The 144,179-nt window shown below is 34.5% G+C and overlaps 1 pseudogene; it reads right to left on the bottom strand.

Annotated features, from left to right (window-relative positions):
* Positions 1 to 2,668: 2,668 nt before the first annotated feature.
* LOC149529064 (T-complex protein 1 subunit delta-like) lies at positions 2,669 to 71,716 on the bottom strand (annotated as a pseudogene).
* Between the last annotated feature and the right edge of the window lie 72,463 nt (positions 71,717 to 144,179).

Below are 144,179 nucleotides of genomic sequence, written 5' to 3' on the forward strand. Positions count from 1 at the left end.
ATAATTTTTGGGGCTTCATCTTCCTTATAAAGACTTTGGTGGCTTAGGATTAGGTGTGAATCCATAGTTGAGATTCATTCTTATCTTTAAAGAATCAAAATCTAACCTTAGGCTGGCTTGAAAATGGTTCACATATTTGTTTGTGCAATCACAAACAAATATGTCCAATCCATGTTACTCAACATTGAAGTTATTGATGCTTGGCATATACTATAGTTTTGTTTTTGACTTAACAGCTGAATTTTTTAGCATCTATTGTTCACATGGCATAGTCTTGTATTTGCATATTATACTCAACATGTATTACTAGTTTGACATAAACTAAGTAAATGTCTTAAGTGTGTTGACACTCAATTGTCAAAACTAATGTGCGATCAACATCTTACATTTTATTAATAGATGAATGAATGAATGAATTTTAGATGTTAATGGGGAATTTAGATGGTTGAGAGGGGGGGGGGGGGGGGGGGGGCGGGCGCAGTGGGCAATGAGCTTTCACCTTCATGTGGTTGTCCCTAATTAGTAAAGAATATTAAACTATTCATGAAACCAAGTGAAGCTCAATATTAACCTATGATTGCATGACACCTATATATTTTAGGTACACCTAATTTTTCACAAATCATATAAAACTAATGTTTTTCCTATACAAACCCATTCTATAAAATAGTTCAGATGTCTTGCCTATGTGATTTCAATAGGATGTAGTAGTAAATAAATTGAGAACATTAAAACTTAATTCATGTTTTAATTCACATGCATAGGACATTAGGTGGAGCTGAAAAATGCAATAGGTTTGCATTTTTGATAGAGGTCTTTAATTACATATTTTAAGTTATAGACCATCATGAACATTGTCACTTTGGCTCCTGTAGTCAAGGGTAATGTCCTCAACATGCAAGAAAATAAAGATATTTTATGTGCTGGCTTGTTGAGGACATTGTCTCGGCCATAGCAGCTAGAGTTCTAATGTTTGCAATGGTCTATAATTTTAAAAAGTTAATAGATGTATTAAATAATTGTAAACATGGTGCATTTTTTCAGCTCCAACTCTTGTCCATGCATGTGGAATGCAACTACACATGCATTCTCGATTTAGAGTGGAAAAATCTTATTTTGCATGTAAGGAGAAAATGAAATGCAATAGAAGATGGGAAAATGATGTCACTTTGTAGGTCTAGAACCTTTTTTTGTTATATTTTGTCACACATATCATTTAAGAACTTTGTTTCCTTCATATTTCAGGTTGAAATAGGTTCATTTTTTCCATTGATCATCTTGCAGCCCCTAGATAGCTGAGACATGCTACTTCACCAAAGGAAATGTGTTATAAGGTACATGTTCTAGACTATATTTTTTTATGGATATATATTTTTCAATATTTTTTCATTAATGACATTAATTTCATAAAAGTAGGGATATCCAACCTATATTTCATACACTTCACAATTGATACTTGTACTGATAAGGATGAGATGTCCTTCACTCACATGCTGGGTAAAAAGTTAGAGGTTTTTATCTACCACCTTAAAATTTTCCAAAATATGGACCCCTCTACAACACTTTGGAATAGTACATTTTTGACCTTTGATCTTTGTTAGGTTAGAGTAGTCACATTTTTAATAGGGCAAGATCAGTCATTTGTTAATCTTGTCTTCGAGCTCCAATTGATTTCCACATGTCCTTATGGAATCCCTTATTTAAATAGGGTACAATGATACGTCATAGGGATGTCCCATTATAGATAGAGCTTCACAAATAATATCTCTCTAGATAGCTATTCACTTTCCAATTCTTCGATTCACTTATGCAATCATGGCAACTCTAATCAAACTATCAAATCTTTATAGTTGGAACTCAATTTGAAGTCATGCTTGTGGTGAACTAATAAGATTCAATAATTTTATTGAAACATATGAAATCAAGCAATCTATATTGGATTTATTAGCATTTAAGATTAGTTATAAAAAAAAAAAAATTTCTTAGGCCATCTTGACAAAAAGTGCCTCTTGAAATAGCCTCACCATTGTATCCATCTTAGTGCGCAAAATTGAGGTGTATCTCTCTTTCTTCTTTACAACATTTATTAGTAATAGATGCAATAGAAATGTTGGTTATTTCATTGCTACATATTGAAACTATTAGAGGTGGGGGGGGCATCATTTAGAAAAATGATAATTTTGAATTATAAAAAAAATGTTAAGGATACATTACCTTCACCAATTTCATGAGATATTAAACAATCATTTTCTTGCACAAAAACCCCCATCAATAGATAAAATTGAGGGGTAGAACAAATAGTGAGTTTCCATGTCTTCTTTTCATTTTGAGGACATGGGTGCATCTTCCTTGCATAAAACTTTCATCTTTATAGATTTTAGTTGGCTACTATCCACCTCCTCTAGACTAGGAATTACTTGCTTGGGAAATAGAAGTCAAAATGTCATAGCTCCTAGATGCAAGAGAGATTTGAGATGCATTATGTTTTCCATTTTTTGATGCCTATGAAGCACCACACTCTTTTGTCCTCTTCTCAAGCCATCTCCTTTATTTGTCCACCACATGCAAGGTTATGTTTGCTACATCAAAAGTGTCCTCTAACCAATAGAGATGTGGAACAACTACAAGAACAATATTATGATAAATCTCATTAAACATTTTTGTACCATCATTGATTACATCTTGAGGAACAAAAAAACCCACTCCAAAGGCTTTGTCCTGATCCAACATTAACCTCATGTAATCTCTCTTCTAGACTTTCCTTATACCTACATAGTATTCTTAGTAATCATCTCATTGGGGTTGATGCAGATATGAATTCCCTCCATAGAATGACAATATAAATAATGTTTACTATTACAATAAGGTCTTTTTGATAGAAGCTAAAACTTGAAATTTTATAGAATATGGCTTGGCATATTGGTGACCTCGTTGCTTTTACAACAAATATTATAAACAAATTGGAATATATATATATATCTTGGTATCTGGCGACCTTGTTTCTTTTACAAAAAATATTATAAACAAATTAGAATATATATATAATGTTCACCTTTGTCATATGGAAAAATAGTTCTAGGAACACTAAATAATTAGAAACATTTCTTGGCAATCTATGCATGGTATTTTTAAAACCCCCAGTTCTCAAATGGAAGAAACTATCAAACTAAATGTAATAGCTCCCATATTGAGTCACTAAAGTAGCATCTTCAAGGGAAAATATTCTCTTTGGAGACCCTTCAATCTTTTAATAACCAACCAAAAAAATGCATCATTCACACATGCATAATTTTCCATGCCTTCTTTCTTCTATAACTATAGAAAATAGTCATACACACTTGTGTGTCTCTTGGAAAATTCTATATTTTGCAAACCAAGTCAAGCAATTTGTCTTCTAGAAGGCACATATATCAACACTAGAGACTAAACTGCTAGCTATTCTTTTTATGTTCTTTTTGGCACAATTGTTCTTACATTTTATGATTTTTGGTGAGAACAAAATTCTATACTAATCAGGTAGCTGATCCAAAATTAAATCATAAGAGGAAAGTTTAAATATCTTATTTCACATGTTATTGAATGTTTCTCCACTACGTTGCAGTTTCCCAAAAACCCAACCAAAATCATATCTACACTACAGTTTCCAACAACCCAACCAAAATCATTACTTTGAAATTTCTAGAAGGGAAAAACTTGAATGAAAGGCGATTTGAAGCTAAACATCTTATCATCATTATTTCTTCTTTTTAGGAATAATTTAATTCAATTTTCTTTTTTAATGGATAGATGAGATATATGAAAGTGCTAATAATTCATTGTTCTCTACTCTTTACTGAAACTTGGCTTTCGAGTTAATGGGAACATGTTTTGTTTAATGTTTTGTGAAATTAACTACATTTATGCAAAGTTATCTTTGTTTTGTTTATATGACAACTTTTTGTCATCTCATTATTGTGGAATTCAATGCATTTCAGATATATAATAGGGAGAGATTGACATGCACTACATAATTTTTTTTTTCTTCCTTTCTCTATCATGTGATGTGAATAAAGTTCTATAAAGTTCTACAGAGGAAGAAAATAAAGATCTAGGGTATGTTGCACTCAATATTTTGTAATGAATTTGTGGCAAGTGGTGCCAAATTGATCTTGTGCCTAGTACATTTATATGACATTAGATTCTATTTTTGTGAAGTAATTATCAAAATGTACATTTTTCAAGTTGTTTTCACCTTGAACTTCATAATGGTTTGGCAAAGAATGATTTCTCATTTTGTTTAAAAGATAATACATAATGAACAATATAGATTATACACACGATCAGAATGAGTTTAGCAAATCAAGACCAACAATGCTATTACAATAATAAATTTAAATTATTAAAGACATCCATTTTTAGCCTCATGGCTCAAAATGCATTGTCTAAGTAATAGGTATAAAACAAGTTTATCAAAAAAAACACCAATAGTGTTGTATAGATGCTAGTCCTAGAAGCATCTCTTGTAACCACAATTGATGTAAAATATTTTTAGACTTGGTAGTAGCTTCTCCAAACCAGCATCTTCTAAAAGAAAGTTTTACATGTACCAATAAAAGTAAAATTGGAACCTCAATTAAAGGTCCAATAGTTGCATCTAGGGTTTCCTTAGAATCTTTACCAAAACTTGCAACAACAACAACTATTTCTTGTTTAAAGTTGTTAATTGACACAAACAAAGATTGTGTGATAGACTAGGGATATGGGATTTTCTGAAAAATGTATATAAGTTTTGGATAGCCCAGTCCATGTCAATGTCACTAGTGAAAACCTCTTCAGCCAAATCAACATGCTCCAGCTTCTCCTTCCTAAAGTGTTCAATATTTGCAATGGGTAAATAATTTAGCATCTTGGTAATGAACTCAATTTTGTCTCTTTCCACATCCTTGACCACCAAAATCTTTGCCTTGGAAAGATAATGTAGTGAAATATCAGTGATGACATCTCGTAGAATATTCTTCAAGATCAATAACACATCGTATCCAGTGGCTTTGATCTTCTTTATCATACCTAGAATATAATTCCTCTCCTCCTTCAAAATCCTGTCCATCATTGTATAATCAAAGACCATAATGTTCTATTCAATGTCTATCTTGAGAGGTGAAATTTGGAACTGTATTATGCCAATCTTCACATTCTCAATCCTAGATGGGCCTCTAGCCATCTGGCTTGCCTTCTTATCAAACACCAAACCCTTAACCATTTGTGTATCATCAATAGTCCTACCCAATTTTTGTAAAACTTTGATGTTCCTCAAATTCATAATGTCAAGCTTTATAGGGTTGTCAACATTTAAGACGATGTCAATAGCAAGTGGGGCCAATAAGGTAGAATACTAGCTAACAACCTTGATGTTCAAATAAGTGCTCACACTTTTCACCAAAGAGTCATAGTTGTTCAATTTGATAGGAATATCCATGGCAGTTAAAACCTTGACGACCCTCTCAAAGGCCCTATGAAAGGGCTCTGAGGTAATGGTAGGATGAACACCCTTAGAAAAAAAATTCACAAATTGTTTAAGAATCACACCGGCGATGACAATAACTATTGTCATGTCATAACCAACAACAATATCCTGATATTTTGAAAGCTCTACAAGTATTTTAGCAATTGGCTAAGTTACCTCTATTTTGTTAAGAATGGTGGTGCCATTTTTGGTGATGATCACATCACCTGAGGAAGTGTAGAGCATCTTGTCCATGCCCTTGGGAACTAGTGAGGTTTGAACTATGTCTACAACAACCTTCACTATGATGATGTTGGCATACCGGATGATGTCCCTATGCTTGGTGTCAATGTATTTTTTTGTCTTGGTAGTCGATGCTACCTGCAGGTGCTAAACTATTGCCACCATTTTCAACTTCTTCCAAAACTTCTCTATGTTGGTTGCTTCACCTCTCAAAACCCTAGAAAAAATCAGCAGATCAAATACCCTTTAATGAGATTTTGAGTGTCAAATCAAATCCATCTCACTCAAAAAAGTTTGTTCTTACTTCTTGTTGTAGTCACTAGCGAATCCAAAGACTATATGATGAGCTCAAGTAAAAATGATGACTCCAATATATAGTCCATCCACAAGAAAGAAAATGGAAATTGCTAAGAGTCAACTCGAATACGAGAAAGACAAAGATAAGTAACATCTCTAGCACTCCACTTAATAGAGCATGAAAGATGATAGAGGAGTGGAAGGGAAATTAATAGTCCACAACATGAAAATAAAATAAAGATACATGATGAAAATGAACATGTACCAATATGATTGAAAATGCACTGAAGGCATATTATGACCCAATCATTTTTTTTGAAAAATCTAGCCACTGTCAAAATTTTGACACATTTTTCCATTGATGATATAACAAACTCCTCAAATCATATCTAGTTAGTGTCGATAGTTCAAAAGGGTTTGCTATCGATGGTAGAACATGCTTGTCAAATCATCTCTAGTTGGTGTTGATAGTTTGATGTTTTGAATTAGTTGTTTGGTGCCAGCATGTGACATAGATGGGAATGATTTTTGATGGATCTTCTTGTCGATACATTGTAGGCTATGGAATGCATCAAAATTTTGACAAAATTCTAGTGACGTTGACTTTTGATGTTTAACTATCAAAATTTTGACCAGAACCACATCAAAATAGGTCCAAATTTACTAGTGGCCCAATCAATATATTCTCTATCAAAACATAGTTAATAAGAAATCACATATTCCTAGTCATAGCTAGCTAGTTACTCATGCAAAAAATTACTAATTATGTTGGCCCAATCAACATATTCACTATCAAAACATTGTTCTCAAAAAATCACATATCAATATTATGAAATTTCTTCAACTCTACACTGCCCATAACATGGTGTAAAAGTTAATTACATCAAAGGACATTGAATGCATATGTGTTCTAAATCTATAAACTACTATACACTTGTAGACAATATACATTATGCTTCAAATAAAGAGAACATTGAAATCACACATCTTAATAATTGATTCTTGTAATGAATTCATGCAAGTTAGAAGAAATGGTATAAATAATATAGTTTCTTCTTCTTCTTAGTTATGACCATTATGCATATGAATTAGACTCAATTGTGGCTTTTGCATATATTCAGAAGTTGTGAGATGTTCTCATTTTTTGTATGAAGAATATTAAATATGAGACTAGAAGTGTGAACAACAATAAATTATATATGAATGGAAACTATAACAAAATATATATATTTGAAATAAGAGTAGATGTGATATGGACGTTGACTAAAAATTTTTATAGTTAAATCTTGATAACACCATTACAATTTTACTTGTAGAAAATGGAACTCAGAGCCAACATTTCCTAAAATTAAAATCTTGCGAATGCTATTATAATTAATGTCAGGACTGCAATAAATTAGTTACATCAAAAATTTCATTCACAAAATTCTCTCCTACTTAAAGGAAACTTAAACTTGCATTTCCTCTTAACCCCCAGTGAGGTTCCTGCAATTTTACTCAAAAACCAATCCTTCCTCTTCAAAAAATACTATAGAGCACACTTTATAAATACGTCTACTAATGATTCTCTTTAGGAAGCTTCAGTGCTTGTGAGACAACTTCAAGGAAAATTTTAACAAGAACCAAACCATTAGAAGTTTTGAGTTTCACAACTCTTAGAATTGTAACGATTGACACAAAAAAAATCAATTCAAGACAAAGAACTACAAGGCAAACACCACACATTCACTATAAACTTCTCATTATAATAGAGTTCTAATCTTCTTTTACTCTCATCATAACTTCATAAGCCCCCACATCATGTAGCTTTGTGTCTTTGATCCCTTCCAAGCTAATATCTATAATTGGCGACATTAGAAGGGCTAGGATTTGAACTTCGTAGTATAGAAGCTCATGTATCAAGGCTTTTATAATTATGGTTTCCATACAATAGGAAAACCCTATAATTTCATCATGAGGCACTCAATAAATGACTACAAAATCTACAATTCATAGAAGCTCTAGTTGCTAGGTAGTTTGCAAATTTTTTTTTTAATAATTCAACTAGTTGTCGCAATTAGGATGGTAGTCCATTATAAGTGAAGGTTAGTTCCAATGGATATCGATCTCTTTTACAACACAACTATCACATAGGCATCACAAGTATGACATAAAGTTCCAATCGATAACCTTTTATAACATAGTTGTTGCAGATGCATTGCAATTGTGATGGAAGAGTTAAGATCCAACTATCGTAATTACGATGAAGGCCTATGGTTGTTTAGCACTACTATCACAATTGCGACATCCACAACATGAAATTTTATCCCTCCCTTCTTCCAAGTTATGACTTTATCTATCATCATAATTATGATGAATTCCTTTGTCGTCATAATGTGCAACAACAAAAGTCTGACAAGAGTTGACAGGAGAGTCTGTCGCTAGTGCGACAGTTGGACATCACAATTGTGATAGTTTATTGTATCAAAATGACCCCAAATGTTGTAGTAGTATGTTATGTATGTCTATATAATTTCAAGTTTGGGCTATGAAATATTTCCCACTAAAATGGTTATGCTAGGATCAAGCAACACTAAAATAGGAGAGCAGGAGGGGGGGACTCATTTTTTTAACACTTCTAAATAAATCAAACCTTTTACTTCAATTCCATATTACCACTCAAATGATAAAGAATACACAACAAGAGAACTCATAACACCATGATTTATTCATGAGGAAGCCTTGGCCAAGGGAAAACCCCAGTGGGGATGGAACCCACAAGATAATGCACTAATCTAAAAATTTCCATATTAGGAGTCATTACATTACATTTAGTACATATATCTTTATTAGGAGACAAGATCTCATTAAAATTCCCCAACCTTGTTAGAGTTGAGAGAACAAAATGGAGCTCAATGCTCGAGAGTGAAGGTTATAGCCACCTTTTGGACTCGTTGTCTAATACAAAGAAAGTTATTACATCAAAAGAGTGAACTATGCATAGCATCACAATGCTAGATAATTCCTAATGAAGCTCACATATATTTTGATTAGTCACAATTCTAGATTAGTCCCATCAAATCACTACTGTTGCAATATTTATAAATAAATTATACCTTTTACTACAATTCCATATAATAATTGAAATGATAAATTGTAAAAGAAAAGCATACACATAAGAGAACTCATAACACTATGATTTGTTCATGAGGAAGCCCTAGCCAAGGGAAAATCCCAGTGGGGATTGAACTCACAAGATAATGCACTAATCTAAAAATATTTGTGATAGGAGTCATTACATTATATTTAGTACATGTTTCCCTATTAGGAGAGAAGACCTTGTTAAAGGTCAATAACCATATTAGATTTGAGAGAATAGAATGGAGCTTAATGCTCAAGGGTGAAGGTAATAGCCACCTTTTGGACTCATTGTCCAATACATGGAAAGTTATTACATCAAAAGAGTGAACTATACATAGCATCACAATGCTAAATTAGTCCCAATGAAGTTTTCATATACTTTGATATGAAATCTAGAATCAAGGCTCACATATCACATCAAGATAGCATCACACTACATCCATACATCCTTGCATACTAAAGAGACTTTCCTTTATACCCTAACAATTCATTAATTCACTCGACATCATTAACATTGAACCAAATATATTCATTCATTTACCAAAACACAAAAACGAACTATGTTATCCAAGAGATAATTCCTTGGGTACCATCCCACTATTGCTAAGAAATTGAATTGACAAGGCAATTCAATTTTCTAAGCCAAGATAGCTGATCACATAAATGGTCCTAAAACATTGTCATCATAGACATTTTCTTTTTTGCATTGTCATAAATCACACTATACTACATACTGCCACAAGTAACCATAAGAGTATCTCACATACATCATATATATATCATATTCCCAAAATTGTAGCCTTACCTGCTAAGTCTATTGTTGTCACTTACATAAATTGTTCATTTGTATAGTACATTTCCTTCTTGGACTTTCACATACCTATCATACCATATCTGATTATCAACACAAGTGATCATACCAACAAGGTATGTTTCCATCAATGAAAACATTTGATCACTCACTTTCCAATAGGTTAAAGCATTTAGAATTAAAAAAATTCAAATGGTTCACATATCACTTGAAAAATGAAGTCTATATAATATTTGGAGATAAGTTTCTAGAACCACAATTAGTTCTCGATTAGATTCTAAAAGTATGAAAACTTATGATTTAGCTCAAAAATAAGGTTGAAAATTGATCAATGATATTGATAAGCACCAAAGAATTTGAAGTCCACCATATGGTAAGGATATTAGACTTTCTTTTGAGTACATGACCATGAGACTCCTTGACCAAGTTCTACAATTCAATTTCCATGCAATCTATTGACATTGAAGGTCTCATTAGGGTACCTGACTTTCCAATCATAGTAACCTAATATGAAAAGTTTCAAAGATTTAAAGAATCACCCAACCCTCTAATATTCTTAAGAGTGGCAATTTATTTACTCTTGAATAAATTAGCAGTCTCACCTTTCCATGCCAAATCTATTCAAATCGCTATTCAAATCGTGTAAAGTGCCAGTTCTTAAATATTGAAGTGTGGTGGAAGAAATTATCAAAGTGGGAACATGATTTCCTAAATAATAAGATTATTTTATATGCCACCAAAACTAAACGAATTTTAAAGTTTTTTGACATAGGAAATTGGTGGCATTTTGAGTTCATTTTATTTGTAACAATAATTAAAGAATCCTTCTTAGAATGGGTTTTCTTGTGACTAATGAAGAATGGGAGGAGGAATTTGTGCCTATGATGTAACCAAATTTGAATTGGCCTTTGTTAGACCAACTTGACATCATCTCTAAATTACACTTTTTGGGCATAAAGGGAAAATAGTACATGTGTAGAATACTAGAGAGAAATCTTTGTCTTGGAAGAAGAGGAAAATCAATCTAAAACTCACTATATTTTCATAGAATTGCAATTGGAATGATATAAATCCTTCCAATTAGAGTTGTTTGATTTTCCTATTTCAACATGTACATGAAATCTTGGCAATTAGTAATTTTTGGGTTGATGAAATTGCTTAATTTTTAAAACTTCTTTATTGATACTAGTCACTTTAGCACCATTACTTATGCAAAAAAAAGGGTTTTTCTTCTTGTTGTATATGCAAGCCATAAATATGCTAGTGAAAAAGGAGATCACCTTTTTTGTTGAAGACCTTTTTAGGAAATTAAAAATAAGGGATAAAGAATGAAATCTTGGAATATAGTTAGTTTTGGGTAGAGAAATAAATTTTACTTTGGGTCATAGATTTCTCTTTGAGTATCACTAGATGGAAATGTTTGTATTTAGAGTTGTGTATTTTCCACATTTTTCCTTTACTATGACTTCTTTACATTATGATATAGCTTTCACATCAAAATATTACTGTTCTATGTTGGAATGAGTTCTTCCCATATTCTTTCTTAAGATTTCATATAATTATGTAAATTAAATTAACTTTGTGTCAAATCATTTTCTTTCAAGCATTTCTCTAATATTTCTCCACATCTACTGCATAGTTGTACTCATATGTTATTTTCCTTTCCTAATTTCAAATTTAAAAAAAAAACACCCCTAAAAACCCCAATTTTATCATTAGAGGGAGTTGTACTTCCCAAATTCAGAGAAAGGTCATTTATTTAATGGAGATCTCTCCAATGGTTATTCTCATTTGTCCTTTAACCTAGTCATTTTTAGTAAATTATAAGATAGTTTAAGAATAACAAAAGTCTAAACCTACACTCTATATTGCTTTTGCATTAAAAATAATAATTTATTCCTTTTTTTTATTTCCTTTACAGTTTTGATTACACACAAATTTATTTTTTAATTCTCATATAAAATATTATGCTGGCATTGGAGAACACTCATTGTATCTCTTTTGTTTTTCTATTCTCAAATACATTTTTCTAAGTTCAAGGCATCAAAATGTTGTACTTAAATTTATGTTGTTACTTGGGAGAAGAAAACATAGATGAAATAACTCTACATGGAAATATTGTTCATAATTGATATCTCTAGAGATAAATGTAGTTGGTTTTGTCAACCCCTCTAGAATTGGAGGTGTTTAACTACATGTGTTGTTACAAATTGCACTCGTCAATTGTGTGTATCAAAAAATATGGCACAAGTTGGGAGATCTTGTACAATTTTTGAAACATGTTATAGAAGACACAACTTCAAGAATATGATAGATTTTTTTTCTTTTTCTTTACATCATGTCTATTATCCCTAAAATTATAGGTAACCGAGTTTATGTTTCCATGTGGTTTTCATAGCTTTGGATGAAATTAATAAGAGATTGCATAGATATCAGTTTTAATATCTACGATATTCATATTTGATTATTTAGTTGTCTCTATATATGTAAGAATATTTATATTTTAAAATTATTATGTTAATGTTATTTTTATTATAGAGACTTATTAAAAATCTATTAACATTGTAAGAATTTACCAAAGACAATGGATGAAAATGATAAGATCTAGAAGCTCAATGCACAAATAAGAGAGAAAAAAATGATATGATCCTTAGTTGTTTGGATTCAATAATGATCACTAATCAAATGATAACAGATGGTTGCAATGTAGATGTGCTTAAATATATAGGAAATGTGTGATAACTAGGAGATATGCAAGAGATAAGTTATTAAACACACTAGGTGGAGTCATATGTCTACCAAAGGTAAATCATCCTCCATTGTACAATGAATTATGTTTTGGATTAACAATTAGATCAATAACTTGATTCTAAAAACACAACTCATGGATTGGACATCCAAACTAAGGAGTTATCTTTTTAATGGAGAAGGTTCATTTAAATTGTCAATCGAAGGATGTATACTTGAAATAGGTCTACAAAGTATATGCACTATGAAATTTTCTAAGCTATTCTATGGTTACAAAATAGAAAATATAACAATGCTAGAAATAAATCTAAATGCACACTAATGGCTACAAGAATATGCATAGTAATGACTATAGGAGCTATGCATTACCAACTAATTAACATATAGAACTTTCTCTTTCTTGATTATAATATCAAATCCATAAGCTTATTAAATCTCTAACAACCATCCAACATATGTCCCATCTTTCCTTTAAACAAGGAAGAGACTTATTCTAAAATAATGTATAAGGAGAAGAGTCCTGTTACAACTTATCTTCTTGACTGATTGGAAAAAGGGTTTGTTCGGAATCTTTTATGATAGAGCTAATCTTTTGGATATTTTTTGGTGTTCACAATATAGTACAAATCTTATCCAACCTTCTTTGAAGTTGTAACCTGAATTGCAATAAATATAAAAAGTTTGACTAAGTGTGCTGATTTTATGTTCCACATTTTCAGGAGTCCACTTCAAACGTATGTTGATATTTTATTATTGTGCATTAGATCAAACCTTTTTACCAAGTTATGCACCTCCTTTTTATCTTTTGAGATCATTTTGGAAATCTAAATTTCATTAATAAATGTGGAATATATAGCCATTTTACTAAAACTAGGTTTTTGTTGCCTTCAAACTCACCACCTTATACTCAGTCAACTTCTAATCAATGTTGCTCATGAATTATTTAGAATGAACTCAAATGGTCAAAATGATTTGTGCACCTCCTTTATAGGTTTCCAAATTTGTAATAAATTATTAATCTCATTAATAATTGAGTGAAATATGTTTGTTTTACTGAAAATGAATTTTTGACTTTTTCTACATTTCCAACAACTCTTGAATATTGATAAGTGCCAATTTTCTTCTCCTTCTTTCCAGGTGCATGAATGACTCAAATATATGACAAAAAATTGTTAATAATTATTTAATAGTAATCATTTATTATAATAAATCATTATAATTTAGCATCAAGTAGCTATACCTACAAATGCTAATCAATAAATCATTAATCACACTTAATGCTTCATAGCTCAAATGAATAGATATAAATGTAGTGGAAATATATTGCAATGATGGGGTAAAGTATTATAATTAACAAATATAAATATGATAATTATATGCTCATCAATATGCAAAAATATATGCAATAATAAGAGGATTGCTAGAGTAAATAATTATTATTTACACTTTTACTTAAGTTTACTTAGTTAAATGCATTTATTTATTAGTTGTAGTCTAGGAGTTGTTGACAACACAGGAGTTTTTTTCTAAGTCATACTTATCTTCTCACTTTGATCGAGGATATCCCACCTTTTTTGAACGTATGCTTAGTTGTCAACCTTATCTCCTAGAGCTTTCTAGCTTGTTCTACAAGCTTTCTAGAGGCCTTTATATTTAGGCTCTCCTATTATAATTTTATATCTTCTGCATATCAATATTGTATAGAAATTCCTTCTCCATTGTTACAATATTTTTTTCTCTTAGTCCATTTAGTTTCTTCAAGCTCCACCCTTCCTTCTTTGGTTTCTCTTCAGTAGGTTATTTGCATGTAGGTGATCTTGGCAAGCTGTGAAGTTGGATTTCATCAACTTCTACATGGTATGAGAGATTTATTTGCATTTGTACATGGGTACCTAACATGGCCTTGTTGTCAAGACCCATTCTACATTTCATCTTAGTTTTTATAAGCTTAAGTACATTCACTTAAGTTGCACTTAAAGGGGGGTGTTAAAATAAATAATTACCATGTGGTACTGCTTTTTTTGCCATGACAACCATCTAGCCATCAATTTTAAGCTTAGGGGATGCTGACATTAGCATGACATCATCACTACATCAGCACACTTGCAAGCTCTCCAAATCCCTTTTTGACCTACTCGTGGTTTTTTGGCCATAACTTGAGCATATAGAGGTATTTTTCTAATCTAAAAGAAGAACCAAAAAGTTGGTTCCAAGCTAGAGACATTGGTGTAGGTATTTTTTGGTTTTGATGTAGTTTTGTTGCCTATTTTTGTAGTCAAAGTTGGATGTTCTATTTTCACTCTAGCAAGCATATCTTGTGCATCCCATCTCTATTTTTTGAAAATGTTATATTTTTGGAAAGCTAGTTCTATCATCTTTTTAGAAATATTGTCATTTCCTTTAGATTCTGCCCCATGCTCTTTCTATCATATTTTTGGCATTTTTTCTCTATGGTGGATATCTTGGGTATTCCAGGTTCGAGGATCGTTTTCAGGGCATGGGATCTTTTGTATCAACTTTTTTCTTTCTAATCATTTTTGATATCATTTGTAAGCATATTTATGTAAACGCATTGAGATAAAGTGCCACTCTTGCATTTTGGGTTCATGAACATTGGTTTTGAGATAGTTGTACTCGAACTATTTTATAAAGTGCCATGGGGGGGTTAGTTGTTGCCATTTTTGTGCCCTCTTCCTTTGTCAAGTGAGTGTCCCTTCCATGACATTAGCCCCTTGATGTGTTAGTGACACATGCCTTTATAGGTGTTTGTACCTCTTCCTCTCTCTCAATATTCTTGGTTCTTTCTGCAAAAGATATTGGCCCACTTTCTCAGTTGCCTATCATCTCACCTCATCTGCATTAAGGGGGGTTATTCTATTGTTTCTAATACTTCCTTGGTTTGATGGTTTGATAGTGTGTGCTACGTATTTAGTATTTGATCCTATATACTAGGCGATTGCAGTGGTTGGCTACCTATGCATTTTGGTGAGATGGATTATCTACCATATAGACACTCTTATTTCATGCCTTCTATTTTTGTGGAGGTTCTTCAAATTAGCAGTTTCTTTCTGATAGAGTTTGCAGATTCTTCATGCTTTAGTGATGCTCTTCATGATCTTCTCCTTATTCCTATTTTATGGGACATTCCTTTAGTTGGAGGCTTCTTCATTCCTTCACTAGATTTTCAGCTATCTCTTTTTGAAGAGGGGTTTTTCCCATTTGGTTTTCTCCTTTGTCTCTGGTTTATAGAGATTTCTTTTCATTTTTGCATGGATAGCTAACATGGCCTTGTTTCTGGGACCCATTCTACTTTTCATCTTAGTTTTTGTAAGCTTAAGTGCATTCCCCTAAGTTGCACTTAAGGGGGGTGTTAGAGTAAATAATTATTATTTATGCTTTTACTTAAGTTTACTTAGTTAAATGCATTTATCTATTAGTTGTAGTCTAGGAGTTGTTGACAACACAGGAGTTTGTTCCTATCTATGTCATACTTATCTTCTCACCTTGATCGAGGATATCCCACCTTTTGTGGACGTATGCTTAGTTGTCAACCTTATCTCCTAGAGCTTTCTAGCTTGTTCTACAAACTTCCTAGAGGCCTTTATATTCGGGCTCTCCTATTGTAATTTTATATCTTTTATATATCAATATTGTATAGCAATTATTTTTCCATTGTTACAATATTTTTTTCTCTTAGTTCGTTTAGTTTCTCCAAGCTCCACCATTCCTTCTTTGGTTTCTCTTCACTTGGTTATTTGCATGTAGGTGATCTTGGTGAGCTATGAAGTTGGCTTTCATCAACTTCTATAAGGATGATAATGTGACAAGAACACTAAAGTTGGATCTCACACACAAAGTGGGAAGAGGTAACAACAATCACCACCTAAAGTGGAATTCTCCTACACCATGTGCTAAAATAGGATGAAAAGTCCTATGTGTATACAATAAAAAATAGTATGTAATGTACTATCATAAGTAAACTTATGCAAATTGTAATTTCAATTAATTAGTTGCACAAACAATCCCCCTACCCTTAAATACAACATAGGGAAATGCACTTAAAGTAAGAGAGAAAACCAAGTGATAAAAACTACCCCCAAAAAAGAGAGATAATTACATAAAAAAGAAGACATAAAATAAACCTCATATGAATAAAATGACCACTAAATGCAAAATTCATATAACCCCTCCATGAAATATCTCACACCTAAGCGAGCCCACAATTGAAGATACTCATTCTTAGTGAAAGGTTTGGCGAAGACGTTTAAAATCTTCTCTATTTTATGATAATATCTCAAATCCATGACATGATCCTATATCATCTCTATGATGAAGTACATATAGACCTCAATATGTTTGGTTTTCTAATGTTGGAATGAGCTCTTTGATATCTATACAGAACCCTAATTATCAAAATAAATGGCTATAGTTGTTGGATATTGAAACTAAAATCTTTGAGGATATGCTAAAGATAAATGACCTCTATATTTGTATTAACAACCCTTTGATACTCAAAATTAGCTAAAGAGAGAGTGGTAGTGTGTTTGTTCTTACTCTACCAAAAAATGGAGACTAAACCAAGATAAAATTTGTAATCTAAAGTAGACTTATAGTTAGTAATATTATCTTCCACTCTGAGTATAAATATCTAACTAAGACAAGACCAATACCTATTTGATAGTGAATCCCATATGTATGTGTACCCTATATGTAGTGTTGTATGTTTTTGGTTTCCTTCTGATGAAGCACATGTGGCCTTGCATGAATTGAGAAACCATGCCAACTACAAAGGATAGGTCAATCCATGTGTGTATCAAAGCTATGAGGCTTTCAATAAGTTGTCTATACAATTAATCAACAAAAAGTGGCATTGAACACTCAACCTCAAGCTTGACACCAGAAAGAAATATGGTAGATGAAGGCTTGTAGTCACTCATGCAAGATAGAAAAATTTGACAACATACTTGGGCTAAGAAATAGTTATCCTTGCTAAGGAATATATGATCTCAATACCAAGAAAATAGTTTAGTAAGCCCCAATCTATCATATAAGAGCCATCCTTCAAAGATGACTTGAAACTTCTAATGATGGATGAAGTACTCCTTGTTATGATTAATTCATCAATATAGAGAACAAGTATCAAGAGAGAGCCATCTTATTGCAAAATATAGACATTCAAATCTAAATGACACTTGGTTAACCCTACTAAAAGAAGAGAGGAACTCATCTTGATATACCAAGCTCTAGGAGCCTATTTGAGACCATAGATAGACTTTCTTAATTTGCAAACCATAGAGTCGTGTATGAATTCTTTTGTCTTCTCCATATAAATCTCCTCATGAAGATCCCCATATAGAAATGTACTCTTCACATCCATCTAATGTAAAACCCAATCACGAGTTGTAGTAATAAAGAGTTTCAAACAAATGGATTTCATCTTTGGTACAACGGGAAGTATCAATATAGTCAACACATAAAACCTAGGAGAAACATATTTCAGCAAGTGTAGCCATACACTTGTCCATCCTTCTATCCATTACAAACTTGGTTTGATAGATCCACTTACATCAAATTATATTTCTTCCCTTAAGAAGTGGAACTAAGTTGCATGTGTGATTACTCATCAAAGAATTATACTCTTCCTTAATAGCTAAGCCCCACTCAAAAACTCTTGATGCTTCATGAAATGACTATAGATCTAAAGATATTACAATGTAAGCATGTTGAAAAGAATGATGTTGTGACCTTTTCCTTTAAGTTTAGAAAGGATCCCACAGACACAAACCTATTGAATCAAGAGATTGTTATACCCAAGAAGGTATAGTAGAAGAAGATGAAGGAGTATTCTCAATTGTATATTGACCCTATTAAGGTGAAAGCCTGGGAGTTGGGGTTGAAGGATTATAATCACCTAAATCACTATAATCACTATTATTTTCCACAATAGAGGAAGGAAGAGGATTTGAAGAGACCACACTAGGACAACTTTGTTCAAAGTGAACTATGCTCTCCAACAAAATCTCATGTGTCTCTAGATTCATTAATTTGAATGCCTTAACATTTTTAGGATAGCTAACAAATATGTAAGGCCAATTTTGAGATTATAATACCATGCATTTCTATGGAGATATGTGTTCCAGATATGGACAACTAAATAATTTGGTGTTATTCAAAATTGGTTTTCTACCATACTAAACCTCAAAAGGAGTGATTTCATCTGAGGCTTTATGAGGACTTCTATTTTAGATGTGATTGATACGACTTATAACTTCAACCTAGAAATTTTGATCAAGGGAATTAACATGAATCATGCAAAGAACCATTTCCTGAAGAGTTCCACTCTTCCTTTATGCAACACCATTCTCCTGTAGAGTATATGCAACTAAAGTTTCAAGATCATTCCCCTCAAGTGTAGAAAAGTGTACAAGTCTCGAGTTCACATATTCCCTTTTTTTTTTAATAAAACCTTGAAAAATTTGCCTAATTAAAAGCCTTGAAGGTGAGAAAATTGTCAAACTCTTTACTATTGTGACCAAGAAAGTATACCCATGTATAGCATAAAAATTCATCAATGGATGTGAAAACATAACAAGCCTTGTCAAATGATGGTAGTAGAAAGGGTTATTCTACATCACTATGAACCTACTCAAGTAAAATAACATTTTCCAAGACTTTCCTTTGTCAAACTTCTCTTTGGGACATTTTCCCAATGTACAACCTAAACATACACCCTCTAAAATTTGACTTCATGTAGAGATTTGGTAGTGTTTTAACTACTAAGCTATTGAAGATAGTGGTAGTTGAGATGTCTACATTATTTGAATACCATATTTTACTTTGTGAATTTTAATGTGTTAACAAGGCATGCGAGGATACTTAGACACAAAGTCGGAGATATAATAAATCCTTTAATCATGATTAGCTTTTCCCACTAGAAATAATGCATCATCCTTAAGATTTTTCACCACAATAGGTCAAGAAGGAATTCAACTTATTTACACCCCCATAGTGAGTATTTATTAAATTTAAAGAAGATTGGTGCTAAGGTTATAAACAAAAAGAAAAACTTTGAATTCTCCATTTTTTATCATTCTCCTCCTTTTTTATTGATGGAAAATAAAATTTTGGAATGTCAAAATTGCAAAAATTGTAAAACTTCCCCTATGAAGATATCCCTTTTTTGTCATTTTTCAAAACCTTTTCTTTTTCTTTCTATTCATCCCCTTTTGACATCAAATAAAAAGGGTAATATTTGAGAAACTATACAAATTTAAAATTCAAATCTTTAAGATATGCTTGATGCATTTCTAGAGAATGAATCCTCAAGTCTTTGAAGATGAGAAACCCACATACCCTTATTATAATTCCACTATTTAAATCCATCAGTTAAAATTTATGCTTGAAATTGTATGGATGCAAGTAGAGATCATCTGTCTTCAATGGTACATGGTTAGAGATCATGACCTATTGTACCTTTAGGAATGCACAATTCATCAATATAATATTGTATGTACACATTTCTCAAAGATTTCCTAAGGGAAAAATAATCTTTTTCCATTTGATGCAAAAATTCTTGTGAAATTCCTCAATCACTGATCTCCTAGAACTAATCAAGTATTTAGAGAGATTGAATGTGTGGTTTGTGTGTCATATTGTTATCTCAATGGATTTGATCTCTTTTTTTATATCATTTGTGGCATCTAGCACAAGAATGTATTGAATTTTCCTAATAAGTTGATGAAGATTAGAGAAGGTATTTGTACATCTAGATCTTCATTTTTGTAATAGCTTATTCTTTACAACCTCCTTTCTTGATGGACCTTTTCTTTCATAGTGGCATAGAAATCCTTTGCAACATTGATGAGTTCTCTACACTTCTCTTTTTTTTTTCCAAATTTATCTAGGTTATAATCTCCTACAATAATTTTAAGAGAAATAATAGTCTATTCAATTAAATGATCCTTTTCTTCTAATTCCTTAAACATGTTGGTTTTTTATGAAGCCTAAATGGACTCACTAAACTGAATTTTTTGAAAATAATGGTTCTCAAAGTAAATAATCAACTTAGATTAAGTGATCAACAAAAATATGAGTGGTGAAGTGAGTAATTCTCTCAAGGTGTTATCAAAACATGTGTTAGTGAAGATGCCTACAATCTCTTCTCTTCTCTCAATTGTCCCCACTATCATTTCTTTACCTTGTCTATTTGCTATGTTATGCTCCTACTTTCTATTACCCACTTATTTTGGAACAATTTGTTCTTCTTTTCTAAATAATCAACTTATGCTTCTTTTATTCTAGTTCTATCTTCTTTTATTTCATCTTATTTATTTGTTTTCTCTTCTTCCTCTACTTGTTCTTCTTATTCTACAATTAATGGTGATAATGAAAAATAAATTTTATATAAAGAGCGTGTGTTCTATTTTTTGAGGATTTGGGTCTACAATGTAGATTTCTCCATCAATATATTCTAGAACAAGATATGCAATGTTTTTAGTATCCAATTTTGATGGAAACAAATGGGGACAATAGATGATGGACCAGACTCATCACTAGATAACATCTCAATTTTATCAATCATGCTAGTAAGAATAATAATGATATTTGAACACTTTTATCTTCTTTGTTACATATTTATTCTCCATAAGAACATGTTCCATTTTCTTTATTCTTATCACCTCTAATTTTCTAATTTTCACAAAACTTGCTAAATCTTCCCTTCTTACAAATTTGAAAACAACAATGGTGAATTCATTAACAATATCCTTATCTATTTTATTAACACTTGCACATACCAAATTTAGTCCTACCAAAAAAAATATGGAATGTTATTTTTAAAATCATACATGTTTCAATTTAATCTAGCATAGTAATAAACACATGCTTGTGTGATGTTTTATTTTCCATGAGATATAGAAAAATTATAAATATTATTGACCTCTTGTATGTTACCATCATAAAAAAACCTAAAATAATGTGTCTACATTAGGACGATCATGAGTTCCCTCCTTGTACTTCTCCTAGATCTTAATCTAAACTATGTTTGGGTCAAGTTATACTTTTGATTCTAAAATAATGTTGTGGGTGTAGATTGACCTTTCTTCTTCTTATAGATAGACTCTCCTTCTTTACTAGATGTTAATTTTCCTTTGCAAAGGTTTTGGATGACTTGTCAGTCGTAGTCATAGAGATCCTTAAAAGAGCTTCCAGTTCTTCCTTTTTCATTCCTATTTTTTCCTTAATTTTCTTAAATATTTTCTAAACTTTTTGTTTTACTTCCATTGAAATCCATTTTTCTTAGATTTCAATAAAAAAATTCTTTATTATACCAAAACTCTTTTATGAGTCATCTACTAAACTCTACAAATCCTTTAACAAGGTATTTGGATGCTTTATACCCCAATTATTTTATACATTACTTTCTTCATGTAATGGCTTCCATTATGCATTTGTTAATGAAAACTATAAAGATGATATCTTCCTTGTATTTTTTAACTACATATTTGGGAATTCTATCATATTTATGTATATTATATTGTAATGGAGAGAAAAATGAAGTGAATGCTATTTCTTCATCTATAGTGTTATCATACCTTCTCATTCACTCTTGATTGGATATACTAATTTCTTAGATGATTGTACTTCCAGACCTTGACAAAGAATCTCTCATGTGAAGTAGAAAAGAAAGAAAAGTGCAAAGATTCCAAATAATGCAACCTTCTTCTTACTTGCATTATACTGATTCAAATTCTCAATAAATTATCCTCTAATGAGCTTGTGCAAGTCATAGTCTACTCCATTGGCCACAATGTCATATGCAATATGTATAGTAGTAGAAGAAATGGAATTTTCTCAGTTATAGTAGTATATTTTATTTTTAATGACTTGGGCACCATATCTTACTACTGTATTTGTGATTGCATCAATGAATAGAGTCCCACCATCATGAACTATCAATAGTTAAGTTTTTAACCTCCTTATTTTGTATTGTCTTTGGTTTTAGAAGAATACGAGTGTTATTCAATCTAGTAACATATTCATCATTTCTTTGTTGATCAGGTGGGACTCATCTAACCATAGAAATATTTCATGGGACTTTCTTATCACCATCTATACCCATTTTACATCAAAAAAATAACACATAAAATTATTATTAATATGCAATTTCTTCTCAACTATAACTTTGTACTCAAGTTTGACACTAAAATCGTTGTCAAACTAACTCATTTCCCCATAAATCTCGTAATTTGTAATGATTAAATTATTTAAGTTTTGAGTGAATATAATCCATAACATCCTCTATTAGTATGAATATTGAGAGATCCTTGAAAAACATCTAGTCAAATCATTTTTTATTGATATGTCTAGGTACTTCTTGAATTTAATATGGGGCTAGGATGTTGCATCATCTAAAATAAATGTTGTGACAACTGTAAGTGTAGAGAAATAGTAAATAGTTGAAATAAATACCTTTATCTAATTTGGAAAAAATAAAAGAGGTATCCTTCTTCTCCTTATCATCATGTAATCCTTATTTTTCTTGTTTTTGATCAATACAAATTTTTAACTTCATTGTATACCAATTTCCAAGTTAATACACTCTTTTGCATTAAATGCATCATAACTCCTTTTTGCAATTACTTTCTCATCAAGTGGACGTGACATTCATGGATGTCCATATATTTATTATCCACTCTTCTTCTTTACTGGAGACTCTTTGATCAAGTGGATCTATTATTCTTATAATTATTTTACTCTTGTAAGGGTAAGAGACAATCTTTGAACTTTTCTCAGCTTCATCAAAATTTGGAGGGTTGATAGTTTACCAAAATAGATGTCCATACTAGACACAAGACCATTATCTTCCTTCTTTTTCCAAATCTTATTCATCTCAACCTTAATTTATTTCTTGGCATTCTTCTGTATTGGTTCAATTGGCTTCACTACAGTAGTTTTGCAAAATCTTTCATTATGTTCAACTTTATTGCAATTATAACACATGTCTGTTGTCTCTCTTGTCATGACCCAAGCTAGTTATCATTATATCCATATGCATAACATGTACAACACTAACTAGTAAAATCATTTCCTCTATTTGGTTTCCTAAATTGATTATCTTTGTGAGCATAACTATTACAACTATAACATCTACCAAAATAAGATCTATCTTTCTGACTTACTATATTCTTGCAATGTAATTGTTTATTTCCAAATTTATTACAGTTAAAAAAATGACCATTAAAGGAGAAACCCCTTATCTGTTGCTTTAGTATAGACTTAGCTATGTGTTATTATCCAAATTTGGTTTCATCTTCTTTTTCTTCATGTGGTACATTTTCTTCATTTGTTTTGTGTGACCATTTGTTAATATCACAACCTAGGCCTTTCTTATTCATCAAAAATATTTGATTTGTCAATATTTCATCAAGCCTTTTTGAACTTGTTTTGAATTTTCCATCTTTCTTCTTGATTCTTCTAGATCTAATTTGAGAGATATTCTACTTATTGTTCCAACTTTTTCTATTTATTAGATTTTATTATTCATATCTGCATTATCATTTTCATCTTCTTCTCAATTAGATCTCAAGTCAACGATAGTATGATTTACTAACTCAAGTTCATTACTAATCTCTCACTTATCTTGAATTTCTAGATCTAATCTTTTAAAATTTGGATGCAATCAAATTTTTTCATTTGAATATTTTCTTATAGCTCCTTATTTTCTTATTCAATAGTTTCAAGATCTTCAAATAAAGATATGATCTCTTTCCCATCCATGGTAGATCTAAGCATTGCATGTTCAACCTTTTAGATCCATTTTGAGTTTTTAGACTCTTATAAAATATTGAGATGACATAATTAAACTTGTAGAAAAGAAATGAGTAGTAACTAAATAACATAACATCACATAACACTAAAACTTTATCATAGAAATTTGAGAGGGAAAAAACCTAGAAGAGGGTTAACGGTCAAGTGTTAAGCAACCAATTACATAATATAGTGGTGCCTTGCTACTAGGTGGCTCACTGTCAGAGGGGATCACTACTCAAAATACAAAACCATCGATTATAGGTGAGAGACAACTTGTTAATGGAGTATGAAATACAAAACTAAACTCATACAATTATATCTATTTAGCATAAAATATAGTTCTCCTTGCACTATAGAGTTATTCTACACCACCAATAATTACACATATATTAATTCACTATATACATCAACATATCATTATCACATATCATATATCATCTCTTATCATGTCAACATCATTTTCATCTATTATGTGTTGATGTCACTTCCTATATACATTATATTTGAATCCTTACAAGTTAGCTTGAATCTAAGATACAATTGTGTGAGCCCATTACTTACAAATTTGGTGATGTTGACAATTTCAAAAAGATATCTTACACTATGTAAAAATAGGATAGTACCAAAACTTTAGTATATCACTATGTAGATGAAAACTTGTACTAGTAACACCAGTGTTGTTAACACCAATACTGGACCAAAGGATAGGTTAGAGATAAGAGTTTAGACTAATTAATTACATGAATGGGAAATGTCAACACTTCTAAGCATGATAAAAGAGTTTTCTTTAAACCAAAAATGCTAAAAGATGACCAATACATTTTGATCTAGCACAATCCTTCAAAATTTTATAGGTCTATCCTTCTATGTCCAATTTGGATGAAATTAAGGAGAATCTAACTTTTGAAAGCCTATGTTGAACTTAGATTCACCCAATAAACTTTGATTTTTAAACAGAATACAAAGCCAAAAAAAATTAACCCGCAAACTGCACAAAATCTTATAACCAAGATCTAAAATATAGACACACTCTAATATCATTTAATATTTTTTTATAGAGATAACTATCCAATATCTAGATTCCTTGGACAGAACAAGAACATGAAAAGATTAATATGGCAAGAATACATATCATAGTTTGTTGATGGTTGGTTGCATGTTGGATTTTGGAGGGAAGTGTGACAATCAACACCATGATGGAGGTCTATTCCTCTTCAACTTGACTAGTGAGGAAGACTTAGTCAGGTCAAAATTGGTTCCTGGACTTATGGAAAGCATGCCCTTTCCTTTTTCAAGAGGAAAAAAGGATTTGATCATGTCTTGGATCTTGCAAAAGACTACCCCTATTTGGATTCTCTTGAATTTATAGGATTATTTGGTTTTCAAATGCATTGGTGATTCCATTGACCATTTTTTTCTATTGATGAGATTGTGAGGCCTCACCTTGGCCCATCATAACATAGTATATCACTTCATTTACATTTCAAATACTCTATATCTTGACAACTTGTTATATGTTGGACTTATTTTAGACTGTTATTCAGAGTACTCAATACTATGGGACACTTTATTTGTATAGTGATTATTATGATGTTAGAACTTATTGATGATGCTTGATGATTATTTATATTCATGTGATTGGTTGATCTTTTATTGAGGAGTACAGAACTATGTTTGAATGCAAAGGTTAGACAGATTATATATTTGAAAATCATGAAATGTTGCAAATGGTCATATCATGTTTAAAACTATGTTTGAATGCAAAGGTTAAATGTATTATATATTTGAAAATCATGAAATGTTGCAAATGGACATATCATGTTTAGTTTGATTATGCAAGTATTATATATGAACAATGGTTTGGAAATGAAAAGAAAATGTTATTTCAAATTTGATTGAGAAAATATTTATGTTTTGATCCAATTATGAATATAGAATTTATTTAGGACATGCATGTGATTTATTTATCTTGGACTACTAATATGCAGTTTGAGTGTGTAAAAATAACCATGGTAAAATAGAGAACCAAGACTATACCTTTGTATTAATTGAGATTGCCAAGGTTAGATCTAATGAAGAGATCTTAACCTCATTATTAAGTATTTTACTTTGTGAATGTAATGTGAATGGATATTTTAGATTAGATTCCTTTTTTGTGAAAATTAATTTTCCACTTGTAATGTTAAATGTATATTTTATAGTGTCACTTGACACTTGTGTTGTTATGTGTTTAAGTGGCAAGTCAGGTTGAGATATTGGAAAAAGACACCCAACCTTGTTCTTAACTAGTTATAAATTTTTAAGTTTTCACCCCCTCGCATAAAAATATCTTATGAAAGTTTTAATTAAATTAAATTTTGGATTTCAAGTTTAGGGTGACTTTAGAGGGCTTTGTTTGAGTCTTAGAGTGTTCTTTTAGTGAAATTAAGCTACCTACATGTTAGTACTATATGTTAGGGCTTTAATTTTGGCTTTACTGGATTTAAAATCTCTTTTCTAACACTTGTAAAATCCCATTTCTTAAGTATTGCGAAAATGGAAGAAGTCTTACCCAAAATTCCTACCTTATCTCCAGTGAGTTGATAATTCCAACCAAATAGGGAGACTTAGATGGAGTTGAAGTGTTTTTTCTCTTTTATGATGGAGAAAAATTAGGAATGTTCTTCTTTTAGAGGGAAATTGAAAAATAGAGTGGACATTCACCCACTCTCTAGTTTTAGAGATTTTTGGTTTTGGATATTGGATCAAGGAAGGATAGAGGGCTCTTCTCAAATTAGGTCATTTACCATAGCTTGGAGAAAGATTGGAGCTTTTTCCATGTTTTGGAAATTATGTGTTGCATTGTTTTTTTTTTTTTTTTCTAAATAAAAGATGTGTAAATTTTTCTATAGATGCATATGTGTGTTGTTCATTGTCCCTATGGTATTGTTGGGTGTGGATGAATTTCTATTGCCTTATTTTCGTTTGATTTTGAGAATGTGATGTTATGAGTGTGGAAGGACATCACTCACCCTTGGGAGGGAAGAAGTGGCCTTCAAGGTGAAGGAGTTAGTTGGGCCTATACCCTAAGTATAAAGTCTCTTCCTTGGAAGGAAGAGGGATAAGCATGTAGTATGGGCTGCATGTGCCAGTACTTTGTTATACACTTTGGGGGTGATAAAGGGAGAAAGTTTGTGAGAGTTGGTATTTATTTTGTATGCCTTGTGAAGGAAAATTTGGTTTTCTATATTTGGCTTCTCCTTAAGGTTTTAGGCACACCTTCACCCATTCTATTGGTTCTCTGGTAACCTATTGTGTAAGCTTAAAAAGGGTGTTGAGTGTTGTATCATATATTGTTGTTTTATATGTGTGTGCTTGATTGTTACCCAGTTGGTCTTAGTTCTCCAAGCTTAGTGGGTGGTCTCTTAGAGACCTAGGTTGTGAGGTGAGCTCTCCATGGTTTACAAAGTTGTCTTGTAAAGGTTTTCTAAGTGGATATGTGTTGAAGCAAAGCTTTGAAGATTTTCACTTTCTTTTGGAGATTTGAAGATGTTTTATTATGAGCATTTGTAAAAGTTATGTTTGAAAAATATTAGAAGTAGATATTCATGTAATTTTTAAATTTATGTAAGGATCCAATTATGATTGTAATATTTGAAAGAAATTTTCAATTATGTGAATATATATTTTAGTTTAATTATTTCTTAAATTGTTTCTGAAAAATAAAATTGAATATTATTAATGCATATGTGTGTGTGTGTGTGTGTGTGTGTGTGTGTGTGTGTGTTGTTCAAGAAAAATTGGGCATCACAAAGATTACCTAGGCTAAATCCTTGTGGTTTTTTTTCTCATTTTTCTGCTAATGTTTTCATTAGCAAAACTCTCCCAAAATTTATTACTCCTAACTTCAAGTATGGTAAATGCACCCAAGCCCTTGTGTATAAAAATATGGTAGTTTAGTATCAAAAATATGCCAAACATGGTCATGTTACTCATGTTGAATATACATATAAAACAACAAAGGAATTAACATTGAAAGACATGTGTCTCTCATGCTCAAGTAGAGGGAAAAGAAGGACCCTTCTAGGTTGGGGGACTATTCTTTCACTAAAAGAATACTATAAATATTGAAGTCCCCAGTTGCAAACTTGGTTAAGTCTCTGATTAATAAAGTTAATCTACAAATTGATCAAACCTTGGCTTCTATAACTCTTGGGGTTAATGCTATAAAAATTTGAAAGATGGTGTAGAGATTTAATAGGAGGTTGAAATTCCTTTGTCACCCTCGCCTATTCTGACCAATACTATTAGTATCAATTTTGGGCTTGAGCCACTAGTCTCTAAACTCTTGTTGGAGTAAAGACTAAAATGGTAATTAAATCTATGAAGTATATACCTATGAATGATACTCTTATACAACCTAATGTCACATATACAAGATCTTAAACTTTTCTTTGATAGTTTTTCCTTAGAGTCTTCCCATACTATTGCTACTATGGAAGAATGGAATACTACAAGGAAAATGACAAGGTCTTAAAAAGTGAATGTGGGGGTTAAGAGTAGGAAGGTTAGACCCCTAGGCAGAAGTTAATGAGCAAGAAAAATTACAATAAAAATTACTAATGGAAGGCAAAGAACCCTAGACTCCAACATCAAGAATAAGAAATGAAGTTCATCTCCTAGAAACTAAAATGCCTAAATAATCCTCAAAAATTCTATTCTTTAAAGGATAGTATTAAGAATGTCTAAATGAACATAGCTCTTATTTAAGAAACCAAAATGATTTTTCAAACCCTTTTTCTTGTTGTAGATAGAGGGTGGCCTAGATCCTCATTCCTTATTAGTAATGTTAATGGAGCCTTATTTGGTATTGTGACTATGTGGGATCCCCAATAGGTCAAGGGAGTTTTTCACTCTCTCCCCCTTAATTTCTTGGTGGTTGTCTTCTCTAATGAGGCCATGGATTGGAAAATGATCAAAATTTATGCTCCAAATATTCATTCATACAAATTGATTCTTTCGAATCATATCTCCTCCTTCATTTCTAATGGCCCTCATTATTTTTGGATGGTGGTTAGGGACCTTAATTCCCTCTATTGTCTTGTGAAAATTTTGTTAGGCCAATGGATTACTCATATAGCATGGTTGACTTAGTTGAATTTATCACCAATAGAAGGAAGGGTGGTAGTCTTATTCAAGTGAAGTTGCACCACTTTATAATCTCCAAAAATTGGGATTTGGGTTGCAACACCTTATTAAGGGCCCTCTCATAAATGTTCTCTTATCATAATGATGGTTGTTACATTGGATTGATTACCTCCCTTTGACTCAATCCTATTCAGATATGAGATCATGTAGGCTTCATGTCCACATTTCAAAAGTTGTATCCAACACAAGTATAATGCACCTATGAAAGGTAATACAATGCAAAGAGTTTCTTGAAATCTTTAAATTATTAGAGATTAACTAAAATCTAGAACAAAACTATCTTTAGAGACATCTTCAATTGAATATTTTACCTCATCCACATTGGAAAGTTTGGAAGATACTATTTCTAAATGAGATCATTCTCTTCACCTTGAAGAAGAATGTTGGTGTAGGAAACACAAGTTTATCCTCGAAAGGGAGAAAATTTATTAGAAGTAGAGTTATAGGGTTCAATGGTTAAAAGAAGGAGACATGAATACATATTTCTTTCATAGGTCTATTAGTAGATGATGCAAAAGAAACTTTATTCAAACCTTACTGAGTAACTACAATCAAGTCGTCAATGATAATGAGAAGATAAGAGAGATGATTGCAGATTTTTCAAGGGGATATTTTGGGAGCATCATCCTCTTTTAGATAGAAGGGAGGAAATGATTTTATAGCCTATCCCTACACCTATCACCCACAAGGACAATGAACAAATTATTTCCTAGGTTATTGGTGATGAGGTTGGGATTTTTGTTTTTACTATGGGTGTCTTTTAAGCCCCTAGGCCTAATTGCTTCCCCCTAATTTTTGTTTCAACATTTTTCAGATATGATTGGTCATGACATCACCTTTAGCACTAAGGACTTCATTAGGACTAGTAAGTTAACAAGGAATGTAAATATTTACTTATACTGCCTTGTTCCTAATGTCTCAAAGCTCAAACATTTGATTAAATTTAGGGCTTTTAGTATTTGTAATACTCTTTATAAGACCTAGTGTCAATTGATATAATAAATCCTTTCCTTAAAACTACTGTGGTTTCTAAAAAGGATTTTCCCTAGGTAAAAAAATCCTTGATGCTACTTTTCATACTCATGAAATAATTCATTGAATGGAAAAATGCAAAAAACCTTGAATGACCCTGGAATTGGATATCTCAAAGGCCTATCATGGGGTCACTTGGGAGTTCTTGTTCAAATTTATCTCCAAAATGGACTTTAATGATATGTTTATAAATCTCACCAAGGAGGGTGTTAGCACAATTAAATTATTTTTTCTCCTTAATGGTTATACTAGAGGTTTCTTTTCTTCTAAGAAGGGCATCTGATAGGGAGACCCCATTTCCCCTTACCTCTTTATCATGATTGTTGGAGTCATTGGTAGAAACCTCTATAAGTTGGGTTAGGAGAGGAGAATTTATTTAGAGTTAGATCTTCCTCTAGTCTATCCCTCTCCTTGCTCCATCAAGTGGTGGAAGATGCTATCTTTTTTGGGAGGATCTCAATGATTGAGATTAGGGAACAAAAGTCTCTTATAACCCTCTATGACGATTTCTCTAGTCAAGAAATCAATTATGGAAAGAGTTAGATCTTCTTTTTCAATACTATGGATGATTTAAAGGGGAAAGTCATGAAAATCCTTGGTTTCTAATATGTTGACCTTCTAAGGTTTTCCCTTGTCCCCCTCTTGCAAGAAAGGATTCACTACCAAATTATGGAATACCTATTGGAAATATAAGAGGAGTAACTAAGAGGGGAGGGGTAAATCAATTACCACCAAAATAAATCCTAGATCCCTTAGATATCAATACATAACATAAGCTTCACTGAAATTACTAATGCTCGATAAACACACATGCACTCATTTACACTAGTAAATGTTGTAACTTAGTAAGTACTAAAATAGCAACTATAACTTGGTAAATGATTACCATGAAAAACTTAAGATATTAACTATGATTAATCTTATCTTAGTTACATACATATAAAGAAATAGCATGAACACAAGTTACACCAAGATTTAATGTGGAAACCCAATTTGGGAGAAACCACCAATTGTAACTAGTTACTAATTTTCACTCTTCTAAAGAGAGCCCTATTAGGATCCAACCATGTTAAATGTTAGAAAACACATTAGGAGTGGCCTTGTTAGAGGTCTTTAGACACTTCAATCTAGAAATGCCACCTTGTTAGAAAATTTACAAATAGCTATTAAGCCAACTATATTAAGAGATTTAGATCATTGCTACAATAATTAGAGAGTAACAATGATAAGATTTGATTTTTGATGCAATTAAATTGGTGATTATAGATCTCAATTCTATCTTGTATACTTGATCTTTTTTGATCAAATGTATCTTTGCAACTCCACAAGGATATCATGCTTATCCTTCTAATTTGCTTCCTCTAAGCATCTTTAGATCTTCTATTCTCTTTCACTCATTCAATCCTCAACTTGACCTTATATTTATATCATACACATTGTCAATTCGGCTTGAATATAACTTAGAATAATTAATATTCATCTCCTCAGTCAGCTAGAACCAACAAAAAAAACTATTGAACTCAATATGCCAAAATAAGAAAATCCTTCATTAGCCGACCATGCTGAGTATACACAAACTCATAAATGATTTTCTAGTGTTAACCAAGTGAACTTGGTCAACACTAAATTTTCACAAAGTTCTTTTGGTAACTGAGTGATCTTTGTTAACAATGGTTCCATCCAACTTTTCCTTCATTAACTGAGTGATCTTGGTTAACAATCAACTTTTGTGAACTTCACTTTGTCACCCAAGAAAACTCGATAGACACTATCTTCTAAACTTGGCAAACTTTGGAATGCTCAACTGACATAAGAAAATGTCTTTGATGCTCGAGTGAGCTCGACATACACTATCTAGCAAAGATATTACACTAACTAGCAAAGATATGACATTTTGTGTAACATCAAAGACAATACACAATTAATCAATCATTTTCAACAATCTCCCTCTTTGGCATTAATGGCAACACAACATGTCATAATACAATGAAATTTTAGAGCAAGAATAAAGTAAGGAACATATCCTTAGTTTCATTCAAATTCTCATCCATGAGAGCTCCCTCTACCTTTGTTTTCTCCTTCTTTCAGCAAACTCTGCCTTCAACATTTCTTCTGATAATAAACTCTCCTTTGATATCAAACCAAGTTCATCTTCTTCTTCAAACAATTTTTTTGTGAAATGTATACTCTTCCTCTTTAGAAAATTTCTATGGTATGATAAGAAACTCTCCCTCTTTGACATCTCATGCCAAAGACAATATTTAGAGAGTATCAATGTAAAGACAATATTCAGAGAGTATCAATGTACCTCATGTACTAATTCATATGCAGTGTGCCCTTTTCAATACTACATCAACTTGACTAATCTTCAACATTCTCTGGTTGATGCATCACTAAACTTCATTTAGTGAGCTTCAGATAGGGGAATGACCTCTAACTTACCTCTTAGATACAAAAATGTATCCTTAGGAAATGACTTAGTGAATATGTCTACAATTTTTTCTTTAATATTCATATATTCCAATCTTACCTCTTTATTTTGCACCAATTCTCTCAAAAAATGATATTTTATAGCAATGTGCCTAGTTTTGGTATGCATCACAGGGTTCTTTGATACATTAATTGCATTGGTGCTATCACAGAAGATAACCATTGGATTCTTGATTTCTATCTTCATACCTACCAAGAGTTATTTGAGCCAAACAACATTGGAGAAATTAACTATTACTTCCACATACTCTGCTTCTATTGTAGACTAAGAAACACAATTCTACTTCTTGCTTGTCTAAGACACTAATATTTTACCAAGAAAGAACACTCCACCACTGGTGCTCTTCCTATCATCAACACTTCTTGCCCAATCAACATCTGTGAATGCTTTCAAATCCAAATTGCCTCTTTTTTTGTACCATAATCCATAGTCTTTAGTACCTGTTAGATACCTCATGATCCTCTTTATTGCCATCATATGATTTTCTCTAGAATTTGTTGAGAATCTTGCCACCATACCAACTACTAATGCAATATTAGGCCTTGAATGCACTACATATTGTAGTTTTCCAATCATTGATCTATATGTGGTTTGATCTACCTCCTTGGAATCATAATTTTTGGAAATCTTATGTCCATTAGACATAGGTGTTCCAATTGGTCTTGAATCCTCCATTCCAAACTTCTTTGCTATCTCTTTGATATATTTGGATTGAGTAATGTAGAAACCATCTTTTTTGTATTGAATCTATAATACAAAAAAGAATTTTATCTCTCCAAACATGGACATTTCAAATTTTTTACTCATCTCTTCTAAAAAAGCTTTGCATAAGTCATTATTTCCAATAAATAATGTGTCATCCACAAAGATTTTAGGCAACACAATCTTCTTGTCTGGTCCTTCTTTGATATATAGGCTAATATTATCATTTTTTCTTTGAGAACCAATCTTTATCAAGTAATTATGAAGTCTTTCATACCAAACTTTGGGAGCTTGCTTGAGACCATACAATTCTTTGTGCAATTTATAGACCATATCCATTTTGCTAGGATCCACAAAACCTTCAGGTTCTATGTAAACTTCCTCTTCAAGAATGTAGATTTAACTTTAAATCCTCTATGTGGAACATAAGAAGGTAAAGTTATAACACTTTCTAATCTTGCAATAGGAGAAATGTTTTCACCATAATCAATACCTTCTTCTTGAGAATAGCCTTTTCATATTAACCTTTCTTTGTTTATGGAAACTTCTCCATTTTCATTTAGCTTATTTATGGAAACTGACTTTGTGCCAATTACATTTTTATCCTTCAATCTAGGAATAAGAGTCCAAGTCTTATTCCTCTCTATTTTTTCTATCTCTTCATTCATAGATTCAATTCAACTTTCATTAGCCAAAGCATCTTTTACTGATCTAGCTTCAAATTTAGTAAGCAAACATGTACATGGTGCATGGTGCCTTCTGACATATCTTGCTAACATAGGTAATTTGAATTTGGAACTTGTTCCACTAGCCTCACCATGATCTTCTATATCCAGCTCAAGTCCCACTGTCTATGAATCAGGTCCATTAGACTCAATTTTCTTTAGTAATAACTCAGTAACTTTTGATTGTGACTTGGGTTGCACTGGTTGCAACTTGGTAGCCTTTGGAGATTTTGGGGACTCAAGAGGTGGAGTCTACTAACTTCCAATTAGATTTGACAATGTATTAGTTCATAATAGACAAACTTTCTATAATTCTTTGGTTCTTTGCTGCTCTCTTCTTCATTCTTTTCTACAAACTCATCAATTCTTATATGTGCACTTTCTATGATCTTATGAGTTGATGAGTTAAAACATTTATATGCTTTACTTTTGTAGGAGTATCTTAGGAATATGCCTTCTTCAAATATACTATGTTCAAGGTATGTATTGCAATGTTGATTGCTTCCTTCTAGTATTTGATTGTATCTTTTCTATCATCAAAGTTCTTGCACAATCCATGATGGATTTGTTCCTTCTTTCAGCTATACCACTCTTCTATGGTGTATCAGGGGTTGATACTTGCCTCTTAATTCCTTTCTTAATGCAAAATTCATTGAACTCATTGGAAATGAATTCACCACCTCTGTCTGGCCTCAAACACTTCAACTTCTTTCCAGATTCTTTCTCTACTCTTGTCAGATACCACTTAAACTTTTGAAATGCTTCTAACTTATCTTTTAGATACATTATAGTCATCATTCTAGAATGCTCATAAAAAATAAAATAAAATACTTATCTCTACTATAGCTGTCTATTCCAATAGGTCTACATAAGTCTGTATGAAGTAGCTCTAGAACTTCTTCAGAATGATAGTCCTTGCTTTTGAAACTTGTCTTTCTCATCTTACCAATTTGATCATTTTTGCATAGGCCCATATTAGGTTTCCTCAAACTAGGAATACCTCTCACTCTTTTCTTCTTAATTATCTTGATTAGATTATCAAAATTCACATGACATAGCCTTTTATGCCATAATTAGTTTTCTTCTACTTCAGCAATAAAACATGAACATTCACTAAGATCTAGGTAGAATGGGTTATCTTTTGTTTTCTTACCAGACCCAACCATATTTCCTTTTCCATCTAGCAGCTTGGCCTTCCCATTCATGAATTCTACCTTGAATCCAATGTTATTCAACTATGCCACACTTAGTAGATTATGTTTTAGTCCTTCATCCCAATAAGCATTATCACATCTAAGTTCATTGGTTAGTGAGATACAACCTTTTCCCTTTACCTTTTATGCAACATGGTTTACTGTTTCCAAATCTCACACTTCTAGTATCATAATATTTCATATATTCAAAATTTTTTTTGTCACCAGGCATATGATGTGAGCAACCACTATCAATAATCCATGTATCATTTTTGCTAACATGAGATATAAGTGCCATTTTATCTCCTTCATCATTAGATTAATCTTTTACAGCACTATAAACCATTTCATCATCTTCACTACCATCTGAATCTTTAGCCATAAAATAAGATTTTTTACCTTTGTTCTTGTAGTCCTTGAATTTCTTGAAATCCTTCTTGCCTTTGTACTTGATGTTCTTCTTTTCATCCTTGTCTTCTCTATTTGGACATCTTGTAGAAATGTGTCCAACTTCTTCACAAGAGAAATAGATTAAAGAAATTTTACATGTATACTTTCCTTTGCCTTTGGGATATCTTCTTGCAAGCAATGCCTCAATGGCTTCAAGATCACTATTAGAATTGTCTTCCTCTTCACTTTTAGATTGTTTTCTTTTAGATTTTTTAGCTTTCTTATTGAGTGATACCTTGACTTCAAATGCAAACTCAAGATTGCTAGAACTAGGAGTATAATTATCATATTTATCTAGTTCAAATGCAATTGATCTTCCAACTAGAGCATCCAAAGTTATCTTGTTATTCAAGGATTACATCTCATCTCTTAAATGGTAGGCACTCTAATTACATAGATAAAAAGAATGGTTTTAAGTACCTTGTTTACCACTATTACATCTTCAATTGTTCCTCCATAGGCTTTGATGGCACTGACACTAGCTTTGATTCTCTCTAAATATTTTGCAATGTTTTCATCCTCTCTAATTTTCATCTAATCAAACTGACCTCTCAAGCCTTCTGCCTTGGATCTTTTTATGTTATCATCACCTCCATAGATATCCTTTGGTTTGGTCCACATGTCATGAGTAGTAGCACATCCTTTGACCTCATAAAACTCAAGATAGTTAAGAGTTGATGCAATGTCAATCATCATGATGTTATGATTTTTCTTTTCAACAATCTCTTCCACAATCAATGTTTCAATAGGAGCCTTCTAAGATTTTTCCAAGTATTTAAAATTTGAAATATTGATGGTTTCCAAGTGCAACTTTATAAGTTTCTTCCATGTCTAGAAGTTATCTTTGTTCATCTTGGGAATATATCTTTTGTAATACATCCTAATCTTTAGCTTAGGTTCTTGAAACCTTTCTTTGTAAGAACCAAGAGGCTTTGATACCAATTATTGGAAATATAAGAGGAGTAACTGAGAGGGGAGGGGTGAATCAGTTAGCACCAAAATAAATTCTAGATCCCTTAGATATCAGTACATAACATAAATTTCATTGAAATTATTGATGCTTGGTAAAAACGCATGCACTCAATTTACACCAGTAAATGTTGTAACTTGGTAAGCACTGAAATAGAAACTGTAACTCAGAAAATGCTTAACATGAAAAACTTAAGATATTAACTATGATTAATCTTACCTAGTTTAGTTGCATACATATAGAGAAATAGCATAAACACAAGTAGCACCAAGATTTAATGTGCAAACCCAATTTGGGAAAAAACACCAATTGCAACTAGTTACTGATTTTCACTCTTTTGAAGTGAGTCTTATTAGGAGCCAACCTTGTTAAAGGTTAGAAAACACATTGTTAGGTGTGACCCTATTACAGGATTTAATCACCCTGTTAGGAGTGGCCTTGTTAGAGGTCTTTAGGCACTTCAATCTAGAAATGCCACCTTGTTAGAGGATTTACAAATAGCTATTAAGCCAATTCTATTGAGAGACTTAGATCACTACTAAAATGGTTAGAAAGTAACAATGAGATGACCTAATTTTTAAAGCAATTGAATTTATGATTATAGATCTCAATTCTAGCTTGTACACTTGATCCTTTTTGATCGAATGTATCTTTGCAGATCCACAAGGATATTATGCTTATTCTTCCAATTCACTTCCTCTAAGCATCTTCAGATATTCTATTATCTTACACTCATTTAATCCTCAACTTGACCTTATATTTACATCATACACATTGTCAAGTCAACTTGAATACAACTTAGAATATTTAATATTCATCTCCTCATTTGGCTAGAACCAACAAACAAAACTATTAAACTCAATATGCCAAAACAAGAAAATCCTTCGTTAGCCAACCCTGCTCAATAGACACTAACTCAAAAAAAAATTTCCTATGTTAACCAAGTGAACTTAGTTAACATTGCATTTTCACAAAGTTCCTTTAGCAATCGAGTGATCTTCGTTAACACTGATTCCATCCAACTTTTCCTTCACTAACCAAGTGATCTCAATTAACACTTAACTTCTGCAAACTTCACTTTGTCACCTGAGTGAACTTCATAAACACTTTCTTTAAAAATTGAAAAACTTTAGAATTCATGGCTAACATAAGAAATTGTCTTCAATGCCCAAGTGAGCTCGACATACACTAGCTAGAAAAAATATGAAATTTTGTGTAAGATCAAAGACAATACACAATTAGTCAATTATTTTCAACAATACCATGTTGGAGAGATTTTAGAGAAGGATAGCTAGTTGGAAGGGAGCACTTGTGAGAAATGTTGGGGAGATTCAACTTTGAAAGACTTCCCTCAAAGGTATACTTGTCTACCTCATTTCCATTTTTATAATATCTGGAGCAATGGTTGATAAGTTAGAAAGGCTATGATGTTCTTTTCTTTACTCAGGGACTAAAGAGAATAAATATTATCTCTTGTTAGGTAAATTGAACAAGGTGTTAGAAATCTGATTGAAAAGATCATTGATGAAGAAGGTTTATTGTCAAAGAGGGAGATTGGTTGATAAAGAATGTTTTCAATCATTATTTTGTCATTGATGTCAAACTTACTATTTGTAGGAATGACAAGTGCTTATAAGATCCAAGTACTATCACTTAGTTGATTGACGAAGAGGATTTGATCAACAAGATGTAACAAGAACACGTAAGGGAAAGGACATTGAGTTATGATTTTTTAATGAAGTGCAAGGATCAGTTAAGAAAATGGTTAAATGATGTATTGGTAACATATTCAAAGATATAGAGGCTAGCCACACTTAGAAACATTGGAGGAATAAGTTGTAACAAGGTTGACTGTAAAGCTTAAACTAAGTTCATCAGTGGGTGCTGAGCAAGCTAGCTAAAGCCAAGCAAATTCTCAGTTGGAGCAAAGCAAATGCAAAATATAGTGTGTGCTGAGTGAAGTTCAAGTGCTGAGAAAAGTAATAGGTGTTGAGCATCAGAAAATCTTAGTTGGTGCTGAGTGAACTTTAGGTGCTGAGCATTAGTAAAATATAGTTGATGCCGAGTAACATAGTATGTGTCGAGCACCAATATTTCAATAGTGGTGAGCTATGCATTATTTTATAAGTTGAAGATTCACCAAATCTGAGCCAACAAAGTTGTTACATTGAATTTTGTGAACCAGTTGGAGGATAAGGATGATGAGCTGGTGGCACAGAATTTTATGTAAACCATTTTTGAGAAAATTCAAGTGGATTCTTCATGATGTTTCTAGAAGGAACAAAATATGGGTTAGATACAATGAATCCTACCTAATCCATACAAATTAAAATTAAAGGAGGGAAGAATCAAGCGAGAAAAGGATTTCCAAACTTTTATTTAAGGAGTCATAGACCAAGAAGAAAAAGTTGCTGGAGTGCCAAATTGTGAAAGTGGTTAGAAGGGTGTCAAGGAGAAGACATCTAGGAGAAGGAAGAATAGAGCACAAAGACTTTGCTTAGACAAGTGGTCAGAGAGAGATGATTGCACTAGTACATTAAGCATGCAAACTCAAGGAGACTAAGCTTGAAAGGAGGGAAAGTTGTCAAGAGTTGCAGAGATTAAATGCCAGGCAATTTTATGAGCTGAGAAGTAATTTGAGATCTGTAAGATGAGTTGTATGCTATAATCAGGTCAAAACCCCTAATTGTTACTCTCTAGCAATTGTATCAGTTAGGATAGAGGAAAATCCTATGGACTTAGGTTGGCCTAACAACCATTTGTAAATCCCTTTAACAGGGTGGCATTCCGAGTGAATGTTTTAAAGTCCTCTAATTAGGCCCACTTCTAATAGGGTGTTTAAATCCTTTAACCAAGTCACATTTAATGGTGTGTTGTAAGCCTTTAACAAGGCAAGCCTTTCATAGGGCATCACTTCAGAAGAGTGAGAATTGAGTAGCATGTTATTGGTGATTTTTCTCAAATTGGGTTTCCATTTAAATCACTATGTTATGTGTTGATCTTTTATGTGTTATGCTTGCATGTTGATTTACAGTAACTTGCTAAATAGGGAAGTTAAAGCTTGGATGAATAAATTGTTATATGGGCACACTTTACTTGCTAAAAAGTTTGAATTGGACCTGTTGGACCTTGAATAACTTATTCACACCCCCCCCCCCAACCCCACCACCCCACCTCTCAGTTATTCTAAAACATTTCTAACACAAGGCCCTAATGTTGGAAAATATTGATTGGAGCCATATTATGAAGCTAAATATCTAAACAATGTGTTTGTTCATAAACTTCTTACTACTTCTGGGATTGCCTTGGTTCTAGAATCTGGAACAACATTATCCTATGTAGAACTATTATTCAATAAGGCATGAAATGTTAAATTAGGGATGGAAGAAAAATTAGATTTTGGGAGGATGACTAATTAGGTTTTGGAAGGTTGGAATCTAATGGGAACTTCAAAGGGCTCATGGGGGTTTCTAAAAGATTCACCATGTCTTCTATTAGGGTTTATTTTGTTGATAAAAAGTGGAATAATTTTTATATGTCTTCAAGCCAATCCTTGGCATGAATGAAAAATCATTGAATTAAATGAGATAATTAGTAGAGTCCATATCCTCTTATTTCCTAGAATGGATACTTTTATTGTGTTCATAGTTAGCTTTTCCCACGAATTGATTTCCAAAGATGTTCTCTCCTCTAACTATTGAGGGAAGGTCTAGAATATCTCCTTACCTAAAATCAACTTCTTATGGTATACTACTCTTCAAAAAATGATAATCACTTAGGAAAACCTCATCCATAGAGGATTGAAGATCCCTAAAAGATGTAATCTCCATAGGAAATAAGAAGAGACTATACCTCACATGTTAATCCACTATCATCATGTTGTTGAAATATGGTAGAAGGTTTAAAAAAATATAAAATTGTATTGGGTGATGAATGTGGGCCTTCGTTAGTTTCTTGATGAATGGTCAAGGGTCTCTACCACCCTTTACACTAATCCATTGTAGAAGATTATACCTCCCCATATTCTTAGGACTTTGTGGAAGGAACATAACAATATGTTGCTTAGGGACTATGGGAATATTGTTAATGTGTTGTTCAAGTATCTTCACAATATGCTCCTTAAAAATATTTCTATTTTGAAACTCCATAAACCAAGCACCCAACATTCCTTTTACAGCCATATTTTTTTCTAGGGAATGGAAGTTCCCAAAAAGTTACGCAAAAATGGATAATTCTTAAAAACTTCTTAGAAAACATATCAAATGGAAATCTTTGGATGTGAATGGGATAAACTTAACATTCATGGATATTTGAGAAATGATGGAGTTATTAAGGGTGGGGTCATTCACATTCATGATGGAGCTTGATTTCAACTTACAATGGTTGCTCATTGGATATGTCTAGCAATTAGGATGAGTGTATGGAACTCTTATGGTATTTCCATTGGGATTACAACTCTATTCATTGAGGGTGAGTACAAAATTGTAGTGGATTCTATCAAAGGAAAATCAAAGACCAAATGGTTTTCTATTTCAATGATGAATGACACTCTATGTTTGTTCTCAGGTTTGAATAATTCTTTATCCATCAAAATTTTAGAGATGGAAATGGAGAGGTGGATGCCCTACCACATATGGAAACCAAAACACTAGCCTAAAATGTTGGTGAGAAATTGAGGCTCTTCCTCTAGTTGTTAAACTTCTTATCGAAGTGGATAAAACACATCCTTTATCATTATGATATTTACCTACATAGATATTCTAGGGACTTTTTTTATTGCTTATAATGGTTTGTGTGGATATGAATAAGTTTGAATTTAATTTTTACATGGTGAGCTTTATCTTGACGGTCATCATGTGTCTGTCCACCTGGAGGTGCTTAGCAATTGATAACGTGCCCATTGACATTCATAGTGACATGCATATTTAATCTTTTTTTGGCTATGTAATTATAAAATGGTACAAAAATAATAAGTTTTATTACTACCTTTGGACGAAATTAGGGAATTTTAATTTTTGCATTTATGAACCTAAAGTTCTTGTGATGCCTAGACCCATTTTAATTGGTAAAAAGCTAGTTTCCACACATAAGAGGACTAAGTGAGATTGATATGGTTTGGAGATCAAAAAAAAAATGAAATTTCTCAAACCTTCCTTTTATTATTATTTTTCATTCAAATGGAATCACTGTACTCTTCTCATTTGTGGGTTTCTATTCTATGCTTAGTTAGTTTTACAATTAGGAGTGGTGTTAGGGTTTGTATTAAGCACATTGATGTTACAATGTAGTACATTTGTAAGGAAGGTGTGATTTTTAGTATCTAGAGAATATGATTGGGGTTTTTACTACAACCACATGCCCATGTTGAATCACTTCCCTAATGGAAGCTTAATCCCTTTTCATTTTTCTCTCTTAAATTCCTTAAAAAATACTATGAAAGATGTTGTTGGTATTTATAAGAGCTAAGGTGAATAGCCATTTCTACTCCACCAAGGCCTCATTTTCTGCTTACTACTTTCAATTGAACTTATGCCCTCCTCACTAAATCATTGCATAGGAAACTCATCTATAGCCCTAGGACAAAATTTGGCTCTCACCAACTAAGCCCCGAAACTCTAACCCACTCCAATATGGGGGCATCCATAAAAATATAGTAATATGAGAAAAAAAGAAAGAGCCTTACTAAGTCTAAGGGAAAATTGGGAAAAAAGAAATCTAGATGCATTATCTAAGAACCTAAGTTTTATGAGGAGTTGGTAGAGGATATCATCTCGAGGCATTCTCATTAAATGACCACTAAGTCTACCAAGAACGATAGATGCAAACAACTTGAGGACTTTGATGCAAAGCATGACATTAATGATGTTAATGAGGACACAAATATCAATGATAATAAGGGGAAAGTTTTTTACAAGGATGATACTGATAAGGAGGTGATTAATATTGAGGGTTTTGAGGATAAATCCTCTACCCATGTTTCAAAGAGTGATTATTATGGGTCAATAGACATCACTAAAGATATGGAGCTAGAGGAAATTGTTTGTGGCACTAGGACTTGTAATTCCAATGCCATTGGGACCTATGAGGGTTTTTTTTTCATTGAAGAAGGACTTTAAAAGGCTAAGGAGTGGGATGGTGAGCTAAATGGGAAGGTCACCAACATATCCCACTTTAGTTTAAGGGTTATGTATAACTAAGCTATGTCTATGTGCTTACTACAAAATAAGATGCTTCATCCTAATGTTGAAAAATAAGGGAACTATAAGAGGATCTTTAAGCTCCTTACTAATAAATGGGTTGGAGTCATTACTTGGCTTGGTGGAAGATGTAGTTAATTTTAAAGCTTTCCTTTCTAGTTTTACTAAGACTTTCTAAGGCCTTTGGTGCCTTCTAGTTTTATTTAATATCTTGTTAAAGACTCAAAATTTGTTATTCCTTGTGTTATGATTTGACTCTCTATTAGGTTAGTTGCCTTTTATAGTTATTCTATGATTTCTTATATAGTTGATATGGTTATCATAACTTTGAACTATCTCTATTTTGATAGTTAAGGTGTATTGTTAATGTGTTGTTAACTAACTTCTAGTTTCTATTAAACATTTTGGGTTATCTATATGGGCCAACACCCTTGATTTTGTTTCTTATATTTATCAAAACAAAGGATACCCCTTGGCTAAGTAGACCAAGATGAGATAGGATGTTACAATATTATTACAAGCATCTTAATATCATGCGATAATCCATACAATGATAATTTGTCAACCATATACAATAGAAAAGCCATAATGTGATAAGTCCAAAAATAAACTTAATCTGGTGTAGTCTTGTTGGGCAGTCATTATGCATGAGGTCAACAGTAGGAATTCATTGCGCAATTCCTCTTTTGAAAAGATAATATTTTGGGATCAACTCCAAGGTTTAGTATTTGTCTTGCAACGTACCAAAATCTGCTCAGTTGAAGATAAATGTGATTGTTCACATGGAGGCCTTTGCTAGTTCTATTTTGATCTCAGATTGAAGTAAAATCTGTTCGCTGTCTCAAAAATAACACATAAAAGAACAATGTTTTTGTATTTTCTATTTTTTCAATGAATGCAATCTAACAATGCAACTAAAATGAGTTCCTATTCTAGCAAGGGGTTAGTAAAGAAAATAATGAAACTGAAAGCAAATAACATGAAATTGAAATAACATGAAATTGAAAACCTAACGGACATAAGCTATAGAAAACAACATGCTGCGAGTTAAACTTTTGAAGAAATCGGTAGGAAACCAATGAAAATAGGAGTAACACTTCCTAGAATCCACTGATGCAATCGTCACTAAGAAACTTTAACAATCATATGATATTTAACCTTTCATCAAATCACAAGGCCACGGAAAGTCCACTCATGCGAGACAAAAATTTATGCAAGCACAATTTGATGATCTCTTCTCAAGCTAGATATGCTAGCAAAATTCATTAATCTATAGCAAACACTAGAACTAAAAGATCACACAACTAGAAACAACACAATAAACCTTTGGCTCAATCACAATTCCATGAACAAAATTCACAAAACAATGACACATTTAGGCAAGAATCACTACACTCCAAATGCAAGCACCAAAAGCATAATTTTATTGCATAATAATGGCAGCCCTTGTTACATATTACAATGGGGTATTTATAAGAAACCATCTCCTCAATTTGTGTTGAGAGTGAGAGATATATTCATGCAATAAAATGCTTTTTAAACATTAAAACAAACTAAATATATACAATCTAATAGTTAATCTGGTGCTTAGAGGGACTCCATCCATATTTTATTCATTAATTAGATGCATGAGCCCTTCACATGTCAAAACAAAGAAAATATGAGAGAATAAATAGGAGGAAGCCTTCAGTTGAAGTAGGAGTGTCTACAGGTGCCAAAAATAGAAGTTGGTCCTTTACTAGGCATGTGTCGCAGTTAAACTGTTGTCAGAATGCATTCCCGTTGCATGGAAATCGCTATTTTTGGAACAAGCAATTAACAATCAGTACACCTCTCAATTGTAGAGCTGTGGACTTGTGCACCTGCACACCTACGGAGATGCGGACCTCAACAAGGTCAAAATCTCAAAATTTTACTCAGTGTCAAAATTGAAATTATGGCATCTGGGTTTTGTTCTTCTTCATCCTAAAGCTATGTTTGGATGTTTGCCATTGAATTTCTCTATGATCTCAAAAATTTTACCAGCATCCAATAAATCTAAAGCCTCATACTTGTCGTTTACATTCTATCTATAATTGTCTACCTCAGTCTGGGTGTCAACAAAATCCTAGTTTAGTATCCAATTCTAACAAGGCTTCTTCTATACTGAAGGCTTGTCAGATGTCCTCATCATTAGAAACCTCCACAAAAATCTTCCTGAAATTCTCCACTACTCTACAGGTAACAAATTTTCTCATTCCTCATCTTCAAAAATGTCTAAGCATGTATCACTGTAATGTCTCTCCACTTTTAAAATTTGCTCTTGAGCTTGGTCCTTGAGCCGATGAATCTCCTCATGTAATGTTCACATTACCTTATTGCTATCTATTATCGTTTCCATCTAGTCATCAATCATGTCTAATTCTTCTATGGTATATACATTAATCAAAACCCAATATCTTTGGCCCTTTATGGCTTGTAGAGTTTGCAAATCCTTACTCTAGGCCCGTACCTCATCCATGATATTGAAGTCCTACTTCAAAAAATCTACAATCTTATTCACATTCTCCTACGTAACATGTAGTAACTTCAAATTCCCTGTAATGATCATAACAACTTTCTCCTTAAAACGTTCTCGCCACTTCTAAAAAGCCTTCAAAAATGGATCAAGTTGTACACCTCTCCCTTCTCTAAGTATAGTGTTCAAGGTCTGCTTCGGGTGTTTACGATCTAGAGGACCAACTACTTTGGCAAGATATCCCTTTAGAATCTCAACCTATCTTCAAAGTGCTTGGAGTTTGACCTCATCCTATTCCATATGCTTAAGAACCTCTTTGACTCCTAGAGTCATCATTAATCGGGTTGAATCCTATGTAGTCCTCCCCAACATAACATCCTTCAATTCATAATCCTAAAGACCAAGACCTTCCCCATCTATGCCTTCAGGAAAGAGAGACACTTGTGCAAACAATTCTTGGTTCCATGTTCTAGTGACAAATGCCAATGGTGTTGCCTCATGTGATGGTGACTCAGGTTTATTCAAAATCTTTGCAATGTCACAAATGTCTTCCTCTAAAGCACAAAATTAAGGCTTGCTACTCCTCATTATTTCCTTTTGGGTCTATTTAGGGATGCATCCTATTGAGGACTTGGCTCTTGATGATGAAGGAGTATGTTCTACAACTTCCTTCCCTTTGTCACTCCTTCTCGGAGTCGTATCCTATTGGGAAAGCTCTTCTTTTGTAGCCTCAATCTTAGTAGGCCTTGTAGCTAGTTGAACCTTGGTGTCTTGGGAAGGTGGTTGAGAATATTCCACCATTTTTTCTCCTTTTTTACTTCATTAGTCACCATTTTTTTTGGTTGCTCCTCTGATGATTGTTCCTTCTAAACCTACTCTTCTTCCAAACTATGAGTTGGAGGAGTCACCAAGCCCTGTTCTACCACTACAACTCATGGTGGAGATGGAGGAGTAAGATTAGGACCCTACGTATCTGGTGGCATTTGTGTCTAGTATTCTTGTTGAGGTTCACCTATAGGGGTGTCCCTAATCTTATCCCCAATATATTCTATACCTATAGGCATGAAATCAAAATCTGACATTGAGAAAACATCATCACCCTCTTCATTTTTCTCATCCACCCACTGTTGTACTTTATCTTCCAAAGAAGAGAGTTCTAAAGGTTCTTCTTGAGTAGATGGTGGGGTACCCATGGAACTCTTTCTCCTTTGCAACTCTGTGGCCCTAGCTAGCTAAGTTCTTCCCTGTAGGGGCACTTGTTCCTCTTCCTCTTTTGATTCCTCTTCTTCCTCCTCTTTTTCTCCTTCCCGAATGCTTTCAAGAATAGATGGGGAAGCCACCAATCTTCTATTGATCCTTTTCCTTTTCTTCATCCAAATCTTAATCCTCTTCTTATGTTTCTTTGGAACAGAAGGAGAAGTTGGCTCTTCTTGCGCAGGAAGAATGGAGACTTGTGGAATCTCTCCCTCTTCTGGCTAGTTGGGCACAACAAGAGGCAATTCAAGTTCATCCTAGACTTGAGTAGCTCCAGTGTCTTCAAACTCTTGTGCACTCTATTCTTGCTATTGAGTAGGTCCTCTTTCTTCTATTCTTTCCCTTCCTCTCAAGAGGGTGATAATATCCAACTAGGTGATCAAGCTGGTATACTGTCTCTGGCCTGATCGGAGACTAGGTCACAAAGGTAGGAATTATTACTTTCTTCCCTCTACCTCTTTTTGGGTGGGCATGTGCATGAAAGATCACTGTATTAGGAATTGGATCAAGTGGAAAAGATTTCTTGATCCAATCCTTCATCATTCTAATGACATGTATTTCTTGATGATTAATATCATCGACCTCCTCCCTATCAACCTCAGCATTCATAATGGGTCTTTCACAAATTTTGTCAGCGTTGAATAGGGGGTCCAGTAACTCCTTAGAATCCTATTACCTTTTCCCCTTCGAGATGTTCAACTAGATAGCCTTCTCTACTAGATAGAAAGTCATCCTACAATAATCTCTAATGTGGACATCATAGTCATTTGTGGCATTTATCCCGTGATCTTCAACAACATCCTCATGATGGAAGTCCTTTCTTGCCAGATTCTCCACTCTCCCAACATTGTCAAAATAAGGCCAAGGAGAGTTATATTCTTCAATGGGATAATTCTCCCATTCCCAATCAAACGATGGAATACCTTGCTTTCACTTCACGTGATATGGTCCAAAGACCAATGGCCATGCTTAGCAAGGTCTCTGTTGCCTCTTTATTTTCTCATATGTCAACTCAATCTATCTAGAAATCTCCAACAACACCAGTTTGTCACTTGGGTATCTTGAGAGCTTCTTAGGATTGATGGAGGCACCAACTACTCAAAGATATGTGAATAGCTTGAACTGGATGAAGTAGGCTTTGAGAATTATGATTTGTGCTTTGGCTTCATCAGATAACCTCTTCCCATAGTCCCCCTCAATGAATCAAATGATCACAAATATGAATGCATCATTCATGATTATGTATTTTTTGCTCTTTGTTGAGAGCTTCTTCTTCACTAGCTAAGGGTAGACTATATATGGCCAGGCATTGGGATCTTGCATATTGCCTCTTCTGTACAAACTAGGGTAGTTTTTCATCTTTGTTGCAAGCAGGTAAACCATGTAAGAAGTCATGTAAAACTTTTTCTTGTCCTTCATTGTCCTCAATTGCTCACACAAGTTTTCACTTAGTGTGGTGGCCCAGTCCAATGGTATCTTTGCCTATCTGATTGTATCAATGAAGTTGACCATAAAGGTGCTAAGGTGGCCTACTACAGGTAAGCCCATAACTCTGCTCAAGAGAATGATAGAGCATCTAATGCCTTCCTTGATGTATCCCTAAGTCATGTCTACTTTGCCTATTATTCTTCCCCGAGGCAACTTCTCAAGGAGGTAAGATGGCTAAATGATGTCAATTGCTTCCTGCTAGTGTTCCCTATACCATCTCTCAACTGCTTCATACAAGAGCCTAATGAATTGATCTGCTCTGGAAAGATGAAAGACCCTTTCAATGCTATCGGGTCATAGGTCCAACACAACCTCTCCTATGATGCTCTTGACTACTCTTTCATCAAGAACAAAATGTTGTGACATGGCCATGATTAGTTTAGCTAATTGTACTGACATGAGATGTGAAGCTACATTCACCAACCTAGAATAGATTAGTGAGGCTACAAGAGCTGATCTCTCAGTGGGCTTGTTGCAAATTCTTAGGAATTCTCCCAAATCCATGTATCCTAAATTAGTATCTCAGATTTTTGCGTAGTCATCATGGAATCTTGACTTTGAGGGTATGCCCTCGAACTTGAATATGACGAGTTTGGGTGCTACTCCAGATTTGGATGCCATTTGATCACCTACACATCATAGGAAAAAAAGGCATATCAGGTCAATGTAAAAGTTTTGAATTGAAAATAAAAAGGAAATTGAAACGTCCAATTTGGGCATTTTTATTTATTTATTATTTTCATCTTTTATTTATTTATTTATTTATTTACTTTTTAAAATTTAATATTTAAAATTTTTATTTTTATTTTTAAAATTAACATTTAAAAAAATAAAAAGTGTGTGTAGGGCACAAGACACGGAGCACAACGCATGATGCATGTGTGGCTAGTGGTGGTTAGGGTTTAATAGGTGCTTGTGCATAATTGTGGAAGGGCACGAGGCATTATGGGGTACACATCGCCAATGGCGGCGTCACTTTCTTACTTGGTGCTGGCATGTATGTGGGGGCCTCGCATGTTGGGCACGGACTGCACGTCGTGTGCAAGCTATGCTTGGGATGGGTCACGCTCATTGGGCTGCCTATGCACCATGCTTGCAAGGTAGTGGCACAAGTTTTCTCATGGTGCCTAGGTTAGGGTAAAATGGGCACACACACACCTATGGAGGTTGTGTAGCAACATGTAGCCACAGGTGCGCATTGCAACTCGTGGCCACGTGCGCATCGTGGCGTGCAACCACAGGCGTGGAGTGCTAGGGTGCCATGTTTGTGCTGCAATGTGTATGCACTGCTCAGGCGTAGATGGAGTGTTTCCATGCATGAGTGCAAGTGAAGGGGCTCACCTTGTTCACATGGTTGCTCCAATGAAAATGAAAAAAAAAAATTGAAGTGTTTAAAGATGGGAGTAGGGTTTTATAACCCTAGCGCTAGGTGGGGTGCTTTGGCATGGGCGTGGTAGCATGCACTTTGCCCGCACCCATGTGCTTGTGCACGTGAATGTTATTAATTTTTAAAAAAAAATTGTTGTTGTCCAATTTTATAATTTTTATAGTTTTTCAATTTTACGATTTTTCGTCCTTTTCAAATTTTTTATTTTTTGGTTTTTTTTCAATTTTCTAGTTTTTCATTTTTGGGGTTTTTCTAATTTTTGATTTTTTTTTGTATTTTTTAAATTTTTGACGACTCTAATACCTTTTCTCTCAACTCTCGAACTATGAGTTTAGAAGTTGGGAAAAAAGTAGGGGGGTCCCCATTTCTAGTGAGGAATGGGGTGTGTGTTGTGAGACCACAACAAATAGCCCTGAAAAAAAGGAAGAGATGACCAAGGCATTTCTTCATCAGCAAAAATTCTTTCAGTGTATGTCAAACATCAACTAAACTTCGAAAATCTCGAGCATCTTTCAGATGACTTTACAATCAAAATCTCAGAATTTGAAACCTTCAAGCTTTGTGTTTCTGTGTATTCATTCCTTTTGACATCTCGAGATGAAGTCTATCAACATTTTCTGACAGTTCAAAAATAATCTTCCACTCCTCCTAGCTCATTCATTCAAAATCTCTACGAAGGCTATTCATCGATCATTTGCCTAACCAAATGAGAGAATCAGGGGCTCTTGGTAAGATGCCATGTTCTTTTAATTTTCTAGCAAATTTGAATAATCTCTCCATGTGATTCAAAAATGTCACTTTTGATGAAACAATATTTTGAATACAAGATACTTTATTTTGAAGAAGTATCTTTTTCCATTTCAGATCTTTAGAATCCTTCAATTTTAACACCGTATTTTTCTCTTTTATTTATTTCTCTATTTATTTTTTGTATCCTGACTATGCTTAGACTGTGTAATTAGGGCATCGGTGTTGTTTCTTGGAATCGGTCCCTTGTGAACATCCCTTGCATTCCTCTTTTAAAACCTTTTAGAAACTCTCACGCCAAACAATGATCTTGGCAACCTTTCAAGGAGACCCCTCCTATTTGAACTAGTTGAAGTTTGGATCGTCCCTTGTCATCTTTGACTTCAATTCAGTAGCACCTAAAACAGTCAAACTTTTAAATTTGCAAAGTGTGGAGAACTTGTTGGTCTAGGCTTCTGATTTCTAGATTGAAAGCCCACTATTTCCACAAGGAATGTTTGTTGCTCGGTTGGTATAAGACTCACAATCATCCAAATTTTTTGACAAAAAAATACCTCTTCCTGAAATCGAAACCAAAGAGTGGTTAGTAAAATTTTGAGAAAAACTCAAGTACACTGTATCCCCCAAGACTGACACAACTTTGAAAGGAAACACATGATTGAAAGCAAACATGCAACATGGAAGCAAACACACTTGCAGAAATAAACACACTTATAGGAATAAAAATCTAAGCTAAATGCAGAATTAAAATCTAACTTTTTATTTTTTTTTCTTTTAGGCTTCAAAATAATGCTTTAGAAACTGCCCATTTATGGGCAAGGGAAGAAATTCCCCCTATAAGGAACTGATCCTAAAAGTGTTTTCTCTAAGAATTTATGTGATCTTATAGGGGCTCGTCCACAAGCATTGGAACTTAGTATGGCTACTCAACTTTTCTTTCCCCTTATCCCAGAGTAGAACAAGGTCAAAAATCCTGAATGACTTTATTGTGGCTCTCTTGTCAAACCATCTTTTCACAATAGCTTGATGTTTAGTTGTGTGCTTCAATGTAGCTATCCATTTCCCATCCATCTTTAAAAGATTCATCAATCTAATTTGTACTTTGTCAGCATCTTTGACATACCCACTCATGAATTTCAAAACATGAATTTTGATATTAAGTGGGAACATTGGTTCTTGTCTATAAACAAGCAAGTAGGGAGAAGTTCCCAAAGCATTTTTGACTCTCACTTGATCTGTCCATAAGGCATATTTGAGTTTTGTATGCCAATCTCTAAGATTTTCTTTCAACAATCATCTTATTATTGTGATCAAGTTCTTGTTTGTAGATTTTGCTACCCCATTTCCTTGAGGGTAGTAATTCGAAGAGAACTTGATAATGACTTGATTTTCAAATGCCCACTTAGTCAAAAATGTAGATGTGAAAGTAGACTTGTTATCATACACAAGGGCGAATGGCATTCCAAACTTGGTAACAATATGTTCTTCCAAAAAGTCTATCACCACCTTAGTAGTGCAATTTTTGAATGTTTTTACTTATGTCCATCATGTGCAATAATTCATAGCTGTGAGAATAAATGCATATCTAGTTGATGGTGGTGGCTTGATCGGACCAATGAAATCCAGCCCTCACTTTGCGAAGGGGCATATCTTGTACATAGGCTATAAGGGCATTGTCGGATTCCTTTCTTTGTTGGCACTGGTTTGACAAATATGGCAAGAGCATACATGCTCGAAGGCATCCTTGAATATTGAGGGCCAAAAATAACCCAATCTTAAAATCATGTGAGTCGTTGCTTCTGTTGAACTGTGTCGTGTGCCATACTTGTCATGGAAACATTCTAAGACTTCCTTGGCTTCCTCGTAGCCTAAACACTTCTAATAAATCCCTTCATAGTTTCTCTTGTACAACTTGTTGTCATGTAGCATATAAGATTCACGATTCATTTTAAGTCCCTCGTGTTGTGAACTGTTCATCCTCCTGGGACATTGGTCTTGTAGAAGATAATAAACAATGTCTTGATACCAAACATTTGTCACCACACCTTGATTAATGTCAACTTGTGATATGACCATGTTCTTCTGATTGTCTACATTTGTTTCATTTCCAAACTTGAATTCCTTTTCATTTCCATCCTAGTTATTAGCTATCATTTTTTATAACCCTTGACTTCTAACTAATCTCATAGATTAAATTTTGAGATCAAATTCTTGAAGTATGGCCATCCACTTTCCTCTCCTTTCACCAAGTTCATTCTGCATCAAAAGCATCTTTACTGTTGGATTAGGTACAATTGCATACACCTTACTTCTTAGTATGTAGTGATGGAACTTCTTTACCATCTTGATTAATGCAAAGGATTATTTATCAAGGTTTGAATAATTTAACTCTACATTCTTCAAGGGGGAACTCATAAAAGCAATTGGTCTTTCATCCTCCTTTTCCTTCTTCTATATCAGGATCCCTGTACACAAAAGTTTAGAAGCAAAGGAATAGATCTTAAAAGGCAACTCGTAATCTAGACTCACCAAAATTGGGGTCATAGAAATGGAAACCTTGATACCTTCAAATGATTTCTTTATCTCAGGAAACCATTCCGTCTTAGCCCCCTTTTTGAGTAAATCATTAAGGGGACGAACTATCTCTGCAAATCCACTTATGAATTTTTGCACAAAATTTATCTTTCCAAAGAAAGATTTTAATTCCTTTCGACTGTGCAGAGGAACCAACTTCAAAATGGCTTCAACTCTATTAGGATCAATGGAGATTCCAACTTTAGAAATGACATGTCTGAGGAGATTTCCTTTAGTAACACCAAACAAGCATTTCTTGGGATTGAGAGATATGTCATATTTATAACATCTATTAAATACCTGTCGTAGATCAGCAATGTGGGTACTTCAATCTTTCGAAAAGACAGTCAACTCATCCATGTAGATAACTATACATCTGCTAATCAATCCTTTGAAAGTCTCATCCATCACTCATTGAAATGTAGCTCCTACATTAATCAGTCCAAAGGGCATTATTTTGTAGGCAAAAGTTCCCCACTTCATTGTGAAAAACATCTTTAGTCTATCTTCTTCATCAACCATCACCTGATTATATCTTGAATATTCATCTAGGAAAGATATCATTTTTGAACCATTTACAATTTGTAGAACCTCATCAAGTGAGGGTAGAGGATAATTTTCCTTTTGAGATACTAGATTCAAGTTATGAAAGTCAACACAAAGACAAATCTCTCCAGTCTTCTTCCACACAGGAACCAAATTTTCCACCCATGTGGAATGGCGAATAGGAAATATGATCTTAGCATCCAATAGCTTCTTTACTTCTTTCATGATCAGTAGTTCAATGATAGGATTTTCTGGTCTTTGTCTTTGTTAGAATGGTTTGGCATCTAGTTTCAATAGGATGTCATGTGTAATAATCTTAGGATCATAAGTCTTCAACTCTTCATAGCTCCAAGCAATGAAATCCTTATACTCGGTGAGTAATTTGAGCATGTCTTCTCTTTCCTTTGAGTTGTATTCTTTTCCTATCTGTACCATTCTTGGTTCTTCATTAGTACCCAAATTGTACGAGTCACATTCTTTGATTCCCTTTTCTTGGGTTACCCTTCTATTGAATGTTGATTCATCACAATCAAAGATGCATTATAGTTCAACCATTCCTTTTGGAATAGTGTTGGTTTTTAGATTAAGAATCCCATCCTCATCCTCAAGCTCATCATCTTCAGGTTTGTGATCTGGTGTATCATCAACCTCTTGTCCCTCAAAATGGTGACTGCACATGATAAACTCAGGTATATGTTGATCATCTTGAAAGACCTAAATGTTTGTGATATTATCAAGAATGGATGGGACTACAACCAATTCCACTAAAAATCTTTTCAACTTGGTTCTTTCAACTGGCTATAAAGCACTTGCTAAAATGGTGAGAGCATTTGCTACCATGTTCTTTCTTCTTGGAATGTATTTGATGTTTAAAGCTTCAAAGTCATCCAATATATCCCATACCCTTTTTCTATAAGCTAGTAGCCTTTTATCATTGCAAGAGTATATGGATTTTACTTGTCATATGACCAATTGAGGATTTCCTTCGATTATGAGAGTTGTGACTCCTTTCTCCAGTGCAAAGAGAATTCCTCAAATTAATGCTTCATACTCTACAACATTTTTAGTAAATCTAAATTTTAATCAATATGCAACATAGAAAGACCTACCTTTTGGGTTGACCAATTTGATACCTGCACTTGCTCCCAAATTGCACCTAGAACCATCGAAGTGGAGTGTCCAAATCAAATTTTCCTTGGTTTTTTGACTTTATGCTTATTCATCCTTAACTTTTCTTTCACTAGAGCATTGACTGTCTATTTCTTAGGAATCCATTGTAACTTTCCTTGTGTAGGACTTGATGATTCCCCTTCATAATCTATGGATAGAGGAAGTGTATGTTTTCCTTGTTTATCTTGAATTTCCCCTATCAGTTCTTTTATGTCCTCAACTTTAGGTTCAAGATGAATGACTGCTGAAGTCCATCCTTTACCTTTCACATATCATCTTCTCCTTTGGACTTTAATCATCCCTGGAGGAGGAGAAGACAAACCTCCCCCATCTGAAGAGGTATCACTATATGACACATTTAGATCTTCAATTTCTTCTTTGATCTACCCTACTAACTGAGTTCAGTTTATATCACTTTGATCCCCTACAGGTCCCTTTTCTGGAATGTGGTTATCCTTGTTTTTCATTATGTGTGTCAGTACCTTTGCTATTGCTCTTGACATGATGAACATTCAAATTCTGAGTGATTAACTTTATGCAACTAACAAAATCCTAGAAGAAGGAGGATGTTGGGATCAACTTCCTCTCATAAACATTGTAAAATTAGTCACCATACTGTCTATGAACTATGTCATGGCTTCACTTTTGGGTACTAGCACTATAGGTTCTTCATTCTAATCTTGAGATATATAGGTTGGAACCATATCCAATACCATTACTTTGTATGAACCCAAATCCAATTGTAAGAATTTTATCTCATTCGAGACATTGTAATCTGTAATCATCATTTTCAATTTGGGCTTAACATCTATCTTGATTTGATTGTTCAATCATTTCCATGGAAACAACAATTGAGTGAAGTCTATAGAAAACCATCCTCTTAGACATTTCATCCATTCTTTTCTCAGAAGTAACCCATATATTTCTAGGATATCAACCACATGTATATCAATAACATCCTAAATATGAGTGTCAACTGTCAACTATATCCGCACATCTTTCAATACACCAATGGCTTTTACCTCTATTTTATCCATCTGTGTCACCACTCAATTAGAGGGTTGAGGACTAACTCCTAGCTTTTGAGCTATTGATAATGGCATTACATTAGACGAAGCTCTTGAATCAATGAGGCAATTATGAAGATTCTTCCCATATATCCTAATGGTAAGAAAAATTTGGGGTACCTCAACTTTGTCTTTGAACATTGTGGGCATCGCTTCTGCAACATTCACTTGTTGAGATACTATCTTTTGAGGAACAATATTCATATTGTGGGAAACCTTTGTGTGATCCAATGTTTTCATAAGAGCTTCTTGTTGTTGTGGAAAATTCTATAACATGTCAAACATGAACATATTGGCCTTAGTCATTTTCAAGTCCTCTACCGCATTGTAATTTTCAATGGACCAAGCGGGATTCTCTAGTATTGTTGGTACATTGACTTGATTCTGATTCTATTGTCCTCCATAAATTGGTCTTACCGGTGGCAGATTGTTACTTGCTCTTGGATCAGGTGGAGTTGGTTGTAAAGCTAGAGGAATTCCATCTGTCAAGGGGTCCTTTCTATTTCTAAGAATGTATGTATTTTGATTATCATTACGAAAGGAAAACATATCATCGTGCTTAAGGTCTGGTTCTTGGCTAAATGGCAATGAGAATTCCTCACTTGCTGGTTGTTCCACTTGTGCATTTTGTGTAGAATCACAGGATTCCAATAGCATAGCATTGAATTGTACAGTAGGAGGATTGTCATTTACTTGTGAATTTTGATTCATCTCTTGATTGCCATTATAGTATGAACCATCATTGTTAAGCGCATTTTGGCTATCATCGTACTGACTAATATCAACATATTGAATGCTGCTATTGTTGTTGTTATCAACAAGAATGCTTCCATTGTTCGGATGGGTGTTCCGTTATCGGTTCTACCTTTGGAAGCCATTTTTGCGATCAAGAGGATTGAAGTTGTTTCCTCTGTTGTTGTTTCTTGCATTGTTGTTGCTATTGTTCTTGTTGAAGTTCCTGTTGTAATTTTGACCAAAATTTTTGTTGTAGGGGCCAACATTGTTTCTTTGGAAGTTTTTATTTTGTCCTTGTGATAATCTAAGACATGTCATTGTTCATTTGTGACATAGTGTTCTTCATTTGACCAACTTTTGAAATAAGGTTATTGTTTGTTTCCATGGGAACTGTGGCCTTCTATTCAAGGAAAGCTATTTTTGGAGGCTCATACCTTGGATATGTTATCGCATGATTTTGTGGAGCGGGTGCTTTTTGTAATGGAATTGGATTCATAGGTATGAACTGGCTAGGCACTGTGGGTGCTCCCATGGGGTATGTTGGTATTGTAGTGACTGCTTGCATTGGAAGCATCATTCCTCCTCCATTAGGATTAGCTTTCTTAGTAAAGGTAATTGCCTCTACAAAGACTTTATCCAATGTGTTGATATTTGCTGCAAGAAGTCTTCTCAAAAAAATTGTAGTAAGATGGTCCATAGCATTCAAATAAGTCTAAATAGCGGCTTCAACTGGTATAGTGTATGACATTACCAGCTTGTGGTATGCCATATGAAAGCAATGATTGAAGCGTGAAACTGTCTCAGCTGGGTCCCTTTTGATTGATATGATTTGTTGATGTATCACAGCCAGATTGATGAATGTTTTGAATTGTTCCAAGAACAATTTTTCAAACGTGTCCCAATCTCCAATGCATCTAGGTGGAAAATTAACATACCAATTGAAGGCAATTTCCCCCAAAGAGTAGGGGAATAAATGAAGAACTACATCCTCATTAGCAACCTGCTTGTGGTTGCAAATTTCCTTGAATACCTTGACATGATCTTTGGCAAATTGTGTTTCACCATAAATGAATCTAGGGCAAAACTTCTCGGGATTCTTAGGGAGGTCATGGAGTGCACCTCTCAAGTTTATTGGTGAGTCTATGATGATTGTGAAAAAGGCCATTGGAGGGTTTGGTAGACCTAACGGTGGTTGTTGAGGAGTAGCTATTAGAATATGTCATGGTCCACTAGGTGGTTGGAGTGGAGGTGGAGTTGAAGAAGATGATGAAAGTTTGAATGGAAGTGGTTGAATTTGAGATGTTCCCTTGTCACTACGTGGTCTACAAAAGTGGGTAAGCTCGAGAAACTTGTGTGCACTTGGCATAGACCTTAATGCTCACTGAAATGGGGATTTTGGATCAATATCCTCTAGCTTGCATCAATTCTGGAAAATGTGCACCTTTGCAAAAGTACACTTTCTCACCTCTCTAAATTTTGTGCACCATAGAGTTTTGCGCACCTACGCACCTAAGAAGTTGTGGATCTGTGGACCTATGTACCTACAAAGCTATGAAGCTATGAACCTAAATTTCTCAAATACTCAAAAAAAATTCTCAACTTGTGTGAAGCACATATTTTTGTAGAAGTGAAAATTTTTGAAACTTTGACAAATTTTCTTTCTTTCCAGGAGTCTAAATGGCCCTCTTTCTAGCGCCACTTCTATTGGGTGGTCATTATGCACAAGGTCAATGGTAGGAATCCATTGCACAATTGCTCTCTTGAAAAGATAATCTTTTGGGATCAACTCCAAGGTTCAGTATTTGTCAGATTGTGACATACTAAAATTTGCTCAGTTGAAGATAAATGTGATTTTTCATTAGGAGGCCTTTGTTGGTTCTGTTTTGATCTCAGAATGAAGTAAAATCTATTCGTTGTTTAAAAAATAAAACATAAAAGAACAATGCTTTTGTATTTTTTGTTTGTTCAATGAATGCAATCTAACAATGTAACTAAAATGAGTTCCTATTCTAGCAAGGGGTTAGCAAAGAAAATAACAAAATTGAAAGAAAATAACATGAAATTGAAAACCTAACAAACATCAGCTATAGAAAACAACACGCTATGAGTTAAACTTTTGAAGAAATCGGTAGGAAACCAATGAAAATAAGAGTAGCACTTCCTAGAATCAACTGATGCAATTGTCGGTGAGAAACTTTAACAATCATATGATATTTCACCTTTCATCAAATCACAAGGCCATGAAAAGTGCACTCATGTAAGACAAAAAGTTATGCAAGTACAATTTGATGATCTCTTCTCGAGCTAGATACATCAGTAGAATTCATAAATTTGTAGCAAACACCAGAACTAAAAGATCACATAACCAGAAAAAATGCAATAAACCTTTGGCTCAATCACAATTCCATGAACAAAATTCACAAAAAATGTCACATTCAGGCAAGAATCACTACACTCCAAATGCGAGCACCAAAAGCATAATTTTATTGTATAATAATGACGGCCCTTGTTACATATTACAATTGGGTATTTATAAGAAATAGTCTCCTCAATTTTTGTCGAGAGTGAGAGATATCTTCATGCAATAAAATTCTTTTTAAAGATTAAAACAAACTAAATATATACAATCTAACATTTAATCCGGTGCTTAGAGGGACTCTATCCATATTTTATTCATTAATTGGATGCATGAGCCGTTTACATGTTAAAACAAAGAAAATATGAGAGAAGAAATAAGAGGAAGCCTTCAGTTGAAGTAGGAGTGTCTAGAGGTGCCAAAAATAGAAGCTAGTCCTTTACTAGGCATGTATCGAAGTTAAACTACCATTAGAATGTGTTCTCGTTGTACGAAAAGTGCTATTTTTGGAACAAGCAGTTAATTTTTGGTGCACCTTTGAATTGCAAAGCTGCGAACCTATGTACTTGCTGACCTGTGCACCTATGGAGCTATAGACCTTGATAGGGTCAAAATCTCAAAATTTTACTAAGTGTCAAAATTGAAATTCTGGCATCTGGGCTTTGTTCTTCTTCATCCTAAAGTTATGTTTGGATGTTTGCCCTTGAATTTCTCTATCATCTCAGCAATTTTAGCCCCATCCAATAAATCTAAAGCCTCATACTTTTCTTTTACCTTCTATCTATAATTGTCTACCTCAATCCAGGTGTCAACAAACTCCCTAAGTTTAGTATCCAATTCTAACAAGGCTTCTTCTATCCTCAAGGCTTATCAGATGTCCTCATCATCAGCAACCTCCACAAAAATCTTCCTGAAACTCTCCACTACTGTCTCTACAGGCAACAACTTTTCTCGTTTCTCATCTTTAAAAGTATCTAAGCATGCATCACTATAATGTCTCTTTGCTTCCAAAATTAACTCTCAGGCTTGGTCCTTGAGCCAATGAATCTCCTCATGTAATGTTTTCATTACCTTATTGCTACTATCTTTCCTATACAGTCATCAATCATGTCTAATTCTTCTCCGGTATATACATCAATCAAAACATAGTATATTTGGCCCTTTATGGCTTGTAGTGTTTGCAAATCCTTACTCTAGGCCCATACCTCATCCATGATACTAAAGTCCTACTTCAAAATTTCTACGATCTTATTCATGTTCTCCTGCATAGCATGTAGTAACTTCAAATTCCCTATGATGATCGTAACACCTTTCTCCTCAAAACTTTATTGCTACTCTTGACAAACCTTCAAAAATAGATCAAGTTGTACACCTCACCCTTCTCTAAGTATAGTGTTTTAGGTCTTCTCGGGGTGTTCAGGATCTAGAGGACCAACTACTTTGGCAAGATATCCATTTAGGATCTCAACCTACCTTCAAAGTGCTTGGAGTTCGACCTCATCTTGTTCCATATGCTTAAGAACCTCTTTGACTCCCAGAGTCATCATTAATTGGGTTGAATCTTGTGTAGGCCTCCCCAACATAACATCCTTCAATTCATAATCCTCAAGACCAAGACCTTCCACATTTGTGCCTTCAGGAGGGAGAGCCACTTGTGAAAATAGTTCTTGGTTCTATGCGTTGGTGAAAAATGTTAATGGCGTTGCCTCATGTGATAGTGACTCAAGTTTGTTCAAAATCTTTGCAATGTCACAAATGTCTTCCTCTGAACTACGAAATTGAGGCTTGGTACTCCTCATTATTTCCTTTCAAATCCATCTAGGGATGTTTCCTACTAAGGACCTGGCTCTTGATGATGGAGTATGTTTGGCAACTTCCTTCCCTTTGTCGCTCCTGCTTGTAGTCATATCTTGTTGGAAGGGCTCTTCTTCTGTAGCCTCAGTCTCAGTAGACCATGTAGCCTAAACCTCGGTGTCTTGGGAAGGTGGTTGAGAATATTCCACCATTTGTCTCCCCTTTGATACTTCATTGGTTTCCATTTGTACTAGTTGCTCCTCTAATGATGGTTCCTTCTGAACCTACTCTTCCTCTGAACTCTCAGGTGGAGGAGTCACCAAGCTCTATTCTACCACTGCAACTCATGGTAGAGATGAAGGAGTATCTGGTGGCATTTTTGTCTAGTCTTTTTTTTGAGGTTCACCTATCGGAGTGTCCCTTATCTTATCCCCAATCAATTTTGTGCCTACAGGCATGAAATCAAAATCTAACATTGAGAAAACATCATCCCTCTCTTCGCTTTGCTCATCCACCCACTATTGTACTTCATCTTCTGAAGAAGAGATTTCTAAAGGTTCTACTTGAGTGGATGGTGGGGTACCCATGACACTCTTTCTTCTTTGCAACTCTATGGCTCTAGCTAGCCGAGTTCTTCCCTATAGGGGAACTTATTCCTCTTCCTCTTCTAATTCCTCTTATGTTTCCTCTTTGTCTCCTTCTGGAATACTTTTAGGAATAGATGGGGAAAGCATCACTCTTCTGTTGATCCTTTGTCTTTGCTTCATTTGAATCTTAATCCTCTTCTTATGTTTCTTTGGGACAGAAGGAGAAGTTGGCTCTTCTTGTGTAAGAGGAACAAAGACTTGTAGAATCTCTCCTTCTTTTGGCTAGTTGGGCATAATAGGAGGCAATTTAGGTCCATCCTAGACTTGAGTAGCTCCAATTTCTTCAAACCCTTGTGCACTCTATTCTTGTTGTTGGGGAGGTGCCTGTTTTGTAGCTTGTCTTGCTTGAATCCTTTGAGAGGAGGTCCTCTTTCTTTTTTTCTTTTCCTTCCTCTCAGGAGGGTGATAATATCCAACTAGGTGATCAAGCTGGTATACTATCTCTAGCCTGATAGGAGACTGAGCCGCAAAGGTAGGAATTGTTACTTTGTTCCCTCTACCTCTTTCCGAGCGGGCATGTGCATGAAAGATCACTGTATTAGGAATTGGATAAAGAGGAAAAGGTTTCTTGATCTAATCTTTTGTCATTCTGATGACATGCCTCGCTTAATGATTAATATCATTGGCCTCCTCCTTGTCAACCTCAGCATTCATAATGGGTCTTTCACCAATTTTTTCCGCATTGAACAAGGGGTCCAATAACTCCTTAGAATCATGTTTCCTTATTTCCTTTGGGATGTTCAACTAGAGAGCCTTCTCTACTAGATACAAAGTCATCCTACAATAATCCCTAATGTAGACATCATAGTCATTTGTGGCATTCATCCAGTGATCTTCAACATCATCCTCATGATGGAAGTCCTTTCCTGCCAGACTCTCCACTCTCCCAACATTGTCAAAATAGGGCTGGGGAGAGTTGTATTCTTCAAGGGAATATTTCTCTCACTCCCACTCGAAGGATAGAATATCCTGCTTTTGCTTCACCTAATTTGGTCCAATGACCAATGACCATGCCCAGCAAGGTCTTTGTTGCCTCTTTATTTTCTCATATGCCAACTCAATCAATCAAAAAATCTCCAACAACACTAGTTTGTCACTTAGTTATCTTGGGAGATTCTTAGGACTAATGGAGGCACCAACTACCCGAAGATATGTGAACATCTTAAACTGGATGAAGTAGGCTCCAAGAGTTGTGATTTGTGCTTTGGCGTCATCAGATAACCACTTCCCATAGTCTCCCTCAATGAATCAAATGATCACAAAGATGAATGCGTCATTCATGATTCTGTATTCTTTGCTCTATGCTGAGAGCTTCTTCTTCACCAGCTAAGGGTAGACTATATATGGCTAGGCATTGGGATCCTGCATACTGCCTCTTTTGTACAAACCAGGGTAGTTTTTTGCCCCTGCTGCAAGCAGGTAAACCATGTAAGAAGTCGTGTAAAACTTCTTCTTGTCCTTCACCATCCTCAATTTCTCACACAAGTTTTCACTTAGTGTGGTGGCCTAGTCCAATAGTATCTCTGCTTGTTTGATGGTCTCAATGAAATTGACCATAAAGGTGCTAAGGTGGCCTGCTGCAGGTAAGCCCATAACTCTGCTCAAGAGAATGATAGAGTATCCAATGTCTTCTTTCATGTATCCCCGAGTCGTGTCTACTTTGCCTATTATTCTTCCCCAAGGCAGCTTCTCAAGGAGGTAAGAGGACTGAATGATGTCAATCACTTCCTGTTGGTATTCCCTATACCATCTCTTAGTTGCTTCATACAAGAGCCTAATGAATTGATCTGCTCTTGGAAGATGAAAGACCCTTTCAATGTTGTCGGGTCATAGGTCCAACACAACCTCTCCTGTGATGCTCTTGACTACTCTTTCATTAGGAGCAAAATGCTATGACAGGGCCATGATTAGTTCAGCTGATTGTACTAACATGGGATGTGAAGTTGTGTTCACTAACGCAAAACGAATTAGTCAGAATATGAGAGCTGATCTCTCGGTGGACTTGTTGCAAATTCTTAGAAATTCTCCCAAATCCGTGTGTCCTAAATCAGTATCTCGAATTTCTACGATGTCATCATGGAATCTTGACTTCAAGGGTACACCCTAGAACTTGAACATAATGGGTTTGGGTGCTACTCTAGATGTGTATGCTATTTGATCACCTACACGTCATAGGAAAAAAGGCTTATCAAGTCAACGTAAAAGTTTTGAATTGAAAATAAAAAAGAAATTGAAATGCCCAATTTGGGCATTTTTATTTATTTTTTATTTTCATCTTTTATTTATTTTTATTTTTAAAATTTTTATATTATATATATATTTTAAATATTTAAAACATTTTTTAAAAAAATGTGTGTGAAGGGCACAAGGTGCAGAGTGCGACACACGATGTGTGCGCACAGCTAGTGTTGGTTAGGGTTTAACGGGCATGCGTGTATAATGGCAGAAGGGCCCAACGTGCCAATGTGGTGCACATCACCAATGGCGGCACCGCGTTGTTGATTGGTGTGGGCGTGTATGTGGGGGCCTCATGCGCTGGGCACGAGCTGCCTGTCGTGCTTGCAAGGTAGCGACGTGAGTTTTCTCATGGCACCTAGGTTAGGGTAAAACGGGTGTGTGCACTCCTATGGAGGCCATTCAGCAGCATGCGGCCATGGGCGCAGAGTGCCAAGGTGCCATATTTTCGCTGCAATGTGTATGCACCGCTTGGCCATAGGCGGAGTGTTGCCATGTGCGGGCGTCGATGGAGTGTTTCCGCGGACGAGTGTGAGTGAAGGGGCTCGCCTTGTTCAAGTGGTCACTCCAACGAAAATGAAAAAAATGTTTAAGTGTTCGAAGATGGGTGTGGGGTTTTATAACCCCAGCATCGGGTGGGGTGCGCGATGCACTTCGGTGTGGGCACCTTGGCACATGAAATGCACTTCACTTGCGGCATGCTCTTGCGCACGTGAATGTTATTAAATTAATTTAAAAAAAAAAATTGGTTTTTTTCCAATTTTTATAATTTTTATAGTTTTAGAATTTTACGATTTTTCGTCCTTTTCAAATTTTTTATTTTTTGGTTTTTTTTCAATTTTCTAATTTTTTGTGTTTTTCTAATTCTTCATTTCTTTACTTTTTTTGTGTTTTTTAAATTTTTGATGATTCTAATACCTTTTCTCTCAACTCTTGAATTGTGAGTTCGAGAGTTGGAACTAAAGTAGGGGGTCCCCATTCCTAGTGAGGAATGGGTCATGTGTTGTGAGACCACAACAAGTCCCTAAGTAAACTTTAGTAGCATGTGGAATTAGGACTTAAGTCAAGAAATCAAATTTAATCATGTACCGAAAAACACAAAGTACTAATTGAGTTACAATGAATGTTTGTAAGGAGTTTTTCATCTCTCATGCATCCTCTAGGTGTCCAAGCATGAATCCATACATGACATTTCTTGCTTCACATATGCAATCCTTAGAAAGACTCAACAATGATAATCCACTCAACCATCCAACATAAACCATTGACATATTCCGACTCTTATAGATTTGGGCTCACACAAAATACAACTAGTGGTAAAATAAAATCATGTACCACAAGACCCTATGAATACAATACCCTTGAACCCTTGTTTAATATTGAGTACTATGTTTTCACTTTACTAAATATACTTCTCCACTACCAAATAACAATTTCAATGAAATAACCACATTAAATATACTTTATACTATTATAATACAATATGTAAAGTGGCCCTAGTAATGTTAATTCCTAGCAATACATGTCCATTTGTGCTGCCCTTAGTACACCCCATATAATGGTAAAACAATACATTATAAATATTACCCAAGATACACAACTCCTTATCTCAACTTAAACATCCACAAAAATAGAAGATAAAGCATACTTTAAACATCAAAATAAACACATGTGATTGATTGAATTTCCAACTAAATATTCAACACTCTCTAAAATATTTCATTAGAAAAAAATACATTGTCAAATTAATAGAACTATATATCTTTAGCTCTTTTAAAATATCATTGTGATTTTGCATTTCTTAAATATAATAAATGAAGAAAAACTTGCTGCATTATCTTATTTTTCTTGATCATTTTTAATACATATTTGACATCCTGATATGATCCAATGCCCTGAAGTAATTAATGTAATAGGTGGACAAGTGTAATTCTCATTTGTTGCACTGGCAACTCCCTTGTGCTCTACAACACTTGTATTACTATAGACTCTTTGTTTTTTGTGGTAGCACAAATCCAAACAAGTTCCTCCACTACCTCTCTCATTGATGGCCTTTCATTTGCATTCACTTGCAAACATGCTTTGGCTAACATTTTCATTTTCTCCATGTGCCTTTGGTTTTCCTCTTTCACTATGGTGGGATCTAAACTTTCAAAGAGTTAGTTGTCATTGATTATGGAGAGGAGATGTTTGTACAATGTGCAACGAGATCCTTATATAAATAACATAGGTTTTAGACCAATGAGAAGCTCCAAGAAAACCACACCAAATCTATAAACATCACTTTTGTATGTAAATTTATTATTCCTCATGAACTATGGATCTACATAACTTGGAATGCCTGATGTATACATGGAACTCAAATGTGTTTCATTAGAAGGTCGCAGACAAGAAATACTAAAGTCTACTACTTTTGGTGTGAATATATCTTCTAGCAAAATGTTTAAGGATTTTATGTCACAATGGAAAATGGGTTGAGAGGCTTCATGATGCATGTATGCTACACCTTCAATAATCACTATGGCAATTTTTTGTCTTCTTTCCCAAGGAATATTCTTATCTCGAGATTGTAAATGTTCAAAGAGTATCCCATTTGACACAAATTCATATACAAGTAAAGGAACTTGTGTGCAAAGGAAACACCCAACCTATTTCACTATGTTTCTATGATTTGTATGGGATAAAATCATAATTTCATTAATGAACTCTTGAGAAAATGATTTATGTTTTTAAATTGCAATGTGAACACTATTTGATAGAACCCATTTGTAGACAATTACAAAGCCACCTTTTCCTAACTCTATCGAGTAATTATTGGAGGCAATTTTTAACTCTATTTCAGAAAACACTCACAAGCTCTTTGTTGCCCCCATGGAAGATATGTGTTCCTACAACTCAATGCCTCCATCCTTTATGAAATTATTGTCCCCTACATATTTCAATTGATGCCTCCATAGCCACCAAAATAATCCAATAACTACAAGAACAACTCCAATGGATGCAAAAATAATGCCTATCGAATTAGTGAAGAAGAATTTAATTTAATTTTTTTAAAAAGATATAGAGAAACATAGAAATAATTGAAAGAAAAATGGAAAACAAAGACACTATAAATTTTAACTAGTGGGAAGAGATGTCTATAAGATGTAATAATTTTATAAATGAAAATATGCACATAAGGTAGCTATCAAAATTAAATAGTGTTCATTCGAAGAAAAGAAAAATTACACTACAACATTTGGGGTCAAAATAGTGATGGTAATTTGTGATGACAGTCTAATTTGTAGTGATTTTCATGCTTTTTTTTGCAATTTTTCCTGATGTCATTGCAATACAGATGTAAAGATCATAATTGTGATGCCCACATAAGTATAAACAAAAATAAATTAATAAAACACGACATAAATCATTCCCCATTTGTTTTGATTGTGGAGAGTTGTGCGTGAAAGGTGGAGAGCTTCGAACATCATCGTGTCCTTGTGCTTGGTGTATTTCATTCCTCTGATATGCCCTTGCTCTCTGATTTCATTGTTGTGATCTCTAAATTCAGTTGTCATGCCTTTGCTCTGTGATTTGGTTGTCGTGCCCTTGTGATCTCTGCATTTTGTTGTCATGCCCTTGCTCTACAATTTTTCTCTATGATTTAGTTGTTGTGCCCTTGTCATCTTTGTGTTTCATTGTCATGTCCTTGCTCTGCAATTTCGGTGTTGTGCCCTTGCTCTGTGATTTTGTTGGCATGCCCTAGCTCTGCAATTTTCTTCAAGGGTATGTAAATGTTGGTTTCTTTTCCTTCTATACAAGTATCTCTTCATATCTCCTTCTGAACATGTATATTTAGAGATCTTTTTTAAGGTGCTTATTACATCTTAGCTACACAACAAAAAAGTTGATCTAGCTACATACGTATTCCAAAATCCAAATAATAATAAAATAAAACTCACTCAACCCGTGCTAAGTGATTTACTTCAAGATCCTCCACAAAAATAATGTAGACCAGGAAAAATGGGCAAATTTTGCAAGAAATTTTACAAAAACATATCATAGAAGATATTTTAGAAATAAACTAACCATAACTAGTTAAATGGATCTAGTTGTTGATTAGCTGTGCAGATTAAAAATTCTTGTAGAACTGTCATTAGATTAGGTATAATAAAATAAACAATCAGTTGTTCCCAGCTAGTAGGATCAAATACAGTTTTCCAAGGTAATAAAATTGCATATGCAAGGAATTGAAGAATAACTTCAGTGAAGAGTTGAGTGTAAGGAGTTAAAGAAGAAAGTTCTTCTATGTATATGCCATAATCACGAGGCTCATTCCCTTGCAGGATCCTCTAGCATAATAACATTACCTCTAAACCTTGCAAAGGATGTTGAAGTGGTTCCCAACCTTGAAACACTCTTATAAGCATTTGATACTTGGGATCATCATGGGAGACTGTACCAATACTTGAAACACTCTTATAAGCATTTGATATTTGGACTGTAAATTCTTAAAGACACTTGCAAGTGATTCCAATGTCATAGTACCTATCACAACACTTTCTTGGATTCTATCTAGTGGCTCCCACAATAATCTCTATGTTGTCGAGCTATCGTTTCTATCGCGCAGTCTCTTTCTAAAGTTGCTCCTTCTCCTTCTCTTTCTAAAGCCACTTCTTCTCCTTCACTCTCCTACCTTAAATTTTGATTATCAAACTTATGAATATCTACCTCTACCTTATTTAAAATCAACTTCACATAATGTTGTAACTCTGGCATAAGTGTTTGATCATCAATAGCTTTCATTTCAGCATTCAAGTTTTCAAGATTGGTCAACACCTGCACTTGCAGACCTCTCATATCAAGCACTTTCTATACTGTTTCAACACCATGTTCTTGCTTCTGAGCTAATAGTTCTTTAGGTGCATTTTCTTATAAAACATTAATTTTGTTGAACAATCGTAAACACTTAGAAAGTGCATTGTTGTTTTCATGTATGTATGTATGTATGTATAATAATGAATAATAATAATGTTTTCATGTATGTCAAAATAATAACTAACATTACCATTGGATCATATAATTTTGAAGTCATCAACCTAGTTAATTAGCAACTACACCAATTTAACTATTGTTTCCAATATCATAGTACCTACTGCAACACTTTCCTGGATTCTATCTAGTGGCTCCCATAATATCCTCTATGTTTTCTAGCTATTGTTTTTGCCGAGTAGTCTCTTTCTAAAGCCGCTCCTTGTTCTCTTTCTAAAGACACTCCTCCTTTGCTCTCGTGCCTTAAATTTTGACTATCAAACTTCTGAATATTTGCCTTAGCCTTATCTAAAATCAACTTCATAGTGTCTTGTAACTCTGGTATAGGTGTTTGATCATTGATAACTTTCATTTCAGCATTCAAGTTTTCAAGATTGATCAATACCCTCACTTGCAGACCTCTCATGTCAAACACTTTTTGTATTGTTTCAACACCATGTTCTTTCTTCTGAGCTAACAGTTCTTCAAATGCATTTTCTTGTAAAATATTAACTTTGTTGAACAATTGTAAACTCTTAGAAAGTGCATTGTTGTTTTCATGTATGTATGTATATATGTATGTATGTATGTATGTATGTATGCATGTATATATACAGAGAGATCTTGTGCATTGTGGATTATGGATTATAAACAAAAAATAAAATAAAATACAACATTAATCATTCCCCATTTGTTTTGACTGATTGTGGAGAGCTACGCCCGAAAGAGGGTGTAAAGCTCCGAACGAGGGTGGAGAGCTCTGAACGTTGGTGGAGATCAATCGAGATCTAAGATTTTGTTGTCATTCCCTTGTGATCTCCATGCCCTTTCTCTATGATTTTCTTCAAGTGGAGAAGAGGTACCTATGTAAATGTTCTTTTCTTTTCCTTCTAAACATGCATCTCTTGTTCATATATAATAGCTTTGGTCAGATTCAAGGATAATTGATTATGATGATTGTATGCATATGTGCATGTATGTATGTAAATCAGTTCACTACGTGAACTGCTTTATATGCATACATACACACTTGCATAGTACTTGTGCTAAATTAAATAAATCATTCATGTCTTGAATTCACACAAGCAATTATCCTTGCATTCAATCGAATTTATTCATACCAAACTAAGTATGTGGAAATTGTACTTATAGATTATATTATCTCTTGGTGATTGAGTAAAGATCTCATGCATAATATTGTCCAGGTAAATAATCTAATGCATTCAGATTAAGTCATAATAGGATCAAGAAGATGATCCATTTATGTTACTTCATACTTGTTTTATTGACCATTTTGTTTAACATTATTAGTAATACTAGAATTATACAACTACAAGGTAAATGGAAAGCACAATAAGAATAGAAAATGAATTTGATAAGAATGAACTATATTCTCACCAAGAAGGCAATAGAATAGATATCATGGATAATAGTATATTGGAGACCTCTTGGTTATAACCAAGGTACAAATATAGGTGTTAATGAGACAAAAGATGAGCATTGTTATCTCATTACATGATAATCAAGAGATAATTTATCACACACTCGAGGTGGAATCACATATCTACTAGAGTTGGGCCATCCTCCAATGTGTAATAAAGTTTGTGCAACACATGCAACAAAAGTGAAAAGCAATAAAGTGACGAGTCCATAAAAGGTCAAAAAGTCAGCAGCGTCTATGCAGCTGACTAAATTCCTCGATTAAATTATTTTTAATATTATTATACAATTGTTTCTGATATTTTATTTAATAAAAAAATATAATAAACACCATTCGGTTACCAAAAAGTCCATCCATTGTAAATGAATGTGACAATGATAATTCCACACAATTTGGAAATGCTCCAACTACTCCTATTTAACAAAATTAAAATGCCTTAATTATACAAACAACATTTAATTATTGAATTACAATTTATACTTATCTTTTAATTGTTGTGAAAGTTGCTAAATGCAACTATGATAACTTGAAAGGTTTCTTTTCCTTGCAAAATAGAAAGGAGCATGGAAAAGGGGGAAGTTAAACATATATTTGGAGAAGGTAAGAAAGTATATTTTCCCCATTTGAGTACAAATTCAAATTAAAAGAGAAATTTCATAATTTTTTTGTTTATGCTTAGAGACCATTTGTAATTTGTGAGTTTTTCCATACAAATTTGCATTTATTTTGTAATTTATTTAAATCTCTAATGTATTGAACTATGAATTATTATTTGAATTATATTTCTTTTTCCATGCAATTGCCAACTCCTCAGTACGGTGGCAGAGGAACACTATTTTTATCTTCTCCATGTCAATCAACCAATACCGTGCTGCTTTCATCTCCCAGGAAATATCCCCAGTTTTGCGCAGATCATCCGTGTCTCTGGAAATGTATCTACCATTTTATTGCCCGCAATCCAACTACATCTAGATATTTTTTCTTGATTTTCCTTTCATGAATCTCCTCATCATTTGAACCTCTGCTCACGCGCCCAATGCTGCATTAAAGTTCGACAAAAGAACATTAATTGTGGCTTTAAGCATAAGATTATTAGTATCCTTTTAAAATTTAAGGAAGCCCTCTGATGAAGTTAAGCATTTAACAAAAGAATCCGATTTTGTGGGTATCCTGCCATTTTAGCAACCAATGAAATGAAATCTCTTGCAGGCATTTTGTCAAACAGTTTGCAGGTCTTCTGCACACTTCCATATTTTGCCGGCATAATTGCCAGAGCCCTTGCAACCACAAAATTCGAGACAAATCCCATTTCAATTATGCATTAATAAATGTTCATGCCCTGTTTCCAAGGTCCCATTTTGGCACAGACTGTAAGTACATTTGGCACATTTGAAACCTGTTCGGTACATTTGGCAAAACAGTATGACTGCCTTGTGAAGAAATCCATGTCTGCCGTATGCTGTCATACTCTTTCACCAAATGCAACGAAAGGTTTCCAATCTCCCAAACACTTTATGAGCATCTACCAAACTAGTACACTTAGACATACATGTTAATAAGCTTATTTGGAAAACATGTCTATGTATAAAATGCAGATCGCCTGAGTGTTGAAATCGCTTCAACTGAGCCTCTCTGCAACATAAAAATGGACGGCAATGGCATTTATGATGTCATATGAGCAATGGCATTCTGTAAGCATTGAGGGATTTCATTTTGAAATGTCAAATTTCAAACCCATTTCCTCATCCCCTGAGCTACTTTCAAATCTGAACTATTTTCTTCAGAGCATGAAGAAATCCTATTGACTAACAGATGCCGAGTGTTTGCGGGGGACGGAGAAAAATATATCCCAGAATTAAGAGGACAGGCTAAATAAATGATATTACGATTTATTTTTTGAGGCTATCACCATTTGAATTGCATTCATTTATATTATAAGTATTTATTACATTAATGATTCGTTTAAACTAAGGCTTATTGAAAAATGTGTTCTCTCGTATTATACCATCCTACACTATAGTTAGCTAGAAAAAATTAATTTCTTTGATGTCATATGTGTAAACAAGTTTTATCTGATTGGCTCATGTTATTTTTCTCGACAGTTTTTCCTTTTTTCTTACACAAATATTAGTTCAAATATTTGAGCATGACAACTGTCATTGTTTTACGAAGGTTACATGTCATTTGTTTCAATATTCAATACATGCAATGGCTGGAAAGGGAAAAACTTGTAGAATTGACATTCACTGTATGAGATGAGGTGTAGATTATTTAGAGAGTTCCTTGCATGGATTCCTATGATATTTCATACATTTTGAGAAGTTTCTTTCACTTTTGTCAATACTCACTCCGAGCCATTACACAAACTTTTGCTGGCCATATCGACATTCTCGAATTGGTCACTGTTTCAATACAAAACTCTGTAATTTTGCAATTCATGCACTAACTATGTGAGCAAACATCAATTAATGTAATCCAAATCTAATTCTTCTATTTTTATTTAATGAAATGGTTTTCCATTTTAGTATGTATCCATTTGGAAAAGATATTAATAACCATTTTTCAGTCATTCAACCTTGTTTGTTTTTTTCCCGATTTGAGAAATTCTTTTCATTGAGAAAACTAACTGATCTCCAATCAAAAAACTATTTGATAAGTTGAAATTTATTGGAAGCATTCATATAAGATCTATTTTATTTGCTAATAGATTTTAAGGAATGGCTGGAACATACATGCTAAATATAAATTTTCTCTTAATTTGTATGCTCTAGTTTGAAGGGAGACTTTAGGGTTAATTTATTGACTTAGGTTATAGAGAAAAAAATTTCCCTGATTTATTACAATGAGTTAATTTTTAAAAGACATGGTTCAATTGTTCTATGCTACTAAATTTTACACTAACTTTGCAGAATGTTGATTCTAGAAGAAAATTTTCACCATATTCAAAAGTGAGCATTAAAGTACATTTTGTCACTGTAAACTCTCTTTATGCACAGAGTAGTTCAATATCTTAGGGGATGAGAATTGTTAGTTTGCATGAGCGGTACTTATTGTGATCTCGTGCAATCCATTCTTGAGCTTCTCTTCTAAAACTTATGAAATTTATGGCGTGAGCACTTATTTATAACAAAATTGGGGGACAAATGCTTCAATGGCACTCTGAATGGTTGCCCCTGAAGATGGACAAATTTTAAGAGTAACGGTGTTAGATCTAGGGTAATGCTCACAAAATTCTGAGACCATGAGTAAGAAGGCCCTTGGCCAGCTCTAGGAAGGGATTTTTTTTTTGGTGTAGCATTTTCATTCAAATCAAATCATTATTAATAACTATATTTTAAATATATAGTTTTTCTATGCTTATTAGAGAATTTCAATTTTTAGTTGTAGCATTTTGGTTTTCCATAATTATATTATAGCCTATTTCAATAGTTTGTATTTTGTTTTAAATTAGATTTTTTACCTTAACAATATTTAGAGAGTTCCTTGACATAACACTCCTTTCAAAAATAAAAATTCACCATTATTTAAATTTAAAAAACACGAAGAAAGCTAAGCGAAGATGCTGAAAAAATTATTTAAAAATGTAAAAGCTAAGAGATGTAAAATTTTTATTTTGCTAAGTAGATTAAAAACAGTGACAGTGCAAGGCAAAGACAAACATTTATATTGCTAATATATTAAAAAGATTGATGGTGCAAGGGAACTCCAGTGGACATGAACAAAGTGCAAGCTTCTTTATAAATCTGCGCCCTTCTCATTTTTTGAGATGTGATCGCATCCAAACCTTTGCATACCTACTATTTTGAAACCCATCAATAAGGTATTCAAAAGAATACTTTAGCAAAATCAGGAGCAGTATACTTCAGCAGTAGAACTAGGAACCAAAATTGTATATGGACACTCTTTTAATTCTTTGTCTTTACCATACCATATTAAGCTATAGGTAATGTAAATTTCCCCAATTTTCCCTTAATTATTTCCATGTATGTGTCATCTATTTATTGTTTTGAACAAATTTAGGGAATTATTATGTGATTTATTTGGAAAAGTGTGAGGCCTCCAACTGCTCCATGAAGGCCAACTTGTAATCAAATATGGGGCCTTCTATATCTAAGGTCAATGGAGAACATGAGAGTTGGTCAATATTTCGGGACATAGGATTCTAATATTATAGGTCATCTCATGCTTCTATAAAATGTTTTCTTTATCTTCAACATAAGATTATAAGATATCAAAACATTTCTTAGTGCTTTTGTTTTCACTTTTTTGGGTGATGTGGGCACAAAATTGTTTGACATCAAGAAATTTAATCAAGTCAAAAATTGCGGTGCCCATTGATTGTCGAGATTTACTTATTTTGCATCTCTTCAACATAAAAAATATGTATGCAAAAGAAAATCTTACATTAGGTTTCTTCGTATCTTAAATCAGTTCAAATAAGGGTTTTGTTTATATGATATTAGGTTGTTGGTAATTTTTGCAATTTTTACTGCCCCAGGTGAGAAATTTTGTTGCGCCAAAATGAAATAATTAATATACCTCAGCAATGGGCTTGGATCTTTTTAATCAGGGAAATTTTGAATTGTCAAATATTCTAAAGAAAAAGCACTGGTTATGTCCTACCGGTATAATCCAACTATTATTTTGCATTTCTTTCATTCTTTTAGGTCAAAGACATTAATCTCATCGGCTTAACCTCAAGCAATAGGATTAAAGGTTTAGTTTGTGGGGATTTGAAAAATTTAAATATTTATCATAGTGATGGAAAGCCTTAACATAGGTTTCAATGTCAATAAATTTATTAATATAATTTTAATTGTTTGCAAAGGACATTATAAACAGTAAGATCAAAGACTATCTTATTCCCTGTAAGAAGAATTTAGTGGTTCTATTCTTGCCTTTTCCATGGACAGGGTATGGATTCAAAGATTTTCTCAAGTAATACTAAATAGGGGTTGTGATATTTCGAGTTCTGAAGATGATCCATGGGAACAATTTTAATATTTTAAAATTTATAATATTTAAAATTTATTTATAATAAATATAATTTGAAATTGTAAAAATTGTGAACATGACATTTTTTTAAAATTTTACTAATCTAAACTTTTCTTTGTCGGTTATCTGTATTAAACTTCTTTACAATATAATTCCATTTAGGTAAAGTCTAAAGCTCTTTTAGACCTCTTTTTTATAATAGTAAACATAATATAATAAGTTTTGACTCAAAAAGTATACAATTGAATCTCTTAACATATTATAATTAATAATCAGATTGCTTTAATGTAATGGCAATGGTTTAATGTAATGAGATTATTTAATTATTTAATATGAATTATGAATTAAGAATTAAGCTTTACGTTTGACATCACATTATGATCTATACACATAGTTCTCTCTCACACATAAATACATATATGTATGATAGATTAACTCATCTTTGTCTTCAATCTCCTTTGTTTGAATTAATCTTTATATTACAATTTTAATGCATTATATGAGGTTTCTTTTTTGACAAGTCCTTTACTATAATGTTAGACTAACTCATCTTTACCTTCAATCTCCTTTGTTTGAATTAATCTTTACATTACAATTTTAATGCATTGTATGAATTTTTTTGACAAATCCTTTACTATAATGCTTCAAGGGTGTTTATACTTTGTTTTGCAATTCAACGATACAAATATTTTGCATTGTTTATGTGACACTTACTTAATTTTTAAAAATTATTTATTTTTATCTTTCTTAAGTGTTTTTCATTTAACTAAATATTGTATAATTTTATTTTTTTGGTATTATCAAATTAAGTCATGTTTCAAATTTCAAGTCATATAAGAAATTTAGTTAAGTCTTCTTTATTAATTATTTTAAGTGTTCTTCATTTAACTAAATATTGTACAACTATTCATTTTTTTGGTATTATCAAATTAAGTCATGTTTCAAACTTAAAGTTATATAAGGGCTATGGTTAAGTATTCCTTTTTTTTCTTCCCTTTATTTTAGTTTTTCCTAAATTTGAACCATATGAATATTATTTGTTTGTTCAATCTCATAGTTCCCCACATGAAGTATTATTCCATGTCATATGATAGATGTGGTGAGCTCTACCTTGTAATTTTTTATTTGTTTGTTTTGATCTATCTATCATTTTAGCCTTTTGTCTCTTTATATGTATCACATATGCATCCTTCATTTCAGTCATATAAATATTGTTGTTTTGTTGCTCTACCAATTTTCCTCCCAAAAGAAAGGAGGAAGAAAAAGAAAAAGAGAACAATGAAGATCATGATTGGTCTATTTCTAACCCTCTGCTAAACTCCACTGATGTATGTAGTTTTGACAATCGCCAAGATCTACATCCCTAGGTTGGCAACACCCTTGCCACATGAGATGGTGTTTACTATTTTTATGAATACTTATAGTTTTTGATGTTAAGGGTACCTGAAATCTAGGGGTGTGATCTTATATTCTCCGACCTTTTTTTGTGAATATGTACTTTTATATTAATACTTAATAGAAATGAACTATTCATATACATACATACATACATACATACATACATACATACATACATACATACATATATATATATATATATATATATATATATGCGTGTGTGTGTGTGTGTATACAAACATATATATATGTATATACATACGTACATATATATATATATACATGTACACACACACACACACACACACACACACACACACACACACACACACACACACATATACACACACACATATACACACACACACACACACACACACACACACACATATATATATATATATATGTGTGTGTGTGTGTGTGTGTGTGTGTGTGTGTGCATGCATGCATACATACATACATACATATATTCCCAATCTAATGACAAATGACATTATCATGATTATCTTCTTTTGGACTACTTTTTTATTCAAATTATATCCTCATTCATTTTTTTTTGGATAGATATGTCTTCTTTCAATTTTCAGTTCATATACATTAATACTTATATATCTATCAAACATATAATTAGATTTATTTTATTTCATTCTATTTTTTAAACTATTCTTCATTTTAATAATATTAATACAAATAATCTATGTCTCAAAGTCCTATTTTAAGTCAACTAAGAGATATGGTTAGCTATGAAATAAAAAGTTTCTTCTATTTGTTTTGATTTGGTTGTCATTTCAGTCATTCATATCTCTCTATATATGTCATTTATTTTATAATATAAATATAAATAATATTGATTTCAATGGTCTCCTACTTGGCCAAACTATGTATTCTTTGATCTAATGATAGATGAAGTTGACATGATTATATTCTTTAGATATCTATAAACACTTAAAATTGTCTCTTACCTAGCCATACCTAATTTTAGTCTTAAAATTTCACCTTCATCAATATCTTGTCTTGATACTCAAGTTAAATAAATAAATATTATTTATTTAATCATTTCACATTTACCCTATCCCATTAGTTACACAGATAAATTTTAATTAATTAATTAATTCCACAATTCACCTTTTCACTTCTAGCATTGTCTATTTTATCTTATCATTTCATCCTATTCACATGGATCATAATCTAAACTTGTAGTCATTTGACATGTATCCCATGTTGTCCCATTCATATGTATAACTTAAAATTTTCCCTCAATCATTGAACTTCGACAACTATCCAAAAATCAACCCAACTGTATATCATATTCTGCCATCTTAACTTACAATTCTTAATCATGACCATTACCATAAGGATGTTGCCTTAACTTTATCTCAAACCTTATATTGTTCCCTTGTGACACTTTCACATGACTACATATTTTTAGCCTAGCCTAATTCTTCTCCACTCTAACCATTTATCCTCTTAGCCACAACCCTTGATTTTTCCTCATAATATTTCTAAATCTTATGGTTTTCAATCAATCCATGTCATCAGAACTTATGATATCAAACCTATTCTACTATTTTGATCATATTATTGCTATTTTAATAAGGTTATGGTGGTTTTTTGAGCAATCAACATATCAAGAGAAAATCAAATAGAACTAGGGTGTATTCTATATCAAGCTCAATGAAAGATAATAGAGGTGTTACCTAATTTTCACCCAATAGGCTCAATTAGGATGATATGATACATGTGATAAATTGTGTTAGAGGAGTTTTCATTCAATGAGAAATATAAGTATGTTGCTACATGAAAAAATGAAAAAACTATAAATTCATGTTGCAAGAGAAAACATAATGCAAGCTGCTTCAAGAAGTAAAGTGTAATTACAGGAAATGACAATAGAGAAATAAGAAAAATAAAATGTTATAGGGAATATGAAACTTCAAGGATAAAAATATAAGTAATGACCATTGTCATGTGAATATGAAAAAATTTGGAAAACCATGTTTTGGGGGAAAGCATAATGCAAGTTGTTGTAAGAAGTAAAGTGTAGTTACAAGAAGTAGCAATAGAGCAACAAGAAAAATACATGTTTTAGGTAATATTAAATTCAAGAATGAAAATATATGTAATGACCATTTTTATCAAGAATATGAAGTTATATGTTGTGTACTATTTTACTAGTTTTCTAATTTTTGACTTTTGCAACTACTTTGCATGCATGTTACATACTTGTATGGATACATGGATGTGTAACATCATATCAAAATGGAATATATCTAAGTACACTTTCATATAAATTAGGTTTTAGTCATTTTCATGAGGAAATGGAAAAGTTATGTCTATTTTAGTGAAAACGCATTGCCCATAATCTTTTCCAGAATCGACAGCCAAAAGAGAAAAAATTGGTAAAGCTACATATGGACTCATAAGACCCTATAAATTGGTGAGGAGTAAGATATTGATGTTATGAAAAAATTTTGTTCTTACCAACACTTTGTTTTCCATTTATGTGGTCGTATAGTTCATTTTCTAGGAGCTATCCTATTAAAATAGGTGTTGAAGAATATATTTGAATTTCTGAATAGATGAATTCTAACATCATCATATCTACAAAATGAGAAAATTACATTACAATTTAATGATTATTAATTGATAAATCATATAAATTAATCAATAATTGTTAAACTCTTTCAAAGGAAAGAATTAATAATTTCCAAAGCAGATGAGGGCAACTCTATGAGTTCAAAGACTTCTTCTCAAGAGGTTGAATTAGTTTGTGTTGGTAATTACAAGTATTGAGAGATAACAAGGGGTAGGGAGGGGGTGAATTAGTACCTCAAGCACTTCACATTTTAAAAGACTTTCTTCCTTTAAACTAATATTTATGTTAAGCCTTTAGCTGATGACATTATTCATAATCTTTTCAATACTATGATAATTAATGAGTTTTGACAATAAGATAAAATAATCATTCAAATCATAAACATGAAACACACAACACACTGATTTTCGTAATATAGAAAACCATTGGTCAGAGGACAAAACTATGGTGGGGATGATACCTACAACACATCATCGCAATAAGAAGGTGCCCAATTAAAAGTTATATAATAATGTCATCTTATAAATGATTACACTCTGTTAAAAGTATCTAATACAATGCTAAGAGTACCAAAAGCCCTATTATAGAATACTTTGTTAATAGATTTATCCCACTCTTAAAGTGTTCACTCAAACAAAGGATTTAAATAATAAGTTCAAAATAGAACTTCAAAGTCATGTTAAAGATCACCTTGTAAAAAGATTTTACAATCTTGTTGATTAACTGATTAGGAATAAACAACAAGAATTTGACCTTCAATTGTCTTTCCTCTTCTTGATAGGTATGTTGCTTCAACTATTCCTATTCTACTTATCACTGATAGCTTTTTCTCTATCTCTTCTCTGATAGCTTTTCACATCAATACTACTGTCGGTTACTCATTTTCTAAAAAACACTTGTCATTTCCTTCAACTCTTCCTTCAACTCTTCATTTTCTTGTTTTTTACTTCTTTACCATTTCCACTTGATAACCTAATAAGGGTTTCTGAAATCTTCCACAAGCTTCCCTTGATCTCTTTTCTCTTCCCACATTGATAGATCTTTAGCTTCTCTGATACATTAGGTCTAGCTATGTCCTTGATAAAATATAGTACTCTAGTAACACTTTCCTTATAACATAATATTTCACTCAACATAATATAAAGTTTTGACCAACAATGACAACATACAAAAATCAAATGAACAAGGTTGTAGGATTTTGTCTTTAGTAACAATCCCCCTCTTTGGCATTGGTGGAAAAACTCTATATGTATAGTTTCAATTCAAATTTTTTCATTGCTCCCCCTTTCATCATAACCTTCATATTTCTTACTTTGTCTTGAATACCAAACTCCTCACTCATCCTTACTATATATGCTATATTAGTATGTTAGAAACACTAAATTAAGAAATCCAAAGCATTTACAAACTAAAATACCATAACATAAATGAGAGACTAAAGAGGAAACCCCAATTGGAAATGTGAGCCAAATGAATGGACTCTCCCAATAGGATTTAGCTCTTTGCTTGGTAGATGAGTCTAAGGATTGGGATGTATGCTCAAGCTTCAAACTAGCTTCAATGGAGATTTTTGAGATTTTTGGTGTGGATGTATGAGATTGGTATAAAACTTGGTCTTAAAATGGCATTATAACTTTAGCTCAAAAGTTGTGATGAAATGGCTTGGGATGGGATTCAATTTATAGGCTAAGGGCTTGAGGGATGGAGGGTTAAGATGTAAGGAGAGATGAAATCTTAAGGAGGGCTAGGATGCACTCAAAGGGGAGTACATGGATTGTGTTTGTTTAGCACTAACCAGGGAGTGACACATGTCACAAGGTGAGTGGATGGAGGCAAGGGGATGGATGAGTCAACAAAGGAGGCTCAAGGGATAATATCTTCATAAAGACCCTTCATAATGGCTTGTAAGAGCTTGTAAGAGTCTTTATTGCCTTTGTAAGAGCATTCATTGTTGGGTGGTTGAGATATTTTGGAGGGAGTTGAGATTGTTGACTTTGCTTGGCTTAGTAAAGTCTTAAGCTTACTTAGAGAATGTGACAAGTTTAGGGGGTGGATTAGAGATGGTTTAGGATTAGATTAGGCTTGTTAGAGATTTGCAAGTGGATGGCATTCATGAGGGTGGGTGAGTTAGTGGCTAAGCTTGGTTAGTATGGGTGGATGGGGTGGATTAGGCTAAAAAGAGGGTTTAGGGATAAGTTAGGGGCTTATTAGATTTGAGGGTTTTATTTATCAAATAGATTTATTTGATAAATGGGGATTTTGAAATTAGATAGAAGAAAAGGATTTAATTGATAAATAATAGGTTATTTGATTTATCAATTAGGACTATAGATGATTAATTAAATTAATCAGCTAGGGGATGGCAAAGGATTAATTAAATAGGAATTTAATTAATGATGACTTTAGAGATAACTAAATAGGATTACCAAAGCGGTGTAATCAAATTTAGGTGTCTACATTTTGCCCCTCTTTGACATAGTGTTGAGACAACACTATTTCAAAGAAGTTCGAATGAAGACAACACGAGGAAGATGTTTTAGCAACAAGGTTGCCCCAGTCTCGGATAAGAAGAGGAGAGACTAGACATAGAGATGCCCCCTCAAGAAGGTGGCGGGGAGAGAAAATGAGGCTCGACGGCTTTTTGAAAAATACAAGAATCTGAGATAAGCAAGGAGACTCAAAGTGGCAAAGAGAAGGGGCTAAATTAGTTCAAACTCTCACTAAGGGAGAATGATAAAGGAGAAACAGATGCACAAGGGGAAGCAAACTTAAAACTTTCATGAGTGCAGAGGATGAAGGAGCGGAGCGCTATAAAAAGGAATTCAGGATAGGGAGAGGGATGAGGGGATTATGAAGCTGATGCAACAAGATTTCAAAGAGTCAAATTGGTGGAAGATGGGTTTCGGAGATCTCTAGGACTAGGATTGTGGATCTCAAAAGATGAGGCTTGTTGGATTGATTGGATTGGTGGATCCCTAAGACTAGGATTGTGGATCCCTAAAGCTAAAGGTGAGGAGTGATTCAAAGAGATACTGATGCATAAGCTGGGGGAGGAGTGATTCAAAGAGATACTGATGCATAAGCTGGGGGAGGAGCAACAGATGCTAGAGATGGATGGAGGATAATGGAGATGAAGGGAATCCATTGAAGCTTTTTGAACAGGGGGATACTTCAAAGAGAAGTACCACCATGTAGTTGAGCACTAGTTTTGCTATAGGACTGTTGGTTAATTGCCAAGGTTACCAAGAACATCAAGGCCTTTTCACCAACTGTCCAGAGGACTGATGGACTGACTCAAAACAAACACGCAAGGATTGCCCCAGCATCACACATGAATCTCGAAAGAATTAGAGTGGAACTGACACTAGAAAACCCACAAGTAGAAAAGAAAAACAAACAAAAGACTTGATCAAGACCTTACGCTCAAATTGCCCCATTCGCAGCATACCATGATATGGAAGATCGTGGCAACCTTGAGGAGGGAACAAAAAGATTGCTTGGAAAAGATACTTCAAGACCCAAAAGGGAAGATTCCAAATCAAAAGAAAGTGAAAATCCAAAAGAGAACCATTTGCCAACGAGATGGGTAGGACGAGGTACTAACGGACCAAGATCAGACATGAGGAAAGCTATATCTTGCAAAAATCTATCGGAGAGCACCTAAGCTTATGGATCTGGATGAGTGATGCGTCTGGCAAGCTGAACTAAGAAGGATAACACTTTGGTGATAGGAGAGCTAGCTAAAGGATGCATTGGAATAGCTAACCAAGGGTGTGCGATGTGTGCAAGATGTTGATCAAGGACAAACTGACACGAATGCTGGATAGATACAATGGTGATGTGAATATTAGGATTTAACTGTGTGATTTTGAGTCAAACTCGATGACCCATGTTTCATGAGTAGTGATTCAACATGAATCCATCTCTCATGAGAATAAATGGAACACTTAGCACTCATTGGATCTAGGTGATGCTCACAGGGGTGAAGCACCGGGACTTCCCGGGAGGTCACCCATCCCAGTACTACTCCAGCCTGAGCGCGCTTAACTGCAGAGTTTCCTCCACAATTAAACCCAAAGCTTACAACCCCATTTGCAAAACCTTCACCAAGTGTTGTGCCTTATGAAGCATTCATTAGAAAGCCCCTTAAGCTCATCAATTGATAAGTAGGACATGATTTCCACAGCTAGTCAAATTGTGATGTGAATATCAGGATTTAACTGTGTGATTTTGAGTCAAACTCGATGACCCATGTTTCATGAGTAGTGATTCAACATGAATCCATCTCTCATGAGAATAAATGGAACACTTAGCACTCATTGGATCTAGGTGATGCTCACAGGGGTGAAGCACCGGGACTTCCCGGGAGGTCACCCATCCCAGTACTACTCCAGCCTGAGCGCGCTTAACTACAGAGTTTTCTCCACAATTAAACCCAAAGCTTGCAACCCCATTTGCAAAACCTTCACCAAGTGTTGTGCCTTATGAACCATTCATTAGAAAGCCCCTTAAGCTCATCAATTGATAAGTAGGACATGATTTCCACAGCTAGTCAAATTGTGATGTGAATATCAGGATTTAACTGTGTGATTTTGAGTCAAACTTGATGACCCATGTTTCATGAGTAGTGATTCAACATGAATCCATCTCTCATGAGAATAAATGGAACACTTGGCACTCATTAGATCTAGGTGATGCTCACAGGGGTGAAGCACCGGGACTTCCCGGGAGGTCACCCATCCCAGTACTACTCCAGCCTGAGCGCGCTTAACTAAAGAGTTTCCTCCACAATTAAACCCAAAGCTTGCAACCCCATTTGCAAAACCTTCACCAAGTGTTGTGCCTTATGAACCATTCATTAGAAAGCCCCTTAAGCTCATCAATTGATAAGTAGGACATGATTTCCACAGCTAGTCAAATTGTGATGTGAATATCAGGATTTAACTGTGTGATTTTGAGTCAAACTCGATGACCCATGTTTCATGAGTAGTGATTCAACATGAATCCATCTCTCATGAGAATAAATGGAACACTTAGCACTCATTGGATCTAGGTGATGCTCACAGGGGTGAAGCACCGGGACTTCCCGGGAGGTCACCCATCCCAGTACTACTCCAGCCTGAGCGTGCTTAACTACAGAGTTTCCTCCACAATTAAACCCAAAGCTTGCAACCCCATTTGCAAAACCTTCACCAAGTGTTGTGCCTTATGAACCATTCATTAGAAAGCCCCTTAAGCTCATCAATTGATAAGTAGGACATGATTTCCACAGCTAGTCAAATTGTGATGTGAATATCAGGATTTAACTGTGTGATTTTGAGTCAAACTCGATGACCCATGTTTCATGAGTAGTGATTCAACATGAATCCATCTCTCATGAGAATAAATGGAACACTTAGCACTCATTGGATCTAGGTGATGCTCACAGGGGTGAAGCACCGGGACTTCCCGGGAGGTCACCCATCCCAGTACTACTCCAGCCTGAGCGCGCTTAACTACAGAGTTTCCTCCACAATTAAACCCAAAGCTTGCAACCCCATTTGCAAAACCTTCACCAAGTGTTGTGCCTTATGAACCATTCATTAGAAACATGGGTCATCGAGTTTGACTCAAAATCACACAGTTAAATCCTGATATTCACATCACAATTTGACTAGCTGTGGAAATCATGTCCTACTTATCAATTGATGAGCTTAAGGGGCTTTCTAATGAATGGTTCATAAGGCACAACACTTGGTGAAGGTTTTGCAAATGGGGTTGTAAGCTTTGGGTTTAATTGTGGAGGAAACTCTGTAGTTAAGCGCGCTCAGGCTGGAGTAGTACTGGGATGGGTGACCTCCCGGGAAGTCCCGGTGCTTCACCCCTGTGAGCATCACCTAGATCCAATGAGTGCTAAGTGTTCCATTTATTCTCATGAGAGATGGATTCATGTTGAATCACTACTCATGAAACATGGGTCATCGAGTTTGACTCAAAATCACACAGTTAAATCCTGATATTCACATCACAATTTGACTAGCTGTGGAAATCATGTCCTACTTATCAATTGATGAGCTTAAGGGGCTTTCTAATGAATGGTTCATAAGGCACAACACTTGGTGAAGGTTTTGCAAATGGGGTTGCAAGCTTTGCGTTTAATTGTGGAGGAAACTCTGTAGTTAAGCGCGCTCAGGCTGGAGTAGTACTAGGATGGGTGACCTCCCGGGAAGTCCCGGTGCTTCACCCCTGTGAGCATCACCTAGATCCAATGAGTGCTAAGTGTTCCATTTATTCTCATGAGAGATGGATTCATGTTGAATCACTACTCATGAAACATGGGTCATCGAGTTTGACTCAAAATCACACAGTTAAATCCTGATATTCACATCACAATTTGATTAGCTGTGGAAATCATGTCCTACTTATCAATTGATGAGCTTAAGGGGCTTTCTAATGAATGCTTCATAAGGCACAACACTTGGTGAAGGTTTTGCAAATGGGGTTGCAAGCTTTGGGTTTAATTGTGGAGGAAACTCTATAGTTAAGCGCGCTCAGGCTGGAGTAGTACTGGGATGGGCGACCTCCCGGGAAGTCCCGGTGCTTCACCCCTGTGAGCATCACCTAGATCCAATGAGTGCTAAGTGTTCCATTTATTCTCATGAGAGATGGATTCATGTTGAATCACTACTCATGAAACATGGGTCATCGAGTTTGACTCAAAATCACACAGTTAAATCCTGATATTCACATCACAATTTGATTAGCTGTGGAAATCATGTCCTACTTATCAATTGATGAGCTTAAGGGGCTTTCTAATGAATGGTTCATAAGGCACAACACTTGGTGAAGGTTTTGCAAATGGGGTTGCAAGCTTTGGGTTTAATTGTGGAGGAAACTCTGTAGTTAAGCGCGCTCAGGCTGGAGTAGTACTGGGATGGGTGACCTCCCGGGAAGTCCCGGTGCTTCACCCCTGTGAGCATCACCTAGATCCAATGAGTGCTAAGTGTTCCATTTATTCTCATGAGAGATGGATTCATGTTGAATCACTACTCATGAAACATGGGTCATCGAGTTTGACTCAAAATCACACAGTTAAATCCTGATATTCACATCACAATTTGACTAGCTGTGGAAATCATGTCCTACTTATCAATTGATGAGCTTAAGGGGCTTTCTAATGAATGGTTCATAAGGCACAACACTTGGTGAAGGTTTTGCAAATGGGGTTGCAAGCTTTGGGTTTAATTGTGGAGGAAACTCTTTAGTTAAGCGCGCTCAGGCTGGAGTAGTACTGGGATGGGTGACCTCCCGGGAAGTCCCGGTGCTTCACCCCTGTGAGCATCACCTAGATCTAATGAGTGCCAAGTGTTCCATTTATTCTCATGAGAGATGGATTCATGTTGAATCACTACTCATGAAACATGGGTCATCGAGTTTGACTCAAAATCACACAGTTAAATCCTGATATTCACATCACAATTTGACTAGCTGTGGAAATCATGTCCTACTTATCAATTGATGAGCTTAAGGGGCTTTCTAATGAATGGTTCATAAGGCACAACACTTGGTGAAGGTTTTGCAAATGGGGTTGCAAGCTTTGGGTTTAATTGTGGAGGAAACTCTGTAGTTAAGCGCGCTCAGGCTGGAGTAGTACTGGGATGGGTGACCTCCCGGGAAGTCCCGGTGCTTCACCCCTGTGAGCATCACCTAGATCCAATGAGTGCTAAGTGTTCCATTTATTCTCATGAGAGATGGATTCATGTTGAATCACTACTCATGAAACATGGGTCATCGAGTTTGACTCAAAATCACACAGTTAAATCCTGATATTCACATCACAATTTGACTAGCTGTGGAAATCATGTCCTACTTATCAATTGATGAGCTTAAGGGGCTTTCTAATGAATGGTTCATAAGGCACAACACTTGGTGAAGGTTTTGCAAATGGGGTTGCAAGCTTTGGGTTTAATTGTGGAGGAAACTCTGTAGTTAAGCGCGCTCAGGCTGGAGTAGTACTGGGATGGGTGACCTCCCGGGAAGTCCCGGTGCTTCACCCCTGTGAGCATCACCTAGATCCAATGAGTGCCAAGTGTTCCATTTATTCTCATGAGAGATGGATTCATGTTGAATCACTACTCATGAAACATGGGTCATCGAGTTTGACTCAAAATCACACAGTTAAATCCTGATATTCACATCACAATTTGACTAGCTGTGGAAATCATGTCCTACTTATCAATTGATGAGCTTAAGGGGCTTTCTAATGAATGGTTCATAAGGCACAACACTTGGTGAAGGTTTTGCAAATGGGGTTGCAAGCTTTGGGTTTAATTGTGGAGGAAACTCTGTAGTTAAGCGCGCTCAGGCTGGAGTAGTACTGGGATGGGTGACCTCCCGGGAAGTCCCGGTGCTTCACCCCTGTGAGCATCACCTAGATCCAATGAGTGCCAAGTGTTCCATTTATTCTCATGAGAGATGGATTCATGTTGAATCACTACTCATGAAACATGGGTCATCGAGTTTGACTCAAAATCACACAGTTAAATCCTGATATTCACATCACAATTTGACTAGCTGTGGAAATCATGTCCTACTTATCAATTGATGAGCTTAAGGGGCTTTCTAATGAATGGTTCATAAGGCACAACACTTGGTGAAGGTTTTGCAAATGGGGTTGCAAGCTTTGGGTTTAATTGTGGAGGAAACTCTGTAGTTAAGCGCGCTCAGGCTGGAGTAGTACTGGGATGGGTGACCTCCCGGGAAGTCCCGGTGCTTCACCCCTGTGAGCATCACCTAGATCCAATGAGTGCTAAGTGTTCCATTTATTCTCATGAGAGATGGATTCATGTTGAATCACTACTCATGAAACATGGGTCATCGAGTTTGACTCAAAATCACACAGTTAAATTCTGATATTCACATCACAATTTGACTAGCTGTGGAAATCATGTCCTAGATACAATGGTACTAAGCTAAAGAGGATGTACAAGCTGACTAACCAAGATATTTACAAGCTAAAGCTGACCAAGATAGGTACAAGCAGGAAAAATCTTAGGATGATAGGATAGCGGGATGGTTTGATGTTGTGCAAGATGTGAAAGCTAAGGATGGGGTGATAGCATAAGATATGGATTTGGGGAGGATGCATCCCAATGATGATGAGAGATTTTGTGACCAAGGATGGGGACAAGGCTAAGGTTGATGGTAGCTGAGCTGATAGATGGCACTAGAGTGAATGGCTAATGAGAGGATGACATTGGATTTGCATGAGGATAGCCTAGAGCGAGATACCAGTGACAAGGGAGGAGGTGAAAGACAAGATCTCCAAGGAACATAGTGCCCCCAATCAGAAGATAACATGCAGAAGGAGGTCTTATGATGGATGTGATAGGATTGAAGCTAGGATGGAAAAGCTGAAGACGCTAGGGAGATGGATGATAGCTGTGATGGTTGGCTGAAGCTGTAGAAGATAAGTGGATGGTGTGAGATGGAAGCTGGAGGGTGGAGGATAGGTGGATAGATTGGAAGATGGAGTTGGATGTCAAGAGATGACCAAAAGCATGAGGATGATAGGCTAAGCTGGGGAATGCTGGATTATGCATGACGCTTGTTTGCCAAGTTTTCATCATGGTACTTGTCGAAGGCGCTTGAATTGCCAAGTTTTCACTAGTGGATGATTTTTTCTTTATTTTTTTGACTTTTTGACTTTGGACTTAGCTGGAATGATTTTGGCTTTCTTCAGCTTTTTTTGGCTTTTTTGGGATTTTTCACTAGCTGTTGGAATGTTCAATTTTGTTGCTATCTGTTGGTACACCGGATGTGTGATTTATGCAATAGATTGGATTAGATGGGACTGATGGTAGGAAATGGACGGATGAAAAGGCTAGAAAGGAGCATGAGATGGGGATGCTTGCAGGATCAACATTGGCACATTTTGGGACAGGTGTGAAAAATGCATATGGGGGATAGATGGTAGATGCGGGCCTGATGGAGGATTTGTGGAAGCGCGCTTGGGGATACAGGCACCCAAGATGGAGTTAGGAGATGGGGGACACGAGTCACTGGATGGGTGATTAGCAATGGTGGATGCTATTATGCATTGGGTTTCAACTTTTTTCTTTGGGATCCACATGGTTTTGGATTTTCTTTTCATAGGCTTTTGCATTATTTTGCATTCTTTGATCAGATTTTGCCTTTTTGGAGTATGTCTTGTAGAATAGACATATGATTGCCTATGATGCGGATTTTTAGCTTTATGCATTTTGAAGTTGGCATTCGCATTGCAGTGGTAAGCTTTGGGAAGATGGTTAGGAGAAGCTTTGTGAGATGGAGAGGATATGGAAGAGTGTATAGAGGGATGATGATGGATGATGTGCCTTGATATGTGCCTTTGTTGATCTTGTGTAGGAATGGATGGAATAGGATTTTTATGATGGCTGATAGGAGGATGGAGGATGGAGGATGGTAGATTTTGGGACATAGGGACCCAAAATGGATTTAGCGGATGAAGGGGGGATATGTTAGTTTTTTTTGGGTTGCAAAGATGGTAAAGGGGGGATGACATAAGATTTCTTGAAGGAGTGATGGGAGGCGGGCATGGTGGGTTTGGAGATAGGCTTGGTTTGGGGGTGTGGTGTACCAACACCATTAGATGTTGAACCTTTGGATACATATCCAAGACCATGAAATCCTAGATTTTTTTGTGCAATAATAGGCTTTCTGATTCCTTGCTCTTCTAGTCCTAAACCTTGACCTTGATAATGCCATTGATTGAGCATTTGAACTAGCTGAGGATACTTTTTGTTTGCAAAAAATGGTGGAAGTGCTTTATTAGATGTACTGCAACAGGGAGATACCGTTCTTAATTCTTCTGCTAAGAGGAGGCCACCATGGATGAATGTAAGTGAACCAAGAGGGTAGATTATAGACAGTGGAATAGCTTGGATAGGTGGTAAGATGGAAGCATGGAGTGGAGGAGATGGTAGGATAGGATCTTGATTTAGCTAATGGGATGAAAAGATATCCTGTTGCAGAGGAGGTATGGCTTGAGGTTTTGGAGATGGAGGGGATGGTGACTGCACTATGGATGGAAGACATGGTACGATGATATCTTCATTTATGCTTTGGGGTTTTGTCAACATGCTTTTGGGCAGGATCTTGATAGGATTGGTTTGGAGTGGATGGTGCGATAGGAGGTGAAGGGATGGATTCTTCAAAGGCAACGGATGGATAGATGGGAGATTCGGTAGTGGAGATGGGTGAGTAGAAGTGGATGCATAAGGGTCATTACGAGAGATTTGGGAAATGCTTGGAGGTGATGTGGATAGGATTTGGATTTGGGATTGTTCTAAAGAAAAGAACAAAGGGAGCTTGGATGATCTTCTGAGAAGGCAGTGATTATGCTAAGTATGCCTTGAGTTGGGAGATTTCTGCTTTTCTGGGATTTTGACCAAAGTTGGCAAACATTCATTCAAAGGCTATGAACAAACAAGCAGACAAAATTTTTGAGCAAGCACGTCAAACACACCAACATCCTAGGAAGCTTTCTACAAGGATGAAATTTGGTTTAGCTAGGGAGTCCTCGATATACACAAAGTACGTGAGGCCCAAATCCATAGATGAAACCAAAAAATGTCACACAGCCGAGAGGAGCGGTAACTCACTTCTCCTCTTTCACTTCTCAAGGGTATAAAGTTCCTTGAGGCTTAGCCCGAGTGACAAAATTTTGATCCCAAGAGAGGTGTCTTTGGATTCACCTCTCGATCTTTATACTCTGTCAGAACGCTAGAGTTGAGGTCGTCCAAGGGGTGGTGAAATCCCCAAGCAAGCCTCCTAAAAAGTGTAAAACAAGACCACATACATGATCTTGGATTTTAAAAGACACGTGTTCATTCCAATTGATGATTTTAGATTTTGTAAGTTATGATTGAAGACACTTGTGATTATGGCATACAATATTTATTCCAACTTGATAGCGTCGTCAACATAATGGAAGTCGAGAGATCGTCAACATAAGAAATGCGAGCGTCATTGAAAATGCGTCAAAACCATGCGATGTTCATTGACTGTTAGGCATTCAAGATTGAGTGTGAGTTTGTTTTAAGCCCAAAACAAAGATATGTGAAACTCAATTTGTTAAGCTCGCGCCTAGATGCCCTCCACGTCAAGATTTGTTCAATTATTATACCCAAATGAAGTGTTAGAGAAGCTAATGTGCATTCAAGAGATTTTCTAACTTAGAAAAACCACTAAAGACCCAAGTGAGTGGAGTTTGATCTTTGTGGAGCACTTAACACCCTCTTAGGTAGACCCATCCCCATAGATGGCGCTAAGATTGCAACCAATGGTTAAATTGATGGGTGATTAAAGAGGGTGAGTCCAACTACAAACTCACTCAAAGCATCTTTATTAGTTTTTATAACTTAGAAGATTTCTAAGATGTGGATTCATTTTATGCCCAAAATTGAAGTGTGAGATATTGCAATGGTTAATCGATTCTTTGCATTCAAGATTGTGTTTGTTTGTTTTAAGCATGCATTCCAAGAAATATTGATTTTAATCCATTGCATTCAAGATTGTGTTTGAGCAACATACATTTAAAGGAAAAACGTGTTTAAACATGCAAGTTCATTCCACAAAAAACCTAAAAAACATGATTAAATTTGTTGCTCCAACTTGCAATAAGACAAAAAAAGAAAATTGATTAGTCACCCAAAATCTTCCAAAATGAAAGCTTAACTATGGGAAAAAAAAATTTAACTTTTTTTGTTGTTTTTTATATGCGTAAAAATTCTTAGAATGGTCTATTTCCTATGGAACCACTAAAATTCAAATTTTGATTTATACTCAAAAGATTTTAAAACAAAAATGCAACATAAACAGGCAGAGACGACAGTTCAATAGGTGGAGATGCCAAAATTCAGAGATGTTAATCTGCGAAGATGCCAATCTGCGAAGATGACAGAGAAAGAAGTGGAGAGGACAAGTCAGTTTTGCAGTGCAAAAAATAGGACACAAGCGTAGACACTGATTTTCAGAGACAACGGTTTGGGTTGGCAGCAGCGGAGACGACAGAACAGGAGAGGCAGCGGTGGAGACGACAGAATAGGAGAGGCAACGGTGGAGACGACAAACTAGCTGGCGGAGGCGCTGATCTGTAGAGATGACAGATTAAGGATGTGGAGACGATAGAGTAGCTGGTGGAGATGTCGATCTGTGGAGACGTTAGTTTGGTTGTGCAGACGACAAAGTTGCTGGCAAAGACGATAGTTTGCAGGCACAGATGCCAAACTGCGGAGATGACACTACACGAAAAAAGTTGAAAAATGCAGATTTTTTCCAGAATTTTTTATATTTTTTGTTATTTTTGGATTTTTGAGGGTATGTCTTCTTCCCAAGTGCGCCCTTCAACCTGCAAAAACAAGTGAAACATCCTACAACTCACTCAAACAACAAGAAACATTAGATTGTTAGAAAAAACAACATATAGATAAAAATAGATGATTAAATGACCCATAGTGGGGTCCCACCGGGCATGCCAAAATGTATATGCTATATTAGTATGTTAGAAACACTAAATTAAAAAATTCAAAGCATTTACAAACTAAAATACCATAACATAAATGAGAGACTAAAGAGGAAACCCCAATTGAAAATGTGAGCCAAATGAATGGACTCTCCCAATAGGATTTAGCTCTTTGCTTGGTAGATGAGTCTAAGGATTGGGATGTATGCTCAAGCTTCAAACTAGCTTCAATGGAGATTTTTGGGATTTTTGGTGTGGATGTATGACATTGGTATAAAACTTGGTCTTAAAATGGCATTATAACTTTAGCTCAAAAGTTGTGATGAAATGGCTTGGGAGGGGATTCAATTTATAGGCTAAGGGTTGAGGGATGGAGGGTTAAGATGTAAGGAGAGATGAAAGCTTAAGGAGGGCTAGGATGCACTCAAAGGGGAGCACATGGATTGTGTTTGTTTAGCACTAACCAGGGAGTGACACATGTCACAAGGTGAGTGGATGGAGGCAAGGGGATGGATGAGTCAACAAAGGAGGCTGAAGGGATAATATCTTCATAAAGACCCTTTATAATGGCTTGTAAGAGCTTGTAAGAGTCTTTATTGCCTTTGTAAGAGCATTCATTGTTGGGTGGTTGGGATATTTTGGAGGGAGTTGAGATTGTTGACTTTGCTTGGCTTAGGAAAGTCTTAAGCTTACTTAGGGAATGTGACAAGTTTAGGGGGTGGATTAGAGATGGTTTAGGATTAGATTAGGCTTGTTAGAGATTTGCAAGTGGATGGCATTCATGAGGGTGGGTGAGTTAGTGGCTAAGCTTGGTTAGTATGGGTGGATGGGGTGGATTAGGCTAAAAAGAGGATTTAGGGATAAGTTAGGGGCTTATTAGATTTGAGGGTTTTATTTATCAAATAGATTTATTTGATAAATGGGGATTTTGGAATTAGATAGAAGAAAAGGATTTAATTGATAAATAATAAGTTATTTGATTTATCAATTAGGACTATAGATGATTAATTAAATTAATCAGCTAGGGGATGGCAAAGGATTAATTAAATAGGAATTTAATTAATGATGACTTTAGAGATAACTAAATAGGATTACCAAAGCGGTGTAATCAAATTTAGGTGTCTACACTTACTTCTCTACTTCTCCACTTCTCCCTTTGACAACAATGCCAAAGGCATCACAATTGATTCAAATTTCATTTTGTTGATTCTATGTACTTCATTTCACTTGTTATACTCATCATTGTATTATTCCAGTTGTCTTGTAAACCTTACCTACATGCCCAATGACATTAGTTTGATCATGATTGCAATATTAGTCAATCTTGGATATATTAGGTTAGATCCCCTGATCAAATAGCTGTGAGCAACAAACAATTGAATCCAACTATGACAATAGAAAGGTGTTGATATACTAGCAATATGACCTTTAATATTTATAGTATTTTTAATTGTATTTGTACTTGGTTCAATTGATAATTCACCTAAGAATACTTCTATCAACTCCACTTTTTGTTGCATGAGATTCATATAGAATGATAATCTGTGAGTAAATTCTCACCAATATCATCAATTATCAATAGAATTATCTACATATCATTTAGTCTTACTATTATGTTATTCAAGTTCCTATGTTTATTTGATAACTATTCAATAGCTTTAGTTAGTCTATTCTTATCAGTTTCTCATTATAGCTTTGGAATTAATTCCTCCTTAATCGTTTGATCACTTTCTATTATTTCTAAAAATGGTTGTAATTGTCTTCCACTTCCCATCTTCTTATCATTTTTTATCTCTAGTAGCAATTGAGCTAGTGCACTTAATATTCTCTTAACTATCTTCATTTGTTTCTTGCATTCCATTCTACTAAACAAATATGCTCTTTCTTGCAATCTCTTCATGTATAGCTTTCTATCTTCATGATGTAGCTCTACATAGGGTCTTTTTAGTATCTCAAATTCAACTCTAGTATTGATTTCTTCTTCTCTCTTCCTCTTTCCTATGACTTTGTTGACTTGTGCCATATCTTGCAATGTCCTTGCAACTTGCTCTTCTAGAGATCAATATGTTCTTTCATATTCCTCACTGTGTTTCCTTCTTCCTTTTCAGAGGTCATTTCTCTGATAGTGGTAGTCTTATCAATATGACTTATTTTTTCTTAAGTTGGTTCTATAGTCATTTCATTCCTTTGTCCTTCACTTACTTGTTCAAATGTTTCACTGTCCTTTCCTTCATGTATTTCACTCAATCCTTCATGTCCTCTAGTTTCTTCTTCAGATGCTTCTTCTTATTCTATACTTGATATAATTTCATACTCACTTTCTATATGTATGTCTTCACTAGTAAGATCAATATGTTCACCAAGATTCTCATTCAAATTGGAGGTTCTTCCTCTATGGTAGTGTCCTTGATATGAATGATGATATTCCACATTCTCTGACTATCTTTTTCAACATATTTGATCATACCCACAAGGATTTTGGCCTTGCTATAGTTTATAGAAAATTTCTTCTCATGTTCTTCCCATAGCCTATCTATTTCTTCAACCGATACATGTCCAAATTTACCAAATGTGACATCTTGACTTTCTCTCTTCCATTGATCTGCACTAAACCACTTGATTAAGATTCTATCATACAACTCTATTGGAGTTTTATCTTTTAACTTACTTGGAAAGTATGAAAAATTGTGCATAGTGTTGTTGTTTGATAGCATTAGTAAGATAAACCTCTAAAATTAATTAATATAATTCTAATGATTCATATATAATTATAATTAAGATTATTACTATATTAACTATATTAATGAACAAACATGTTCCATGAAGGGACATGTATCCTCTTGGTTTATTCATCATATAAATATAAGAGGATGTTGCATTTGGAACACACATACCAAAAACATTATGGTAGTGCTTAGTATATTTGCAGTGGTCCGAGAAAATCAACATGGTATCAAAGCCAACTATAAATGTAGCAAAGAAGAGTGCACTGAATTATTGAAGGAAGAACAATAATTACTTGCATACAAGTATAATATATTTTTCATTACATCAAAGGGGATCACAATTATATAGAAGAAATCTAATATTAAGAAACCAACAAATCATTGCTAGGTTGTCCCTCTTTGAATTATGTGCCCATTCAATTCACCAAATTCATATAAGGGGATTGATCCATATCATATAGCATCAAGAAGCAATCAATTGCTTTGCAATTTTTCTTTATATTTTGAGGCTAAAGAAATAGTGAATTCCCTTTCCTAACAAGCATCAAGCTATTCCCTAGTTGGCAAAAAATATGCTCAAATAGGTAGCAATTTATTTTCATTAGTATGTTGGGGTAAATTAATAAGCAACAAGCATCAATATTTGATAGATTATTATATGATCTTCAAAGATGATAATTATGGGTAGATCTCTCTCCAAGATTCTAAATGGAGGAGGATAAAAGATACCAAAATGTGACACAATGGTGACAATTATAAGAGGACACCAAGATAGACACCATGTTAGTCCCTTCTTGCAATTCAAGGTCGAATACATGGGTGACTCAACCCACCATACTGCAGAACCAAATATCATAATCTGGGTCAGAAATTGCCCACATAGATAAGTTGAAAACATAAGAAAAATAAAGAGGATCTCGATAAAAAAATTTAAACCAAAGTTTCAAAGTATGTACACACAATGAGCGGTGATAAGGAATATAAATTACAGTAAAAAATAAGGCATGTATGCTTAAGAAAACATTTCCATTTATTACCAACGCAACATACTAGAAATACAAACAATGTTGAGATAAGAAAATCGGAGGAGAAATACAAAATATAGTCAACTATCAACTCACTGATGGACTTATGATGTGGAATGGAAACCACAAGAGTTGAATCACACTTCATGCATGAAGAAGGGAAATGTGATAACCTTGTATCCATTGTGACTTTCAACATGACCCTCCCTTAACAAAATCTAATACATCAAAAGGAAATGTGAGTGATGTCTGCAGACAACTAGATAAGAGATTTAATATAAAGCCACAATGGATAAATACGTTGCGTACAAAATGGTGGAGCCACCACCATAGTAATAAAGGTGGGATATGATAATGATAAAAGTTGCCAACAATTGGACCAGTCAACAAGAAGGACGTTGATTTAAATATAAGAAGGTAAAATCAAGTTATAAGGAAATAGAAGCATGGAGTCCCAACCCAATTAAGATCACGTTAATTACAAGTGTGTGGTGTATATAGAATGTGGACAAGGGTCTTGGGGAAGTAGAGGCATGAGAAACATACCTAATGGAGGTATGTAATAAAGTAAGGTTTATTAGTGATGCTCATTTAATGTTCTTCCATATAATTAAATCAAGTATTTAAGAGTACTTAGTGGTGTGTATATATATATATATATATATGAATGCACATGTGTAGAACATTGAGAATTTCTTAAAAATATATATGTTATATAAATTATATTTATTTAAGAAATGATTAATATTATCTCCATCTAATATCTTATACGAAGGGTAAAAGAAATTTAGTGTCATATGTATAATTACAACATCAGTGATGACAAAAAAAATCAGGGATGTTGATGTCCAGATAAGTATTTATTTTCTTGAGTATTACAATTATCTACTCATTGCAGTCTTTTCTTATTCCAATATTGTTGAGCTGTCATTTTGCATGATGCTTAACGGCAAGAATCCTTTCGAACTCCTCTCTTGAAAATTTAATCTAGGATCAACTCCAAGGTTCTGGGTGATCTTTTGACCTACTAGAATCTTCTTAGTTGAAGATAAATGTGAGTGTTCATGAGGAGGCCTTTGCTTGTTCTTCAACAATTCGGATAAGATTTTGAATCTGCTTTCTATCTCAAAATAACAACCACACAAAAAGAAATATATTTTTGTATTTTTTTGTTTTATGATGAATGCAATCTAACAATGCAACTATATGAATTCCTAACCAAACCAAGGATTAGTAAAGAAAATAATGAAGATAGCATAATAAGAAACTTAAGAAAATAACATGAAAAGTGAAAAATCCTAACAAACATAAGCCATGGAAACAATGTATCTACAAGTTAAGCCTTTGAAAATATCAATGGGTAACCAATGAAAGTAGGAGCAACGCTTTCTTAATTCCACTAATACAATCATCGATGGGAATTCAGTAACCATATGATGTTTCACTTTTCATCAAATCACAAGGCAATAGAAAGTGTGCTTATGTGAGACAAAAAACTATGTAGGAATAATAAGGTGATCTCTTCTTGAACTAAGTACGTCAAAAAATTTTTTAGAACCATAGCAAACACAAAAATTAAAATATCGCACAGCCAAAATAATGTAATAAAACTATTAGCTCAATTGCATTCCATGAATATACATCCAAAAAATATAACACACTTAGGCAAGAATCACTACACTCCAAATGTGAGCACTAATAGCATATATTATTGCATCAACATAATGGTGGCCTAGAATACATGTTACATTCCTAAATTTATAAGAAATCTTCTCCTTAATTTTTTTGAGAGTGAGAGATATCTTTATGCAAACATATACTTCTAAACTAATAAAACAAATCTAATTATGTACAAACTAACTATCTAACTAGTGCTTAGTAGGAATCCATTCATATTTATATCATTCAATGGATGCATGAGTCTTTACATGTCTTAAAACAAAGAAAGCATGAGAAAATAAGAAGAAGAAAGCCTTTAGATGATGTAGGAGTGTCTGGAAGTGCCAAAAATAGAAACTTCATTTTCACTAGGTGTCTATAGGAGTTAAATTGTCATCAAACTACATTTTCGATGCATGGGAAGCTCTAAATTTAGAACTAGCAGTTAACTATTAGTGCACCTTTGACTTATTCAAAAAAAAACTTTCGGTGCAACTCTAAAAAAGTGCGCCTCAGAAGTAGCGCACCTGGTGCACCTGCGGACCTAGGAAGCAGGTCAAAAAATGCAAAATTTCACCAAGTGCCAAAACTGAAATTCTAGCTTCTGGGTTTTGTCCCCTTTCATACCACAACCATGTTTAGATATTTGCTCTTGAATTTCTCAATAATCTTGATGACTTGAGCTGCATCTAGAAAATCTAAGGCTTCATATTTATTCTTCACTTTTTTCCTATAATTACCTACCTTGATGTTAGTCTCTACAAAATCTCCCAGTTTCACATCTTAATCTAGTAATGCTTCTTTAGTTTTGAATTCTTTTCTAATATCATCATCATTAGAAGCTTCTTCAAAAAAATTTCAAAACTATTCAACAACTACTTCCACAGACATCAATTTGTCCCTTGAATCATCTTCTAAAATATCTAAACACACATCACTATAATGTCTCTCTAGCTCCAAAATTTGCTCTTGGGTTTGAACCTTGGGGTTATGAATTTCCACATGCAATGTCTCCATTACTTTATTACCATCTACAATCTTCTCTATCCAATCATCAATTTTATCTAACTCCTCTGTTGTATATACCTCCATAGCATCCATACCTTTGATCTTTGATAGACTATAGTGCTTACAGGTCCTTGCCATAGGTATGTACTTCGTCCATCAAACCAAAATCCTAATTCAAAATAGCCACTAGCTTATCTGCATTATCCTACATATGGTGTAGCAGCTTAATATTTCCTTGTATAATTTTCACACCTTTTTCTTCAAAACTCTCTCGCCACTGTTGACAAGATCTCAAAAATGGATCAAGTTGCATTGTCTCCTTATCCCTTTTCTCCAATGTCACATTCAAAGTCTCCTCAAGATTTTTAGGACCTAAGGGACCAACAAATTCATTTAGATATCCTCTTAGGATCTCATTCTATTTCCAAAGTGTTATCAATTCCATGTCATCCTATTCTAAGTGCCTAAACACTTCTTTAATCCCAATTGTGACCATCAACTTGGTAGTGTCCAACGTGGGTTTCCCAAGCATAACCTCCCTAATCTGATAATATTTTGGATTCAATTCTTCAACATCTGCATGTGGAGGGATAGAAACATGAGAAAATAAATCCTAATTTTGATCACTCATAATGAAGGCCAATGCCCATGCATCTTTTGGTGGTGACTTGGGTTTTCTGAGAACTTCAATCAATTCTCTCATTCCTTGCTCCTTAGTATCATATCATTGCCTTTTATTTCTAATCACCTCTTTTCTTAGCCATCTTGGAATATGCTCCATCAGAGATTTGACTTTTGATGATGAAGGAGTTTTCTCTACTATGTTCTTCCCCTTATCACTCTTCTCCGGAGTCTTCTCCTTTTGTGAGAGATCCACACCAGGAGTCTCTTTATCTGTTGAGTCCATAGTTCTCACCTCTATATCTTGGGAAGTATGCTAAGGTTGCTCACATATTCACCCTTCCTCTAAAACTTCTTTGGTGAGTATTTTTTGTGGCTCTTCCTCCTATTCTACTTGAACTTGTTCTTATTCATTGCTTGGAGGGAGGGGAGTAGCATAACCTTTATCCATGCAAAATGTAACTAGATTTGGAAATGGTGGAACTACATCTAGTCCTTGTGGTTGTGATGGAAATTGACTCCAATACTCCTATTGAGGTTGGTTAATTGGAGTATCCCTTATTTTATCTCCTACCAATTCAGTGCCAACCGACATAAAATCAAAATTTGACATCTAAAAGACATTAGTTCCTTTACCCTCCTATACATCAATCCATTGTTGTAGCTCATCTTCTGATGTAGTAGACTAAATAGGTTGCTCAGGAATGGATGGTGGTGTAATTGTGGAGCTTCTTCTCTATTCAATGTTGTGGCTCTAGCAAGACAAGTCCTCTAATTCAAAGGAAGGCTATATTCTTCATACTCATCATCCTCTTCTCCCCCTTCTTCTAGGATAACCTCTGGGACTAATGGGAAAGGAATAACTCTCCTAATTACCTTTTGTCTCCTCTTGACCATAGTTTTGATCTTCCTTCTCTTAGGAGCTGATGGGGAGGCTTGTACCTCTTGTTGTGGTGGAGACACTTCTTGTACTTCTATTTCAGCTTCTCCCTACCCTTGTTCAGTCGATGACACTTGAGGATCATCCTAGGTCTACACAGCTTCCACATTCTCTAACCCTTGTACATTTTCTACCTCAGGTTATGGTGGTGCTTGAGTTGGTTCCTCTTCTAGCTTGGCTTGTTGGGGAGAAATCCTCTTCCTCTTTCCCTTATATTTCTAAGCTCTATAATATCCAAATTCTCTATCAAGTTGGTGCACTATTTCTAGCCTCACTAGGGACTAAGCTATAAAAGTGGGCATTGTTACCTTACCTCCTCGACCGCTTGCTGGGCGGACTGTAGCGTGGAAGACTACTAGTTGAGGAATTGGTTCCAGTTTGAAAGGTCTTTCGATCTAATCCTTGGTCAATTTGATGACATGCCTGGCCCTGTGATTAATATCTGAGTTTTCTTCCTTATCAATCTTAGCATTCATAATAGGTCGATCAAAAATCTTATCCCTATTATACAATGGATCAAGGACATCCTCAGTATCTTGTTGCACTACCTTCAAAGGAACCTTTATCTTCAAAACATTACTTGCCAAATAGAGATTCATCCTACAATAATCCCTTATACAAATATTGTAGTCATCTATTGTGTTCATCCAGTGGTCCTTAATTGCATCTTCATGTTGAAATGCCTTGCCTACTAAGTACTATACTCTTCCAATGTTATCAAAATAAAGACGAGGAGATTTATATTCCTCCAAGGGATATTGATCCCACTCAAGATCAAAAGATGGAATATCCTATCTTCGGACCACACTAAATGGTCCTAGAGTAATAGGCCACACCCAGGTTATTTTGTGTTGCTTACTTACTCTATCATATGTAGAAAAGAGTTGTCAAGCGATCTCCAGTAATATAAGTCTATCACTCAGATACCTAGGGAGCTTGTTGGGATTGATAGTGGTAGCTGCTACCCTCAAATAAGTGAATGTTCTAAATTGGATGTAATAGGTACCAACTTTTGAAATCTTTGCCATTGCCTCATCTAAGATCCTCTTTGCATAATCCCCTTTAATGAATTGGATAATTGCTAATATAAAAGCATCATTCACTATCCTATATTCTTTTTTATGCTCTAGAAGCTTTTTCTTTACTAGTTGGGGATATACCATATATGGCCATGTGTTTGTATCTTGCATACTACCCTTTTTAAAGAGTCTTGGATAATCCATTAGCTAACAATTATACCAAATATGATGTCATGTAGAACTTACGATTGTTCTTAACCGTCACTAGCTGCTCATCCAAGTTCTCACTAAGAATAGAAGCCCAATCAATTGGCATCTTTTTTGTCTTGATAGTCTCAATAAAGTGCACTATCCATATGTTTAGGTGTCCCGATGCTAGTAACCCCATGACTCTACTCAAGAGTATTATAGAATATCCAATATCCTCTTTCATGTAACCTCTTGTCATGTCCACTTTACCCACTTTATGCCCCAGAGGAGTCTTCTCAATGAGGTATGAGGACTAGATGATTTTAGATGCTTCCTCTGCATGTTCTCTATACCATCTTTCCACTTGGTGATAGGTTAATCGGATAAACTGGTCTACCCTTGGAAGATGGAAACCTTCTCTATGTTCTTAGGTCAGAGATCTAGGATGATCTCTCCAGTTAGACTATTTACAACCCTTTCTTCAAAGACATAGTTTTCTTCTGGTGACATGATAAACTCTGAGGACTATATTGATGATGGGTGTGATGCAACATTGACTAGTCCTGATCGGATAAGAGAAGATATCAATGGGGACCTTTTTGTGGGCTTGTTGCACAACACCAAAAATGCATTCCATTATGTATGACCAAGTTTAGTGTCCCAGATCTCTGAATAATCATTTTGGAAGCATGACTTTGTCAGAACGCCTTGGAACTTGAAAACAACCAGTTTTGGGACCATTTTTTTAGCTAGGGAGGATGATGAAGAAGCCATTAATTCTATACAAAATTAATGTCTATTAGTCTAGAGTCAAAGAAAAATCAATAAATACAAACCTTGGTGATGACTCAAAAAAGCCAAAAAACCTAATTGCTCAAAACTAAATAAAAAACCTAATTTAAACTCTGATATGGAAAAAAGGGTGCACCTGGTGCACCTTAGAGGTGCACTAGGTGTGCCTACCTTTGAAAAATTAGGGTACACATTTGGCACACCTCTGAGGTACCTTGATTCAACAAGGTTATGTTTAAACAAAGGGTGAGCATTTGGCACACCTTTTGGGGTCCACCAAGTGCACACCCTTTGGCCTCTAAGGATGTTTATCCTTTTAAAGGTGCACAATATTGCACCTAGATAGGTGTGTTGTTGCACACCTTTACAAGGAATAAGCTTTTTTAACTTTTTACAATTTTTTAAAGATCATGGCAAAAAAAAGGTGCACAGCTGCACGCCTTTTTGGTCTTTAATGTGTTTGTTTTTGTGTAAGTGTAGGGTGTTGGGCACAACAACGCACTTGTTAAGTTGCGCTGGTGTGAAAGACTAGAGAAATGAGGAGCAAATGAGAAGTGAAGAGGAGTGGGGGTCCTAGGTTTTATAGACCTAGGAGCAAGCACATGTCTTTGAGGTGTGCAATTGTGCACTTCAAAGAGGAAGTGTTTTTTCTCTTTCTTTAGCGCACTAGTGCACCTAGTGAGGTATGCAAATGCACCAATTTTTCTTGCAAAAAATGATTCTCTCCCTCTAAATTCTAATTTCTAGAATTTGGGTTTTCAAGCCGGGACCTAGATTTGACCAAAGAAACTAGGAAAAAAATCCTAGAAAAGACTCGGACCCCAAACTAGGGATCCAGAAAGCCAAAAAATAAAGTCGGAGGTCCCCATTTCTAGGCAAAATGGGGTGTGCATTGAGAAACCACAAAAAATAACCTCGAAAAAAGGAAGAAATGATAAAGGCATTTCTTCATCAACAAACATTCCTCTATTGTGTATCTAACACCAACTGAATCTTGAATACCCCTAGCGTATTTTGAGTCATTTTTACAGTTAAAACCTTAGAATCCCAAATCTCTAAGTTTAGTGTATTCATTTCCTTCGACACCTTAGAATACAGTCTATCAAAATTTCTAACAACTTGGAAACAATCTTCCACCCCTTCTGGTCCATTCATTGGGAATCTTCTTTAAAGTTGTTTATCAATCCTTTGTTTGACCGAATGAGAGAATCAATTCTGAAGACTTTTAGTGGGTTGTCATTTTTCATTTGTAGTCTTGGGTAAAATTTTGAATACTTGCTTCACGTAACTTACAATGTCGCCATTTGATTCTTCGATGAAACAATTATTCTAATATTGGATAGCTTATTTAGAGTGCATATCCCTATAGTCAAATTATCTTTCTTAGACTTTTTAGAATCCTTCATTCTTAACACCATTTTCTTTTGGTACCCTGACCACACTTAGACTGTGTGGCCAAGAAATTGGTATCATTTCTCAAATTCAATCTTTTGTGAACATCCCTTGCATTCCTCTTTTGAGAACTTTTTAGAAACTCTTACGCCAAATAATGACTTTAGCAATTCCTTCGAGAAGATCCTTCTATTTGAACTAGTGGGGTTTGGACTATCCCTTGCTACCTTTAACCTTGGTTTGAAAACACCTAAGATAATCAATCTTTAAATTTGCAACTTGTTGAGAACTTTTTGATCTGCAATTTTGAATTCAAGACTAAAAGTCCCCTATTATTGCAAGTAACATCCATTTCTAGTTGGTATAAGAAACAAAATCATTAAAGTGCTTTGACAAAGAAATACCTCTTCCCAAAAGTTAGAAGAAAAAGAGTAGTTAGCAAGAGGCATTAAGATAAAATCTTGAATGCACCTACCCCCGGACTAACACAACTTTGAAAATAAACACACAACTAAAAGAAAACATGCAACCAAAAAGAAACAAACTTGTGGAAATAAAAACACTAGTAGAATTTTTATTTTTTTTAAGGTTTCAAAGTAATGCTTCAGAAATTTCCCATTGACTAGCAACAGAACTAATTCCCCTTGTAAGGAACTTAGTTTAAAAGTATTTTCTCCTAGAATTTTTGCAATCTGATAAGGACCAATCCACAAGTGTTGAAACTTAGTGTGGCTGCCCGACTTTTCTTTTGCCTTGAACTAGAGTAGAACAAGGTCAGATATTCTAAAAGACTTTATCGTGGCCCTCTTGTCAAACCATCTTTTCATGACAACTTGATGTTTCTCCATATGCTCCAAAGTAGTTGTCCATTCTTCATCCATCTCTAAAAGATTCATTAATATGATTTGTACCTTGTCAGCATCTTTAGCGTACCCACTCATAAATTTCAAAATAGGAATCCTGAGGTTGAGTGGGAATACTAGCTCTTGTTTGTAAACAAGTAGATATGGAGATGTCCCCAAAGTGTTCTTGACCTTGACTTGGTCTCTCTATAGAACATATTTGAGTTAAGTGTGCCAATCCCTAGGATTTTCCTTCAACAAATGTCTTATCACTATGATCAAGTTCTTATTCGTAGACTCGGCTACACCATTTCCTTATGGATAATAATTTGAAGATAACTTGATAATAATCCAATTTTCCAATGCCCATTGAGTAAGAAATACCAATGCAAAATTTGATCCTTTATCGCACACTAAGGAGAATGACATCCCAAATCTAGTAACAATGTGTTCTTCCAAGAAGTTTGTAACCACCTTAGCTGTGCAATTTATAAACATCTCTACTTCTGTCCAATGGGTAAAGTAATTCATAGTTGTAAGAATAAAAGTAAGTCTTGTTGACAATGGTGGATTGATTGGACTAATAAAATCTAGCCCCCACTTTGCGAAGGAGCATATTTTGAACAGTAGTTGTAATGACATTACAGGATGTCTTTCTCTATTAGCACTAGTCTGACAAATATGACAAGTGTGCACATGTTCAAAAGTATCTTTGAATATCATAGGCCAAAAATAACCTGATCTTAAAATCATGTGAGCAGTTGCTTCTGCCGAACCTTGCCCTGAACCATACTTATCATGAAATTGTTCCAAAACTTCTTTTACTTCCTTGTGTCCCAAGAATTTTAAGTAAATACCTTCATAGTTCCTTTTGTATAATTTCCTATCATGCAACATGGAGGATTCACATGTCATTTTGAGTCCCCTACATTGTCAACTATTCATCCAATTAGGGTACTGATTTTGTAAAAGATAGTAGACAATATCTTGGTACCAGACATCTATTATTATACCCTGGTCAATATCAAATTGAGATACCATAATCTTCTTCTAGTCTTTGATGTCTATTTCATCATCAAATCTAAATTTCATTTTATCCCCAATTTGGTTATCTACTATTATTTTTGATAATCCTTGGCCTCTTACAAACTTCATGGGTTGAATCTCTAAATCAAATTCTTGAAGGATTGCCATCCATTTTCCTTGTCTTTCACTGAGTTCATTTTGCATCAACAATGTCTTTATTACTGGATCAAGCACAATCACATATACCTTGCTCCTTAGTATATAATGGAAGAACTTCTTTACCACTTTGATTAAAGAAAAACACTATTTATCGAGGTTGGAATAATTTAAATCAGCATTTTTTAGAGGGAAACTAATAAAGCCAATGGACCTTTGATCTTCCTTTTCCTTCTTCTGTGTTAGAATCCCAGCACATGAGTGTTCTGAAGCAAAAGAGTATATTTTGAAAGGTCATCCATAATCTAGACTCACTAGTACTGGAGTCATGGAGATGGCCACTTTGATATCCTCAAATGATTTCTTCATCTCTAGAACCTATTCTATTTTTTCTCCCTTTTTGAGTAAATCATTAAGGTGGCGAACTATCTTTGCAAATCTTCTTATGAATTTTTACGCAAAATTTATCTTTCCAAAGAAAGACTTAAGTTCTTTTCAGCTGTGAGGGGGTGGTAACTTCAGAATAGCTTTAATTATATCTAGATCAATGGAGATTCTAGCATCAGAGATGATATGACCTAGGAGCTTACCTTTAGTAAACCCAAATGAACATTTCTTAGGATTGAGTGATATGTCATATTTAAGACATCTATTGAATACTTGTCTTAAATTAGCAATGTGAGTGCTTCAATCCTTTGAAAAGATAGTTATGTCATCCATGTAGATGACTATACACTTGTTTATTGATCACTTAAAAGCTTTTTCCATGGCTCATCGAAATGTAGCCATTGCATTAATCAGCCCAAAAGGCATTCTTTTGTAAGAAAAAGTTCCCTATTTAGTCATAAAGGTCATCTTCAGTCTATATTCTTCATCAACCATTAATTGATTGTATCCTGAATATCCATCCAAGTAAGACATCATCTTTGAACCATTGACAATCTGCAAAACCTAATCCAATGAAGGAAAAGGGTAATTGTCCTTTTGAGATGCAAGGTTATAGTTATGAAAATCCATGCAAAGAAGAATATCTCCAGTCTTCTTCTACATAGGAACCAAGTTATCCACCCATGTAGAATGGTGAATGGGAAAGATGATCTTGGCATCAAGCAACTTCTTACTTCCTTCATTATTAAGGGTTCAATAATAGGATTAACAGGCCTTTGCCTTTGATGAAAGGCTTTGCATCTAGTTTCAATGGAATGTCATGTGTAATAATCTTGTGATCATATGTTTTGAAATCTTCATAGCTCCAACCAATTACATCCTTATACTTTGTAAGTGATTTGAGCATATCTTCTCTTTGTTGTGCATTGCATGCCTTTCTGATCATTACCATTCTAGGATCTTCATCAATACCCAAATTGTATGAATTGTATTCTTTGATCCCCTTTTCTTGGACTGTTCTTCTGTTAAGTGTTGATTCATCATGATAAAAAATATGGTCCAACTCAACCATTCACTTAGGAATAGTGTTAGTTTTTAAGTTTAAGATCTCATCTTTATCTTCAAGTTCATCATTCTTAGGTTTGTCATCCAGAGTGTCATCAATCTCTTGCCCTCTAAAGTGGCCATTGCACATGATAAATTCAAGAATATGTTGATCATCTTGAAAGACTTGGAAGTTTGTAATATTGTCTGGGATAGATAAGGCAACAACCAATTTTACTAAAAATATTTTCAATTTTGTCCTCTCAATAGGTTCTAATGTGCTAGCTAAAATAGTGAGGGCATCTACTACCATGTTTTTCCTCCTTAGAATTGACTTTATATTCAAAGCTTCAAAATCATCCATTAAATCCCATACTCTTTTCCTGTAAGAAAGTGACCTCTTATCATTGTAGGAGTATACTAATTTCACTTGTCTTGTAACCAACTAAGAATCTCCCTCGACTATGAGAGCTTTGATTCCTTTTTTCAATGCAAAAAGAAGCCCTTGGATCAATGCTTCGTACTTTGCAACATTATTAGTACATTTAAATTGTAATTGGTATGCTGCGTAGAAAGACTTACCTTTCAGATTGATCAACCCAATACTTGTGCTAGCTCCTAATTTGCATTTGGAACTGTCAAAGTGAAGTGTTTAGATTGGATCTTCTTTGGGTTTTCTAACCTTATGCTTATTCATCCTTAGCTTTTCTTTCACTTGGGCTTGAAAGAATTGTTTCTTGGGGATCCACTTTAGTCTTTTGCGGGGTGGACTTGATGATTTTCCATTGTTACTCCTCAATACAAGAAGTGTATGCTTTTCTTATTTTTGATAGATTTCCTCTATTAATTCTATAGTTTCACCCACTTTGGGTTTAGGAAGGATGACTACTAAAGTCCATCCTTGACCTTTTATGTAACATCTCCTTCTTTGGACTTTAATCATTCCCAGTGGGGAGAAGACAAACCTCCACCATCTGAAGAGGTATCACTGTATGATGCATTTAGATCTTGAATTTCTTCTTCAACCTTATCCATAGATTTAGATATATTTGTAGAACTTTGATTTTTTGTGGGTTCATGTTTTACAATGTTACCACTCTTTAGTCCCATCATCTGTGTTAAAACCTTAACAACTACTTCTTGGCACAAAGAACATTTGAACTCTAAATGACTAACTTTATGCAATCAAAAAAATCCTAGGAGAAGTAGGATATTGGAGTCAGCTTCTTCTCCTAAACATTATAAATTAGCCACCATGTTATCTATGAACTACGTCACGATCTCCTATTTTGTGATTGAAATCTTGGATCTTTCATTTTGATCATTTGATATTTTGGTTGAAGTTGTATCAAACACTATCACTTCGTAGGAACCCAAATCTGACTATAAGAATGCAACCTTGTTAGGTACATTATATTCTATAATCATTATTTTTAACTTTGGCTATGCATCTATCTTGAGTTGATTATTCAACCCTTTCCATGGTAACCATAACTGAGTAAAATTTGTAGGAAACCATCCTATTACACATTTCATTCATTCTCTACTTAGTAGTAGTCTATATGTTTTAGGAATATCAACCACATGTATATCGATTATGTCTTGAATCCAGGGGTCAATTGTCAACTATATCCAAACATCTTTCAACACACCAATGACTTTCACCTTTGTTTTATCCAATTGTATCACTATTTGATTTGAGGGCTAAGGAGTGACTCCCAACCTTTGTGCTATCGATAGTGACATAACATTACAAGAGGCTCCTAAATAAATTAGGCAATTATGAAGATTCTTCCCGTATATCTTGATGCTAAGCAGAAATGGGGGCACCTCAACCTTGTCTTTAAACATAGTTGGCATTGCCTCCGAAGCATTGACTTGTTGAGATACTATCTTTTGAGGAACAATGCTTGTATTATGGGGTGCCTTTGTATGATCAAGAGTTTTCATTAGTGCCTATTTTTGATGAGGACAGTTTTGTAGCATGTCAAATATGGACATGTTGGCCTTTTTTCATTTCAAATCTTCCACCGCATTATACTTTTCAAGAGACCAAGAAGGATTTTTCAAGATTGTTGGCACATTTCCTTGATTATGCTTTTGTTGTCCTCCATACGAAGGCTTGATTGGTAGTGGATTATTACTCACTCTCAGATCAGGAGGAGTTGGTAGTAATGCTAGAGGAATCTCATCTATCATAGGTTCTTTTCTACTTCACAAATTATAGGTATTTCGATTGTCATTTCAAAAAGCAAGCATCTCTTCCAATTGATTATTTGGTTCCTGACTAAATGTGTCCCACCTATATGTTCTATGTAGAATCATAGGATTCTAGTAGCATAGCACTAAATTGTATAAGAGGTGCATTTTCATTTGCTTGTGAATTTTGAGTCATGTCTTGATTGACATTGTAATATGAACCATCATTGTTCGGTGCATTTTGACCATCATCATGCTGGTTGATGTCCATATAGTGAACATTATTTTTATTGTTATCTTTAGGAATGCTTCCATTATTTGGACAAGTTTTCCATTGCCGATTCTATCTTTGGAATCCATTATTATGATCAGGAGGATTAAAGTTGTTGCCTCCATTACTGTTTCTTGCATTATTGTTTCCACTAAAATTCCTATTGTAGTTTTGACCATAGTTTTTGTTGTTGTAAGGACCAACATTCTTTCTTTGGAAATTATTATTCTATCATTGCAACAACTTTAAGAAATTTATCTCATTATTCATTTGTGACATGGTCTTCTTCATCTGACCAAACTTAGAGATAAAACTGTTGTCTGCCTCAGCCGAAGCTACTACCTTTTACTCGAAGAAAGAAACTTTTGGAGGCTCATATCCTAGATATGTTATATCTGGGTTTTGTGGAGCAAGTGCCTACTATAATTTAACTAGATTCATAGGTATGAATTGGCTAGGCATCATAGGTGCTCCGATAGGATATGTGTTCATCGTTGTAATAACTTGAGCTAGAAGCATCAATCCTCCTTCATTAGGATTGACTTTTTTAGTAAAGGTAATTTCTTCTACAAAGACTTTATCCAAGGTGTCGATATTTGTTGTAGGAAGTCTTCTTAGAAAAATAGTAGTGAGATGGTCCATAGCATTCAGATAAATTTGAATAGCAACTTCAATTGGTATAGTGTATGGTGATTCCAACTTATGGTATGCCATGTGAAAGCGATGGTTAAAGCATGAAACCATCTCAGTTGGGTCCCTTTTGATTTATATGAATTGTTGATGTATCACAGCTGGGTTGATGAAGGTTCTGAATTGTTCTAAGAACAATTTTTTGAAAGTATCACAGTCTCCAATACATCCAAGTGGGAAATTAACATACCAATTAAAGGAACTTTCCCCAAAGAGTAGGGGAATAAGAGAAGAACCACATTCTCAGTAGCAATCTATTTTTGATTGAAAATTTCCTTGAATACCTTGATGTGATCTTCAGCAGTTTGTGTCTCTCCACAGATGAACCTTGGGAAAAACTTCGCAGGATTCTTAGGAAGATCATTGAGTACACCTATCAAGTTGATTGGTAAGTCTACAACATTTGCAAAAAATGCCATTGGAGGGTTTGGTAGAATAATAGGTGGTTATTGTGGATGTGGAACTAAAGAAGATGATGAAATTTTGAATGAAAGTGGTAGAATTTGAGGTAATCCTTTGTCACTACAAGGCTTGCAAAAATGGCTACATTTGAGGAATGCATGTGCACTGGGTGAGGATCTCAAAGCTCACTAAAATGGAGATGATGGATTAGAATCTTCTAGTTTGCATCAATTTTGGAAAAAGAGCACCTCTACAGAAGTGCACTTTCTCAAAAATATGGCACACCTTGGAAGATAGCGCACTTGGTGCACCTATGCACCCAGCGTAGCTTGGAAGCTCAAAAAAAATTTTCAATTTGTAAAAAATGCAAAAATTTGAAATTGTAGGTTATTTTCTTCTATTCCAAATATTAAGGGCCCCTCCTTCTAGTGCCACTTCTGTTGAGCTACCATTTTGCACGATGCTTAATGGCAAGAATCCTTTTGAACTCCTCTCTTGAAAAGTTAATCCAGGATCAACTCCAAGGTTTTAGGCAATCTTGCAACCTACTGGAATTTGTTTAGTTGAAGATAAATGTGAGTATTCATGAGGAGGCCTTTTTTGGTTCTTAAACAATTTGGATAAGATTTTGAATCTACTTGCTGTCTCAAAATAACAACCACACAAAAAGAAATATATTTTTCTATTTTTCTATTTTATGATGAATGCAATCTAACAATGTAACTATATGAATTCCTAATTTAACCAAGGGTTAGCAAAGCAAATAGTGAAGATAGGGTAACAAGAAACTTAAGCAAATAACATGAAAAGTAAAAAATCCTAATAGACATAAGCCACAGAAATAATGCGTCTATAAGTTAAGCCTTTGAAAAGATTGATGGGTAACCCATGAAAATAGGAGCAACACTTCCTTAATTCCCATTGACAATTGCATCACTGGAATTAAGGAAGCACTGCTCCTATTTTCATTGGTTACCCACCAATCTTTTCAAAGGCTTAACTTGCATATGTGTTGTTTCCATGGCTTATGTCCGTTAGGATTTTTTACTTTTTAGGTTATTTTCTTAAGTTTCTTGTTACCCTATCTTCATTATTTTCTTTGCTAACCCTTGGTTAAATTAGGAATTCATATAGTTGCATTGTTAGATTGCATTCATCATAAAACAGAAAAATACAAAAATATATTTATTTTTTGTGTGGTTGTTATTTTGAGATAGCAAGAAGATTCAAAATCTTATCTGAATTGTTTAAGAACCAGCAAAAGCCTCCTCGTAACACTCACATTTATCTTCAACTGAGCGGATTCTAGTAGGTTCCAAGATCACCTAGAACCTTGGAGTTGATCGCAGATTAGCTTTTCAAGAGAAAAGTGTGAAAGGATTCCTGTCATTAAGCATTGTACAAAATGATAGCTCAACAAATATGTACTATAAGAGCTATGTGCCTTGGTCTTTTCCTTCGAGAGTTTTATTATAGGAAAAGAGGGAGATTGAGATTCAAAGGGAGGCTAACATTTTAAGAAACCTTGAAAGAGAGGGAGTAGATAGAGGATATGATTCAGTCCACCATTGGTGATCTCAATCATATTGATTTAGAGGGAGTAAACCATGTTGAGATGGATTTTTTAGTGATCAATAAATTGTAGTAGACAAGAGGTCTATCATTCATGAATATACCTCATGACTATGTGATTTTTAATAGACCTACCCTTTGTTTACTTCATGAGGAAGTGACGACTTCAAAATGATGTCACTTGTATTTACAAAAGTTACTATAAAGTGATGATCTTATAATATTTTGATTTATGAGATCAAACAAATTGAGTATATGGTGAATGTCTTGCATCTCAACATTCTAGAAGGCCATTACTCAAAGGGTATTTGGTGAATATCATTGATATTTTGGGAGGCCAATACTCTTGATATTAGATGTAATATCAAAATTTATTTTGAGTACTTGGTGAATATCATTGATATTCTAGGAGGCCAATAATCTTGCTATCAGATGTGATATCATAACCTTTTTTGAGTACTTGGTGAATATCATTGATATTCTGGGAGACCAATACTCACGATATCATATGTGAAATCAAATCTTATTTGATTAATTGGTGAATATAGAATGTCGGTACTCTAGAAGACCAATACTCGTGATATCAAAAAATGTTGAATATCTTTTCATCAAAGATATTCTTATATTACATTGAGGTAATATATGGTCGTGTGTTTATCCTGCCTGGCTAAGAAGGAGTGTTGATGTTTGGTAGAATTAGTAGGATAAACCTCTAAAATTAATTAATATAATAATGATTGATATATAATTATAAATAAGATTATTATTATATTAATTATATTAATGAAAAAACATGTCCCATGAAGGGAAATGTCTGGTCTTGGTTTATTCCTCATATAAATATAAGACGATGTTGAATTTGGAACACACATACCAAAAATATTATGGTAGTGCTTAGTACATTTGCAGTGGTCTGAGAAAGTCAACACATAGTGTATATTACAACTTCTTCAATTACTAGCCTTTCTTCTTCACACCATTTACCAAATTTGTAGTCTGAGACGACTCCAATACTTCCATAATTCTCCATTCCATGTGCCAATTCCTTAACATTTCTTTTTGGTCTTCTTGTTGGTTGTCTCAGAACTAATTGTGTTTTTTCCATCTTCCTTTGTGTGCATGTCTGAGATCTTCCTGCAGTTTGACTTCTTGTTCTTCTCTTTGCATGTGTTGTTTCTGATGTTGTCTGTCTCACATGTTTCCATTCTACAATCTATTTTTGTTTCTTTATCTTTGTGTACATGGATGGTATTGTGTCAATAGTATTTTTTTGTTGCTTCCTTCACCTTTAGACTTCTTTTCTTCCATAATAATTCTCTTATGTTCTCTTCATATGTTCCAAATATCTAGACTCATTCATCCTTCACTTCAGCCAATAGTTACTTGATTATAGGTTCAAGTTCATCATTTGATACTTCATAGCCAAATGATATCACCCATGCCGATCTAGGCTCTACAGATTTCATAATGCATGAGTGTGTACTTGCTAGAAACTATGTCCTTTTTATACTTCTTTACTACTTGTGATAGAATCTAATTTCTTCTATCCATTTTCTCTTGTACTTATCTAAAACAAAACCACATTAGGCTACATTGTAGTTTTTCCCTAATGTTTCAGTAAATCTATTCATTTGATCTACAATTGGCTCACCATCTAACCAATTCACATTTCCTATACCAAGAGAGTAATTTTGCACATATAAATATATAATGACTTATAAGCATCCGCACCTTAATCCTTGTTTCTTGATCTTTTGTAAATTTGTCATCAGTTGATATCTCAACATCTCACATAGATCAAAAAAATTTCCTTCAATAATGGTTTCATATGCCACTTGTATGGCTCCTCTAGGTATTTTGTCAACTTTCTCAACTTGATAAATCTTGAAGCCAATCACTAAATAAGTGAACCTTATGCCTTTATCCTTGACTGATTTTGCATAAAATGTTTTCTAGTCTATTTTGTACCTAATTAGCCATCAATTTGAATTCTAGAGTCCAAGCCTTTTTTACACTTACATCCATTTCCTAATAGTCATGTAATAATGCTTATGATATCCTTGGTAATTTCCACTTTTCCATTCTCTAGCCATAGGTATTCTCCATGCATTTTACTAAGTACTATTATGATCTATTCTTTGTCAAGAATTTTAGGTAGATGAACGATATGCACCAAACCAGATTTCATCAATTCTTGGTTCCTTGGTATTGAATAGTTCTTCGTATGCCACACCTATGTCTTCATTTCCAAATTCAATTACTTACTTCAAAGATATCTTGTTACATCCCCTGTCAGTAGTATTCTATTTGGTATTTTTAATAATGCTCTAGCTCTAGCTAGATGTTTGAATCTTAATGAACACATATTTTATTTTGTCTCCTCTTCATCAAATATTTGTATCAACTTATTCCTTCCTTCCATGTTGCGCACTTTCAAGTTTTATTATTGGGATTTATTTTTTGGCTTATGTGCTTGGTCTTTTTTTCTTTCTTTAGCACAATTGCATTTTTAATATTTAAAGTTTGAGAGGCATTACCTCTAGTTATATATTTCTTACTTTAAACATTATTGTACTAAGAGTTATAAATTCTAGCCTATAGTAACTAACTGTCCCTTTCTACCAATAACACAAAGATTTTTACTTATTAGATATACATACATACACTTATAGGCATCTCTCTACTTTTACCTTATCAGAACTTTATAAATAGTCATTCGTAGTTCTGTGTCCCAACTTTATGCTTACCTGATTACTTTGTAGATCAAGTTCTCATATCGTCTAACAAGGTTTCCTTGGTAGTAGTAGTTTCCTCACCTTTTATCACCCATATTTTTTCTTTGTCAATAGTTCCTTTTTCCTTTCCAGTTTGACTACTTTCATCATTACACCAATACAAGTAGTTGTAGGTGGAGTGTCCATATTGCGAACAAAAGTAACATGAAATCTTTAATTATCTCCAAGGATATGATATTCCTTATTTTTACTTAGAGATTATATGTCTCTTTCCTCCACATTGATTCCATTTCGTAAGGTCAGTTCCAAAGTCCTCAGGAAAATATTCAATACTTTTGTTTGTCAGTTATCTTGGTTTGCATGTTTCTTCCTTATGACTATACAGATTACATTTGTAATAGTAGCCATTAAAATTTATGATTATTATCTTGTTGTTTACTCTTGTCCTACACTCATGAGCTTTATGTCCATACATGTTGCACTTGTAGCAGTGACCATTGAACTATATCTTTTTAACACTTTCTTGCTCATAATTGCAAATATCCTCTGTATGATTATATTCTCCATAATAGTGGCATGCATCATGATGATTTGATCTTCCCATATCTTTGTCTTTTTTCATTGTCTGCTCATAATTTGATGACTTTCCTTTCTCTTTTCAAATATTTTTGATAGGGATTTTGTTGGCTAATAATTGCTCCTTTTTCTTTACCAATATTCTATCCAGCTACAACATACTTTCCTCAAACTTTTTAAGTCTAACATTCACTTCCTTTTCATATTTAAATTCATTACTCAGATCACTATTTTTCTTTTTTAGTTCATTTTCATTCTCAATGTTTTGACTTCTTTCACTGATTTTGTTGATTAGGTCATTTTGAGTTTGTAGATCTTTTAGTTGTCTTTCTATAACTAAGTTTTTTCCAGTCATTATATCCATGGCATCCTAATATTTGGTTTCAATATCACTTTTCTCATTTTCAAGAGTTACAACTTTATCCAATAGTTCATTCAATCTAATAGCTTCAACTTCTTGATCCTTTTTCATTAGACTAATCCTTTCATCGAGTTCTTTATTCTTTTCAAGTAGCTCATCATTATTTTACATTAGATCCCTTATTGCAACTTCTACTTCCTTAAAATTAACACTTCCTTCAGACAGCTTATCCAAGTCATCCATAATCATATGTATCTTTTCAACAAGTTCCTTTCTTTTTACAAATAAGACACTTAGTTTGTCTTTTAATTCAAAAATCTATTTGTTTGCATCTTGCAAAGCTTCTTCCAACTCACTATGATATTTGTACCTAGCAATTGTCCCAAATTTTCTCAAGTTGTTGAAATTTCTTATGAGAACTAGAGGTTCTAGTACCAATTGTTGGTAGCTACAAATATTGAGAGAGCGAGAGAGAGAGAGAGAGAGAGAGAGAGAGAGAGAGATGCTAAGGGTTAGAGAGATAGGGTTTAGAGTTAGATAAAGAGATAGAGAGGTAGGTTAGGAGGTTGAGAGAGAGGGAGAGGGGTATGTTAAGCATTTGAGAGGGGGAGAGAGTGGTTAGGGGTCAGTGAGAGAAGGAAGTTTGGGGTTAGAGATGTGTGGTTATGAGTTAGATAGAAAGAGATGTAAGTTAGGGGTTATCAAAGATAGAAAAGGATCACAGGTTCAAGGGAGTGGGAATAGGTGTTAGGGGTTATAGAGAGAGAGAGAGAGAGAGAGAGAGAGAGAGAGAGAGAGAGAGGTTATGAATATATGTGATTGTATATACAAAAATAGAATAAAATTATTTAATTATACATGAATCTAGTTAAATCTAGTTGTACACTTATAAACATATATATATATATATATATATATATATATATATATATATATATATATATATGTATGTATGTATGTATGTATGTATGTATGTATGTATGTATGTATGTATGTATGTATGTATGTATGTATGTATGTATGTATGTATGTATGTATGTATGTATGTATGTATGTATGTATGTATAAATATAATATTCAGTTATAGATTAATTTAATTATATAATTATAATATATAATGTTTAATTAAATTTGAATTTGTTTATATATTTATAAATATTTAGCTTATTTATGATAGACATAACTCAATTGAGTTATTTCTATCATAGTAACTCATGAGGGTTATGTGAATACAATTTTGTATTCACTCATTAAAAACTCGATCAAGTTTTTTAACCATTACAACACATTTTTGGCTTTAATAACCCAATAAAGTTATTTGAAAATATCAAACCCAATTGGGTTATGGATTAGAATTAGCCTTGGGAGTTGACCCAAAGGCTTGGGAGCAAATTTTTCCTCCAATTTCAATCCTTTAGACATTTTTGTTGGAAATGTAGTATGGACTAGGTGACTAAGAAGGGGGGTTGTGAATCAAGAACCAATAAAACTTATACTTTAATTCACCAATTAACCATACACTAAGTAATCTGATCTAATTGTATGCATGAAAGACTGGAAGCAATAAAACATTCATAACACTTGACATAATATTTGGTAACCTAGAACCCTTCCAAATAGAAAGTAAAACTAGGGCGGGGATGATAACCAGAAGATTTATTACTACAGTATAATGTTAGCTTGTTAAAGCTTATAATTGATCACTTCTAGTGATCTTCCATGTTAGGAGAAATAAGGACTATTAGGTTCAACTTGTCCAAGGATTTAGAACATACAATGAAATATGCACTCTGTTAGAGATTTGGAAAAGACTGTTAAGTCCACCTAGTTAGAGGATTTTGCTGATGCACCTATTAGAATGAATCAGTGGCTGATCTTTGATCTATAATTTGGTTTGTCGAATGAGATTCCTTTGAAATACAATGATCAATTGACTGTGATAGATATGACTCTATTTTTCCTTATACTTCTTGTAGCTTTCTTAATTCACACTCATACTACTTATTTCTTGTTTTCTTTGATGCTTTGGATATGATAAAATTTATTATATATATACCAATACAATAAATTAACTTTTGTAGTCGGCTACAATACCTATTTCAAACAATCTTCACAAAGTTATCTCACTACTATAACTTAGGTTCTGAAGGCCACTCAGGTGATGTTCTGACACTCGAAAACACTATCAACTCAGCAAGCTCTAGCACTCATTTGACGCTGGTGCTAGTTCACATTGATCACTTAGAGTATCAAGAACTCGATTAGCATTAGTGACTTAGCAAATATTGAAGAACCCAGTAGAATCAGTTGACACTAAATGGCTTGGTCAACACTTCCTTCATTCACTTTGTTAATACTGTCATCTTAGTAGACATTGATTAGCTCGGGTAACACTGCAGAGCTCAGTTAACACTATATCCTGTATGGTTTGCACTGATGAACTCAAGAGACTCTACGAAGCTTGGAAGATTTTATAAATCTTGACAAACATTGTAATATGAATGACTAACTCAGTAGACACTGTGAAACACAACTTACACTATATTTTGTCTCAGATTCTCGATAGTCACTGTGAAGCTTGGGAGACTCTTCTTTCTACATATGGAGCTTAGTAGCAATGTAAACAACTGACTAAGTGTTAAGTCACTAATAGACAAATGATTTGACCATAAGGTCAACAATCTCCCCTTTTGGCATTAGTGACAAAAAAACTTATCATACCAAAAATCTGAATACTCAAAATATAAGTCAAAACTCCCCCTATCAACATGTCCAAGTTTGTAACTTAGTTTTGACTGATATTTGCTACCGCTACTTGATAACCTCTGACTCTATTTTTTATTTTTCAAAATTGTTTTTGTAAACATATTTTCTACTTTCTATATACATCTTTCATATTGTACATTTATTTCTTTGTATACATATATCTTGTGTATGATAATACTATTCTCCCCCTTTTTGACACAAATGCCAAAAATGCATAACTACAAGGTAATGCCAAAATGTGAAAGAAAATCACTATGTACCTTCAAAAGTATGGACATTGTCTTATCCCAATTCTCTTGCAAAACTTTTAAACTGTGCAAAGCTATCTGCACCTCTACTGATAGTTCCATCAGCTATAGAGAAATTGTTCTCATGGATCAATGTTTTTACATGTACAATATGTTTGTGCATTGCATCCATGTTAGGAAGTATCATTTCCTATATTTATGTTAGTGTGGCCCTTATCCTAGCTTCTTCCCTCAACAATTTTGCTTGAAGATTTTTCAGATATTTGATTCTCACAAAATGTGTAGAACTACTGATGGTATCAAGTGACAACTGATGTGCACTTTCCTTCATATTAGCATGTATCTTAGATAGCATATCTTTTATTTCCTTGGTAAATTTTGATGTATCACTCTTAACTTTACAAATAAAGTAACAATATTATTTATGGAATTTTCAAAATTTAAAAGAATAGTGGACAACTCCACTTGGTCAATAGAAATCTTCTAAGATACCTTTTCTAAAACTTTATTTTCAAATTTCATTTCTGCCCTTTGCAAAAAAAATTCTTGTCCACTCACTTCCTCATTATACTTGTGAACTACTTCAACAAATTGATCTAGAATTGGTTTTTTTTCATCAATCTCAATGCTTAGTGCATCAAAAAATCTGCTCTTAACATCTTCAAGAACTTGGTTTTTCTTTTTCTTCTCCTCTTTGAGATTTTTTTGTCAAGCCCTTTTCTTCCATAGCTCACTTAGGGTATCCATTTGATCAAGAGTCAGATTGGAAAGATCCCAATCTAGCATTACAATATCCTCCTCTAGATCTGATGCAATGCAAGGCAGGAGAATTCCCAAAGGAGATGTCCTAGCCCCCAACAAATAACCACACAATGGAAGAATAAAGAATAACACAGATAATTAGATCTAAAATAATGTCAATTCTCATAATATAATCATAAGATTTACATCCAACATGCCCGACTATAAGGCTAAATTTATAAGCAATTACAATAGTAACTCTACAAGATCCCTCAAGATCCAATCCAACCTCTAGCTAGTCCAGATCCACACACTGGTAGAAACCTCCAAAGAAGATCTCAACTTGTGCTTGCAAGCCCACCAAGAAACCTCCTTGTTTTTCAAGCCACGACTACTAGCTCTTCTCAAACTTTATCCAAGATCCAAGTGTAAATTGCCTCACATTTAGCGCTCTATCCACACACTCTAAAAATATTCTGTCACTTAGCTACTCCATCTTCCATGCTCTTCTCCAAGATGGATGATAATCAAAATCCTGTTGTAAACTACCTCACATTTGATGCTATGTCCACAGACTTAGGGAAAACTTGTTCTTTAGTTACTCTCCACACTCACTCCTCCAAATGAATCAATAATGAGAAAACAAGGCCCTATACTTATACCAAACCAAGCCACAAGTCGGCCTAGCCTATTACAAATTAAAATAAACCCTTACATTCATAAGCCACAAGTTGGCCTAGCAAGTTACATTAAATAAACCCTCAAGCCACAAGTTACATTTAATAATGCCACATATTTAATGCATTTTTCCTCTTTTCTCCAATTTTATTTATTTATTTATTATTTTTCTTCTAATTTTTATCACTTTCTCTCTCCTCCATTTTTTTTTTGAAAAATAAACAAAAACAAAATTATTTCTCCTCTTTATTTTTTGATGCAAGATGCTCCTGCATTAGACTCCCCAGGTAGATAGAAAAGTGTGTCCTACACTTTGATGCCAAAATAAATATCTGCAACCGTCTTCATCTTCACCAAAGACTTCCACTCCAATAGAGGCAAGAAAAATAACATGCAAATCATCCACATCTACATCACTCTATCAAACACCAGAATCTCAACCATCCAATCAACATGATCACTCCCAAGAACAATTAAACATAATGCTTCATCAAACAAACGTCATCCACATCAATAACTAGTGAATCCACACCACTAACAACAAACTCCATATCAACAGCAATATGTAGATCTCCATGAATACACTCCAAGCTCACAAAACTAGTGGTCTTATCACTCACAACAAGATGCTCTACAATATTCAAGTCACCACCAATAGACACCAGATCATCCACAACCGAATGCTCCACAATATCCATGTCAGAATCAACCAACTGATCATGAAAACCAATCTCCATCACACCATCAACAAGGTTATGAATATCCTCAACAATAGCCTCAAGTTGCTTTGCAGGTTCTGTATCAGACTCCATAAACTAATCAACAAAACCAACCTCTTCCACCTTGACCTTGCTATGCCATTGTCTCTCTCGAACAAGTCTTCTAACTAGCCAGAGAACTCTCTTTCAAATTGGTAGACTCTAGCTCCAATAGCATATAAATTCCTTCTTTTATTTCTCAACTCTTTTACAAAAATCAACATCCACAACAATGTCCACCCGAGCTATTATCTCATTAATCCTCCTCTCCACTATGTCACAGAGATTTACAATCCTCATAGGGTCTAATCCTCTTGAAGCCATCTTCCAAGATCTTAGCAAACCCTTTGCAAAAAAGACCAATAGATCAATCTTCCCGAATAAGATCAACCTTCCATTTTCACAACAATATATCCATTTGCATGTCCTCCCAAGGTCCTGGTGCAAATTGTCTCAAGTTTGGTGATCTATCTACATGCTCAAGAACAACCTTTGCTCTGATACCACTTGATGTAGTGCAATGCAGGAGAATCCCCAAAGGAGATGTCCTAGCCCCCAACAAAGAACCAAAAAATAGAAGAATAAAGAATAACATGGATAATTAGATCCAAAAATAATGTTGATTCTCATAATATAATCATAAGATTTACATCCAACATGCTTGATTGTAAGGCCTTCCAGGTTACGACCGAATACATAAGCAATTACAATAGTAATTCTGCAAGATCCCTCAAGATCCAATCCCAACTCTAGCTAGTCCAAATCCACACTCTAGTAGAAACCTCCAAGGAAGATCTCAACTTGTGCTCGCAAAGCCACCAAGAAATCTCCAAGGAAGATCTCAACTTATGCTTGCAAGGACACCAAGAAACCTCCTTGTTTTCCAAGCCACAACTACTAACTCTTCTCAAACTTTATCCAAGATCCAAGTGTAAATTGCCTCACAATTGGTGCTCTATCCACACACTTTGAAAATCTTCTCTCACTCAATTACTCCATCTTCTATGCTCTTCTCCAAGCTAGATGATAATCACAATCATGTTGTAAACTGCCTCACATTCGACACTTTGTCCACAAACTCAAGAAAAACTCACTCTTCAGCTACTCTCCACACTCACTCCTCCAAATGAATTAATAATGACAATACAAGGCCCTTTTCTTATACCAAACCAAGCCACAAGTTGGCCTAGAAAGTTACATTAAATGAACCCTCAAGCCACAAGTTACATTTAATAATGCCACCTATTAAATGCATTTTCTCTCTTTTCTCCAATTTTATTTATTTATTTATCATTTTTCTTCTAATTTTCATCACTTTCTCTCTCCTCCAATTTTTCAAAAAAAAAATATATATATATATATATTTCCCCTCTTTATTTTTTGATACAAGATGCTCTTGCATCACGATAAATTTCCTCAATAGGGGCTTCTATCTCTTTACCTTATTCCTTATGAATAATAGAAGGAATAATTTCCTATTCTTTCTACAAAACTTCAGTGCTCAGTTGAGGCTTCACCTCAATTGTCATTGCACTTTCCATAGTATAAACAATAGTAGAAATACTATCAATCATAGTTATAACAGGAAATCTTACTAATGTTGGATGTGATTTAATTTCATCCACTGATGAGATGATTTGATCTTGTTGCTTAGTAGACAAAGTGGTCAGCATAGCACTTGGAAGGATGGTTCCAATTGTTAATTAGGTGCTTGATGGAATAGTGCAAGCTTACCACAATTAACTTGGTAGTGCCCTTCTCTGAGCTGGATTGCACTAAGGATTTTCTCAGAGAGAGTGGGAGGAAGGCCATTACCTCTCTTGTTATCTCTCTAGGTCTGAGTCTTCAATATTATAAATTTTAGGAAGACCACCTCCTGCAATATGATCCTCTTCATCTTCTTCATCATTGATTTCTCCATCCACATTATCAATTTAATCATCATTTATTTCCTCATCATCTTTCTCAACATCATCTATTTGCACAACCTCCTCACTAGGCTTGTGCAATCCAGAGATATTCTTCCATGCAGTTGTGTTAGACTTCACAATTGAATCAATGTCTTTTGATAGGATCAGGAATACATTGAACTTAGGGGTCAACTTTTGTTCATTTTGCTTCAAAGATTCCTTCACTTCCTTATTAGATAGAGTTGGCATAAGTTGTCTCAGGGTTTGTTCTCTAATGTCCTTGGCAACGTTTAATGCATTATTCCATTGTAGTGCAACTACTTTTAGTAAGACATTAGGAACTTGCTTGGTCAGTTCCTCTGGAAAGTACTTCCACTTGGCCATCTTAGCCACTAAGGCTTCTTCAATTTGATTCTACTCCTTTTTTCTTGTTTCATACCTAAGGGATTTGAAATTTTCCATGCCTCCTCCATCATTCAGTCCTTTTAGTTTATCTTGGAACGTAGGGCCAGACCTCTTGAATACTACTTCCTCTTCTTCATCTTCATCATTACTCAATTTGAGCTTCTTCTTGGACTTTGTAGGTCTCCTCGTGAATACAACAATGGAGTATTTTTTAGGTTTGGTTACGATAGCATTCCCTTTCTTCTTGGGTGGCTCCTCCTTTTCAGATTCTTCTTCCTTTGTAGGTTCCTCAACTTCTTCCTCTTCTTCAATGTCATCTCCTTTTCCCTCTATCAATAGAAGAGAAGAGTTGGACTTCTTGGTTTCCTTTAGGATCAATTTCCACTTATTCTATTCCTCTCTTCATGGCCTGAGGAAGCTTGATTTCCAATGAAATCCTAGCCTTGGCTTCCTCATAGGTACCAAAGTATGGTGCCTTAGGGTCCACTGGCTCATTCATAAGAGCCTCAATTATATTCCTTGTATCGTCAATGTTAACCTCATAACTAAGAGGCTTAACCCATGCTACTCTTGGCCTTACTGCCTGAATATGAACTTTGTCACAATCCGCCAAAAATCATATATCTTTCTCATAGTCTTCTACTAACTTCTTTGGAATCTTATATCTACTCTCCATTTTCTCTTTAAAAGTTTTAAAATATGCATCCATGATGCCTTCAAAATTCTCTCCCATTTCTTCTATGAATTCATTAATCTGATAAACTATGGGTGTGTCCTTCTTCCATGCCACATTGCCTTTGGAAGGGAAAAAAACTTTTTTACATAAAAGAATAAGTAGGTCAAAAGAGATCCAAACTTAAACAGATTATTCTTTAATGATCAAATTATTTCCATGTTCTTTCTCAACTGATTGAGTTGTAGCTCGACAAGGTTGAAAGACAAGATTTTCTTCACGACGTTGTATGCTAGGTCAACAACTTCGCACAAAATGCTATTCAGGTGGGTCAAGTTGTAGATCTTGTACGCATTCATATGAATATTGAATTTGATCTCCATGTCAGTAACTATTGGAAAATAGGCAAGGTTACTAAGAGGGCAGGGGTGAATCAGGAACCAATAAAATCTTATCTTCACCAATTAATCCTTCATATAATATTTTGATCTAATTGCATGTATGAAAGAGTGAAAGAAAATAAACTATTGGTGTAAATATGTATTCACTATTTACACTTAAGTTTACTTAGGTTAATGCATTATTTTATTATTTTATTTTGTGAGACACTTAGGAGTTTGTGCACCTTTTTGAGTTGTCGTGTTGACAACATAGGAGTATGCAACTCTATTTTAGCACATTGTGTCTACAACACTGATTTGCGTGTCACACCCTTATAGGCTTATCCTCTCATCATCGCACATACTTTTGTGCTTAATGGAGGATAACCCATATCTGGTGGACACGTGCCTAGTTGTATGACATATCATGGTGTTGATTTCAAGAAATTCTAGAGGTATCTCAGACATCTTTATATATAGTTAGTCCTAGTGTACTTTCACATGGCATATTGAATATATCATCATTCTGATCATACTCTCTCTCAATCTACAGTTGTGCTTGGGTTTGAATTCTTAGTTCCTGGGTGAATTTTTCCCTTAGGAAAATTTTTACATGGTATTAGAGCAACTTAGAGATTTTCTCATCACATAGCAGTTTGAGACCACTGTTGCTTCAACACCTCAGCCTGAATCTAGAGTACTCTAGAAATTGGGAGTGTCTAGAGCTAGATCTAACCTCACCATTGCATCCGGAACACTAAATTGGTGAAGATCAACTATAAACTCAGCTACCTTGGCCCAAAGTCAACTGTGAGGCAAAATGTTTTTGCAAATCAGACCCCGAAGGCCCTGATTTTCAGTTTTGGTATGGTCTTTTGCAGATCTTGTTAATTTATTTTTAGATCTATATTTTTTTTCTCTACTTTTTTGACTGCAAATTTTCAAAAAGAAAATTCCCTTCGAGCACCCAGCAGAGAATTTTTGTTTTGCAGAACCAGGCTATTAGATCCTAGCTCTGTTGTTCAAAGGTTTATTTATTTGTCGCAGGGAATATTATTCTTCATTAAATCTGTGGGCACTGCACCTTACCTTGGCATCGGATTGAACAAATTCGACACCCATTACATTCCTCGACCAACTAAACTTCACACTACCTCCATGGGCCACATACTCAACATACATCGTCAGCATGATTTTGTTAACACTCATGGGCATTGTTCTTCTTAAACAATTTAGCAACCCACCACGATAGCAATGTGGGACAATTACATATAAAACTCCCTCCAGCTGCATCAAAGGATATTCTGATGCATTCACAGCTTTCCGATGATCTAACTTCTGGCACCCACAAGTTGAATCCACCCACTGACTTCTCGTTCTGGTATCCCTCAGTAGTCTAAGGCACTATTTTAAACTGCCCAATCATGTACTAGTTTTTCTAGCCCATGTAGTGGTTAAACTTTGACCGCTGTTAAAGAAAATCCAGGCCCACACGTCACAATTTCAATTGTAGTGGTGATTCCCCTAGTTGAAGGATATTCTATCAATGCCAAGAGATTCCAGTGACATTTTAACATTCTAGTGAATGCGCGATTGGCACAAAATTTTCTATCCTCTGCCGTTCCAAGCTCCAACATCCTACACAGTTCTCTGACAATTGGACTACCTTTCCTGGTGTTGCAATAACAATCTTTGGCCTCTACTTATTATTCCCCAGTGATGTCTAATATTGTTTCGGCCATCACAATTTTTTTTCAAACATTCCCACCTGTGGACTATCTCTACCTAGACACATGGCACCACTAGCTTTATCCTACGTGGACACAACCACACATGGACAGATCCGAGTCAACACTTTCAGACACGTCATTGTTTATCTACCACACAGGCCATTTGACACATCAGCCGAAAATTTTGAAATGTGCACAAACTCAACAATTGCCACATGTCCTCTCTCCATACGTTTCGTATGGTATAGACATACAGTTAGTGCCCAGTCAGCATGACACGTTAGCAAGGGCCAATTTTTTCACTTACATCATCCTGTCATAGGTTAAATTTGATGGCCATTTGATCATCAAACCTAGTCATTTTATAATTGTAGTGATGGTTATTTGACCGTCAAATTTAACATTGCTGTTTTCTTGCGAGACCCTTCTCCAAATTGCTTTTCAATTTGGCAGCCTAACTCTGCGAGCCCATAACTTGGACATCCAGACTCTGATTCAGGTGCAATTTTTTTTGAAATTGGGTAAAATTTCCTAAATTTTCTAGTGGTGGTGTTATTTTATGGTTTTAGTGCATAGATTTTGTAGAAATTACATTTTTTTGCGACTGTACCTACATAATCCTACGTTTTGCAACTTCAAACGCTCCGTACGGGCACATCTTGTCACTTTTTTAAGCTTCATTTTTTTTGAAAGTATGTATTTTTTCATCTACTTTCCAGATCTGCAGTTAGATTCTAGGGTTGTGTGGACCAAAATCTCACTTTCAGAATTAGACCTTTTTTAGCATTGTAAGTTTTTTATTCTTTTTCAGAATTTTTGTAAATCTGAGCTACAATGCTTAGTGATCGATTTCAACCTAAACTTTCCAATTAGAAAGTAAAACTAAGGTGGAGATGATACCCACAAGCTTTAGTACTACAGTATAAAGTTAACCTATTAAAGCTTATAATTGACCACTTTTGGTGATCTTCCCTATTAGGAGAAATAAGAATTGTGAGGTCCACCTTGTAAAATAATTTACAAACATACAATGAAGTATGCACTTAGTTAAGAGATTTAGCAAAGACTGTTAAGTCTTCCCTATTAAAAGATTTGACGGATGCACCTGTTAGGATAAACTAGTGGTTGATCTATGATCTGCAACTCTGATTTGCTGGTTGAGATTCCTTATATTACAATGATCACCTGACTATGACAGATAATACTTTGTTGTCCCTTATATTTCTTGTAGCCTTCTTTAATTCACACTTTTGCTCATTATATATTCTTTTCATACATACTTGGCTATGATACAATGCATTACATATATATCAATCCAAATTACAACTTACTAGAGTTAGCTACAATACCAATTACATTATAATCCACAAAGTCAGCCAAACTATTGTAACTCAAGTTCTAAAGACAAACTTGGTGATGTTCTGATACATGAAAAATAATGTCAATGCTTGACAATCTTTGGCACTCTATTGAACTTGAATCTCGGTCCATACTAATCACTTCTAAGTAGCTTGAACTCAATCAACACTATGTGACTCAATGAACTCTGAGAAACTCAGTAGCAATTGGATCACTTGGTTGACACTACATGACTTGGTCAACACTAGATCCACTTTGTTAACCCAGAGAGCTCAGTAGACACTATCAACACTCGACAATCTTTGGCACTCGGTTGATCTTGAAGCCCGACCCATACTAATCACTTCAAAGTAGCTTGAACTCTATTAACATTGTGTGACTCACCAAACTCTAGGAAACTCAGTAGCAACTAGATCACTTGGTTGACACTACATGACTCAGTCAACACTAGATCCACTTTGTTAATCTAGAGAGCTTGGTAGACACTATTAATAATACAAAGGTTGAAGGCTATGTAGGTAGACATAGCCCAAGTTTTAGGTGAACCATGTTAAATTTGTGTGTTATCTGTGTTCTTTGTGTTTTCTTCTATTATTTCTACATATAACTGCTTATTTTTATATTTTTCCAGATCTATCAAACCCTAACTGACACTGTTGGACTTGGTTAACACTACAGAGCTCGATTAATACTACAATCTTCTTCACTTCCACTGATTAGCTTGATAACATCTGCTATGCTCAATTTGTACTAAAATTTGTCTCTAAAGCTCAGTAAAACTATGTAGCGTGGTAGACAATGCAAACTAACTGCTTAGCTTGGGAACAATTGAATCACTTGGTTAACATAGAAAATTGGATGATAAGCTCGGTAGCAACTATAGAGCTTGGTGGCAATGTAACCAATTGACTAAGTGTTAAGTCATTAATAGAAAAATTGACCTTAATGTCAACAAGTGACTCCGTTCAATTTGATGCCTTCTCCATCCCATTCAAAAAGAGTTTTCTTTGTAAGTTCGACCTGACCTAGGGTTTTGGTGGTTTTCAACTTGTTCAACATGGGTAACCCTATGATTTTATGAATCATCTTCTTGGTGATCTGAATAGGTTGATCTAGCCACAATTGCATATCGAGAACTTGGTTGAGAATAAACCTAATCCACTTCCCTTGAAAATCTTTTGGCATATTTAGGATATGCATCAAACCTTTCTTTTCCAAATGTTTGTGCTCGGGTTTCAAATTCTCATCCACACACAACTCATTATACACTTAGTTCATCTCTAGGGTTCCTAACTCTTGGATAGAATAGTGATAATATGATTGAATATCATGAATTAGAAGTACCTTAGGAGGAATTCATGATTGAGCTCTAGCTAGTTCAAGTTCCTCCACAATCGTTGGACTCAATTTGAATACTAGGGATTTGCAATCTACACCTCAGACCAACATTTTGGAACCTTTCTTTAGTTTGCTACTAGAAGATGCTATAACATTTGGTAATGCTTCAAATGCAGGAATAAACCTCAACAAAATTTCTACGAATCACTTAGGGGGCTCTGGGATATTCTTCACTCTTATCTTTGAAAAATTTGTGATGAAACAAAATCCTTTGATTTCTCCTTTTTAACAAAATTATGTCTTTAATATTGTCATTAATGTGTCGTACAATAGTTGGCTCGGTGATAGGCTGTCCAACTCAACTAAGTCTTCAATGCTCAGAAGATACCTTCAACTTAGTAAAGTCTCTAAACTCGTCTTCAACTCGAAAAAGTCTCCAACTTGACAAAGTATCTAATCTTGCCATCTGCATCCAAGCCTTGTTAGGTCTGGCAACTCGACCATGCTCAGTAAGGTCTTAGACAATACTTCATTTATCATCCAACTCAATGATCCTTGTGTATCTGAAATGTTGATATGGATCTTTTGCTTGCTAATTGGAACTGATGTGAGATGTCTCCATCGAATCATAGTTCTAGTGATCTCCATGGCTAGGTAGTTTGAAAAGTTTGAGTTACACAATTAATCAAATTGGGTATCAACACTTTCATGACTTTGATTTGCATCCTTGGGAGATTTTCTTACCCATTTTTGCCTCATTTGACTTCTAATATTGTCATCCTTTGGTTTTTTTTCATATTTAGCTTTTCATCAGTTCATACAATTCTTGGCAAGATGTCCAAGTTTTCCTTGGTTCAACTTTTCCTCGGTTCAAATTTTCTCCAATGTGCCCATACTCACCACAATAATGACATCTACACCATGTGTTGTAATCCCAACCAAAGATAACTTTAACAATTTGTTCTACTGGGTTCCATTTATTGGTCTTGCACTCTGAAAATTTGTGCCCTTGTTTGTTGCAATTGAAACACTTTCTTTCAAACTTAGATTTCTCTGTGCATTCACTTACTCTATGTCCTAGTGTTGTCCTAGTTTTTCACACGTCAAAAATCCATCAAAATTGTGGTGGAAAAAACTAGCTATCCTTTTGTAATTAGGGATTGTATGCCTCTTGATCGTATCTCTAATTATTTTTCCCTAATGTCATTTGTTCCCTAGGCTTTAAAAAATTTGTTGACTTTGTTCGCATTTTCAAATATGCATGAGAATCTTTTTTTAAATAAAGCCCTAAAAAACTTTGAAAATCCTTTTATTATATAGTTTTCACATAATCTTTTAATATTTTTGTAAAGATCTCCTTTACAATAGTGTGTGACTCTGTTTTAACCTAGGCTACCTTGGGTTAGCCAACCCATTGTTTTTCTTAAGTTCTTAACCATTGATGAGTTATTTTCATGATCGTTGATCAGGTAAAGATTGGGGATCATCTCTATCTCACTTTATAAAGTTTCATGGAGGTTAGCTAAAGCGGGAAAGTGATGAGTTAACACTCATCCCTGTAGGCCCCTCTTTTTGGTTTTCAAGCAGTATAAAATCATTCATCTTCCAAGCCGTTGATTAGATGAAGATCAATGCTGTTCACTTTCTCACATTTTGAAAATACTCAAATTTTAACTAAAGAAAGAAAGTGACAAGATACCACGTGGACATAGTGAGACCAGACAAGATTGTGGCCTACAAAAAGGAATATGTCAGAATAGTTGTCTGAATGGCATGTTCTATTTTGTCAAAGGCACTGACTATAACAGAATAACTTCAATTTTTGGAAGCTATCAGATCTTGTTTGATCAATGGTTGTCACATCCTCACTTTTTGAAGTCACTAGTACAAAAGCAACAATATATTACTAAATAAACTACTAAGAATTGTAGATATGTGACTAATTTTGATCACATGACCAATAGTAGTTTATTGCTGGACATTTATCTCCCAACCAAATTTATGAATAAACTATTTTAATCATTGATTTAGTCATTTATTGTTGTTACTTGGTAGTTTATATGGTAATTTTGGTAGTTTATTTGGCAAATTATTTGGTTATTTTTTGGGTAGTATATACGGCAGTATATTTGGTAGTTCTTGGGTAATATATATGGTAGTATATTTGGTAGTTTATTTGGTAGTATATATAGTAGTATATTTGGTAACATAATAAGTAGTTTATTTAATCATTAATTTAGTCAAATTAGGGCATGATGGAATTGAACCACCACCCTCCTACTTATAAAGTAGGTGCTCTTCCATTGAGCTAGTAATCTTTAAAGAATAATGCAAAAAATTGACAAATTTGTCTTCCCAACATTAGATCTACCATGATCATGGTCCTGTAACATGATATAATCTTCTCAAACAACACAAATTTTAGTTATTATGAAAAACAATACTCTAAATCTTTATCAATAACAATTCAACAATTTTAAATTCTTTTGTTCAACCATTTGAAAACTATATTTCATGTCAATTACACTTCTCTAAACTATTGTAGTGATATGCTCTTATAAAATATAATTTGGAGCACTTTGGCCACACACAGATATTGTTTTAGAAAAAAGATACAAATAATTATGCAATTTATGTCAATAAAATAGACCTTTGCATTAAAAAAAACATCAAACCCCATTAAAAAATCGTATCTATTAAAAACCATGAAACACAATTAATTGAAATACTCACCTTTTAACATATGGAGGAGCCAAAGGATCAAATATTTCCTCTTCCTTATGCTCAGGTGGGTGCTAAAAGTGTTTATTACACCTAATGTTGACATTTATTGAACCGTAGTCTACAAACAACATAAAAATAAGAATTTGATAAAAATAAGGCACATGAAAAAAAAGTTTTTATCAATGATCTATAATTAACTTATTTCTAGTAATAGGGAAAGTAATGCCAATTCATAAATGTAACAAAAGAACTAAATAATATGTTTACAATAAATTTCTTAAAATAACCTGTAAAAAAAGGAAATAATGGACTTAATGAGACTTAATGTGTCACTGGTTGTGGCACGTGAGCTACATTAGTATTAATTGTTAATATACAAACATTGAGAGCAGAAATAATATGACAGCAATGAAGGTGTACAATAGTCTTATTATGCAAGCACAACATTTACACAATTTTTTGAATGAGAAGGAACAATTTTAGTAAGGTCGATTGATTTCACCCATAGTATTCACCATTTCTATTAGTAAGCCCAATAAATGTGAAACTTGGTAGAAACCAAAGTAGAGTGTACATTAAAAATCTAAAGCTGAAAGTAATCTATTTGAGTCTAGATGTTTTAAATATTAGACAAAAACCATTTTATTGAGTAGAAGCAATGAAAGAAATTGCAAAATTGCATTCATATATTGCCCAAAAAATGGGACATGCACAACAATATGAGAGCATACAACAAATAAAATCAGTATAAGTTGCATTCATATATTGAACAGAAAATGTGACATGCACATCAATATATAGAACATACACCAAACAGAGTTGTGAGCCATAGAATAATTTTAAATTATTATCATAATAGAGTGCTAGATTATACTTTTTCAAACTGTAAAGAGACCAAGATACTTAGCAAGGAATTCAAACTTATATATTGAATATAAATCCCTTGATCCACAGTTGGTAAGGAACAATCAAAGTTGTTGTGTAAGAATGAGCACATCAACTACACAATTTGTCTATATACAAAGGAGACAAATAACTATGCAACAAGCCATTTAGAATATTCAGATTCATGTTTGCATTTTAAGATATAGGCCATGATAATCAAATGCAAGGCAAAAGAAGTATCTACAAAAAGGTTCATCATTTTAGTTCTGTAAACCGTACTAGTTGTACCATATGCCATGCAAAAATTTGAGGGCAAGTGTTTTATGCGTAGTGATGTTATTCAAAATAGAGTTAATGGAGGTGTCTATTGGGACTAGCGTACTTCTTTACAGTGAATGATTTAAATTTTATAGTCTCAGGGGTCAGTGCCTTACAATCTTTAGTATGGTGTTGTTGAGAGCCAATGTGAAATGCCATGCCATTTGTACAATGCTTGTACATCTAATTTGCAATTCATACAAACTCCATGTAATTCGTACAATGCTTGTGGATCTAGCTCATTATTGTAAGAAAGAAAAGCTTCAAGATTGCCATTATTAAGGCAATGTATGAAATGGTCAATAATTCCATTGTGTAGTTCTGTAGAGGTGTAGCACATAATGAAAATGACCTGGAAAGAGTCAAAGAGGAAATTGCCCACGTTGTATGCAAAATTATTTAGCCTACACATGTTATTATCCTCCAAGACTTTATCGATTGTGAAATACAGGACATTTCTATTAACAGGTTCATAATTTTCTGCATCTATGACATACTTTACTAGTTTTGGTGGTTGTCGTGGTGGTTTTAGTTTATCCATGATGTGCTAAAGCCCTGAAAGGAAACACAACAAATTTAGTGGCATTACTATGGTTGTTCAATATAGCCCTATGTTGACGCTCTCAGTGCATTGGGACTTTAACTACCTAAGTATTAAATATATTGGAGGAAGATGTAATACATGTATATTAATGCTAGATTGGAAGGCAAAGCTCAATTTAGATGGACAGTTAGGCCATGAAAGCGGTCAAAATGAATTGCAACTTTAAGAATCTTTGCAATTTTGCTCATTGAAGCCTAATATGTATTAGATTCTAGACCTTTTTTTTTGGATTAGTCCATATAGTTAGCATCAAGATATTTCTATATCGTTCTAATTAAAGACAACGTTGCACAGAATGGAGACAGTTAAATGCATTCAGAATTTTCAATGTGCAATGTGTGTGGAGTGGCCTCACCAAGAATGTAGTGAATTGGCTAGTCCTCAACAGGTGTTGCAATATAGAACGTGTCCAACAAGTATTTTGAAGTCGTGTACTCGAAATGGAAATCTACAAGGGTGCAAAACGAAATCAATATAATGATCAATCAGCAAGGCTGTATGCTAAACATTGAAATCGTTGCAACAATTAGAGAGTGATTTGTATTTTCCATGTAGCAAAAAAATATCAAAACCAGAAGCAACAACAAAAACAACCACAACCACAACAACACCCACAACCAACACATCAATCATTTTGTTCCCACCAACAAAAAAGACAGACGTTAGGTATATTTTTCAATGCAAATATAATATCAAAATTCCTTCCTTTGAAGTTTTCCATTGCTAGTTTTTGTCAGCAGATTTCTTGCCTAAGAAACACCCCATACAGTTTTCTTTATCTTCATCAAGCATTCCCTATGGAAAGCTCAGTGTGTCAAATAATTAAGATAGTTTGGTAGTACGTCAAGATAGAAATGATCAGAAATTGGCTATAGGCATATGATGATATTTATTGGACTTATTTTTTTATGTTGGAATTTGAATATAGGCACAAGAATTGAATTTGGATGTCCCTGTACATGATTGCAACTACATACTGTACGATTCTGAGTGCATCAATCGTAGCACATATAATCACTATTTTTTTTCCGGTTTTGATAGATGTCTGTTCCCTATCATTTGTCTTATCATTCCATTGAGTAGCATACAGATCAAATTTACTAAGAAAAGTAGGTGCAATAGGAGTGGCTGATATATTCTGATGAAATTAGTTTTAAGATCTGAACAGAAAAGGTAAGGTTGACAAATAAAAAAGTCTTCAGATATTAAATCTTTCATAATAAAGCTTTTCATCAGATGATGTGAATGCATTGACATAATTACTTGAGATTACAATCTCCAACAGTTATAACAGGGTTGTATAATAGGATGAACCAGGGTTAGTGACTAGTGAGCGAAAGGGAGGCACTGGAATGGGCGTATATTATTGGCACTTTCTTTTGTTTTGTATTAAAATAAAACTTAAAATAAATTAAAATGAAATAGTTAGAACTCTACAGATGTTACTATGATTTTTTAAAAATAAAGGATATTTCTCAAAAGCTTTAGATGGAAAAATGAATTTAGAAATAAACCTATCCAATGTTAACTTCTTTCTTCAAAACAACACCACTAATGATGAACTTGTCTGGACCCTTCACCTACATAACATTTTGGAAACTGCTGATCAATATTCCATGTATCTTCATATATTTAGTTTCAAATATAGAACACCAAACATTGTAAGAAGAAGGAGAAATTTTATCTTGTTCCTTGTATTCAGAGAGTTTGGTAATAACAGAGACTGCAAATTCAAGCTAAGAATCAAAGGAAAGATCAAGAATGAATCTTGTTTGCAAGAATTTGACGACTCGTTAGAATATTCAATAATATATAGATGGAATTTACATAGTTGAGATATCACAAATTTATATGCAGCTCTATCTCAGAAGAAAATAGCAGTTGATTAAAGAAAGAAAATCATGGGCACATGGGTTTGTAGGTGTAGCGATGTTTTCAAACTTGAGAGTAAAACTGTTAATGAGGTTCGCAACTTCCTTTCCCAATTCAATAATTTTCACTGCAAACTATAACAAAGATTTTTGCCACTCTTCACTACCATGTATATTGGACATGAGCATTTATAATAGCTATCTATAAAGCTTTATAAACAAAGATTTTTGCCACTCTTCACTACCATGTATATTGGACATGAGCATTTATAATAGCTATCTATAAAGCTTTATTACTGGTTTCACTGCAAACTATAACAAAGATTTTTGCCACTCTTCACTACAATGTATATTGGACATAGGCATTTACAATAGCTATCTATAAAGCTTTATTACTGGTTTCACTTTGTTTTTTAAAAGTGATCTGTAAGGAAATTTTTTATTTTTCTAAATAATTGTTCATATGGAATTGCAGGTATAGACTGCCTATATGCAACTTATTTTGGAGGCGATGAAAAGCTGGGACTTCCTGCTGATAGTGAGAACAGACTAGGGAACTGTAATGCAACTTCTTTAGTTAATTATTATGATCCCGCTTGCATTGAAACCTGGAATATTGTATTTATTTAGGTACGGTCCCTAATTTTGTTGTTTTTGAGCAAGTTGTGTTTGACATTCCACTGCAAAATGTTTGTCTATCTCACATGTAGAGAGAGTTTGCTAGTCCCTTGAAATGATAGACAAGATTAACAAGGAAGCAGTTTGTGTTCCCTGTTATTTATTCTGAACTGATTCTATTATTGCTACACAATTTAATAGGGAAAATGATGGATCTTTGAGGCCTTTAACAACAAAGCATGTTGATATAGGAATGGGCTTTGAACGACACATATATTTTTATGCCTATATTTGATGCGTTGCAGCAGGCAGGCCTGCTGAAAGTTTATTTCATGTGTTAATTTCTGCAGAAAGATGAGCAGATAACATACATATATCTTCATGACTTCCATATGGTTGATTTTTGCATTTATGGCTAGATGTATCTAGGCTTGTTGCCTTGATTCATGTATTGTTGCTTTTCATTCTTTAAAGGCAGTTGGAGTTCAACCTTACTCTGGTAAAGTGGGGGCAGATGATGTGGATAAAGTTGACATGGCTTACTTCGTGGTGGTAGACTATATAAGAGCTTTTTCATTTTCTATTGCAGATGGTTCTTGCCCAGCTGAAAATTTCTAGATGATTGAGATCATTGTGTTTTACAAGTATACATCATAAACTGTCGTTTTACCTTGTTTTTCTTACAATTTGCCATATTGTAACCCAAACAAGAGGATGAAAGGGGTCGTAATGAAGCTGCTGGTGGGTGTGTTATATTTTGGAATGGAGATCATATTGGGGGTTATCGTATGATAGCGTGTTATGATGACAATTTTTTCTGGAGCACAAGTTGTTGGTTTTGTTGTTTCCTTACAGTGGACTTTGGGTGTTGGTCACTCATCAATGCCCGCAGCAGAGATAATACAGAGATTTGTTAGTATGGGGGTTATTTTCCTCTCAAGTTGGTTAGTGGTTCTGTTTTGAGTGGCATGATGCAGGAGCATCTTGGGTTTGCTCAGTGGCTACTTTGGATTTCATGAGAGGAAGTTCAATAGTTTCTTTGAAAGGTGCTTGGACTGGTGCTCGGCATACATTGGTTGCTCGGCATGGTCTTTGGTTTCTCTACATGGTCCATGGTTGCTTGTCATGGTCTTGGGACTCAGCATGGTCTTTGGTCACTCGGCATGGTCTTTGGTTACTCGGCATGGTCTGAGAGGAGCTCGGCTTTGCTTAGGAATTTGGTTCCTGTTGTAGGACATGTATCTAATTTTCTAAAATGAGTTAGAGGATGGAAATTTCAGGGATGGAAGAGGGCCTAGACTTCTACCTACAGTTCGAAGCTCAAGTTCTAATTCATTTGGAGCTAGGAGATATTGCTATTTTACCAAGACATCAATTTTGGGAATTTAAATGTTGTAGGAGGCCGACTTTGGCATTTAATTTATGTATTTGTATTTAATTTGTGTTCTGGGCCAACCTGTGGCTTAGATTGGTATAAGTAGGAGTTGTGGGAAAGTCTTTAGGCATTATTCATCCATGGAGGAGAGGTAGAGGAGCTTGGAAGAGCGAATTTTGAGAAGGGCTAGTAGCTACGGCTTGGAAAACAAGGGGATTGCTTGGTGGGCTTGCAAGCACAAGTTGAAATCTTCTTTGGAGGTTTCTACCAGAGTGTAGATCTGGACTAGCTAGGGTGTGGGATTAGATCTTGAGGGATCTTGCATAACTATTACTTACTTTGTATTTGGCTATAATCGGGAAGGCCTTACAGTCGGCACATTGCATGTAATCAGTTATATTTTATGAATATATTATTATGATTTGGTATCAGATCTTGCATTGTTGCTTCTTGTTATTATGTTTCCGTTGCATGGTTTTATAGCAAGGGGCTAGGACATCTCCTTTGGGGATTCTCCTACCTTGCACTGCGTCAGGGGGTATCAGAGCAAAGGTTGTTCCTGAGTGTGTGGACAGATCGCCGAAGTTGAGGTAGTTTGCACCAGGACTTGGGTTGGAGAAGTAGATCTGAGTTGATCTTGATTTGGTGGTGGATTTTCTTTCTGGAGTCCTAGATCTCTTGGTTGTGAGGTGGCAGATTGTGGTTCTGGCTTGCAATTGCAGAGGGCTTACATATGGATCGGTGGATGCAAAGATGGATGAATAATCTTGTTGAGGCATGATCATAGAGAATTTGTGGATTGCAGATCCATGGTCCTGGACTTGTGATGTGGTTCCTGATTGTTTGTGTAAGGCGGCAAGTTGCGATCTGACTTGCAAACAATTTAGTTGTCACAAGGAGCATGGGAAGGATTTGTTGCAGAGGGTTTATGAAGATCTTGGAGATGGCTCCGAGAGGATTGGACCCTAATACGATTGTGAATCTCCATAATGTAGTGGAGAGGAATTTTTCTAACATGTTTGCTCGGTTTGAAGCTAGCTTGGATGATCGGTTGTCAGAGATGTCTACTCAATTTGAAGCTAGCTTGGCTGATAGAATTAGGGATGAGGTAAGGAAGGAATGGCATAGCGAGGTTGAGTTTGATTTTGTTGATCAATTTGTGGAGTCTGATACAAAACTTGCAGAGCAACTGGAGGTTGTTACTGAGGATATTCCTAACCTTGTTGATGTTGGGATGGACATTGGTTTTCATGATCAGTCAGTTGGGTCGGACATGGAAATTGCAGAGCATTTGGTCATGGATGATCCGATTGTTGTTAGTGGTGAGTTATGTATTGTAGGGCATCTTGTTGTGAGCAATGAGATTGTTGGGGTTGTGAGTTTGGCATGTGTTGATGGAGATCTACATGTGGATTTTGTGGCTGATATGGAGTTTGTTGCTGCTAGTATGGATTCACTAGTTGCTATTGTGGATGAGGATTTGATGTTGGAGCATTATGATCAATTTATTCATTGGAGTGAGTATGTTGATTGGGTGGTTGAGATTCTTGTGTTTGACAGAATGATGCAGATGTGGATGATGTGTAGATTGGTTTTCTTATCCCTGTTGAAGTGGAAGCCTTTGGTGAAGATGAAGTTGGTTGATCTTTCTTTGGGCATCAAAGTGTGGGACACACTTTTCTATTTACCTGGGGAGTCTGATGCAAGAGCATCTTGGGTTTGCTCAGTGGCTACTTTGGATTTCATGAGAGGAAGCTCGATAGTTTCTTTGAAAGGTGCTTGGACTGGTGCTCGGCATGGTCTGGGAGCTTGGCATGGTCCTTGGTTTCTTGGCATGGTTTATGGTTTCTTGGCATGGTCTTGGTACTCGGCATGGTCTTTGGTTACTCGGCCTAGTCTTTGGTTACTCGGCATGGTCTGAGAGGAGCTTGGCTTTGCTTAGGAATTTGATTCCTGTTGTAGGACATGTATCTAATTTTCTAAAATGAGTTAGAGGATGAAAATTTCAGGGATTGAAGAGGGCCCAGACTTCTACTTACAGTTTGAAGCTCAAGTTTTAATTCATTCGGAGCTAGGAGATATCGCTATTTTACCAAGACATCGATTTTGGGAATTTAATTGTTGTAGGAGGCCGACTTTGGCATTTAATTTATGTATTTGTATTTAATTTGTGTTCTGGGCTGACCTATGGCTTAGATTGGTATAAATAGGAGTTGTGGGATAGTCTTTAGGCATTATTCATCCATGGAGGAGAGGCAGAGGAGCTTGGAAGAGCGAATTTTGAGAAGGGCTAGTAGCTGCGGCTTGGAAAACAAGGAGATTGCTTGGTGGGCTTGCGAGCACAAGTTGAGATCTTCCTTGGAGGTTTCTACCAGAGTGTGGATCTGGACTAGCTAGGGTGTGGGATTAGATCTTGAGGGATCTTGCAGAACTATTACTTGCTTTGTATTTGGCCGTAACCGGGAAGGCCTTAGAGCCCAGCGCATTGCATGTAATCAGTTATATTTTATGAATATATTATTATGATTTGGTATCAGATCTTGCATTGTTGCTTCTTTTTATTATGTTTACGCTACATGGTTTTATAGCAGCGGGCTAGGACATCTCCTTTGGGGATTCTCCTGCCTTGCACTGCGTCATAGCAGCTTTGCTTCTACTAAACAAATGAACAAATTTTCATACTCTTTCCTCCTTGAATTCTCCTATTTTATAAATTATTATATCTTCCTATTGTGTTCTCTATTTCTAAGAGCTGTCAGCCATATCCAAATTCATGTCGCACTTATAGATCTTCGACAATTTATAGAAATTGTCTTCTAACATGATTAGTTGCATGCAAATAAGCATAAACAAACATATAATAATGTATAGCATACCATGAAACAATCAATTTATTCTTTATAGAGAAAAAAATAACATTGTACGAAGCCAAGGTTAATATTAAGAGAAACCCAAATGTAGTAAGGCGTACTTTGAGTGTTGGCTCCTGTACACTTTCCTCTTCTACAGTTTCTTCCTCTGCATCACTTTATTTACCTGCAACACTTATTTCACTTATGCTGGGCGTGACTACTTATGTAAGATCAAACCTATTCACTCTGATATGTATAAAGAAAAATTAATAAAATAAAGGAATTCATTGCTATTTCAGACGTGTAAGTTTCCAGTGCTGCTAAAATAGGGTGCATCTTTGTACAGAGAGAGGTCGTGGTTCTTGTTTCCGATAGGAGGATGTTAGACTGCATACATCTAGATAGTGGGAAGTGTGCACCAGTTAAGGTGTACAATGCTTACATGTCTTTGTGCAGAAGATTCTTTCATTGTAGTCACTCAAGTGTCAAGGAAAAAATGATGGTTGAACGTAAATCAGAATGTATGTTTCCTCAAAATGCTAGATGGGATTGGGGAACAGGTGTTGTCACATACAGTATAATCAGGTGCACAAGTGAAGAATAATGCACTAACAATTATAGCAAGCATTTTAATGCGTGTCAATGATTTCTACAGAAAATAATGTACATAATTACTATTCAGATTTTAAGCATAACTGATATGATATTAAGAAAACAAGCCTGCAACTAAAGAGAAATCAAAAGATGGAACGGAAATTGAAAGGATGCTATAAGATCCTAATAAATTTGAAGAAGCATTCTATTTCTTAAAATTCCGAAGCTATCATCAAAGGAATGGAGAAATAAAGCAGTAATCAAAGACTATAACAGTATGCCGCAGCGAGCATGATGTTTTGGACAGTCTATTTTGCGTGGCTGTTTTTGGGTAGATGATGCAAAAACATGAAAATCCGTGATCTGGGTATTGGCCAGAATCACCTGAAATAGTTCTTACGTGGGTAAAACTTCAAAATTCCTACAGGAAGCATGTCAAATCACAAACAAGTTTATGAGACCTCAAAAAAGGTCACAATAAAAAATTGCAGCAAAGAGTCTAACATGTTTAAAGATTCATGATCTATAGAGCGTAAACAAAGATACAATATGGCTATCATTCAAAGTTACATAGAAATCTTATAGAAAGAGAGCATTGATACTATAACACCATCGAGAAAGTTTCAACATCAAAAAGTTCAATGAGTAAAACTTATGGTTTAAAATGACACCAGAATCTGAAGGATTTTCCAAGTATAAAAGAGGATGAAATTAGAATGATGAAAATTCAACATACAAAGTTCAAAGCAATTAGCATATAAATACTTCCATCTTTTCTCAACATAGACGATGCAAATAAATCAAATCAAAGCTAAACTATGTGAATGAAAAAGGGAAACCCTTCGTCTCTTAAAAAGAGATGAGATTGTATAATCCTTGGGATGTGTCAATGACTCAATAGAGTAACTACAGGTTCAAAATTTTCAATAGGTAGTACTCATTACAATTTATCAAGTGAAAGAATGCTTCAACTACGGCAAGGATCACTAAGTTTTACCAAATAATGAGATTTTTGTAAGAGGCATGAACATAAAAGCAGAATTTGAATTCTTAAGCCAACTAGTTTCAAAGTGTCATGATCCATTTTTCTGCCTTATAATATTATACAGAAGATATAAGATGCAACTGAAATGGATAAAAGCCTTCATAAAAGAAGATTATGTACTTCATGAATCTCTGTTGGTCCGGGTTGTTGAGGTTATAGATATTGTCACAATTTTGTTTGGGGACGGTTTAAAGTGTCAAATAATGAGGGCAGACTCCAAACCCCTTACATTAGTTTCTAAGAATGTTTTGAAGATACAAACTTCCTTTATTATTAGGTCAGCATGTACTGCTACTTCTTAAAATAGCAGAGATTCCATATGCTAGATTGTGCATGTGGCTGCAAAATATTGTAAATGTTTTCAGAGTGGTCGTAACAAGCGAAATATTTTTAAAGGTTAACGTCTAAATTGTCATGTAGTACTGTGAGTGTATAGCAGAAATTTGAGGACTCTACAAATTGCGGTGTCTATGCAAAACTGGGTAAAGCCAGAAATACACAAAAAAAAAAATTATGGTAAAATGTATCATGAAAAGATAATGTTGGAGCATTTTCACCTGGAGAGGTTCTCAATATATATGCATTTCTCAAACCCTTGCAAAACCCGTGGCATAAAGTGGGAAAATCTCACGGTAACCCTCAAAGATCAGAGTAAAAGCATACAAGAAAGGTAAATATTCAATGTACCATCTTTCATTTCTTATAAGGAGAAGCAAACCAATGACATCACAGAGCACATTTTTACAGTACAGAGATTTGGAAACTTCAATTTTAAACCCTGGTCATTTTTTCCTCCAGTTTTCTCACATATTTCAAGCTTACCAATAAACGACCGCGTTGCTATGGTGATTGCAAGTTCTTTGAGGCCAAACAAAATAATGGTTAAAAGCTTTCCTCCTGAAGTTGCAATATAAAAGCTAAAGGCTTATAACATAGAGCATCAATTAAATTTTTAGAAGTGTTTTTCTGATTATGTAAATAGAATGATGTTGTGCTTATTGGTAAAGGTAAAACATATAAAACAACACGCGATATTATGTTCAATGATAAGCAAAGGTAAAACATATAAAACAACACGCGATATTATGTTCAATGAGAAATATCAATCTTTATTTCCTTTGACTTCTAAGTGTTGAGAGAGGGCGAAGTGGAGAAAGGTTTGGTTTTGAGAGGGGAAGAGAAAATAACAGCGGAGGCAGTTTGTATTGATTTTTTTTTAATGAAGTTAATAGTTTATTGTTTTTTTTTATGAAGTTAATAATGTTATATTGAGATAGTAATATTTAAAGGGCTTGTAGCAATTTCAAGAGTAACACTCAAAATTTTCTAGATAGTTACCTATTATAAAACAAATTGAATAACTATAAGAATCTCTCTTTTTATAGATATTCTTCATTACTATCTGTTAAGCTTCCTAGTGTTCTAAGTGAATCCTAAACCACACCAAATGAAAAATAATAAGAATTAAAAAATCAAAGGGGCAACAATACACATTTATTTAAGAGAAAATAACATGGAAACATAAAAATTAAAAAAACAAAGAAACAACACCTATAAGAATTCAAAATCTTGCAATAAATCTGATTATGATGGAGAATGCACAATTCTAATTTGGATGCCATGATTTTAAGTGCCACCAATCATGATGCAGGAGCATTTGAAAAAAACACATACAATTTTACATGCCCATTTTAAGGGAAAGCATTTGATAGAGAAAGGGATAAGGGAAAAAAGATTTTTTTTTGCTGCTATTGTAAAGTAACATTAATTTTCGA

This window comes from Cupressus sempervirens, chromosome 11, assembly GCF_028749045.1.
Source record: "Cupressus sempervirens isolate cs-2001-9-10 chromosome 11, ASM2874904v1, whole genome shotgun sequence".
Taxonomy (NCBI): Eukaryota; Viridiplantae; Streptophyta; class Pinopsida; order Cupressales; family Cupressaceae; genus Cupressus; species Cupressus sempervirens.